Raw genomic sequence first — 121,896 nt, forward strand, 5'->3', positions numbered from 1 at the left:
CGTAAATCCAGAGCTCCGGGCCACTCCTTCAGGGCCTGACGCCCTCCCAAGAAGACGAATGAATGAGACTTGGCAACGTATCTCCTGCAAATCCAGCTCTGCAGATCAGCTCTCCCTCTGCTCCTGTGGGATTGCGAGAATCGGGCCTCTCTCCGAAGCCACCGCGGGAGCTCAAAGTCGTGATACATAAATTCTATATACGTGTGAAATGATTCTTTTCATCCAAGTCCTGCTCGGGTTTTTTTTTTTCTTCTCCCCTCTGCATGTTCTGAAAAGCAGTCATTGATAAAAAAAAAAAAGCCTACTTTGAGGGCTGCACAAACTGTGTGTGTGTGGGGGGCCGTCACAGAAGCATGGCTCTTCTGTACCCCGTTCACCTGCCCTGATCACCTAGGCCAGCCCCCCTCTCTCTCTTCTGTCGACCTGCCTCAGTCACGTGATTTCCAGACGCCGGGGTTTGGAGTGAAATACGGCTGTTAACCTGGAAAAGAGACTCAAACATTCGAGGGAACAAACACACAAAAAATACCTCACTTGTTAAAAAACATTTATGGCAAATAGCGAGATCCCAGCAGTAAAAAATATCTTTCCAAGAAATAAAATGCGCTTTCATGCTGTGTTCCTGGTAAAGATAAATAACGTTTGATAGGAAACACTTCGCCAAAATTCTGAAACCCATCAAATATATACGATATGCATTGCTTTATATAGCAAGCACCTGTGTATTTACGTAACGGAATTCTCTTATTCTGTAAAAAAAAGGTGTTTTGTTTTTTTTCAATAATATTACATTTTACAACCTCAGCCTCTTATGGAAAAAGCATTGCACTGCGACCAGCTGCCGTCTTCATAGGCTAATTGTAGACAGTCGTGACTAGGTCTAAAAGCAAAACGGTTGAACTCTTAGAGCTCAATTAACTAAGGGTAGGTTTTGCTTTCAGTTCAAAACTGAGGGCATCACTAGCAGTACAGTGTCCAATTGATAAGCAGACCATAGGTCCCCCTATTTTTCACTAACCAGCACCGGGCTGAGCTAGCCAGAGTTGGTAACACGGGATGCAGTTTATAGAGCGGCGGACTGAAGGCACGACAAGCCCGACGGGGGACTTCAGATAGCCGTCAATAAACCAATGCCTACCTGAAGCCCGATGCCGGAATGCCGAAGGACGACAGCAGACCCTCCTCCCTAAGGACAACCGGCAGCCCAGGGCTCTTATTTCTACCCCTGGTTTTGTGAATACAGATGTAATTAAGTATTAAGGGCCTATTCATCATCACTTAATTTTCACAAAAGCAGGTGAAAAAGCACATTCACCTGCAATTGTGAAAATTAAGTATTCGGTCATGCTTGCCGACATTTAGCTCCCTCCTTCCGGGAGGGAGCTGTCGGGCTTACAGGGCTGGGGCGTGATGCGGCCAAAGGGGGCGGGGCCCAGCACATGACGCAGCATTGGGGGCGGAGCATGGGGTGTGACAGCACGATCGCGTCATCGTGGCTCCGCCCCTCTTCACAATGCCGTGATTAATGGCATTGTGCAACCGGGGGCGGAGCCACGATGAAGCGATTCAGCGCGAATCGTGTCACCGGCCCCCCTGCTGCCAGGGTTTGTACTTAAAAGCGCGGGGGGGGTGCGGGCACATCGCGGGGGGCCGGGCGGATTGCCTGCCTTCCCGGGAGGCCGGGAGCGGCACCCGTTTTTCGGGAGGCTCCCGACCAAATCAGGAGGGTAGGCAAGTATGTATTCGGGCCATTCATTAAGAAGGTTAAGCAGGAGATATCACAGATATCTCCTACTTACCTTCTGTTTGTGGAATGGCCCGCTGTCCCCATACACTAGTATCACAGATATCTCCTACTTACCTTCTGTTTGCAGAATGGCCCGCTGTCCCCATACACTACTATCACAGATATCTCCTGCTTACCTTCCTCTCCCGGAATGGCCCACTGTCCCCATACACTAGTATCACAGATATCGACTACTTAGCTTCTGTTTGCGGAATGGCCCGCTGTCCCCATACACTACTATCATAGATATCTCCTGCTTACTTTCTGTTTGTGGAATGGCCCGCTGTACCCATACACTAGTATCACAGATATCTCCTGCTTACCTTTCTCTCCCGGAATGGCCCGCTGTCCCCAAACACTAGTATCACAGATATCTCCTGCTTACCTTCCTCTCCCGGAATGGCCCACTGTCCCCATACACTAGTATCACAGATGTCTCCTACTTACCTTCCTCTCCCGGAATGGCCCGCTGTCCCCATACAGTAGTATCACAGATATCGACTACTTACCTTCTGTTTGCGGAATGGCCCGCTGTCCCCATACACTACTATCATAGATATCTCCTGCTTACCTTCTGTTTGTGGAATGGCCCGCTGTACCCATACACTAGTATCAAAGATATCTCCTACTTACCTTCCTCTCCCGGAATGGCCCGCTGTCCCCATACACTAGTATCACAGATATCTCCTACTTACCTTCTGTTTGCGGAATGGCCCGCTGTCCCCATACACTAGTATCACAGATATCTCCTACTTACCTTCCTCTCCCGGAATGGCCCGCTGTCCCCATACACTAGTATCACAGATGTCTCCTACTTACCTTCCTCTATCCCGGAATGGCCCGCTGTCCCCATACAGTAGTATCACAGATATCGACTACTTACCTTCTGTTTGCGGAATGGCCCGCTGTCCCCATACACTATTATCATAGATATCTCCTGCTTACCTTCTGTTTGTGGAATGGCCCGCTGTACCCATACACTAGTATCACAGATATCTCCTACTTACCTTCCTCTCCCGGAATGGCCCACTGTCCCCATACACTAGTATCACAGATATCTCCTGCTTACCTTCCTCTCCCGGAATGGCCCGCTGTCCCCATACACTAGTATCACAGATATCTCCTGCTTACCTTCCTCTCCCGGAATGGCCCGCTGTCCCCATACACTAGTATCACAGATATCTCCTGCTTACCTTCCTCTCCCGGAATGGCCCGCTGTCCCCATACAGTAGTATCACAGATATCGACTACTTACCTTCTGTTTGCGGAATGGCCGTCCCCATACACTACTATCATAGATATCTCCTGCTTACCTTCTGTTTGTGGAATGGCCCGCTGTACCCATACACTAGTATCACAGATATCTCCTACTTACCTTCCTCTCCCGGAATGGCCCTCTGTCCCCATACACTAGTATCACAGATATCTCCTGCTTACCTTCCTCTCCCGGAATGGCCCGCTGTCCCCATACACTAGTATCACAGATATCTCCTGCTTACCTTCCTCTCCCGGAATGGCCCGCTGTCCCCATACACTAGTATCACAGATATCTCCTGCTTACCTTCCTCTCCTGGAATGGCCCGCTGTCCCCATACAGTAGTATCACAGATGTCGACTACTTACCTTCTGTTTGTGGAATGTCCCACTGTACCCATACACTAGTATCACAGATATCTCCTACTTACCTTCCTCTCCCGGAATGGCCCGCTGTCCCCATACACTAGTATCACAGATATCTCCTGCTTACCTTCCTCTCCCGGAATGGCCCGCTGTCCCCATACACTAGTATCACAGATATCTCCTGCTTACCTTCCTCTCCCGGAATGGCCCGCTGTCCCCATACACTAGTATCACAGATATCTCCTGCTTACCTTCCTCTCCCGGAATGGCCCGCTGTCCCCATACACTACTATCATAGATATCTCCTGCTTACCTTCTGTTTGTGGAATGTCCCACTGTACCCATACACTAGTATCACAGATATCTCCTGCTTACCTTCCTCTCCCAGAATGGTCCACTGTCCCCATACACTAGTATCACAGACAGTGGCGGAACTCCCGGAGACAATGGAGTCATTTGCCGCCGGGCTCGAGCCCTTAAGGGGGCACCTGGCTCCATTGTCCCCCAGGCCATTCCGGTCACTGCCATGGAGATGGAGCGCCGCTGACCGGCGCTCCACCTCCAGCGGCGTCAATACGGGGGGTGCGGGAAGTCACACCCCCTATTTGCCGGGTGCCCGCTGAGTGTATTACCAGCGGGCGCCCGGCTCCTTCGTTCCCCCCTGCGGTAGCCGGAGGAACGGAGCTCAGTGTGAGCTCCGCTTCCGGGTCCCGCAATGCACTATGGGAGTGACGTCATGACATCACTCCCATAGTTCCGAGGAGCGGGCGCCGGGGACGGAAGGCAGCAGGACTGGAGCGAGGTTTCAGGTAAGTATTTTTTTTTTTTATGTATGTGGGTGCGCTCGCGGGGGGGGGCTCGCTACAGGGGGCATTACTGGGGGCTTACTACATGGGGCATTACAGGCGGCTTACTACAGGGGGCATTATGGGGGCGTACTACAGGAGGCATTACTGGGGGCTTTCTACAGGGGGCATTACAGGGGCATTACTGGGGGCTTACTGCAGGGGGCATTACTGGGGGCTTTCTGCAGGGGGCTTACTACAGGGGGCATTACGGGAGCTTACTACAGGTGGTATTACTGGGGGCTTTCTACAGGGGGCATTACTGGGGGCTTACTACTTGGGGCATTACTGGGAGCTTACTACTGGGAGCACTACAGGGAGTTTACTACTGGGGGTTACTACAGGGGCCCTTAGTACTGGGGCACTGCAAAGGGGGACCACTACTGGAGGTACTGCATAGGGGGACCATTACTGGGGGGCACTACATAGGCGGCACTGCATAGGGGGACCTCTACAGAGGGCACTGCACAGGGGGACCACTACTGGGGGAACTGCATAGGGGGGTGGAAGCTGGGGCTGGTATAGGTGCTGGGGGGGTGGTACATTTTAATTTGGGGGGGGCACCAACATTTATCTTGCCTCCGGGCACCTGGGATGAAGTTACGCCACTGATCACAGATATCTTCTGCTTACCTTTCTCTGGTGGAATGGCCCGCTGTCCCCATACACTAGTATCACAGATATCTCCTGCTTACCTTCCTGAAACGGAATGGCCCGCTGTCCCCATACACTAGTATCACAGATATCTCCTGCTTACCTTCCTCTCCTGGAATGGCCCGCTGTCCCCATACACTAGTATCACACAGATATCTCCTACTTACCTTTCTCTCCCGGAATGGCCCGCTGTCCCCATACACTAGTATCACAGATATCTCCTGCTTACCTTTCTCTCCCAGAATGGCCCGCTGTCCCCATACACTAGTATCACAGATATCTCCTGCTTACCTTCCTCTCCCGGAATGCCCGCTATCACCATACACTAGTATCACAGATATCTCCTGCTTACCTTCCTCTCCCGGAATGGCCCGCTGTCCCCATACACTAGTATCACAGATATCTCCTACTTACCTTTCTCTCCCGGAATGGCCCGCTGTCCCCATACACTAGTATCACAGATATCTCCTGCTTACCTTTCTCTCCCGGAATGGCCCACTGTCCCCATACACTAGTATCACAGATATCTCCTGCTTACCTTCCTCTCCCGGAATGGCCCGCTGTCCCCATACACTAGTATCACACAGATATCTCCTACTTACCTTTCTCTCCCGGAATGTCCCCATACACTAGTATCACAGATATCTCCTACTTACCTTTCTCTCCCGGAATGGCCCACTGTCCCCATACACTAGTATCACAGATATCTCCTACTTACCTTTCTCTCCCGGAATGGCCCGCTGTCCCCATACACTAGTATCACAGATATCTCCTACTTACTTTCTGTTTGTGGAATGGCCAGCTGTCCCCATACACTAGTATCACAGATATCTCCTACTTACTTTCTGTTTGTGGAATGGCCTGCTGTCCCCATACACTAGTATCACAGATATCTCCTACTTACTTTCTGTTTGTGGAATGGTCCGCTGTCCCCATACACTAGTATCACAGATATCTCCTACTTACCTTTCTCTCCCGGAATGGCCGCTGTCCCCATACACTAGTATCACAGATATCTCCTACTTACTTTCTGTTTGTGGAATGGCCAGCTGTCCCCATACACTAGTATCACAGATATCTCCTGCTTACCTTTCCCTCCCGGAATGTCCCGCTGTCCCCATACACTAGTATCACACAGATATCTCCTACTTACCTTTCTCTCCCGGAATGGCCCGCTGTCCCCATACACTAGTATCACAGATATCTCCTACTTACCTTTCTCTCCCGGAATGGCCCGCTGTCCCCATACACTAGTATCACAGATATCTCCTGCTTACCTTTCTCTCCCGGAATGTCCCGCTGTCCCCATACACTAGTATCACACAGATATCTCCTACTTACCTTTCTCTCCCGGAATGGCCCGCTGTCCCCATACACTAGTATCACAGATATCTCCTGCTTACCTTTCTCTCCCAGAATGGCCCGCTGTCCCCATACACTGGTATCACAGATATCTCCTGCTTACCTTCCTCTCCCGGAATGCCCGCTATCACCATACACTAGTATCACAGATATCTCCTGCTTACCTTCCTCTCCCGGAATGGCCCGCTGTCCCCATACACTAGTATCACAGATATCTCCTACTTACCTTTCTCTCCCGGAATGGCCCGCTGTCCCCATACACTAGTATCACAGATATCTCCTGCTTACCTTTCTCTCCCGGAATGGCCTGCTGTCCCCATACACTAGTATCACAGATATCTTCTGCTTACCTTCCTCTCTTGGAATGGCCCGCTGTCCCCATACACTAGTATCACACAGATATCTCCTACTTACCTTTCTCTCCCGGAATGTCCCCATACACTAGTATCACAGATATCTCCTACTTACCTTTCTCTCCCGGAATGGCCCGCTGTCCCCATACACTAGTATCACAGATATCTCCTACTTACTTTCTGTTTGTGGAATGGCCCTCTGTCCCCATACACTAGTATCACAGATATCTCCTACTTACTTTCTGTTTGTGGAATGGCCCGCTGTCCCCATACACTATTATCACAGATATCTCCTACTTACTTTCTGTTTGTGGAATGGCCCGCTGTCCCCATACACTAGTATCACAGATATCTCCTACTTACTTTCTGTTTGTGGAATGGCCCGCTGTCCCCATACACTAGTATCACAGATATCTCCTACTTACCTTTCTCTCCCGGAATGGCCGCTGTCCCCATACACTAGTATCACAGATATCTCCTACTTACTTTCTGTTTGTGGAATGGCCAGCTGTCCCCATACACTAGTATGGGGACAGAATTCATTAAGCTCCGAAAATATTATATTTTTGGAGCTTGACTGCGGGGGTATTCGCCATCTTCAGATGGCGAATACCCCCGCTTGTGGATCGCTACCTGCTCTTCCCTATGGGAAGAAGGTCCGCATTGCGAGAAGGGATCCTTTCGGATCCCTCCGCCCCTGTCTGGCTCCTTCCGCCGGACGTCGGGGCTCTTGTGTGCGTGCGTGACCTGTAGGTCGCGCATGCGCACCGCCGACACTGCTCCGACAGAAGCAGTGAAAAGATTCACTGCTCCGAAAGGAGCAGTGAAACCGCTCGTGGGGGCAGCTGATTTCACATCAGCTGCCACCGCGCTGGAGCAATGCTGAATTGTTCCAGTGGCCGCGGCGAGTTAGAATGTTAATTATCGAGGTCCGTTCGGACCCCGATAATTAACATCATGAATAGGCCCCTTAATCCCAGCAAGACTGCCAAGGGATGATGGCACTTGGAGAATCACAAATGCCAGCAAGCCTGGGCATCAAGGGCCCACTGGCACCTGTATAAAATGTATGAAAATACACACAGGACACACACACTGAAAGTTGTATTCTTTATGTAAACAAGCCTCCGCACCGTCTCTGTACGTAACTGCATTCAGCTACACACCCGCGACACTCCTATATGTCGCAACATCTCTATGCGTCCTTTTAGTCACCCCGCTGTTACCTCCCAGTCACCGTTCAGAAACACCCCTCACATTTCTGCTACCGTGCGTATAACATGTTGCTGATACTTTGTACAAACAAAATCGGGACTCAAGATGCATGCACAGACAAAAAGCATTGTTTTACTACGTCTCCGAAATCGCTGCTACGTCTCCGACAGGAATAAGATTTGTAATCATCGATGGGATATACGCCACATTTTCCTATGATCATTCCAGATGATTGATGGAAAATAATCCAAAATGAAACTCCGACACGACAGTAAGAATGAGCGAGCTGATCCTGTTACAAGCTGTAGGCGAAGCACTGCTGAGAAGCACGGCACCCACAAGCAAACTGGGTTGAATGTGGAAAGCAAAACCCCACATTATAGAAACTGTTCCACATACCGAACAACCAACTTATCGCTTCATCTCAGAAGTTGATAAACGGGATCTTGTTGAAGCCAAGAAAGAACAGCCAGCCGAGAGGGACATCACTGACTCTGGTATGAAAGGTTGAGAGACTGCAGGTCGGGAAGAGATTCTGGGAAACAAAAATGTTCTCTAAATACTCTGAACTATGGGCGTTAAGCTATGACATGAAGGAGGACTCAAATGAGCTTCAGATGAGCAATGTAACTGACGTAGGACGGTCTGTCGGCTAACACATCAGAGAGGAGGTCGTGGGCTTTCTCATGAAAGGGGCTAGGGCAAGGGGTCACGTATGGCCCTAGGAAGTATCCAGACTGGCTAGGGGAAGGTCTAGACTAGCCAGGATCCAGAAGAGCAGCCCATAGGTGATGAGGAGCCTGCGAGGAGGAACAGCTACCTCCAGCACGGTGTCTGTCCTATAACTGGCCGGAGAAATATACTGTAGGCACATATCTGCCTAGTCAGTATCACTTGATCACGTGATTGTTTTTCGTGAATCATGACCAGTGCATTGGAAAAGAGAAGGGAAGTAATCAGTGTGTCCTGGTGTCTTTATATTAGGGGGGGGGGGGTTGCTATATTTAAGAAACTACAAAAAGATCTATTGTTGGTGATACAGGACTTTTTCTTTGCCAGTGATCGGGTTAGTATTGCTTCGCTCTATGCATTCAAGGGATCAGCGTTTTTTTTTTGTTTGTTTCTTTTCTAGTTTTCATCGTTTTTTTCCCTTTAATTTAAATAGTGAAACTGGAATTTCAAACTGAGCTTCCAGTTCCATGTACAAAGCAGGCCACCAGTGCAATAAGTACTAGTAATATTATTATTTTTATGTCTATGGCTTTGCTGCCACCACAATAAACTTATGGTAAATAGGTGGGAGATATGTCCCGATGTCTTTTAGTTAGAAGGAGGCGAGAGGTTTGTGTCCTGATGTTTACTTATTACGAGGACTTGAGATGGTATACAATCGGGAAGCCGGCTGCTGGAATCCCGGCAGCCGGCTTCCCAACTGCTTTATCCTGCCGTGGGATAAATGACCGGCGTCTATATCTAGACGCCCACTCATTTCCCCGACGCCGGGAGACAGGCGCCCGGGATCCCGATCGAGGGGATGCCGGGCGCCGCGAGCGGACAGCCGCGCGGGGGGGGGGAGGGTTAGGTTTAGGGCACCCTGGGGGAACTTAGGGTTAGGCACCCCCCCAGGAGGGTTAGGGTTAGGCTAGGGGGAGGGAGGGCTAGGCACCCCTGGGGGGGACTTAGGTTTAGGCAGCGGGGAAGGGGGAGGTTAGGGTTAGGCACTTAGATGGGGGAATAGGGTTAGGCACAGGGGGGGGGAGGTTAGGGTTAGGCACCCCTAAGGAGGGTTAGGGGAGTTCGGTTAGATTAGTTCATACTTACCTCACTACGATCGGGATTTCCAGCGCTGTCGGTCTTCCGCTGCCGGGCTCTGCTGTTTTGTCGGGCTGCCGCTGCTGGGATTCGAACTCCCGGCCATGCGGCAGCCGGCATTCCATACCGATTCCCTTGGGATGTCTGTCATTTTTATTTTTTTTGCAATCCAGCCTTTACATGCCCTCTGCGCTTGTTTTATGCCATGTTCTGCCGTTTCTTGTCATTCTGTTTAGTTCCTCGAACAACAGACCCTTTTCCATTTTTCTATTTCATCAACTTCATTTATTACAAAGTGTTTGCTGCATATATTCGCACTCTGTGTGGACTGACAATCCCAGTCACCTCTTTAACACCAGGCTCCCGCTGTGGATTACATTGGATTTACGGATCCCCCATGAAGTGGCTCTGGTGTGCCCTCCCACTGAGAGATAAATCTAGATTACAAAGAGCTATTGTGTTCCTTCTGATCATAGGTGGCAGAGGTGCCAGCCCAGCCCTGCCACACCTGGCCTCGTACCCGACGTCACAAAACTGCAGGTGTGCAAAACACTGTTATTCCAGGGGAAAACCTTTGGCAAAGTCGTGATGTTTAGAAAGTAAACACAATGTAATTCATAGGTTGGGAGGTTATGAGGACCACCAGCGGATCAAGTGCCTGCTGATTGCTGGGTGGCTAGGGACAGACGATCGAACCTGAACTACTGTCTTTGTTTTGTTTTTTAACCTATATTGTGAGATGTCTGGTCGATTCATATCATACACTGAATAACTGGTGATTCGTTTCAGTGAACTTGTGTTTCAGTGCTCCCTTCTGCCTTTCTCATTGTAGCTGGATTAAAGATACAGGAGGCGTCGTTATCGAATGTTTTCAAAAATATTTTTTTTTTTAAAAAGAGTTCCTTATGCTAAAATAAGCAACGAGCACCAGTGATGTAGTCTAGGCTAACAGGCTGAGTGGCAAACAGCCAATCAGAGCGGTTTTATGTAGCATTCAGAATTCAGCGCGTGCGCAATAAAGCGTAGCAGATTTTTGAGGCCGCCAGTTGGACTTATCTGCAACTCTAAATTAGACCCACGATGGCCCAAAATGTAATTAACCCGCTTTGTTTTCTGAATTGCAATACAGACAGTTGGCTCATTCTGTAGGTACAACAGTTTTTGTTTTGTTTTTTTGTAAACTTTTTATTTTTAAGGACACGGCACAACATCAAAGAGAATGACTAAATAAATAAATAAAAGTCACAAGAAGGATCGAAAAAAATCCATCGAATCCACAATGTTTTAAAAAGATTTTTTTTTAATTTTATTTCAATTTATTTACAGCGCTTTGTTCCCAGTGTTTGTAATTTCTGTCTTGTCACATGTAATTCTCATAATGGAAATCAGCAATCCTCTCCGGTTATGATGTTAACATTGGATATGTCGGCATCGTTGACATGTGAAATGTTGACATTCTGCACTGACTGGCAGTGGAGGGTTAGGCATAGACTACAGGAGGGGAGGTTAGGGTTAGGCACTAGAGGAGGGTTAGGATTAGGCACTAGGCGAGGGTTAGGATTAGGCACTAGGCGAGGGTTAGGATTAGGCACTAGGGGGAGGGTTAGGCACTAGGGGAGGGTTAGGATTAGACTACAGGAGGGCAGGTTAGGGTTAGGTACTAGGGGAGGGTTAGGATTAGGCACTAGGGTTAGGATTAGACACTAGGGGGGAGGGTTAGGCACTAGAGGAGGGTTAGGATTAGACTACAGGAGGGCAGGTTATGGTTAGGTACTAGGGGAAGGTTAGAGTTAAGTGCTAGGGGAGGGTTAAGATTAGACACTAGGGGGAGGGTTGGCACTAGAGGAGGGTTAGGATTAGACTACAGGAGGGCAGGTTAGGGTTAGGTACTAGGGGAGGGTTAGGATTAGGCACTAGGCGAGGGTTAGGATTAGGCACTAGGGGGAGGGTTAGGCACTAGGGGAGGGTTAGGATTAGACTACAGGAGGGCAGGTTAGGGTTAGGTACTAGGGGAGGGTTAGGATTAGGCACTAGGGTTAGGATTAGACACTAGGGGGAGGGTTAGGCACTAGGGGAGGGTTAGGATTAGACTACAGGAGGGCAGGTTAGGGTTAGGTACTAGGGGAGGGTTAGGATTAGGCAGTAGGGTTAGGATTAGACACTAGGGGGAGGGTTAGGCACTAGAGGAGGGTTAGGATTAGACTACAGGAGGGCAGGTTAGGTACTAGGGGAGGGTTAGGATTAGGCACTAAGGTTAGGATTAGACACTAGGGGGAGGGTTGGCACTAGAGGAGGGTTAGGATTAGACTACAGGAGGGCAGGTTAGGGTTAGGTACTAGGGGAAGGTTAGAGTTAAGTACTAGGGGAGGGTTAAGATTAGGCACTAGGGCAGTGATTTTCAATCTTTTTCAACTCGCGGCACACCGAACAAGATTTTTAAATTGCTTTGGCACACCATCAGTCCCCCATGGGAAAAAAAACACACGCATTGGCCCCCATGGGATAAAACACTCACAAATTGGCCCTGCACAGGAAAAACAACAGACATTGGCCCCCTTGGAGAAACAAACACACACATTGCCCCCTACAGAAAAAAAAATAAAACACAATGGTCCCCACAGAACAAAATCAAACACAATGACCCCACAGGAAAAAAATATAAAACAAAATGGTCCCTACAGAAAGAAAACAAACACACACATTGGCCCCCACAGAAAAAAACCCAATCACATTGCTCCCCATAAGTAAAAAAAACACATTGCTCCCCGCAGGATACAAAAAAAAATTACATTGGCCCCCACATAAAAAATTAAAATAGCTGAGAAGGCTCACTGCCGTCCCTGTCCTGTCCCTCATCGGCTGTAGTTGCTCAGTCATATTCAGTGACTGAACACACAGTGCAGCTCTGTGAGCAGTGTGCAGGCGGGTGTGCAACACGGCATGTGTGATATATGTCATGCCACCACGTCTCCATAGATCTCCCGGGTGCGCCTGAGCCTCCCAGAAGAGCCCAACACTGCCCGGGCCAGTAGTATAAGTAAAGTCAACTCTGACTTCGCTGACCTCGCGGCACACTTGACAACCGCTCGCAGCACACTAGTGTGCCACGGGATAGTGGTTGAAAAACGCTGCACTAAGGGGAGGGCTAGGGTTAGGTACTAGGGGGAGCGTTAGGCTACAGGAGGGGAGGTTAGGGTTAAGCACTTGGGGGAGGGCTAGGGTTAGGCACTAGGGGGAGGGTTAGGCTACAGGAGGGGAGGTTAGGGTAAGGAACTAGGTGGAGCGTTAGGGTTAGGCACTAGGGGGAGGGTTAGGCTACAGGAGGGGACGTTAGGGTTAAGCACTTGGGGGAGGGCTAGGGTTAGGCACTAGGGGAGGGATAAGATTAGACTACAGGAGGGGAGGTTAGGCTACAGGAGGGGAGGTTAGGGTTAAGCACTTGGGGGAGGGCTAGGGTTAGGCACTAGGGGGAGGGTTAGGCTACAGGAGGGGACGTTAGGGTTAAGCACTTGGGGGAGGGCTAGGGTTAGGCACTAGGGGAGGGATAAGATTAGACTACAGGAGGGGAGGTTAGGGTTAAGCACTTGGGGGAGGGCTAGGGTTAGGCACTAGGGGAGGGATAAGATTAGACTACAGGAGGAGAGGTTAGGGTTAGGCACTTGGGGGTGGGTTATGGTTAGGCACTAGGGTGAGGGCTAGGATTATGCACTATGGGAAGGGTTAAGATTAGACTACAGGAGGGGAGGTTAGGGTTAGGCACTAGGTGGAGCATTAGGGTTAGGCACTAGGGGGAGTTTTAGGCTACAGGAGGGGAGGTTAGGGTTAGGCACTAGGTGGAGCGTTAGGGTTAGGCACTAGGGGGAGGGTTAGGCTACAGGAGGGGAGGTTAGGGTTAAGCACTTGGGGGAGGGCTAGGGTTAGGCACTAGGGGAGGGATAAGATTAGACTACAGGAGGGGAGGTTAGGGTTACGCACTTGGGTGACGGTTAGGATTAGCCTACAGGAGGGGAGGGTTAGGAGTAGATACTAGGTGGAGGGGTAGAGAATAGGAATATACTCACCACTGAAAGCACCGTTGAATCCACCAAAAGTCATCATCACATGACCACCGGACCCAGAATATACCATTGGAGCGGCCGTACAGGCTAGACCACCAGGTACATTTTTGTCAACATTCTAATCATGTCGATATTTCATCCCTGTCAACGTGATAAATGTTGACATGGTCAATGTGGACATGCTGCATATCAACATTACGACCTTGTCAACATGGTGAATGTCAACAAAATATACCCCACCCTTTAATGATATTTAGGAAACATCCATGGGGGCTAAATGTGCTCCCTCATACAAATTCACTTTTATGTTGGTGGGAAAGGAAGTTGGTATTTTCCAGCAGAAGGGAAAGACCTAATAGCCATGTAACAGCCGATCCACATTTATTGTGATGATTGTTAATTATTTTCTCAATAACTATTGCTCCAAGCTTAGAAATGTGGGGGGTAGATTTAATGTCCTTCAGGTTTACAAAGCCGCCAATAATCGTCGGCTTTGACCGATAGATTTGAAAGGGCAATAATAACTACTGCTAAGCTCCACTGATTGAGCATTAATTACGACGGGTGTGGATCATTAGGTCTACATTGTCTAGATAGACAATGTTTGGGTAGACAATGGAAGATAGACAGGCAATAGGTCGACAGGGACTGAAGGTCGTCAGGGTCTGAAGGACGACACACTAAAGGTCGACTAGTAACAAGGTCGACAGGTACTGAAGGTCGACGTGGTCATTAGGTCGACACTCATATGGTCGACATGCAAATGGTCGACACATGTTTGGGGGTTTTTTTTAGCCCTAATCTTTACCCTAATTCTAACCCCCCATGGTGCCTAAACCTCCCTCCTGGTGCCTAACCATTGGGGTAAGTGCCTAACCCTCCCTCCTGGTGCCTAAACCTAACCGTCGGGGTAAGTGCCTAACCCTAAAAAAAATAATAATTAAAAAAAAAATGTGTCGACCATTTGCATGCCGACCATATGAGTGTCGACCGAATGACCATGTCAACATTCAGTACCTGTCGACCTTATTACTAGTCGACCTTTAGTGTGTCGACCTTCAGACCCTGTCGACCTATTGCCTGTCTATCTTCCATTGTCTACCCAAACATTGTCTATGTAGATAATGTAGACCTAATGACCGGATACCAATTACGACTACCCTTTGAAATCCATCAGTCAAATCGGCTTTGTAAGCCCAAAAAATAGCAAATATACCTCCTGGACTGATTTACATTAAACATTTTATTATTATAGTAATTTGGAGGCAGATGCTCAATAGATTTCATAAAAAAGTAGTTATTTCACACATGCTGGAAGGAAATGATATAAACCAAAATCAAGGGTTTATACATATTTCCTGCCGGTCCTGTTTTTGGTGCGACAGCCACGATTTTTGGCTCCACAGGTGACATGGACCAATGCGCTGGGAAAGTTGCATAATAAAAGTTTGAGTGGAGTGGAGCCCATTTTGTGCTGTGCTTGGCAACTTCCAGACTATGGGGCCTATTCATTAAACCTAAAAATTCTCTGGAGATAATTAGATTTAGAACTCTCATGGAGTTCTAGCTAATTATAGGTGGAATTCATCATTCCTCCTCTCCATAAGTATCTATTCCGAAAAGCTGTCATTTTTGCGATGACAGCTTTTCGGGAAATAGATACTTTTCCTGCCTACACTACCTTATCGCATCTGGAAACAGTGCTGCGCAAGCGCTGTTACATCTGTAAAACCAGCGCATGCACAGCACTGCCTACAGATGCGTTAAGCCCTCCTACATGAAAATGGAGCGGCCTCTTGGACGCTCGCATAGCTGTGGGTTACCACCCACAGCTATAGCGAGCGTCCATGATGATGGTCGCGATGGTCAAGACCATCGCGACCATCGGGCTTGTGACGGAGACCCTGCGGTAGGGTCTCGCTGCCGCAAGCCCTGGAGTGATTTTGGCTCTATCAGAGCCAAAATCACTCCCACTGACATCACTACTGATGTCAGTGGGGCCGGCTTCAGACGGTAGGCGTTCCCATGGGAACGCCCCCGTCTGGCAGCCACGCCCCCGGCACGCCCACCAAAGGGGGCGTGCTGTCAATCAACATCGACAGCACGCCCCCTTTGGTGCGAGACCCGGAGCGACGGCTACCCCGTCGCTAGCCGGGTCTCGCGCATGCGCACGACAGAGCTCCCTCCGTCGTGCGCATGCGCAGTACGGCACCATCGACCCGCTTGCGAGCGTCCCTGTGTTCCTCGTCGTGTGGTAAGCAGCATCTATCTGTACTGCTGCACCCAGCTTTGCATCAAACATATGTTGGTTTTCGGTCTTGTGGTCATACAGACTGACCATGGCAACGCTGGGACATCGTGTATTAGGGAGACATTAGCTGGTTATTATTATAGACCGTGCCTGGCACATAATAGTGTTGATTATAGGCTATATTGAGGACACAGAGTCCCCTATTCTGTGTGATATTGTAGCCAGTTACATGGGATTGTGAAAGTTCCTTAATATGTCACTGTGACACAGATAATTAATATGGCAGCAACTGAACAAGAATGAGGTAATTGATACAAAGGAGAATGTTGTGCAGTGTTACTGACGATCTGCTGCTGACAGATACATAATAGGGTACAAATATGTTTACTTGTCCACCATCTACTGCAGGGGTGGGGAACCTTTTTTCTGTCGAGGGCCATTTCAATATATATAACATTATTTGCGGGCCTGGTGCAGGCCATGTCCCCTCCATGTGATGTCACACAGGGGTGGGGCCACAATCGCCGGTGATTACAGCAATGCCCGGAGCATCCTGAGGATGCTCCAGGGAGCTGTAAGGTCAGCGGTGTGACCGTCTGAAGCATCCTAAGGACGCTCAAGGTGGCAATGCTGCACAGATTCTGGCCGCAGGGTCCCATTCTAGGCACATTGCTAGCCAGATGAGGCTAGCAGAAAAAAGCTCTGAGGGCCAGACCAAATGATTCTGTGGGCCTTATACGGCCCCCAGGCAGGAGGTTCCCCATCCCTGATCTACTGTATGATAGCTGCAAAACAAATGAATGCAGCAATCTCACATTGCTGTATTTAAATACATTAGTACTTTTTATACATTCACATGATAGGCCTTTCTTCTTAGCTGTCCACCAATAGATCATTATCCCCTTTTCAAAATCTGCAGAGGGCACAAAGTGTATGGCTGCCAGTCACACACAGACTCACAGCACAAGATGTGACGGTAGACTGGGGAGAAGGAGAGGGAGGACCTTACAGTACAACAAGCAGCCAGAGCTCAGAGGGGCATCCCAAAGCCTCTCAGCTCACTACTTCATGTGACTGTGGTTTCTATAGTAGTCACAGAACAGTGGCCCTGATTCAGAGCCGGGCGCTCTGACAGAGGGCCGTCCTTCCTGATTTTAGAGCGGCCTCCTGGCCGCTCGCATAGCAGTGGGTGACCACCCACAGCTATAGCGAGCGGCCAAAAAGATGGTCGCGATGTGGTAGGGTCTCGTCTGCAGCAAGCCCTAGAGTGCTTTTGGCTCTATCAGAGCCCCGGAGTGAGTGAATTTGTCACTCGCTCCAGGGCTTGCGCACTGCGAGCGCTGTGCGTGCGCAGGCCCTCACCATCGACCTGCTTGCGAGTGGGTCTGAATGAGGGCCATAGCGCGGAGGAGCTATTGCTATGAGCAATAGTAAAAATAGAAGGATTGATTTAATGCAAAAAAATCATATAGACAACATAAAAAACCAAAAAAATTATAAACTGCTAAATCCAATGAATAACCTGCTTGCTAAATATGTCAGTTCTGAATAAAGATAGTCAAAAAAAAAATAATCGAAAAATAGATGTATTCATTTTTAAAATATATAAAAATTTAATATAATGTTGCATTTTAAAAATTGCTTCATTCTGATCATAAACCACATTTGAATTATTTCTGTTGTCAGCATCCTGAGATGGCGATAACAGTATAGACACTCAACAATACTTGATACATAGGCTTTGCTGTGCCAAGACTGATGCCTTCGAAAGGGAGATTTCGCCCCTTTCATAAATTTGCCCCTAAGTTTCAGGTGTAATTGCTGACATTCTGCATGGGAGGTGTGTAGTGCTGTGAATCACGACTTGTGTACCTCGATTGTACCTGAGCAGCTGGGGGCGGAGCCATGATGACGCATTTCACTGCGAAATGTGTCATCAAACAGCAGCCAGCCTGCCCATTTCACTGGGAGAGTGGACAAGATCCGGGAGGCTGGCCTACTCTCCAGGGTACTCAGGACAGTTGTAAAAAACTTTAGGAGCCTCCCAGATGTTAAGGGAGAGTAGGGAAGTATGGCTTCAACTACAGGAGTCACCTGAGAGACATTCAGATTTGTTAGACAGAAGAATATAGACCAGAGTAGCTAAGATCCTGCCTGAGATGGGGATGGTCAACTATCAAAAGCAGGAGGTAGGTCCAGAAAATAGTAAAAGCCCCCTGCAATTTATCCTGCTTGCAATTAGAATCTTAATGTAAAATCTCTCCAAAACTGCTTAATTATAATGGTTCTTAGTTACGGAAATCACATTCTAGAACGGTTGGAGAAACTACAGTATAAGCATTTCACAGAATGTCCTTGACGTGCAGTATAGAGCGGCTGAGCACCGTACGCTGCTTACCCCTGCTCTAGCATCCTTTAAATCTCGGGTAGACAAAACCAGTCTCCTGCATCTCGCTATTAGGGGACAAGTATGTGGAGGAGTAGCCACGTCCTGTCGGACATACGGGCGCCCTCTTTATATGCTATGTGTTGCCAACTAAAAGGGACGAGTCATGTCAGCTTGGGGCAGGCTGAGCCTCATTGGCAGCTCGGAACCCTTGTAAAGACCCAACCCATTATACACAGGAACTAACGCCATTTGATATTGGCTTCAGTTTCTGGGTTCGTTGAGTATGGGGAGGCCACACCGACACCAGAGTCACTAAAAAGAAATGGGCCTGTTACTACTGTTTCCATGGGTTGGGTATGAAATCCCGGCGGCCGGGTGAAATGCCGAAGCCGGATGCCCGAAGAAGCAAAATCCCGACGGCTAAGGTAAGTACCCTATCCAGGGGCGTATCTATAATGGGTGCAGGGTGTGCACCCATAATATTACTTACCTCCCCGGAGTACCACATAGGCGCGGCGGTCTGGCTCTGTAAAACGACTGGAAAATGGCCGTGGCGGCCATTTTCCCATCATTTGCTCATGCGCAATACAGGGAAAATGGCCGCGGCGGCCATTTTCCCGGTGACCTGTGCATTCATTATAGACTCTGGGCACACTCTAGTGCCCAGAGTCTATAACTCCGGCGCTGGCTCAGTTCGCTGCCGGGCGGAGAGGAGGGGGCCCATGTCGGAGACTGCACACAGGCCCCCTCCTCTCTAGAAACGCCCCTGACCCTATCCCTACCCCTCTCCCCCTCTATCCCTCCTTTAGGGGTGCCTAACTCTAAAACACCCCAGGTGCTGACTGACCCTATGTCCCCCTGGGAGTGCCTAAACCTAACCTCCCTTCCCACACCCTAATCCTAACCCTCCCCGGGGGGTGCCTAAACCCTCATGGTGCATACACATGGTCAGATTTCTTATAAGATATGAACGATAACGATTGTAAAAATCGTTTATATCTTTGACATATTGGGCATGCGTCGACCGACGATGTGCGTTCCCGCATGTCAGATAACGATATCTGACATCGACTGTGTTTGCAGACAGATTTGGACGATTTCATTCATTTTAATACTGTCAGAAATTGTTAATCGTTCATGAAATCGTTGGTAAAATCGTTCAACGTTGATCTAGCAAGTCTGACCATGTGTATGCACCACAAGTCCCCTCGGGGGTGCCTAAACCATATGGTGCATACACACGGTCAGACTTGCTGGATGAACGATTTTACCAACGATTTCATGAACGATGAACGATTTCTGCCAGCATTTAAATGATGAAATCGTCCAAATCTGCCTGCAAACACAGTCGATGTCAGATATCTTTATCTGACATGCGGGAACGTGCATCGTCGGTCGATGCATGCCCAACATGTCAAAGATATAAACGATTTTTACAATCGTTATCGTTCATATCTGATAAGAAATCTGACCGTGTGTACGCAGCATTACTCTCCCTCCTGCTTACCTTCGTTCGGCTAAAAATACTTCAGTTGTAGGGACAGTATAATTAGTTTTTTTTCCTAATCCTCTATGTTATGTTGAGAAGTTTACCTGCACTGGTCACAGTAATGTTGTCTCACAATCTTACCGTGATAGATGCTGGAACGGAGAAGCGTGTTCTGAAACTTTACGTCAATCATGTACACACAGGGAGAGATTTGTCAAACATTGGAGATAGATAAAGTGGAGAGAGATTAAGTACCAACCAATCAGCTCCTAACTGTCATTTTTCAAATACAGCTTGCAACGTGACAGGAGCTGATTGGTTGGTACTTTATCTCTCTCCACTTTATCACTCTCCAAGGCTTAGTTCATCTCCCCCACAGTTTCTGAATTAGGCGGTGATGGAGCTCAGGGGACACAGCAGCAAAGACGTAGGACCGTGAGCAGGGACACCAGGAGGGAGGGGGAACAGGTATTAAGTACCCGTGCTTGTTAGAGGAGCCGGCCAGCTGCTAAGGGTGCCTCTTGCAGTTCACATAGACACGCCCACAGCACCTGTGCCACCTATGGGAAGTGACTTCTTCGAGGGCACACGCTCCCTCCTCCCAGCCAGTCTGTGGGTGCAGCAGTTGCTGAGAAAGACCCCCTGTACAGCCCGTAGGGGTTTTTTACAAGGGTCCGTGACCACTTCTCCCCGGATTGGCCATGTCCCATCTAAATACCAGGGCCCTGAGTCACCCTAAACTGCACAAAATGCACCCACTGAATTTACTTGGGGCTGCCGCTGAAAAAAAAAATCACTGGGAAAATGGCGCTGGCACCATTTCCCCGAGATATGTGCAGTAGACTCTAGCACAATTCAAGAGTCTTCACTCTTGAATTGCATTGGCATGATAAAACACAGTGGGGGAGATGTATCAAAGATTGGAGAGAGATAAAGTGAAGAGAGATAAAGTACCAACCAATCAGCTCCTAACTGTCATTTTTCAAATACAGCTTGCAACGTGACAGTTAGGAGCTGATTGGTTGGTACTTTATCTCTCTTCACTTTATCTCTCTCCAATCTGATACATCTCCCCCACAGTGAGTTATCATGCCAACGCACGCACAGTCTCCTAACGCTGCTTAGTAAATAGACCCCTCAGTACTTACTCCACTCCAGTTTCTCCCGCCACCTCCTACTTATGTCTATAGAGTTACCGGATCATCGGGGCAATGGAATGGTACATGCTACGAGGCTGAACTGAAAATACAGCACATGGATTCCTGGCGTGTGTTCAGTCTGTGTTCTGTGTAATTCACATGAGACTGATGTGATTCTTAAGTGACTTCCATAGGCAAACGCAGGGGGGGGTTCCCGTCTGCCTGGAAACCCCCCTCCCCAGCCCACACCATGACCACAATAGAAATAGTAATATATTGGAATTTTACTAGCGCTGCATGTTCTTCTCAGTATCATAAATTAAATAATTAGCACCACCGGTGGATCTTTTAACATGTATCAGCCTGTAATAAATAACCTGCGCACCAATTAGGGGATATGGAAAACATGCACTGTTAGGGATGCACTGCTATAGAGCCCAATATGTACCTATATGTCCAGGGTAGTGCTAGGTTCTTCTGCTGCTCCCCCAGACTCCCGGACTTGCTCCCATGCCCTGGAATGGTGCCCACATCTAAAATAAAAATATTCAGCTCAAGCAGGATGGCCCTACTTCTGCATTTAATGGCTTACAGTGATCGCTGGTCCTGTATATGCTGGAATTATGACACACAATACACTATGTATGATGCATATTAAAGCTGGATAAGTGGTAATTATGCCCTCTTCATGGACTGGCCACACTCACTCTAAAATCAGGCATTTGGAAACCCCCCTCTGGAAATCCTGCATTTGCCACCGACTTCTATGTGGCTTCAAAAACTAATACGTTTTCTGTGTGATGACGCTCTAAGGGTTAAATCCATCTGCTCAGTGGTGTCTGTAAGTGTTTAGGAGTCATGGAAAACAGCACCCACAGATTGGGGGTCAGGAGTTTACATAAAACACAGCATCCTGTTACCTGCAGCCAGGAATATCAGGAGAGAAAGCCTGCGGTCTGGGTTGATATTCTGCAGAACAGGTTTATTATAAATTACGGTTACACTTCCACTTAGAAGCCTATCTCTCGGTGCGGAGTAAGTGTCTCCACGACCGTCAGCCGGCACAAAGAGGCCTGTGTGTCCGGAGCCAAACATAAGGCGAAAGACTCGGTGCCAACATGAATCTGCTAGCAGCGAGTCAGGGAGTGGTAGAGTTACAGCATGTTACAAGATGGAGCGGGACGTGTTCTGCGCGGCGATGGAGGGAGGGTTTACATTATGAAATTTATGGGACACTTGTTTAGGCGTACTTATGGAGAAGTTATAGGCTGGACGTGTGTGGTGTCTGGGGTGGGGGGGAGGAAGTAGTGGTTATCGCATGTTTAATCATAATAAATGTTTATTTTCTCCTTTCATGTCACATTTAATGCTGCAAAAACATCTTGACTCCAACTTAAAGGGACGTTACTTAAAACTGAGACGTTATTCATTTAATAAATTAGACCGTATATGTTGTATAGAGCTCTTTTAGCTAAATAAAACAAGGGTACTCCCATGTCTGCGAGATGCATGCTATACATAAAACCAAGCAGGCTTTTCACCAACTGTATGACGACGTGGGCACAAAACTTGCTCGTGTGTGGAATTCTATGGATGATACTGTAGCTATACTGTACCTCACTAGTTAGCGGCCTGTCAAAATGTCGGTACTTTGTCGCTCTCGGCTTCTCTCCCTGGTTTTATCCCCGAGGGGGCTTTCTGCTGCTGTATCTGAGGTGAAGACGGCGGCTGACCACGTACCACAAGTGGTTACAAGAGAGAGGCAAAAATCCACAAGTATCTGCTGTGCTCACCAGAGCCTGAGAAACCCAAACACACAGCGACCGCAGCCAGCGCCACTGAGTGTGTGAGACGGAGACTGGAGGGCAAGGTCTGCACCCTGCGGGGGACAGTGTCATCCATGGGGATGCCGTGTAGTGATTCTGTGCTTAGACGTCACAAAGCTGGAATGAGGGAGCAGCCGAGGATTGGATTAACAAAACTTGAGCTACTACGCTGAAAAAAATAATAATTAGATCCTATTTTGGAAAGATTTGGGTTTAAAGTGCACCCATCACCTACCTACTGCAGGCAGCCATTTTGTGGCCCAAAGCTACTACAGGCTTGACAATGTAGTCTGTCCATTCATTGGAACCACAAAATGGCTGCCTCCATGGTGTATCGTGACAGGAAAATCTGTGGTGGATGTTCCTCAGAACCAGGCTTTCCTGCAGTGTGTCTGCACAATACAGTGGCCATGTTTGAAGCGGGATGCCGGACGTCAATATACCGACGCCCGTCAGAATGCCGACTCCGCCATCCCGAAGAGATAACGATACCGACGTCGGCATCCGGATCGTAAGTATGCAGGTTAGGATTAGGCCGGGGATGGGGGGGTTAGGTTTAGGGACCTCCTGGGGAGGGTCAGATTTAGGCTACGGGGAGGGGGGGGATAGGCACCAACGGGGGAGGGTTAGGTTTAGGGTGCGGGAAGGTGGGGGTTAGGTTTAGGCACCACCGGGGGAGGGTTAGGTGGGGAGAGGGGGGGGGGTTAAGCTACTTACTGGCCCCTGTCGGGATCCTGAACAATGGGATGCCGCTGTCGGTCTTCTGACCTCCGACATCCCGACCGCCGGTCAATCGTATGTATTCCGTTTGAAGCTGACACTAGACCCCACATACCTCCCAATGTTTCCCATTTACGAGTAGGAACACTACCTGAAAAGGATAGGTCGCCATGTCCCACTGGTCAAGTGATTATAGGGGATATGTATCAAAGCTTCTATAGAGTGAAGAAGAGGAAATGTAGAGACGTTCCCTATAGGAACCAATCAGCTTCTAGCTAGCATTTATCAAGTAAATTTTATAAAACGATAAGGGCAACTGCTCCTCTTCTTCAGTCTTTTGAAGCATTGATACATCTCCCCCTAAAGCTCAAAGGGCTTATCTGTCATTGTTGGAGTGTTTCCAAAGTACCTCTGCCCCTTTCCTCCCAGAAAATACACCCCTTCAATGCTGCATGCGCTACCACTGATAGGCTCACCATTGAAGGGCCACCAGTCGACACCCGGCAGTGAAGGGCCACCAGTCGACACCCGGCAGTGAAGGGGCACCAGTCAGAGGAGCATATCTCCCAAATTACATGGAATTGGGACAAGTCCTGATCCAAAGAACAGTCCCCTAAACTGGGACAAATGGAAGCTATGCCTAAGGTGCTATTGCTAGTTCCCAGCACAAAATGGCCACCTCCACTCTGCGTAGACGAATGGTAACACCACGTTGTCTGTACTTGGCACAGTAAAATGGAGCTCTATGGTGAGGAGGATGCAGATGTCATTTTAAAGGCCTGTAAAACCGCGCGTGCCTTTGTAAATCTCCCTCAATGTGTTTATGCAGAACCTGAAGCGGGACCTATCTGAGAAGCATCACGCACTGGCACAGGGTACGCTCAATTTAGTCCAAAAGTGTCACTCAGAAAAGAAGAAAAAAAAGAATATTTATGCCTGCGAAAATAGGATCTGAGTAGGAGAAAATTAGATATCCTGCCTGCATTATAAACCACACAGTTAATCCATGGTGCTCGGGGCCTGAATCTGGCAGATGACGGCATATTTCCCTGGTTCTAGTTAATGCTTTGATTTATAAAGTAAACAAGACACCTGTAGCCACCTACATTGCGGAGATCAAAGCTGAGGGGTTTCTTAGTTTAGGGTAGATGTACTAAGCTTTGGAGAGAGATAAAGTGGACTAAGATAAAGTACCAACCAATCAGCTCCTGTCATGTTACAGGCTGGGTTTGAAAAATGACAGAAGCTGATTGGTTGGTACTTTATCTCTCTCCGCGGCTTAGAGTGGGTATACACCTAAACGACCGGCAATCGTGCCGAAGTTTCAGGGTGATTTGCCTTCACCCTGGACATAGCATGATTGCCAGTACACACTTAACAGATTTACTCGTCTATTTATCAAGCAGTGAAAAGTGTGGAGAAGTTGCCCATAGCAACCAATCAGCTTTGAAGTAGCATTTATCAAGTACAGTCTATACAATAAAAGGTAGGAGCTGATTGGTTGCTATGAGCAACTCCTCCACTGGTCACTTCTCCACACTTTTCAATGCTTGATAAATAGACCTCTTAGGGCGGGATATACTAACCTTGCGGTGTACATCACACCTGTCTCCGCAAAATTACTAAACACATATGTACTAACATATGCGATTAGTATCACAAAGGCATACCTCCCAACATTTGATGATCACAAGGAGGGACAGGGCTTATGCTAAAAGGGGTGGAGTCTATGGAAAATGGGGCGGAGCCTAGCGCCTTGCCCCGTTTTCGTCACTTTTGGGGGCGTGCCCAGCACTCTCCGAGATGCTGGGAAGCCCCCAGGCAGTCCGTACACATGAGAACAGAGCTTCCTGCTGGTCACCTCTGCAGGAAGTCCCGGGCTCCTCCTCCTCCTCCTCCTCCCTGCACCCGGAATATGAATAGGAGGAGAAGGAGGTGGAGGACCTAAGAGGAGCACGGGCCGGCATGCAGGAGGTAAGTGGAGGGGCCGGCAGGGAGAGGTGCGAGGCGGTGACGAGCGGATGTGGTAAGAAGCCCATAGGCTTCTACAGGGTAATAGCAGAAAAACCTGATGTTACCCTCCGCACCGAAAATAGGGTGGCCAGGGATTAGTACATATGAAAATGCGGTAAAAACCATGAAAACTAGTACATCCCGGCCTAAATGAAAGACGGAACGATCACTGGGCCTGATTCAGAGACGGACGCTCTGAACGAGCGCTTTCTCAGGGCGTTTTTTGTTTTTTTTTCGTTCGGCCTCCTGACCGCTCGCATAGCTGTGGGTGACCACCCACAGCTATTGCGAGCGGCCAGGTTGATGGTCGCGATGGTCAAGACCATCGGGCTTGCGACGAGACCCTTGTGGTAGGGTCTCGTGGCCACAAGCTCCAGAGAGCTTCTGGGTCTAATAGAGCCGGAAGCTCTCTCACTGACATCACTGGGAACGCCTCTGTGAAGCCACCCCCAAGCCACGCCTACCAAACGGGGCGAGCTATCAATCACCATCGACAGCTCGCCCCCTTTGGTGTGAGACCCGAAGCGATGGAGCACCCGGAGCCAGCCGGGTCTCACGCATGTGCACGACGGAGCAGGCTCCGTCGTGCGCATGCCCAGTAGGCAAACATCGAGCCAGTTGCGAGCGCTCAGCGCTTGCGACCAGGTCTGAATCAGGCCCACTGTTCCGTCCTTCAGTAATATGTACAGCCTCACATGCGACATCGTGTGATTGGCCGTGCAGCACGGCCAATCACATGATATCGCATGCGACCGCAGGAGCGCGCAAATTGGGCATACACACTGCACGATATGCCCGATTTATCATACCGATTTGGCCAAATCGTGCCGATATCGTCCAGGTGTGTACCCACCCTTGAGAACATCTACCCCTTTGTCTCCCTGAAGATAAACGATGCATCCAATATGATAATGTGGCATCTTTCACCAGAAGACGGTATGCCCAGAAAGCTCTTCCACCTATGAGCAATGGGAAACTGTCCTACTAACGCTTGCCGTTATTTTACCCTCCCGGTCCTTATTCATGGTGACATATAAATGGGTACTTTTGCCCACGCATCTGAAATTACAAATCCGACTGGTGTATAACACGAGCCACTGTTTCATTGTGGACTGTAGCATTGGGTGCTGCTATGGGAAACCACCAAGGATGGAACGATCGCTAGGATGATTTTAGGTTTTCCTTTCGTCTCCATGGCAACATGCAAATTTAATTTGATGAACAATAAAAAGGGAGTGATTAAGGGGGAAAACATTCTAAGGATTGGAGACGTTGCCCACAGCAACCAACTAGCTTATTAAGTGCATTATAGAAAATGATGGGGAGGAGCTGTTTGGTTGCTACGGGCAATTTTTCTAGTCTTGATGGTGGTGGGTCTCCTCAGGCAGAGCACCGACTGTAGATCAGTCCTTTCCCTCTCAGGATCATATGGGTTATAAAAGGCAACGAAATGAGGCCCCGCACGTGCCGCCGTGAAATCGTGGAAACAAGCAATATAGGTGAATAAGATTGGTGGGGAATAAACACAATCACTGAAATAATGGCCACCAGGTCACCTTCCATGGAGTATACAATACTGCACATATATTTACCTGGCAATATACAGTCTCTCATCTTCATGCAGAACACATTTGTGGACAAATACGCTTTCAATCGCTGCTACAAAACCACTTAATCTCACGCTTTCCCAGGCTTATCAGAAGATAGAGAGGCTGATTCAGAGGAAGCTATTTGCGAGCGCTCGCTCTGAATCAGGGCGGGCCGTTTTCTATTTTACCCCGGCCTCCAGGCCACTAGCTAAGCTGTGGGTGACCACCCGCAGCTTTAGCGGGCGGCCTGGCGATGGTCGCGACCAACAGGCTTGCGACGAGACCCTTGCGGTCTCGTGCATCGCAAGCCCCAGTGAGCTTCCTGTTCTAATAGAGCAGGAAGTTCACTACTGACATCACATGTGCCAGCAACGACCAGCGATGCGCGTTCCCGCTGGTCGTTCACGGCATTTGTCATCGCCTGAACATTCAGGCCAACCTGACGCTATCGACAGGTTGTGCATATTCGGGGATGAGGGAGGGTGCCTGCACTGAGCGACATATCATTCAGTGTGGGCACAGTATCCACTGCACAGTATGATGAACGATCGAATTATTACAATGTTGTAATCGTACAGTCGTTCCACTCTCGTGTAGTGGATACGCACCTTAAGGGACAAATCTACAGTGAAAAGACTGGCTAGACTGCTGGCTAATGTGCCACCCATTTTTGGAAAAATGTATAGGAACAGTAACGGGAATAAAGACTAAGGGGTACATTTACTAAAGTGAGAGTTTTTAGAAGTGGAAATGTTGCCCATAGCAACCAATCAGATTCTAGCTATTATCTTCTAGATTGTGCTAGCTAAGAACAATCTGATTGGTTGCTATGGGCAACATCTCCACTTCTAAAAACTCTCACGTTAGTAAATATACCCCTAAACAGCCACCAACAAATCTCTAATACCCCTTTTCCACTGCCTAAAATACCCGGGTTATTGGCGTGTCAACCCAGGTAGTGGCTCAGTTGAAAAGGCTCCTAGGAAAATTGACCCGCCATTTCTTCCCGGGTCTCGAGCAGGGTTTTCAGCATGGTGATTGGGTGGAATTCAGAAGCTGTCTGTGACAGCTGTCACCGGGGATGGAGAGATTACAGCCTCCCCGTATGGTCCGGAACGTTCTGGTTTTTACCCCATCCCCAATTCATAGGCGGAGGCTGTAATCTCTCTGGCATTCAGAGGAGAGCTGGAGTTTCCGGCGCTTGGTGATGACATAATCTCCAAACACCGGCACTGCACCCGTGTGCAGTGTGAACAGCGCTGACCCGGGATATTCCCGTGTTGGCACCGCAGTGGAAATGGGGCCGGGCGTCATGCTCCCAGGATAGGTAAAATGACAGGCGTCGGGATTTCAATGCCTGTCATTAGACCCCTGCCGGGATTAGGCAGTCGGGATGCGGACGATCGGCATCCCGACCTCCACCTGGTGATGCGATGTACGATCCCATGCAGCGCTATGATGGAGGGAGAGGGAGCCAGCATATTGGGTGGTCGGACAGCAGATCGCTCCGTGTGTGGGGACCGCCTGATATGTCGGCCATCGGATCGGCCGTCGCGACGCAAGGTGCATATCGCACTGTGTATTGGGCCTTTAGTAAGGTTTATATAAATCAGAGTACAGAACGGCAGCAGCACTTAGACCACCGTGCCCTCAGCTGGTATCTCAACTAGGAACTTATCTGGGCTTGGACAACTATTGCCATCATTTCTCACCCAGAGTGTCAAAATGTTCCACCCATTAAATACACTTCTACATATAGGGACTTCGATCCATCCTATTAAGCCGGTGTGTGATGTTTGGAGAGAGCTAAGGTACCGACCAATCAGCTCCTAACTGTCATGTTACAGGCTGTTTGAGAAATGACAGGAGCTGATTGGTTGGTACTTTATACCTCTCCAAAGTTTGATACATCTCCCCCAGCTACGTCTTATCACATATCATCGAGGTCCGTAATGAAAGGCCATCGCATGCACATTTAGACCCTAGTTATGGTAACAATTATGCATAAATGGATAAACGCTCAGCCTCGTGAGGGGAGTAAACTAATTTCCAGCAATGCCACTGTGGACAGAAATTTGTTTTGGGGGCAGACCATTAACCCTTACGGGTCAATCTTCAACCCTCAAAGGGGTCTCCTGCAATGACCTCCATGTCGATGGGCGGCTTTGCTCGCACTGCCACAGAAGGGGATACGTTCAGTATCCCGGAACAGGGGATGCCAGCGTTTGGAATACCGACGCTCTATACCCAACGCGATAGAAGAGTTCACCTTGACCGACACCATGGTTACACTTCATGCTAGGTTTGTTGAAAAGTTGCCAGTTGCCACCATTATTAGAGCAAGGAAGGAGACAATATTATAAGAAATTTATGACATCACCGTCCAAGGGTGGCAGAAACATGTTAAACCCTTACACCGAGAGTTCTCTACTAGAAGAGACTAACTGCCAGTGTCTCAAGGGACATTAATGTGTGGTACCCTCCAGACCATGCTGTTATATTGGTGAGACTATACGAGTGTGGTCAGGTTATTCTGAACATGAAAAAAGTGGCCCGGAACGGACAGCCAATGGAAGCCCTTTCGAGGGAATCTCAAGGATGTTTAAAAATTCAAAACGCATCTCCCCCTGCCCCGGCATTTCCACGGCAATGGCCCTTTCCCCCGTGGCAACGGGTTCATATACATTTTGACGGTCCACCATGCACCACCTGTTCTCGATTGCTGTTGATGCTCATTCCAAGAGAGGCCTGAAATCCAATTTCTCCTAACACTGCTTAGTAAATAGACCCCTAAGTTTTAAACACTGCAGTTATCATGGGCTTTGGCAGGTAGTGCTGGAACTCGTCAGCGACTGTAAAATCTAAGTTAGTAAAGACTGGCAGGTAGTGCTGGAACTTCTGGTTTCACAACAGTTGGAAATACCCAGGTTACTATAGGCTGTCAGGTTGTGCTGGAACCTGCAGTTTCACAAGAGCTGGAAACTCAGATGTTACCAGAAGCTGGGATATGCTGGGACAGCGGGCTAACCCCAATGGTTTCCAAAGTGTTGCAGGAAGTGGTGGAATTTGCAGTTGCTGGGGAAAAAAAAACATGCTGGCAGGGAATCTTGGGACTTGTAGTTCCACAACAGCTAGTAAAACCACAGGTTACCAGTGCTTGGTAGGGAGCGCTGGGACTTGTAGTTCCATTTATAAAAGAAAAAATAAGAAAATAAAACCATGGCTTGTCAGGGCGAGCTAGAGATTTCCTTGGAACATCAAGCTTCTACATTTAGCACCCAAACCATGCACCAATAGCTCCGGCTCAGTAAAAACAAAAACAACATAGAAAATTTAAATAAAGTCAGTCCCTGTACGGAGACCTGCATTATGGGGAAATATCCGCTATTCACACACATTGCAGTTGCATAAAAGACAAATTTGTACTTTGTGGAAATTTCTGACACTGCTGAATAATGAACAGGCCTTTGCCTTAATTTGGAAGTACATAAATCACTTTCCTCTAACGATAAAAACATGCTGCATGTGGAAAGTAACAGGCAGAGCGTATAAACCAGTACCGCAAACCTGTTTATTTATTTTGTTGACTTGCGACTCCTCTGACTTCACTGGTGATTGACAATTCGTCCAAATGCCTGAACGCTAATATGCTTTGAATGAGGACTCAATAGTGAGAGTACCGTTGTTTTTTTTACAGTATGTAAAGAATTCTGGAATAAGGTGAAAATACTGCACAGTTAGAGGGCAGAGAAAAAACAAAAACACCTTTGTAAAAACATCTGTTCTCGTTTCATAGACAGTTATTACCAGGTCTGGATTCTCCTCTGATCATGGGTTGTTAGTATTACCGGAAACGTCCTCTTCTTGATAACTTGACCACCGGGTGGCGCATGACGTTTGAAGTTTATGATTTGAATTGAACTCCACAAAACCACAAATATGAGAGTTGCTGGACAGACAGCTGTTTTTGGTTTTGTTTTTACAACACGATATGATTATTTCAGGTGCAGATCATTATATGACCGCTATACGGTAAATAATGGCTTCAGAGAAACAGATAGGTCCAGCTTATTAATGCCCTCCTGGCACCAATTACATACTCCAATCACTCACTGAGAAGTCTATGCACAGCACCAACCTGGCACAGGACTGGTAAATGTATTGCAGATAGCTCAAGCGGTCAATAGCGCCACCTAGTGTCACAAACAGGATGTGATAGAGCCAATACAGACTGTTATTCTATAAAAAATGACTAGGCCAGAGTAATACCAGTAAAAGTGACTTGTCACTTAGATAGAACGCTCCTCCGTACAGATGAGTAAAGCTGGCCACACACTAGACCAGGGGTCTTCAACCTTGGCCCTCCAGCTGCTGTGGAACTACACATCCCAGCATGCACTGCCACCTTTTTGATATAACAGCATGCTAAAACTATGGCAGTGCATGCTGGGATGTGTAGTTCCACAGCAGCTGGAGGGCCAAGGTTGAAGACCCCTGCACTAGACCAACTTACATCCAACCAGCCAACTTGTTGGAATGAAAATCTGGTAATGTATGGAGTAACTGATGATCAGCAATTTGCTCCTAAATGCCAGAAAACAGATGAAAATGGTCGTTCAGACAAGTTTGTTAAATGTTTGATCTAAACACAGGTTCTCAAACTCGGTCCTCAGGACCCCAAACAGTGCATGTTTTCCAGGTCTCCTCACAGAATCGCAAGTGAAATAATTAGCTCCACCTGAGGATCTTTTAAAATGTGTCAGTGAGTAATGAATACACCTGTGCACCTGCTGGGTGACCTGGAAAACATGACCTGTGTGGGGTCCTGAGGACCGAGTTTGAGAACCCCTGATCTAAATTATTTGTTCAAACAACAGTTTTGGTCCATTTTCCAGCGTTTGGGAGCAAATTGCTGATTGTCATTTGCTTTCAATCCTTACCAGATTTTCATTCCAACCAATCAACTAGTTGGCTGGTTGGACAGATAATCTTTAGATGCGTGGCCAACTAAAGACAGCAAATATATGAACAATGACTACAATAGGTGCCCAGACCCTGGTCAGACATCTTCCACTTTGAGTAGGATCTGACCATGTATTATATTCGCTCTTATTTTCAGCTCTTCCAGGATATCTTCAGATTTGAAAAGGGGTGGAGAAATGAACACTTGTAGCCAATCAGATAACTGGAATGTTAACAGCAGCACAGATTACTTCAGTACAAGTGAGTTTATCTTGTACAAGGGAAGCCACAGACTGTTATTTAGTGGAAGGAGCAGGGTCCCCCAGCAGCACAGAGTATATCAGGAGATTAGTAATGTATTAGTGAGGACAGGGCTGCATGTGACAGGAGCAGTGACATGATGTGAGGAGGGGAATGGGGGCAGGAAGACACAGACAGAGTTATATAGTGGGAGGAGCAGGGTCCTCCAGCAGCACAGAGTACATCAGGAGATGAGTGATGTGTTAGTGAGGACAGGGCTGCATGTGACAGGGGCAGTGACATGATGTGAGGAGGGGAATGGAGGCAGCAGGAAGCCACAGGCTGAGAGTTATATAGTGGGAGGAGCAGGGTCCCCAGCAGCACAGAGTATATCAGGAGATGAGTGATGTGTTAGTGAGGACAGAGCTACATGTGAGGAGGGGAATGGAGGAGAGGCACAGACAGTTATATAGTAGAAGGAGCAGGGTCCTCCAGCAGCACAGAGAATATCAGGAGATGAGTGATGTGTTAGTGAGGACAGGGCTACATGTGAGGAGGGGAATGGAGGAGAGGCACAGACAGTTATATAGTAGAAGGAGCAGGGTCCTCCAGCAGCACAGAGAATATCAGGAGATGAGTGATGTGTTAGTGAGGACAGGGCTACATGTGAGGAGGGGAATGGAGGCAGCAGGAAGTCACAGAGTGAGAGTTATATAGTGGGAGGAGCAGGGTCCCCCAGCAGCACAGAGTATATCAGGAGATGAGTGATGTGTTAGTGAGGACAGAGCTACATGTGACAGGGGTCAGTGACATGATGTGAGGAGGGGAACGGGGGCAGCAGGAAGTCACAGAGTCATATATACTGGATCTTCCAGCAGAACAGAGATATTCCATCCAAATTCCCCTCTATACAACAGAACACATGGATCTCACAATGTTCCTGAAGTAAAAACAACACATTGCATTGTCCACAGCATCTCATGATATTTAGATGTTGGATTCTGTGGGACATGTATGAAAACGGATGCATAAGAGAAAAGTGATGTTGTCTATAGCAAACAGAGTTTAGCTATTTTTTTTCCTAGTGCAGTCTGGTAACATCTGATCATCAGCGATGGGTAACTCTATATTATCTCCTGCCATATACAGCACACGCTGCTCTCTGGGAACACCATCACTGTATACGGGATCAGTATGATTTACCGCATGGCCGGTGGTTCAAATCCCGACAGTGAGATCCCGACAGGTAAGTATTATTTTCTATTTACTAACCTAACCTCCCCCCCCTAAACCTCCCTTAGGGGTGCCTAACCCTAATCTCCCCCCCCCCCCCTCTAAGTGCCTAACCCTAACCCCCCTCTAAGTGCCTAAACATAGACCCCCCTTCCCCGCAACCTACGCTAAGTCTCCAGGGTGGGGTGCCTAACCCTAACCTCCCCCCAGTGGTGCCTAACCCTAACCCCCCCTTTCCCTAGCCTAACCTCCCGGGGGGGGGTGCCTAACCCTAAGTCCCACCCGGCATTTAGACCGTCGGCAGTCTGACTGCAACCCCCTGTATACAGCACACACTGCTCTCTGGGAACGCCATCTCTGTATACAGCACACACTGCTCTCTGGGAATGCCATCTCTGTATACAGCACACACTGCTCTCTGGGAATGCCATCTCTGTATACAGCACACACTGCTCTCTGGGAACGCCATCTCTGTATACAGCATACACTGCTCTCTGGGAACACCATACCCGTATACAGCATACACTGCTCTCTGGGAACGCCATCTCTGTATACAGCATACACTGCTCTCTGGGAACGCCATACCTGTATACAGCACACACTGCTCTCTGGGAACGCCATACACAGCACACGCTGCTCTCTGGGAACGCCATACCCGTATACAGCATACACTGCTCTCTGTGAACGCCATCTCTGTATACAGCATACACTGCTCTCTGGGAACGCCATACCCGTATACAGCATGCACTGCCCTCTGGGAACGCCATCTCTGTATACAGCATACACTGCTCTCTGGGAACACCATACCCGTATACAGCATACACTGCTCTCTGGGAACGCCATCTCTGTATACAGCATACACTGCTCTCTGGGAACACCATACCCGTATACAGCATACACTGCTCTCTGGGAACGCCATACCCGTATACAGCATACACTGCTCTCTGGGAACGCCATACCCGTATACAGCATACACTGCTCTCTGGGAACGCCATACCTGTATACAGCATACACTGCTGTCTGGGAACGCCATACCCGTATACAGCATACACTGCTCTCTGGGAACGCCATCTCTGTATACAGCATACACTGCTCTCTGGGAACGCCATACCTGTATACAGCATACACTGCTCTCTGGGAACACCATACCCGTATACAGCATACACTGCTCTCTGGGAACGCCATACCCGTATACAGCATACACTGCTCTCTGGGAACGCCGTACCTGTATACATATACAGCATACAATGCTCTCTGGGAACGCCATACCCGTATACAGCATACACTGCTCTCTGGGAACGCCGTACCTGTATACATATACAGCATACAATGCTCTCTGGGAACGCCATACCCGTATACAGCATACACTGCTCTCTGGGAACGCCGTACCTGTATACATATACAGCATACACTGCACTCTGGGAACGCCATACCCGTATACAGCATACACTGCTCTCTGGGAACGCCGTACCTGTATACATATACAGCATACACTGCACTCTGGGAACGCCATACCTGTATACAGCATACACTGCACTCTGGGAACGCCATCTCTGTATACAGCATACACTGCTCTCTGGGAACGCCATACCCGTATACAGCATACACTGCTCTCTGGGAACGCCATACCCGTATACAGCACATGCTGCTCTCTGGGAACGCCATACCCGTATACAGCATACACTGCTCTCTGGAAACGCCATACCCGTATACAGCATACACTGCTCTCTGGGAACGCCATACCCGTATACAGCATACACTGCTCTCTGGGAACGCCATACCCGTATACAGCATACACTGCTCTCTGGGAACGCCATACCCGTATACAGCATACACTGCTCTCTGGGAACGCCATACCCGTATACAGCATACACTGCTCTCTGGGAACGCCATACCCGTATACAGCATACACTGCTCTCTGGGAACGCCATACCCGTATACAGCATACACTGCTCTCTGGGAACGCCATACCCGTATACAGCATACACTGCTCTCTGGGAACGCCATACCCGTATACAGCATACACTGCTCTCTGGGAACGCCATACCTGTATACAGCATACACTGCTCTCTGGGAACGCCATACCTGTATACAGCATACACTGCTCTCTGGGAACGCCGTACCTGTATACATATACAGCATACACTGCACTCTGGGAACGCCATACCTGTATACAGCATACACTGCACTCACCACAGATACATAACAATGTTTTTTTTTTTTTTTTTTTTAATGTCTTACGAAGCAATAACCAATCTCTACATTAGCCAGGAGAGAGTTTTTCTTTTCTCTTTGAGTTGCACAGGAAATGTTTCCAGTGTCCCGTGTTTTGGATGAACTCCCCCTGTATCAGCAGAGTGGCCACCTCCAGCCAGGTCTAACATCGTTTTCAACCCGGATAAGTATCACAGAAAATCCACACAGGGGACCGGAAGTGTAAAACACCAGTTATGTTTATTGTAATAAAAGTTTTGATCGCTCAAAGTGGGTCCGGGGAAGCGGTCTCTGCGCAGTGGTTGGAGGAGATGTTCGGTATTCGGTTGTCCTGGAAAACAAAATTGAACAACACAACATTTAACTGCTTGATGACCAGAAAGTTTTTGCCCTTTTATGACCAAGCCAATTTTCACCAGGAATAAAGTCTCTATTTTTCTCTTAGATCTCGCAAGTAAAGGGTATATAACACGTACTTTTTAAGAAACCAGTTGCGAAAACCCTGAGGGACAACATGCATTTAATGTGACGCTCATGCGAAACGCGTCAGTTCCGAGAATGGGTGTAAGAATTTTGGTGGGTTGTCTTTATTTTTCAAGTTCGGGATTTTGTGGCTGCATTTCAGCAGAATGGTGATCTAATGTACTGACCCATATGATAAGTCTATTAATGAAGAAATGCGTCGGCCCGGAGGAAGCTGTTCACGTAACATAATCAGGTTTCCAGAGTAACCCTAATGCGTGTCCTGTTCTGTTTAATGTGGAGTGGCCAGGAGCCCAACCACAGCTCAGGAACCAGAAGATGTCACCGATACCCTGGTTCCAGCGCTGGGAGGAGAGAGGCTACTGATCCGCTTGCTGCCATCTTTAAAGTGACATTAATACACAACAGCATCGGTTTCATTTAAGTCTGAGCTGCCATTTATATATCGGGGGCAGTCAGGAAGCAATTTATAAAACTAAAAATTCACTGCAAATAAATTCTGATAAAGACGTAGAAAAGGAAACAAGTGCGGGATATAAAAGGATATCGCGATAAGCACCATGGGTAACGAGGCCACTGATTTTAGAGGAGACACCAAACTTTTAGGTCAGAAACGCTGTAATCATAGCCGCATTAAATTACAGCACGATGGCCGGACATAGTAAACATGTAAAAACAATGGTGGACACAGGTTATCCAGCCAATCACAAGACACAAACTCACTTCAAGACGACTGTAAATGCCAAGTTTGAAACGGCAGCAGATAATATCCACGAAAAACTCCCCTAGTCCATGGATCATACCTACGGTGACAAGATTACATGCAGTTTGCAAAAACTCGGGTGCCGTCCACGTGTAAGCCGCAAAGTGACGCTGACAAGCGGACTCACCCGTGGTGGTGAATATACCTCCGACGATGCCACAAAGTTGTACGAGAAACTTCCACAGTGGCATGTGGTCCTCTGTAACCGTCACCATCAGCGAGCTGATGTCATACTTCATAAATATCCCGGACACCCCGTGACTGCCGGTAGCATGATTGATAGCTCGCTCCTATAAGGGGAGAGGGAGTGAAGGCTGACCTCCGACAGTCGCTGGTACCTGTAGTGAGGTCGCACGAACAGAGCTCACACTCACCCGTTCCGTCACGGAGAACTGGTGCGTGTCTCCGTACACTTTGCGCGTGTTCAGCTTGGTGGGGACGATGGTGATAAAATACTGGTACATCTGGTTACCTGCAGGAAGGCAAAATATGTCACGTGCGGACGAGTTTACATGCAACAAGGACTAAAGCGTGGATGAGGGGAATCAGTATGATTTACCGCTGGTGGTTCTAATCCCGACAGAGGAGGAAATCCTGGTCGTCTATTAAGGTGAGTATAACTAACCTAATTCTCCCCCCCCCGACCCTCCTTTATGGGTGCCTAACCCTAACCACCCTCCCCCCCTCAAGTGCCTAACCCTAATCCCCATCTAAGTGCCTAAACCTAATCACCCTTCCCCACAGCCTAACCCTAAGTCTCTCGGGGGGCTGCCTAACCCTAACCTCCCTCCAGGGGTGCCTAACCCTGACCCCCCCCCTTCCCCTAGCCGAACCCTAACCTCCCGGGGGAGTGCCTAACCCTAAGTTTCCCCCCGGGAGCTCCTAACCTAACCCTCCCTCCCCGCACCCAGCTTACCTTCAATCTGTACGCAGGGTGTCGGGCTCCCGGTGTAGGTCTAACGACAGTCGTCGAGATTTCGACGCCTGTCATTTGTACCTTGCCGGGATTAGACAGTCGGGAAGCCGGCGGTTGGCACTGTGACCGCCGGCTTCCCGACTGCTTCTCAGGTGAGGGCTGGCAAGCAAAGCAACAAAAATGGGCAGCAGCAAACAAATCTGTAGAAGGTCCCTGAGGCAAAGTCAACCTAATAAACAGCTAGCGGCCTGTGTCAGGGGAGGGTTAAGCTGTCGGTGAGAAGGCCATGCTTACTTTCTTTAGCAATTTTCTCAGTCCCGTCCAATGGGTTGATGATCCCGGGCATGACCTCTCCGAAGGACATGTGGTCGATGCGATGAGAGAAGTTATAACCTAAAAAGTATGAACGATAAAAAAGGTGACGATGAGATAGAGTCAATTATCCCCCTGGTGAGCCGAGTTGGGGATCTTTTTGTGGCTCATATAACTTACACTCCAGAGACGTAGCCCTGTGTACAGTAAGGACCAGAAAAATGGATGGATCCCTATACTGCAGGAGTACCACCCATTGGAAAAGGAGGAGTTAAACGCTGCATAAAATAAACATGCTACCGGCCTTTCTGCGGTAATCACGTCACCTGCCATCTACGATATACTCCTCATGCTACAAATTCTGGTAAAGTTGGTGGTCTCGGGCAGCTCAGATAGTATAACGGTTAGCATTACTGCCTCACAGCACCTGAGGTCTTGGGTTCTATTCCCCACAAAGACCCTGCGTGGAGTTTGTATGTCCTCACTGTGTTTGCGTGGGTTTTCCCCCGGGTGCTCCGGTTTCCTCCCACACTCCAAAAAACATACTGGCAGGTTAACTGGCCTCTGACAACAACTGACCCTAGCGTATGTGTCCGTATGACAGGGAATATAGGGTGTAAGCTGGGGCAGAGACTAATGTGAATGGCCAAATATTCTCTGTAAATACAATGGTGCCTAACTCTGTATGGAAAGCGGACGGCCAAGGTGACCACAACAAATATGGAGGCCGGAGCCACTAAATGAACAGCCCCGATCGTTGTGGTGAGAAGTAGATAAGTAATGAGAGTAACAATGACACATTTAGTATTAATACTCACTGTCGTGGCTCACTAGGGCTGCCAGATGTGCGTGGCCACGTGGGTGTGGAATTGCTCTAAATTAAGAAAAAAAAATAATACTTACTGAAGCAGAATCTGAAATGACGGAGAAACCAAAAACATTTAATCCTAAATTTCAAGTTTCCCAGCGTGGTCTGTGGCTGCCGCATCTGTGTAGCGGACTAACACTTTGCCAATGAAACAAAAGGATCAGAGACACTGAAAGCCCCCCCCACATAAAGTCCTGCCCTGTGCCCAGTCAGTGACTGGAGAGATTCGTTCCAAGTCATCAGCAGACTAAGGGGTCTATTTACTAAGCAGTGTTAGGAGACAGAGTGAAAAGTGATAAGGTACCAGCCAATCAGCTCCCAACTGTCATTTTTCAAACACAGCCTGTGAGATGACAGTTAGGAGCTGATTGGCTGGCACCTTATCACTTTTCACTCTGTCTCCTAAAACTGCTTAGTAACTAGACCCCTAAGGACCTGATTCAGCAAAGATCTCGTAATAGCGATTACGCACACAGGTCTCATTGCGAAGATATGCTAATGATGCCGTCGCAGCATAACATAAGGACGCCTCCCTTACCTTACACGCATCCGTAATACTTAGCAAGTCTGCGAAACCATCGGTAACAGTGAGTACCATCGCAGCCTCACGCACACTGGCACAAGCTCTGACCTTACTCAGGAATTGCTAACCTCATCGCACGCACTGAGCACTCGAGCTGCGTGCGGCATCGCAGTGCCTAATTTATGCACGCCCCTGCAACGGCGTTCAAACGCACTGGCACGCCTGCGTTTCGCCGAAAGGCATCACCCCCAAACGGCCCCTCCTGTCAATCGCTCTGCGGTGGGTCTGCATGGTCACCGCGATCGCAGTCCCGATCGCGTGGAGTGTTTGCGCACGTGCACGGCGATGCATGTGCAGAACGCAACAGTCGGTCGATGGCGCGCGTAATCGCAGTTGCGATCGGTAATGAATCAGGCCCCAAGACCACAGGACCGACCCAAGGCAGAAACAGCTCTACACACAATATTCTGCTCGCCCCTGAAAACCGCTGATCAGACGCCCCCGGGAGAAGGACATACTTGCCCACAGTGATGTGGAAGTTTCCCGCCACTTTGTTGATATCAAGATGGCCGTGGATCCTGCAGGCGCTGGGTGGCTCAGAAGGGGAATCCTCCCTGAAAGACAGACCCGACAATTAGACAGTTTACACGGGATGTCCCCTGCGTCACATCATCCTTTCTCCTCGACTGTTCTGTATCGTTCTTTCGAAACTGGGTTATGTCACACCCAGTCGCTAGGAGCAGGATAGCGGCCATCGATGTGATACAGGAGACCAGGCCTCCATTGTCATAGCACAGACAGCGGTCAGTGATCCCGCCCTGTGAAGCTCCTCTGAGTCCCAGCTGCTGCACTGCAGTGGGGTCTCCGAGGAGCAGCATCCCTGCTCTGTGACACAGGGACTGTACAGCAGAGTGGACAGAAAGCAGAGGGGGTGGGAAGGTGAGCATTAGCCCCCATAAGCCTTAGTGATAAACAGCGGACACGGCCCAAGCTTTCTCACCTAGGAGGCAGGGCGGTGACAGAACTTCTCATAGCACTTTTGAACAGAAGATCCTGTAAGGACAACTCCTCCTGCAGACGGTACTGGATCTGCTGTAACATCCTGCAAGCAAAGCGACAGCTTGGTGGGAGATGTCCTAGAAGACCCCCAGCCCTCACCTACCCATTAGCTGCCGATCTCTGGGCCTCACCTCTGCCACTGTCTTTGCTGGGGCGACAGATCAAACACCACCTGGAGAGAGACGAGACAGTCAACGCGTTCACCACAGTCCGTGCGAGCCACGCGCAGGACATTCCATTCCGCTCCCCTGAACGTCAGGCGCCCATGTATCCCAGCTGCCCCCAACACATCCACCGTTTTATCAAGACCCATGTATCAAACATTCTGAAGAGTGGAGAAGCTGCCCCATAGCAACCAATCAGCTTCTAGCTTTCATTTTATACCATGTCCTTGATAAATGCCAGCTTGAAGCTGATTGGCTTCCACAGGGGAAAGTTATCTACTTGTCCACTCTTTAGATGCGTTGATACATTTCCTCCACAAATCCTAAATTCCAATGGATTAAACTGCTGATGAACCTAAATTGAAATGATATGTTGGAATAGGAAAAAACAACTGTTTTACCTTATTCGGGACCTACATGGATGTGTAAGATGGGTGTCATGGCCTGAGCAAAGTCTGGGTCACCTGTGAGGCCCCATATTTCCATTATAAAATGGCGCGAACCCTGCCTCTAGATCCTCGCCAGAAATAGGACCACCATCCCAAGAGGAATTATAGCTAGTGTGTATGTATCCCTGTGGTAGGGAAAATAGATTGTAAGCTCCTCTGGGGCAGGGTTGATGCAAATGATTGAAATATTCTCTGTAAAGCGCTATGGAACAACATAGTATTGTGCCATTAAGAGGGGCTGAGACATCCTGTGGAACTACACCTCCCAGCGTGCATGGACAGACAGGGGTAGTTACTCAGCATATGGAACCCTCTGATTCCCTAAGACGAGACAAGAAGGGACTAACTACACCAGAAAGACGGCAAATAGGCATCACTTAAAGGGCATCTGTGCTGGAGCCGACCCCGGGCCTGTGGAGGGGTCTCCCATCACTGATATACCGGGGTCATGTAACGGAATTCTGCTGCTCTCTAGTGCTGGGTCTCTAATGGAGGGTACACACGGTCAGACTAAAAGACTATCAGATAACGATCGTTATCTGATCGTCCTGCATGTCCTGGCTGTTCGATATCGAACATCCAGCACATGCCGCAAACACCCACTACTATAACGACCCCGCGACAAAACGATCGCGGGTCCCTATAGTTAACAGGCTGACCTGGTCGATATCGACCAGGTTGGCCTGCTTGCAGTGGCGATGGTCGATATCGACCATCCGTGCCCGCGCATCGACCATCGTTTGGTCGTTGAAGAGGCCCGTAAACAGGACGATATAAACGATGAAACGATAAACGATATCGTTATTGTTTATATCGTCCCGAAAATCTACCCGTGTGTATGCACCTTAAGGGAATTTCAAACGTATAAATTTCATTTGGTTTCCATCTTTTACAAAATTGTTGCCAAGTAGCCTGTAGTCATAACACCTAAAGGACCCCCCCACCCAAAATACACGGAGAGCCTTCGCCTGGATTAGTCTCAGAGATATCGGTGCATTTTCCTTCACCGATAAACCACCAAAAGAACTGAAGATATAAACATAACATGACAGGCGGCCTTATACACATGTACTGGTCATGTACAGATTACTCCAGGTGGACAGTACACTTTATAAGAGGGTGTTGCTAATTTAGTGGCTTGTGTACGTCCTCCAGGGACCTTCACTAAATACGTCGTTTTCTTGTTTATTGTAGAGGCTATGGGCCTGATTCAGAGCCGCTCGTTCGCTCCGAGCGATGTTCGCACATCTGCGCATGAGTTTTAGTACGCATGCGCGAACCAGTCAGTGCGGTCGAAAACCGTGTGTTCGCAAAATAGCGAATGCCTGCTAATTTGAGTGACAGGAGGAGGCGTTTGTGGGTGGTAACAGGGGAAGGTGCTTGAAAACGGGGCGTGGAGATCCGAACGCAGGCGTGCTTAAAGGTCAAAACGGGCGTTTTAAGGGTGTGCATAATTACTAAAGCAGCGTCATCTACCACGTCACTGGATTGTCTTTTAGCCAGAACTGTTCGCATGATTGCGGTAGGAAAATCCAACCACAAACACTGCGAGCAGTTCATACGCCTTTCGATGTACTCGATTAATCTAATAAATAGCGGAGATGACTTATGATGCGAGCGGCCAGGGGGCTTTTTTTCCAAAATAGCGAGCGCATGTTTCGTTCGCTCATTCAGACATAGAGGCGTCAACAGACCGCAAAGAGCGAGCGCTCTATTTAAATAGCCGGCCCCTTTTTCTCTGAATCAGGCCCTATGTCTTTATATCCTAAGGCAGAATGGTCTAATTTCATTGTCCTGGGAGGAAAACTGCTCTCTGGATATAATCGAGTCCATGCCAGGACTGGAGCACTGTGCCAAACCCGAGGGACACAAGGAAACGATATAAACGTATGGCGATAAAGCTAAATCTATGCGTTAGCATAATATATACATAAATCAATGACAAGACATCTCAATGTGGGAAAAGCCTTCTTTTATAACGTGACGGCTACTTTCCTCAGCCCAAATAAGTTACTTGGCGCTTTGAAGTCCCAAACCTGCTCACCGGCTCATAGACGAGTCCTTCGGAAGAGGTCACCATGGTCTCGGCCAGATCCAGAACATCCGCGCCGATATCTGGAGAGTAGAAACTACGTGACAAACCAAGCAGGGAGAGCACGGAACAACAGCGCCACCTACTGTGGACGAACATACTTACACTGACATCTCATTGCCACCGTGATGTCGATGTTAAGCCGCAATTTACTGGAAGATAAAAAAAGACAGACAACATACATGAAACATCCATGTTCCGTAGAAGTTATCGGTGACCACAACAGCTCCTGAAACCTCACTTAAACCGAGAGGGTGGGTAACAAGTGGCACGTGGGCATTTAAACATTGAGAATGCAGCGAATAAATACACAAAGAATCGGCGACCTCGCGATAATGCGAGAAGACTGGTTCAGCACACTGAGCGGCCCTCTCCACTGTACGCTGTGGTCTCGCTACCTAAGCCCATCACTAGCCATCCCTTATATGTAACTCTACTATCTTAACAAGTGGGATCATTTAGAAACTAAGCAATAGTTAAACAGGTTTCAAGTCACCTGGTGAAATCTTTATCTACTTCATAATCGTATCTCATCCAAGTGTCGCGGTAAACCAGGAACTCCAGAACCGTGAGTATGGCCATGGCGGAGAACGCCAGCAGGGAGACTGGAGAGAGAAAAGTGCGCAAGATTAAAAACAGTGCTTGGAAGACAAATCCTCCAAAATATTTGCACCTTTGCAGACTTTGATGACAATACGGCATCGGCAGCTGGGGAGAAAGCAAAGTAGTTACAGCTTGGAGCCTGCGACTGAGGCAATGCTGCTATGTACCGCACAGAGGTGACGATGGGGCCACCGACTTCCACGTTCAGAAACAGCGAAGGAAGGATAAGCATCCGAGGGCAGGTCAGCTCTATTTATAAGGCTACAGACCTGTGACATTTGTTGATCCTTTCTGATTGGCTCATTAAGGATCCATGCAATGTGATTGGCCCAATAACTCAGTGGGCGTAATTTATTCTGAGTCCCTTAAATCGAGATTGTGTCAAATCGATTCGCCCAGCCCGGTCTCTGCCAACAGAGGAGAGATAACGTGATACAGATGTGTCCTCAGACACGGTGGCTGCAGTTTCATCAGACAGCCCCTCTCGACGTGCCAGGTCCAATACTATTCTGCTTGCGCCGGGCGTCTTTTTTTTTTTTTTTTTAAGTCCTTTTTGCTGAAAATGCATTTTTGGGCCGTATTCAATTAGAAGCGAAAAGTCAGTTTCGGTGATACTCTTTCACAGATGACATCATTTTCGCCGATTTAATTTATCCCCGTATTCAATTAGTCCAACTTTTCGCCGGTGTGGAAAGTCAATGTATTAGACCTGGCGAAATAGTTTCGCCTATGAATAGGTGGCGAGAAAAAGTGCAGAATTGGGGGTTTTGGGGTGCAGACTTCCCAAAACCACCCTGCACCTCTTGGACAGTTCCCTAAAGGTAATCTGTGTCAAAAAATGTTTAAAAAGTACCTTTGAAAGGACGTCACTCTACTCACAATATACGCACAGTATCAGTCACATACGGAGAAAAGTAAAAGAAACATTGTGGCGAGTTGTGACGCTGACAAGGCATTCGATAGAGTGTCTTGGTCTCATTTAATACGCATATTTAAATATCAAGAGTTTGGTCATGATTTTATTCATATATTTGAAACATTATATCAAGATCCGAAAGCCTTTTTGACAATAAATCGTTTAAATACCAGACCATTTTGCCTAACTCGAGGCACGAGACAAGGTTGCCCACTTTCGCCACTACTTTTTGATTTAGCCCTAGATCCCCTCTTGCGTCACTTTGAAAAAGCATGCGGCCGGCGAGTCATTTTTTTGGCAAAACACGATATTAATTTTTCGGTATTTGCGGATGACCTCCTATTATATTTTGCCAACCCTAAGGAAGCTATTCCACTACTCCTACAAATTCTGCGGGTGTTCGAGGAGATAGCGGGTTTTAAAATTAACTATGCTAAAAGCGAGGCCTTGGCCTTTTTTGGGGAGGCGAAGGCAGGCTGGGAAAATTCCTTCCCCTTCAAATGGTCAGATAAATGCATTACCTACTTAGGGGTCAATGTTCCTTCCCACCCTTCTCAATTATATGAGGTTAACTATACCCCACTATTGTTAAAAACACATAATGATTTCAATAAATGGGCCCATCTTCCACTATCCTACGTAGGTAGATGTCACCTTTACAAAATGATCAGTTTCCCCAGATTCCTTTACATTCTCCAAATGTTGCCAATTATCCCAGATAAAAGAGACCTCAAACTTTGTAATCAGGCTCTCCTAAAAATTTATATGGGCAGGAAAACGACCCAGAATTTCATTGTTTAAATTGCAACAGCAGACACATTTAGGAGGGTAAATCTGCCATGCATCAGACAATATGCTATGGCTGCTAATTATCGAATAGCAATGGACTGGATTGGAGGTCCTAACATTTACACCACATACTCTATGGAGCAGGCCTTTATTCCCCACCACAACTTAGTATCTCTTTTACATACCCATCCCCGTAATATACCTTCAGAAGCTAGAGAAAACATATTAATAAATACGACATGTATAGCATGGCGAGTTATTAGATCACAATCTCATTTATCCAAATTGTCCTCAATCTTTTTACCATTATGGAAAAATCCGTCTTTTTCACCTGGTAACTCCGCCCAATTTAAATGCTGGCACGCCAGTGGTGTTCGGTACATTTACCAATTTTTACACGACCAAACACTTCAAGCTCTCACCCGTTCACAAATGCAGGAGAAATATCCTCTGGTCACTATCCCTTTATTTCCATATTTACAGGCGATGAGTTATATTCAAAATATGTTACGTGGACTTTCGGAAACCGATCTAAATTGGTGTCTATATAGCGCACTACGCTGTAAACCAAAAGGACCCATTTCAACATCTTTTATATACTCCTGTGCCCGACCACTTATACATTTAGAAACAAGTACTACAGGACTTGCAAAATGGAAGGAGGTTTTCCCACAAATCCCCATAGAGTCTATTGCTCTGTCATGTTTTAACATGAACAAACAATTGGGATCAGTATCTGAAATGCAACTAAAAATATTACACAGAGCATACTACACCCCTAAATTGAAATATATTATTGGTGATGCGCCTGACGCCAATTGTTATAAATGCTCAGCGCCTAACGCTGATATCGTACATTGCCTGTGGGACTGTCCACAGGTACAAGTTTTCTGGGAGGAACTTAATAATTATATTAAAGAAATTCTAAAAATTGATTTTGTGATTCTTAGAGAATGGGCATTTTGGAATATTTCGGAAAACACACATTCTCAGAGATTGACTAAGGGAAATAGGCTACTTATGACCAAATTAACGGCAGCAGCTAAAAAGACCATTCTCTCACAATGGATTGACCCTCACCCACCTACTCTTACATTATTACACCCTAGAATTATATTTTTGTTTACAATGGATTGGACAGAGACGTCCGCTAATAAAGAAAAATATACCGAAAGATTTTTTGGCCTATGGTTGCCCTATATTCGTACTCTTTCCCCATCGCTTAAAGACTCCATACGGAAATGCTTCCAACTAACACCATGGTATAATTTGGAAGTGCTTGATAATGGCCCCCCTTTTTGACCTAACTCAATCTATGATTTTGATCTACACCATTAATAGCAACCGATTTACTGACAGTAATAATATATGCAACAATGTATGTAAATGTTTCTTATATGTGCAACTGCAATTTATATCTGGATTTCCGCACTACAAATATTATAATTGTTTTGTTGAATGATTGTTCTTGCAAAGTGATTGTTCTATTTACTATATTGAAGATGTTTGTGCATATATCTGTATTACAATACTTTGTTGACCTAACAATAAAAATTATTTTGAAAAAAATAAAAATAAATAAAAAGTACCTTTGGACACCCCAAAAAAGTTCTTTCAGTTTGGGGACGAAAAAAAACAAAGTTGGGGACAAACTTAAAAATTGGCAAAATAGGCCCTGACTGCTCCCCAAGTACGCCCCAGGTGTTTTTTCTATTGCAGGTGTTTGCGACAGGAGGATTTTTCACGTTTTTTAAAACTTCACATTAGCAACTTCAAAATATTAGCAACTTCAAAATCATGTACCCCAAATTTGATGGGACAACTTATTTTGCCAAAAAAAACCCTCCTAAATGCTATTCTTCACCACCTTCTTAAAAACGCAAAACAGCACCTATTGAGACCATTTAAAGACCCCACATACCTTTAGCAGGGCTATTCGGGGGTACCCATAGTGATCCCCCATATCAGTGCATCTTTTGGGGGGTGTCAGGCTGATTTCCCCAAAACTGACAGAACTTTTCGCCAAATTTCACTTTCGCCAGGTCCCGTTTTCGCCGATTTGGAATTTTCATACGGGGATAAGCAATACTTTTTCGCACCCAAAACCATCACCGACGGCGAAAAGTCCGGCAACTGACTTTTCGCTTCTAATTGAATACGGACCAGTGTCGCAATGCGATGCGACTAGGACGCACCAGGAGACTGTGCTAATTAATTTGATATGCAAAACGTTTATATCTGCTTGCGACTGAGTCTAAACCTGTATACGAAGTGCCACGATTCAGCGGTCACGGTTTTCTTCCGCGCCAAGTTCCGCTGTGCATCATTAGCAGACTCAGTGGCACACAGATATACAAGCGTTGCACATCAAATTAATCAGCGCAGACTCCTGGTGCCTACTCGCCGCATTGCGACTTTTATGCATTTTCTGCAAAAAATAAAAAGACACTAAAAAAAGTGTCAGCTCACTCACACCTGGCACCTCGCGCCACATGGCGTATTGAGGCTGGATGCATGAGGACACATCTGTACATAGGGGTCTATTTACTAAGCAGTGTTAGGAGACAGTGGAAAGTGATAAGAAAGTGATAAGGTGCCAGCCAATCAGCTCCCAACTCTCATTTTTCAAACACAGCCTGTGAGATGACAGTTAGGAGCTGATTGGCTGGCACCTTATCACTTTCCACTCTGTCTCCTAACACTGCTTAGTAAATAGACCCCATAGAGTCTACACTAGGGGGTAGATTTACTAAAGCTTCTGAACTGATTCTAGCTATTATTACTCCATTACATTCTAGAAAATGACAATCTGATTAGTTGCTACAGGCAACGCCACCACTTGTCTGTTTAAGAAGCTTTAGTGCAGCTACCGCTAGGAGTCCGGGAAGCCTAGAGAATTCCCAGCGCCAAGCGCGCCCCAGCACTCACCAGTGCCCCGGCTCGCCGACGTTTCAACATAGCTCTCAGGCACCTTGGGGAAAGCGTCCAGCTCCTTCACCAGACTCAGGGTCTTCCTGCGGTTCAGCCTCCTCATGTCTGTCAGGTGATGCTGACCTCCGCGGGGAGATCTGTAACGCAACACGCAAGAGACAGACGATTTACAACCATTCACAATAATGTACAGGAACACACATGACATCCAGTCCCTTTCATTCCTCATATATGGAGCCCGGAAGTAGCGCCTCAATGGGTTGTGTATGTCAGGACAGATGTCATTCTGACGCATTTCACCTGGATGAGCTTATACATTGGTTTGCAAAAGTATTCACACCCCTTACATTTTTTTCATGTGTTGTTACCTCACAACCTGGAATTAAAATGGATTGTTTGACGGTGTGCATCATTTCACCACATAACATGCCTACAACTGTGAAGTTGTGTTTTTGTTTTTTTTATATTGTGAATCAAACAACATTTAGGACAACATAACAGAAAACGTCAGCGTGCATAACTGTTCACCCCCCTTAAGTCAGTACTTTGTCGAGCCACCTTTTGCGCCAATTACAGCTGCAAGTCGCTTTGGATAAGTCTCTATGAGCTTGCCACATCTTGCCCCTGGGATTTTTACCCATTCCTCAAGGCAAAACTACTCCAGCTCCTTCATGTTGGATGGTTTCCGCTTGTGAACAGCAATCTTCAAGTCTGACCACAGATTCTCAATTGGATTGAGATCAGGGCTTTGACTAGGCCATTCCAACACAATTAAATGTTTCCCCTTAAACCACTCGAGTGTTGCTTTAGCAGTATGCTTCGGGTCATTGTCCTGCTGGAAGGTGAACCTCCGTCCCAGTCTCAAATCACAGGCAGACTGAAACAGGTTTTGCTCAAGAATATCCCTGTATTTAGCACCATCCATCTTTCCCTCGACTCGAATCGGTTTCCCAGTCCCCGATGCTGAAAAACATCCCCACAGCACGATGCTGCCACCACCATGTGTCACTGTGGGAATGGTGTTCTTGGGGTGATGGGATGTGTTGGGTTTGCGCCAGACATAGCATTTTCCTTGGTGGCTGAAAAGTAAAATTTTTGTCTCATCTGACCAGACCACCTTCCTCCATACATTTGGGGAGTCACCCACTTGCCTTTTGGCAAACTCAAATCATGTCTTCTTAGCTTTATCACTAAGTAATGGCTTTTTTCTGGCCACTCTTCCATAAAGCCCAGCTCTATGGAGTGTACGGCTTATTGTGGTCACATGCACAGATACACCAGTCTCTGCTGTGGAACTATGCAGCTCCTTCAGGGTTACCTTTGGTCTCTGTGCTGCCTCTCTGATTAATGCCCTCCTTGTCCGGTCTGTGAGTTTTGGTGGGTGGCCCTCTCTTGGCAGGTTTGTTGTGGTACCATGTTCTTTCCATGTGATGATGATGGATTTGATGGTGCTCTGGGGGACCATCAAAGATATGGATTTTTTTTTATAACCCAACCCAGAACTGTACTTCAACAACTTTGTCCCTGACTTGTTTGGAGAGCTCCTTGGTCTTCATGGTGTGATGCCTCTTGCTTAGTGGTGTTGCAGCCTCAAGGGCCTCTCAGAGAAGGTGTCTTTATACTGACAGATCATGTGACACTTAGATGTCACACAGGTGGACGTCATTTCACTAATTATGTGACTTCTGAAGGTAATTGGTTGCACCAGAACTTTTGAGGGGCTTCATAGCAAAGGGGGTGATTACATATGCACATGCCAATTTTCAGAATTTTATTTATAAAGATTCTTTTTTTATATATATTTTTCTCATTTCACTTCACCAAATTAGACTATTTTGTGCAGATCCATCACTTAAAATTCAGATTTAAAAATAAAAAAAATTACAGGTTGTAATGTAACAAAAAAGGTAAAAAGCCAAGGGGGTGAATACTTTTGCAAGGCACTGTATATAACGCTGACACAGCATAGCAGGAAAGCTACATTATATAGCGCAGTGTATATATTATATGGAGGGGAGGGCAAGCACAGTGTATATTATATGGAGGGGAGGGCATGCACAGTGTATATATTATATGGAGGGGAGGGCATGCACAGTGTATATATTATATGGAGGGGAGGGCAAGCACAGTGTATATATTATATGGAGGGGAGGGCAAGCACAGTGTATATATTATATGTTGGGGAGGACATGCACAGTGTATATTATATGGAGGAGGACATGCACAGTGTATATATTATATGGAGGGGAGGACATGCACAGTGTATATATTATATGGAGGAGGGCATGCACAGTGTATATTATATGGAGGGGAGGACATGCACAGTGTATATATTATATGGAGGAGGGCATGCACAGTGTATATATTATACGGAGGAGGAGGGCATGCACAGTGTATATATTATATGGAGGAGGACATGCACAGTGTATATATCATATGGAGGGGAGGGCATGCACAGTGTATATATCATATGGAGGGGAGGGCATGCACAGTGTATATATCCTATGGAGGGGAGGGCATGCACAGTGTATATATCCTATGGAGGGGAGGGCATGCACAGTGTATATATTATATGGAGGGGAGGGCATGCACAGTGTATATATTATATGTTGGGGAGGACATGCACAGTGTATATATTATATGGAGGGGAGGACATGCACAGTGTATATATTATATGGAGGGGAGGACATGCACAGTGTATATATTATATGGAGGAGGAGGGCGTGCACAGTGTATATATTATATGGAGGGGAGGACATGCACAGTGTATATATTATATGGAGGAGGGCATGCACAGTGTATATATTATATGGAGGAGGGCATGCACAGTGTATATATTATATGGAGGGGAGGACATGCACAGTGTATATATTATATGGAGGAGGAGGGCATGCACAGTGTATATATTATATGGAGGGGAGGACATGCACAGTGTATATATTATATGGAGGGGAGGACATGCACAGTGTATAAATTATATGGAGGGGAGGACATGCACAGTGTATATATTATATGGAGGAGGAGGACATGCACAGTGTATATTATATGGAGGGGAGGACATGCACAGTGTATATATTATATGGAGGAGGGCATGCACAGTGTATATATTATATGGAGGGGAGGGCATGCACAGTGTATATATTATATGGAGGAGGAGGGCATGCACAGTGTATATATTATATGGGGGGGAGGACATGCACAGTGTATATTATATGGAGGGGAGGACATGCACAGTGTATATATTATATGGAGGAGAGGACATGCACAGTGTATATATTATATGGAGGAGGGCATGCACAGTGTATATATTATATGGAGGGGAGGACATGCACAGTGTATATATTATATGGAGGGGAGGACATGCACAGTGTATATATTATATGGAGGAGGAGGGCATGCACAGTGTATACATTGTATGGAGGGGAGGACATGCACAGTGTATACATTGTATGGAGGGGAGGACATGCACAGTGTATATATTATATGGAGGAGGGCATGCACAGTGTATATTATATGGAGGGGAGGACATGCACAGTGTATACATTGTATGGAGGGGAGGACATGCACAGTGTATACATTGTATGGAGGGGAGGGCATGCACAGTGTATATATTATATGGAGGAGGAGGACATGCACAGTGTATATATTATATGGAGGAGGAGGGCATGCACAGTGTATAAATTGTATGGAGGGGAGGACATGCACAGTGTATATATTATATGGAAGAGGGGGGTATACACATACCGGATCCGGATCTCGGGGTGCCCCCCTAGGTGACAGAGAAGCCGGCAGTCGGGTCAGGATACATAGCAGCCTGAGCTTGTAAATTAGAGTCACTTCCGGGCTCGTCAGCACTGTGCTCTAGTCACAGAATACACGGTTGCTGCCAGAATACACAGAGTATTGTCCCCACTGACGGAGACATTTTACGTAAAATAGTTGCTTTTCTATGGGCAAATTCTGGTCTGCAAGAAAATGGCCAACTCATTAATTGCCTGCCACGGAACTGCAGAAATACAGGATAGCTTTACATGTTATACCCTAGTGTTTCTCTAGAGATGATAGTGACAAAGCTTTGGACTGGCAGGCTCATCATCACATGGTACATGAGCGCACTGCAGGGACGGCCATGATTAGTGAGGGCAAGCCATTCTTAATGGGAATGGGAACTACACCTTTCCATTTACAATGTGGTGTAATGATTGGTTGATAGTTTCCTAATTTACCTAATGTCACCATTATTGTAAATGAAGATGAGCCCAGTGTAAAAATCTGTACAGTGTACATAAGGGACTATAGGTTGTAGTTCTAGGGATTGTGCAGTAGATAGACCTGGCAGTGGGAAATCCTTAGTATGCATGGATCCTCTTTGTGTACCGCCCACAGCGCACCATAGCACACAAATACATATTTATTATCATGTGATAACAGCTTTGTGTATAGTGGCTGTTGTGGGTTATTGATTGGATGGTTGGGACTATTTATTTTAATAGTGATGTTATGGCAAAGCCTGTTAATTAAAGGTGAAGTGATGGGACTGTTAATTTAATGCTGGGATGGTTTGGGGGCTACTACTGAGCTAAGTAGAAGGCAATTTATTAAATGTGAATAGTAATTACACAGGTCTGTCAAATTTAAGGTATTGAAAGTTTTTTTAATAATATTTTTATATTCTTAATTATACTCCTGTGTACATCAAGAAATAGTATATAAAAATTAATTACCATATCACATTTACCTATAAGGGGCTTACATACAATAAAAAAAAACAAGAAGTTTAATTGTTATTGACATATTTATTGTGAAATACGAAGAAGTGTAGATGATATCACTGTGTTTTTGTCTTACATAATACAATAACAATAAAATCAAACAATAATAGAAACAGACCATAATTATTGAAAAAATGGTTAATATTTTGTTTTTTTTTCCTTCAAACTTCGTTTTTTCGCTTTTTCTGTGTATCATCCAGCAGTAGTCAGCCATCATGCTGACGTCCCAACGACCCTGGTATCTTCTTTCTACATCTTTAACGTCTTGGTGGAACCGTTCACCCTGTTCTTCACTGTAGTCTGTGAGATTATTCGGGAAATGCTCAATATGAGAATTCAAAAAATGTATCTTTAATATATATATATATATATATATATATATAATTATATATGCACACACACAGGTGTATATACTGTATGTAGCATTATATATGTCTAGATTAATGGTATAAAACTAAATAAAAGAATAGATTACAGCCCGCCACTCTTACGGTCTTGCAGTTCTCCATTCACAAATTCTCTCTCATCCTCTCCAAAAACTTGGTGACCGGGCCTTCCTGGAGCTCAGTGGGGTACCCAGTTCATCATGCTGCTCCTGAGTTTGGCCGCCCTGATTTACTGCCCCACATCCTCTTCCTCCTCCTTTTTGTCCTCCTTCTCGGGATCATACTTGCCAACGCTCCCTCATTGTGCTGTGGAGGGCGGTCTGGAGGATGAAGCCGCACAAAGGAGAGCAGAGGGGGCGGAGCCAGAGTCTGCAGCTCTGTGTAAATGGCCACGTGCTGTACCTGTGGGTAAAGAAGCGCGCAACACGGACTAAGATCTTGCCGGCCCAAATCATTTGATTTGGGACCTTACTAGAACTCCCGGCAGTGACACCATTGTAAGTGTGCGCTGTGGCAAACCTGGGTGCCCCGGCTCACAGTTTGGGAAACACGGGGTTACCATAAAAACACGTAGCTTTTCCCTGTGCTGCAAATCCAGAGACTAATTGAATTCCCCCAAAGATGGTAACTCGAGAGGGGGGTACAGGGAAATGGTGGTGGGAGGAGAGGAGCTGGTCAGAAAATTAAAAATATATTCCAAAACTTAAAAGTCAGTCTGACTGTTGTGAATCCAGGTACATAACATTGGGGAATCTCTGTTGAAGGAATCTGTACACTAATGATAACGAGTGGCACCCTGCCAAAGTCCCTCCCCCCCGTCGGTCCTGCACTGACTGCCATGTATATATTGATAAGTGGTGGCACCGCGCTCTAATGTGGCTGTGTAAGCTGCTTCATAATAAATACAAGGAATCATAGACAATAAAAACTAAGCACTATTAGTGTATGAAGTGTGTATTATTATAGCAATACCTTTATTACAAATCAATAAGTGATGTTTATAGTCTTTTAGTGACTAATTGAGGAAGAACGGATGTAGCTGAGATCCACGTGTTGTGCTGGGTTACGCGTTCTCCATGCCGGGTAAGTTTGTCCGGTATAGGCAGGAGAGTGGGCTGTCTCAGCTGTCCCTACTTCTGCCTATCTTTTCCACGGCGCTTGCTTCTCGGCTGGATGTTTCTCGTGCTGCGGCGTCCGTCTGGCTGAAAGCGCTATGTGATGACGTCACATCGCTGCCTCCCGATTCTTCAATAGTTCTCTCCAACGCAAGACACCACAAGTATTTGTTATTTTTCGGGACAACGCTGAGAGGAGACATCACCCTGTCCGGCATCCACAGGAGTAGCAGCACGTGTGCTTGGGTGGAAAGGCTGACGTCATCAGCAGTGTCAGTGGCAGCAGCAGAGACTTCACCGGGACCCCAAGCACCATGTCACTATTATCAAAAGCCCTATCACCATGACAGCGGAGATCTGAAGGGAATAAGTTAGAAAATAATTAAACATAGCAATAACTACCTATCAACATTTTACAGATAGCATACCAGAGAAAAAGATTCATTCACCCTAAAAGGTTTACCCGTATTTAGATAGTGTATCCACCATGCCTCCTTCTGTAATAAAGTTTTAGCACGATCACCACCTCTCTTATTATCTGGCACAAAGTCTATCACCTTATACCTGAGGGTCACTAAGGAATGCCCACATTCTTTATAATGCCTGGCAGCAGGTTGTTCATTAATAGTACCCTCCAAACAGGATCTGCTGGCACTCCTATGGAGCGCCATCCTCTCCTTACACGTGCGGCTTGTCTTGCCTATATATAGAAGTCCGCACGGACATAAAATAAAATAAATGACACATTAGATGTACATGTCACAGGGAACTCTATTTATTTATTTTACCTGAATGCGAATGTGGGAAACAAATCACCTGTTTGGAGATAACTACAGGTGATACAACCTACACATATAAAGTGACCATTTGTTCTACTGCAAATATGTTGTTTTACTGGAACTGATTTAGATTAGTCTCATCCCCAGTGAGTGCTCTTGAGGAGAGGCTATAAATTAGGTTTTCTTCTTTATATTCCATTGTCCTCTGCCTTTTATATTGTCCGCCTCTGCGGGTAAATGTTCTCCTATGATTTCTGTTTGCCCTCTGGTAGTCATCCCTGCTGGGAGGCGTTTGGATAAAAAAGTGCCGCTGGTACTTGCGTCTTCTGATTCACTGTTAGTAGAACACTTGAAGTCTCTGGGCCTGATTCAGACCCGCTCGCGACCGCTGAGCGCTCGCAAATGGGTCGATGTTGGCCCAGTGCGCATGCGCACGACGGAGCCGGCTCTGTCGTGCACATGCGCGAGACCCGGATAGCGACGGGCAAGCCGTCGCTCCGGGTCTCGCACCAAAGGGGGCGTGCTGTCAATGTTGAGTGATGTTTGGGTTTGGTGTAAGATCTTCTTGTTTTTTTTATATCTGCCCTTGTTCGAAAAATTATTAACCCAGTTATATACACATCTCTCCTCATAATCACCATTTACTGCTCTACATTTATCCTGGTTGAATTATATCAGATCCTTTTTATATTTAGCAATTTGGGCGTTAAGTTTATCCAACCAGTCGACTGTGGTATCTGCCTTAATATCAGTCATATACAAATCCTCATAAGTTTTAATGATAGTTTTAGCAAGTGACAACCCTATAGAGGACTCCTCTATGACCAGGAGTATTAGATCAAACGAGGCTTTGTTCAATATTGCCGCCCATTTACGGCATAAATCTGGGTTATTGCTCCCGATGGTGGGAATATTTCCTATTCTGAAGCCTTGGGATGATTTTTTCTCCCTCTAATAGTCGGATAAGGAGACCCCATGTAAATAGAAATCTATTTCACGTTGCTTAAGCTATTGCAGAAACAGTCTCTCCACAGAGGGCGTGATTCAGACCCGGACGCTAGGCTGCGCTCGCCCGCAGCCAGCCGATTGTTGCCAACTGTGCATGGTTATAAGCCGCAATGCGCGTGTGCGAACCAGTCACTGCGATCAGGAGACGATCACTCCCAGCATATTTCTAGAGCACTAGTTTGGGTGGCAGAACGGGCGTGTGTGGATGGTAGCTGGGGCAGGTCTATGTAAATGGGGTGTGCTTGCACTAGCACAGGCGTGGCTGGGCGTCTTTACACCAATTTAAGGGCGTGCATAATTACACTGCAGCGTCAGCATATGCATCACTGAGCTGTTTTACATACAGTGGTGATCACAGTGCTTGCAGTAGGCTAGGGTCTACCTCAAGTACTACGTGCTGGTTCGATGTTGCCCGATTGTACCAATGTTTAACTTTTCATACATTTCCTGGAGATGATGTCTGAAAGTGGGCGTCATTACTCCAGGCTGGTGGGCATCTAACTTCACCCGGAAATCGCATGTTCAGACATAGAGGGCGTCCTATATCTTAGTGTGCGCACGTGGCATTTACATACTGCCCGTCGTTACGACTGCGAGCGCACGCAGCCTAGCGAGAGGCTCTGAATCAGGCCCAGAATCCTTCCCTGCTGCTGTCTCTAATTTATATATGTAATAAGATTTTATCAATGTCTGTATCCGTACAATAGTAGGTTTCCCCCAGAGGTAGTTCAGTGTTTGGAGACCAGGTATATCCATCCTGCCATTCCAGTCATGTCACCAAAAAGTGTTCACGTGCAAAAAAGTAAATAAAGTCACTCTTGTAAATATGATGCCCCTTCTATGTAACCCCCAGGCCCAGGCTGAAAGCCTGGGGCTATTATCTGCACCGCTGGTGGCGGAGGGTGCAGGGTTAATGGTAAATAATAGAAAGTGATATTGTTCTTTACAGGCCCCAGCCATGTCTGCAGTGGAGGCAGCCATTTTGGAGACTGAAATAATAGCCATGAGAATGCAGCCAATCAATTCACAAGAAACTGCAGGTATGGGGTCTATTTTCCAGAATCATTATTGTACATAAGACAACCTACATAGACATCCTACTATGTATGGCTCCAGCATGTCTGCTAAAGCAGGATCAGCAACTCAGTGCTATGTCTACTGACTGTGTATAGACGCAGCTGCCAGGAGGCCTAAGACACAACTAATGATACACAAACACACGGTATGCACAATAGTAGCAGTGCGTGCAGTGTGTCAATCTGGCTAAATCCCTGTTTTCAATATCCTAACATCCCCATCTTGTCACAGTTTGTGCAAATGACGAAACCATTGAACACCAGTAATATATCAGCTTGTTCTTTTCTGGAACGCCCTACAATTCTGGATACTGTGATTCTGGATAAAAGATGTTATACCTGTAGCCCCCAGTGACGTCATAGGCTGAATGTTGGCCCAGATCAAATCCAAATCTTTACATCAACTTTGTCTTTGCCATTAGCTGTCATATGAGTTAGTACCTTTATGTGTGTTTCTCCCACCAGTGGTGTAGATGATGCCGCCACTGGTGGAGCAGCTGATGAGGCCCCGGCTGTTCCCATTGGCTGTGCTGCTGCTGCCGCTTCCGCCTGCATTGCTGCCACGGTCTCCTACAAAGAGAAGCAGATACTGTGTCACCAGCTCTCAGTCACATCATGGCGTCCAGGGGGGGTGTAGAATGACAACTGTGACTCTCATATAATCTGTAATATGAGAAATCCCTATAGCTAAGCACAGCTACAATACAAGCTTCTCCTTGTACAAAGTACACTGTAATATATTGTGGCCTATGTGGTCCCTAAACAGTCATTTGTCTTTCAGATGCTCATCACCTTTACAGTCAGATGTACAGGGCACCCGGCAACCACATACCAACCTAAATAACTACTCCCAGACTGGTACTGGTGCCAGGATTGGTCACACACTCAGTATATGTAAGGGAAAGCCATAAAACAGGCTAAGACATTCACCAACGTACCAACCAGAGTGTTTTCCACCCACCATGTGACCACCACAGCCACGCCCCCAGCGTCAGCTCCTGGCACACACAATACTGAAACCTATATACTTAGCAAAGGCCTTGGGTGGCTAAACCAGTACATTACAGTGACCTGAAAGTGTATAACCCTGCAGAGGACTGTTTTGAGTTTTCCTTGTATTGCAGCTGAGAAACGCCCTGACTATGCTATAATAGGTGTAACACAGAAGCTAACCTGGAGGGAGGTGATAGTAGCCTCTTGTGCAGCTCTCTTCTTCTGTAGATGTTCCCTGAGCTCTGTAGGGAAAGAGAGTACAGTCACATAGTAGGTCAGAGGCCAAACACACACAGACCGCAGTCTCCTCCAACATGGCCGCTTCCACCAGGTACACAGAGCTCCTGTACATCCCATGTAATGTATGATTGCACTCACCTGGGATATAATCACCCTTCTCAGCAATGACCGAGTTCAGCACCAGTGACTGCAATCATACCTGTCGTGGGCAGTGCAGGAGCAGAGCATTGTGTACCTGCTGGGAGCAGCCATGTTGGAGGGTCATGTTCCTGGTCATTTATTATAATACAGCTGACTTATATAGCCTTCTGATTGGTCTATAATACCTATTGGTATGCATGGGTGCCAAGCAGCTGTAATGACTATGATGGCCTTGGATAGTACTGGCCAGATGGGACAAGTAATGATTTGGGGTCTATTGATAATAGGGACAAAACATTTATTTCCAGCTATTTAGCTGAAGAGAACAATGAGATTGTTTCCTCCATATATATAGGACAGAAAAGTGCTGATAAATCACCGGCTCCCAGGGAAATGATAGGAAGGGAAATATTACTCAGCAATCCCAGATCATACGTCACCTCTATCTGACAGATCCCATCTACACCCACCAGACGTCTCCATATTATCTCCTCACCTGCACATCTCCTCTCCACCGCTGTGGCCTGGTCTTGTATAGCCTGCAATACACATAGTACATAGCAGTTATATTATTATTATACAATAACATCTATAATTACATTTCCTGCCCCCCCAGAAGTATAGTTATGTGAGGACACATCTGTACCTGAGGGTTTAATTGTACAAAAAGGCTTTAGGGGCACAAATGATCTATAGGGCTTACACTAGTGCAAAGAAGCTCTCGGGGAAATGGTGAATTACATTGGGCCCAAGTGCCTTCTTCATCTACTATTCCAGCCCTGTTCTACCTACAGAGAAAATATCATGTATAGATAAATCCGTATCTGACCTGTTCTCGCAGCTGCTCTATCTCAGCTCTTATACGTTGGACCTGCAGCTGGTTATTCTCTTCAATCAGCAGCATCTTCTCCCGGTGTTGCTGCATAATATAAACCACCTCCTCCTCCTGTAGTGTGATCTTATCTGTGTATAAGGACAAGACAATATCAGATTGAGTGATCTTCATATTAGGATTTATTATTTTCTAACCAAATACTACCAGCTACATAGCCCTACAAAGAACAGGGACAATGATTTCTTAGATGCAGTAAAGATTAAATTTCACCTCACTTTATGTTAGTTGTGTGGTCAGAATAGTGGTATTTATATAAGCTAACAATGCTTATTGCGCTACTCACTGCGCGATATATCACACGTGTGGCTCAGGCACAGTTTGCAAAACATTGGCCAGTTGAGACCGAGTCTAAACTGTGTCCAACTCTGAATTAGGCCCATAGATTGTAAGCTCCACTGGTGCAGGGACTGATGTGATTGGGTAAATATTTGCAGAATATGTATGCACTATATAAATGACTGGTAATAAATAATAATAATAAAATATATACTTACAAAGAAAGAGCATAGCTAGTACAATTGGTCACAGTCTATGCAGTAACATTATACAGATGTACATCACCTTATCACATGCATAAACCATGTTATATGTGCTATACAGTGATTTATTACACGCGAGGGGCTGTTTGTGTAAGTAATGTGATGTGCTTGCCTACATACAATAGTGATAGGATGATGGAGCATATTATGTCCCATTGGGTTGGGAATAAGGGGTGTGATGGAATTAGGTGGAGGATCGACTTTGCTTTTTAATCTACTAGATGCTGCTTAATCTGCCTCCTCCTTGTATCACTAGCGAACCAGGAAATGCCAACTAGATGGGTACAAAGCAATCATGGCTAACACCACACATGCATCTGTCCGTGTCACACGCCTGGCACCTACTGCTCCTCACACAGCACAGAAGGTGAGATGAGTTCTTACAGGTCAGTCTCTGTATCGTCTCCTGCTGCTCAGCTAGCTGGGCTTTACGTTGTCTCTAAGAGAGAGAGAGAGAGAACAATGTACTTACAGCAATAATGATATAACAGAGTCATTACACAGTAACACCAAGGTCTCAGCTATTGCTATCCCCACGGGCACCTGCTTCTGTGTGTCTGGTCCATCATTACACAGTGACACCGGTCTAGTCACAGCCAGAAGCACTAGGTGACACAATATACTGTAGGCAATTCTATAATGACTGTACTAATAATGTCCTTATTTTCTAAGTGCCAAATAGAGTAACAGGACAGGAAATCTATTTATGTACCAGCAGAAATTGAGGAATAAATGGGGGAACACTGTAACACTAACACGTTCTCTATTGTATATATAATAATATAACATTTATATGCCAGCAATTGGTTTGCCTACTTATGTCAGTGTGTAACGTTTATAATCCATGTGCACAACTGAATATGACCCTGTTACCTGAGCAGTCACTGGCTGTATACACCTGACGCAGGACAGTGGGGGACAGAAATCCACATCACCGTCATGTGACTAATGGTCACAGAATCTGCCCTCTGTCCCTGTCACCCACCCAATCAGCTCATATGTAACGCCTACGATTTGCCACCATTGGGAACCAGCAATACTATAAGTAATAATAAATAGCCCCTTAGCATAGTCAGATTCGGACACAGACATCACCCTACATTTAGGCCTACTAAAGTGGGACAACCCCCGCCTCCTATGTCCAGAAACGCCCACTTTCAGGTGAGCTCCACCCCTTTTTAAGTTCTTCAAAAATCCCAACTGTGCAAACAAAGTACAAGAAATAAAAATAACAGCGCACTTACCTTTTTCTTGGAGCATGGCCAGCGAATCTTGAAGGGAAAGCAGCCCATGGCTGCCCCCTAACTCCTACTCCCTACTCTCCAACTATTATACTAACTACTAATCTATACTAAATACTAAAATACTAATCTAACTATACTAAATACTATAACTATACTAAATGCTAAAATACTAATCTAACTATACTAAATACACTAAAAAAACTTATAAACTAAAGAAATATAGCCTAAACCTAACACTAAGAAAAATGAAATAAAAACTCAAACCTATCACTACCAAACACAACCACCAGCTCCAGACAACGCTTCACACACTAGGGGGGACCACACAACAGGATAAGCTGTAGTGTTCTTACCACTTATTGTGTAACAATGGGCCATTGTGATGTCATCACACAGACATTAGCAGCAGCCATACAGGCAGATATTTGTATGAAATAAAGTACCAGACTGTGATTAGGGGTGAGCAGGGGCAGGATATAATACCGCCCAACTGCCCCAAGTTACAAAGCCCAAAAAGGGCAATTCTTTTAACCACAATGGGTGGAGTTTTGCAGATTGGGGCGGGGTTATATTTTCCCAATGTCACATGTCTGAATGCTGTGCAGTGCGTCAGCCATTGCCAGTCACCATAGTAACGTTTGGGTAGGGAAGACAAAATGGATGTTGAACCATAATGGATGGTTCAGCAAAGGAAACGTTCCCTTTTGTGGTGCAGTCTTCTTTGTAAATAAATTCCCTTAAAAATTAACTTGTAATTATATATACACATTTTCTTAAAAATGAGTGGGGTTTAGGATATAACATACATGTAACGTGTCACACATGAGTGTAAACATATCATTTATTGGGGTAATCCCAGTTCTTAGGACCAGGATAATAAAGAACAATAAGTAAGATATCTGATTACAGCCAATACCTCCAGAGATAATGAGATCGGCGAATAATTTCTCACAAAGGAAAATAAAACAAAACATAGGGGCCTATTCATCAACACTAAAATAACAGTTTTAAGGACACATGGTTTTAGTATTCATTAACACACTTAGCACAGGAGATATCACTGATCTCTCCTGGATATGTCCCCCTGCGTGAATTTCCACACTCCCCATACATTAGTACATTAATGTGTACAGAACGGCGCATGCACAGCGCTGATTACAGCTGCGGTAAGTTAGATCAGACAGAAAAAAGTATCTATTTCCCGAAAAGCTGTCATCACAAAAATAACAGCTTTTCGGAATATAGTTATGGGGAGGAGGAATGATGAATTCCTCCGGTAATTAGGTAGAACTCCATGCCAGTTCTAAACCTAATTACCTCCAGAGAATTTTTAGTTATGATGAATAGGCCTCTAAGGGCCGTATTCAATTAGAAGCAAAAAGTCTGTTGCCGGACTTTTCGTCGTCATCGCTGGTTTCAAGTGCGAAAAAGTATCGCGCGCGTCCCCACGTATCCCCATATTCAATTCCAAAATGGCGAAAACAGGACCCGGCGAAACTTAAATCGGCAAAAAGTTCTGTCAGTTTTGGGAAAATCAGCCTGACACCCCCCAAAAGATGGACTGACATGGGGGATCACTATGGGGACCCTCGAATAGCCCTGCTAAAGGTATTTGGGGTTTTTAAATGGTCTCACTAGGCGCTATTATCATCTATCAGCAAGTGGTGACGAATAGCATTTTGCTACTTTTTGGGGGAAAATAAGAATTCCCATCAAATTTGGGGTACATGAAAATGGGGTAAAGTTGCTAAAATCAAGCATTAAAAAGCGCCAAAAAACGCACATTCAGCAAACACCTGCAATCCAAAATACCCCTCCCCCATACTACCAGACCCCCCCAGAGGCTATTTCGCTAGTTTTTGAATTTGTACCCCCACTTTGATTTTTTTCAGCCATTTTAAAAGTGTTTTTTGGGGTGTCCTTTGTGGGGGTTTTTTGCATTTTTTACGCAGTTAGCGTCAGGGGGGATGTCCAAAGGGTGCAGGGTGGTTCCCGCAACATTGCACCCCAAACCCCAATTCTGCACTTTTTTCCGCCGGGTATTCATAGGCGAAACTTTTTTTTGATACTGGAATAAGATGAAACCATCGAAAATTACATCATCGGTGAAAAAGTATCGCCGAAACGTACTTTTCGCTTCTAATTGAATACGGCCTATGTCTTAAAATGTCTTCACAATTCAATTTATCAGAAATTATTATAGTGAGAGCAATTCAAGTCTGAAGTAGGTTGTCTGCTGCAGCCAGAGATTTATTACAGTAATTCTAAGCACATCCATGGGCGACGGAACAGGGTGGGGCAACTCGCCATCCTTCAAACACGTGACAGGAGTGGCGGGCAGCAGTAGCGGATTTACCACTAGGCAACAAAAGCGGCTGCCTAGGGCCCGCCCACCGGGCTGAATAATGGTGGACTCGAGCTCCACCGGTACTTCCTGATTGCTGAGCTGGCTGGATATTCCCTGCAGTCTGTGATTAGACAGCTGCTGGGTGAAGTCTCCTGTACTGAAGGTGTGCAGGTGCAAACAGTAACTAGGAGGGGGTTGTCTCCTGTACTGAAGGTGTGCAGGTGCAAACAGTAACTAGGAGGGGGTTGTCTCCTGTACTGAAGGTGTGCAGGTGCAAACAGTAACTAGGAGGGGGTTGTCTCCTGTACTGAGGGTGTGCAGGTGCAAACAGTAACTAGGAGGGGGTTGTCTCCTGTACTGAAGGTGTGCAGGTGCAAACAGTAACTAGGAGGGGGTTGGGGAAGCAGAAGCACTACCCTCGCACTATGATCCCAGCGGCAGCCTGCAGGGGAACAGATAGGGGGCAGCCATGTTCTGTGTGGGAAGCAGCAGGGGCGGGCTAGTACGTCTTTCCTGCAGTGAGGGCAGCCAGCGTGCACCACACACACACTTTCCTGATGGCAGGGCTGTTTACAAAAGATTGCTTCTGGTCCCTCTAGCGTCCGGGCAGCACTCTCTGCTTACTGCCTGCCTGTCAGTCCAAGGACACAGTTAGGGAGGGGGACGCCGCTGCATGTAGCTTTAGTTAATCAGCGTCGGCTATACAGTATGTAACTGTAATACAGTAATCACACTATGACTGTGTGCTATGCCCAGCCTGTGTCCCCGACCCTACAGCGCTCTTACGGCTCCCTGCCCCACTCCGTCCTGTCTAAAATGTGCTGTTAGGCTCCACCCCATTTCTGTGGCTCCACCCCCTTTTTCAGAGTCTTCCATACACACTGCACAGCACGCAAATTTGGGAGGTATGCAGATGGCTTTATAATGAGGTACAGTAATCTATCATTATCTTTACTGAGCGTAACCATCCAATAATGGTTTTAACTGGCATTTGTGAACTTTAATTGTTTTGTCGTTTCAGCTATAGTCTGTGTACTGATATATGAGCATTAAGGTAACAACATTATTTTCTAAAAAAGGAAAAACAAATATATTTTTGAGTGCGAGGAATCTTGTTGCCAGGTTGGAAAAATCATGTCACCCCTGGTGATACGGGGAGGATCTTGGGGGGATCTTGCCTCCAGGAGCCATGGTTGAAGTTCCGTCCCTGGATAATATGAAGGGTGATGATCAATCATCACCCGTTAGCTCAGTGACACTGCAGTGTGGCTGCCTCCATAATGTTTTTTGCGCAGGCTCAGTGCGTTTGGCCCCCAGTAATTTTGGTAGAAATCAGACGGAGCTTTGCTCTCTGTAATGAAGCTGAGGAGCCTCTGAGTGATGGAACAGTCAGGGACAGTGACGTCCTCTGCATGTATTCCTGTACAGCTGCACAGCCATACCATGGTAAGGAGGAGACACACAGCACTGCCCATAATGGATTTGTACCGCAGAGGTGGGATGAGGCTGGGGCTCTATCAGTGCTGGACCCAGAGTAGGGTCAGTATCAGTACTTATATAATATTTCAGTGTTTCCAGCTACTTCTCCATAGTCAATTAAGACTTTCCATCATAGATATCTTGGTTAATCAACTAATGAAGTGTATCATTGGGATACAGTGTTATAGTATACAGCCATATAGTGCTCAGTGGACCCATTATTGGTAGATAAAATACATGTTTGCTTCTTTCCTGCACTGGGGGGATCACTCTCTCATTGTACTGTACAATGCCTCTAGGTAACAGATAAAAGCAGAAGTGTTTCCCCTCAGTAAGTGCAGGGTACTATAAATTTATTTATGTCACACCCCTCCTGCTGCACCACACACCATCCAATTCATTTATCTACTGTATGCGTTATACATGTATTTCATTAGTGTTCATTCAAAGTCTGGTGCCAGGGAGGATCCGGACCTAGACAGAGGCACTTCTGCGGGCACCGAAGGCGATGTGCCTAAAAAGGGGGTGTTGCCATGAGAAAACGGGGCATGTCTTTAAGACATGCCTCATTTTCATTGCTCTTGGGAGCGTGCCTGGCAATTACGGCCCAAACAACGAGACAACACCGGCGCCATAATTCCAACATGACTCGGGATGCCGACAATGGGATCCCGGCAGATGGTATACTGATCGCAAGTAGATCGGGGAAAGGTAAGTATCAGCTGCGGGGGAAGGGGTTAGGTTTATTGCTCTCAATATACTAATTTATGATAAATTGATCTGTGAAGATATTGTAAGACTGGGTTTTGTTTCCTTTGTGAGAAATTATTCTCCGATCGAATTGTCTTTGGAGGTATTGGTTGTAATCAGATATTTCACTTATTATTCTTTTCTCCTTCATCCACTAGGGGGACACTGGAGTCTCATAACAGTGGGGTATAGATGTGTGCTAACCGGGAGCTGGCACTTTAAATTTAGAAAGTGTGGCTAGCTCCTCCCCCTCTATACTCCCCTACAAGCCCAGTCTTAGTATTGTGCCCAAGGGAGCTGGTCATACTTTCGACTTCTCCTCAGGACATTGTTTATGATAGTTTCAGAAAAATAAGAGATATGGTAAGAACTTACCTTTGTTATCTCTGTTTCTACGAAGTCCATAGGGTCCACAGGGTTGACCTTGGGGGTATAGGTTGGGAACCAAGTCCGGGCACCACGCAGTTAAAGCTTTTAGCTCCCAGGATGCACTTGGGTCCACTCTCCCTATAACCCCACCCCCAGCCAGAGGCACCTCAGTTTGCAAGTAGCCAAAGGCCGGAGGAGGAGAGAAAAAGAGAGAAAACTGGAACACTCGATAACCATACTCACAGAAATGGGAGACGGAAAATCGGTGACCAGTCACACAGCCCATTTGAAGCCAGGTGCGTCAGGGCGGGCGCCCTGTGGACCCTATGGACTTCGTAGAAACAGAGATAACAAAGGTAAGTTCTTACCATATCTCTTGTTTTCTACTTCAGGGTCCATAGGGGGTCCACAGGGTTGACCTTGGGGATGTCCCAAAGCAGTTCAACCAAGGGAGGGGATGCTCCTGTGCTGAGAGGAGAATCCGCCGCCAAAAAGGAAGCATCCTGAGAGGCAAAGGAAAACAATGCCTAGAACCTTAAAAAGGTGTGGACAGAAGACCACGTGGCCACCTAGCAAGGCAAACCAGCCAAGGCGCCACAGCGAGCCACCCACGAGGGTTACATGGCCCGAGAAAAAACAAGCAGCAACAACAGAAAGGCCTACCCATGGGTAGGCCCCTGAAGAAGACATACGAGGCCGTCCAGCCAACCTATGGCCATAGGCCGGCCATCCTTTCCTGTTAAAACCAGAAATCTCAGACCACCAATAAGGAGTCCGATTTCCGTCAGGAACTTGAATGGATCACATAAATCCACAGAGGCCGGACCACAGTCAATGAGGCCACACCAGCCGAGAGGACTGGGGACTGAATGGCCGCACCATAAGTTCCAGAATAATATGGAACCTGAAAATCACTAAGAAGAAACACAGGGTGAGAGCAACTCACACCCTGACAAGATGCCCTCCAGAAGAGGGAGCCACCTGAGAACGCTCCCAATTCCGACACTCACCTGGTTGATATAAACTCCCTGATAGAAAGAGAGAAAGCCAAAGCAATAGACCATGTAATGGCTATCACAACCAGCGGTTCCATTAACTTTCCCCGGAGTTAACGAAGAACCACTACTAACTCCCAAGGAGTCTCTAGGGAGGACAAATGGAGGCATAATCCAGAAAACACTCCAAAGGATGAACTGGATATCAGAGCGGAGCAATTCCATATCCTAATCATACTGACAGTGTAGAGATCTGCCCTGTCAGGAAGGCCAGGCCGAGGGTGAAACCCAAGCCAGCCGGAAGGAATGCCAGAATATCTGGAAATCCTGGACACCAGAGGATCGCATTGATAGGTATAATACCATAAGAATTATGGCTGCCACAGTTTGTGGTAGGTCCCAGCAAAAGCTGATCCATGTGCTCTAATCATTCCAACGATGACAAAGCCAGGGAAGCCGTAAGACCACTGTAGGGACGTAGTCAAAGACAAACGACCCAGGTCCAAGGCAAACCCCAGGACCCTGAGACAACAGGTCTGGGCAGTGAAGCATCAGGAATGGAGTATCGATGGAGAGACTCCGAAAAACCAAGTACCCCTGACATCTGGGGCAATCAGGAGCCACCAGCAGGAAAGCATCTCTGTCTCGATTGAAACACTTCCCTCGAGGAAGAATGGAGACTGGAGAACACAGGTACGCAAATTGGAAGAACCACTTCACCGACAAAGAGTCACTGAAGGTTGCTTCAGAATCCCCAGCGTTGGAACGTAACACCATAGTGTGATAGAGTCAGAAGGCCATGAGTGTCACCTCAGGAGGGCCCCCCCCCCCTGCTCACCAGGAGATGAAACCTCTCTTGGGGAAGAGACTAGTCCCCGGGATGCACGTCGTGACGGCTGAGGACTCCCGCTTCCCAATGGAGAGCACCTGAAATGAACACTGTCGAGATGGTCGGGAGGAGACCCTCAGACAATGTCCGAATGTATGACATACCTGACATTGCCACCCAACGAACAGTATTGCTAAAAAGGAAGCCACTGTTCTGACCCTGTCGGACTGAACTTTTTCAGGTTCACCGGGAAACAAGGGCTATGCCAGAGTGAAGGCCCAAGACAGGCTAAAGTTCCAACAAGTTAATTGACAGGGTGGAATCGACAGACATCCAATTGCACTGAAATGGATGCGAACCAGATACTGTCCTTAGCAAAGAATACCCTGGACGAGATGGTCATAGTCACCCGAAAAGGGACCGACTTGCCTCCGGGGAGAGCAGCATCGTTTGAACAGTGATCAGACAGTGATCAGTGTTCCATCTGGAGATAAGCCAATTATGGAAAGGCCTGGAATGGAACTAAGCCCATTCCACCCTTCCAAAGGCAGACACTGAATAGTGAACCATGCATCCCAGAGTGCAAAGACATATGTCGACTGCGCAGACATCCATGTACTCCTAATGGAAGAGTGGAGATGCCGTCTTACGCCAGAAGAATTCTCAGCTTCTGAGAATCCAGCAGGGCTCCTAGGTGAAGAATACCCAGAGAGGGATGCAGGGAGGACTTTTTCCCCATTGATTAAACGTCTGCACCCTGAAGAAGCCACAGTCAACCTGGCCCGGCTGTAAAGTACCTCTGCGATCCTGCTAAGAGCAGGAGGCCATCCAGGTACAGGAGCATTGGGATATACTGAACAGAAGAACTGTCAGAAAATCCAAAATGCTGGTAAACCCCCGTGGGGCTGAGAACAGTCCCAACAGGCAGAGCCCGAAAAACCGTAAGTGCTGTGATACAGCAAACCTCACTCCATGCTGAGGCAAGGTCTCTGTAAGTACCCGTAGGCACGCGTCCTGTATATCCAGTGATACCATAAAGTCCCCAGGGTCCAAACATAGTATGATGGAGCATAGGGATTGCCTCCTGAGCCCAGGTAGCTTTAGGAACTGGTTCAGGGAATAGAGACAGAGAATAGGCCAAAGAGGACCATTCAGCCACCGCACCAGAAAGAAAGCAGAACAACCAGTCCCTCGCTGAGAAAGTGGGGATGGCCCAATTAGCTCCGCTTACCCCAACAGCTGTATAGCTTTCTGGATTTGTAAGGCCCTGTTCGGGTCCGAATAAGGGCCTGCGCACCATCACCTGGAAATAGGCCGCCTGAGCAAAGAGAGGGCGTACCCTCCTACCCACGTAGCCGCGGCAACTAGACACTAGTACCGGGCGAACTGAGAAAATCGCCATCCCCCAGTGGTAGGCCTGTCTCGTCATGCTGACGATATATCCGTAGGTTCAGAAGCAGGATCGGCTGGCAGTCCAGGCCTGCTCGGTTGAAGAAACAGACCTTTAGGCTGACCCAGAGGACAAAAAGACTTAATAGACTTAGTCTGAAGCCCTGTAGTGGACATAGCTGAAGGCGGGAAATTTGTACTGCCACTGTCAAGGTCAGGACCCAACCAGATCTACCCTATAGATGGTATCTGCACCTCTGCATTCCCAGAGCGCAGCCATAGGGTATTACGGAGGATACAGTCACAGCCGGAACTCTGAAAGTTAGGAGACTGGTATCCAATATAGGCATGTCCACCTATGACAACTGCATATATTACGTGAGCGACCAACTACATTTGAACCCCAGACGTGTTGGTGGGGAAAAAACATTACAAATGCATCAGCTCAGTATGCAATAGTATTAACCAACCATGCTATAGCCCTGGTAGGATGGGTAACAACCCCTGAAAGCGAGTATACTGATTTCAGGCAGAGTTACCACCTACGGATCAGAAGAATCCGACCACGCAGGAATGGGATGCGTAGTAACGTCTGTAATCCGACGAGTAACATGCCCATCCACCCCATGAGGGGCTCGTGATGACCCTCAGGGAATTTGGGACAGGAGGCCAAACACTGTTGTAATACCTCATAACTGACAACAGCCAGAGTCCCGCCATGCGATCCCCCCGCTAGTCAGCAACAGGGAACCAGAAGGCACGTAATACTGAGGGTGTATGATACAGGTGCAGGTCAACATTCACTCTAACCAGAATGGACCTGCTACCAGCCCTAAAACAGGGATAATAATACTTGAAATAGGCTTCCCCCCGTGTAAGAGGGAAAGAGCCCAAAACAGTATCCAGTTCACGCAGAGCCAACTGGGAAGTAACCACAGGGCGTCAACCACGCCAATTTGCGTTTCGTAGAAAACGACACCACCCAGGGTGGCTGTGGTAATCCCTGCAAAGGGGAATGACAGACTATTGTGGCACCAGGGGGAATTCATATACTGCGAAAAAACCCTGCAGGGAGCGGTAGCCTGTGTCACAGGGGAAGAGTGCAAGAAACTGCGAGATACCCTGAGATGAAAAGGGCAGCATGGTGAAGTAACCCTCAGGTGAGGTACAACAATGGGGCCCGCCCGGCGATCCACAATTAAGAGGATCCCGAGAAAACAAACCGCCCAAGGGGGTCGTGAAAGGGGCCGGCACCAGATGACGCCACACACAGAACCCTTTATGAGTTAAATCCTCCGCACTAACACCTGCAGCACATGACTTGCAGGATAGCAAAAATGGGTGCCGTATAACGCACTATCTCCTGGTCAGACATATCTGACCAATCTTGGCGGAAATATCAAGCAGTGCTATACTGGTCCTGACTGATGCTAAAATTAGCCGCAGGGACCCATTTTCAGCGTATGCAACACACAGTTCCAACGAAAATGTGGCAACGTGCAGCACGCAACAGTATGTGACAAACCTCACAAATATCAACGAGTATATAAATGTGAGGTCTCAGAACCACCCTAAGTACAGCTGTATTAGGGCAGATAAGGAAAAGGGATATACATACACTGACAGGTGAGAGAATTAAATACAGACAGTCAGCACTAGCATAAGTCACATACCATGCAGATATATACATATATACATAAACATGTCATATAATATACTGCACTATTACACTGCATTCAACTTACCCAGATTCAGTGTCTGGGAAGGCTACAGCGCTGTGTACACTGACCTGATGGTGAGGTACGCAGGGGGACTGGACTCACTGCCATCTCCGGAGCTCTGCCACTGCACCACAAGAAAATGGCCGCTGGAGACCTCAGAAGAAGCGTGGCCCGCGGAGGAAGCAGCTCAGCGACGCCAGACTATACATACTGAAAGGCGCGCTGAGTGCAGAATCGGGGTTCTGGGGTGCAGAATTAAAACAAGTACCCTGCAGCCTTTGGAATGTCCCCTTAGAGTAATCTGTGTTAAAAAATTAAAAAAGTTAGATAGGACACCCCAAAGAGAGTGGTTTCTTTTTGGGGGTGAAAAAAAAAAGTTTGGGGACAAACTTAAACACTAGCGAAATAGCCTCAGGGGGGTCCCCATGTATGCGGCAGGTGTTTTCTAGACTGCGGGTGGTAGCAGCAGGTGGATTTTTGAAGAACTTTAAAAAAAAATCACTTTAGGGACGTAAAAATATGCTTTCACCCATTTTTATGTACCCCAAATTTGATGGGACTATTTAAAAAAAAAAAATGAAGATAAATGCTATTCTCCACCACTTCATCAAAGACGCATTTATGCACCTGCCGCGGCTGTTTAAAAACCCCAATTACCTTCTGCAGGCCAATTCCCATAGTGATCCCCCATGTCAGACCATCTTTTGGGGGGTGACAGGCTGATTTCCCCAAAAGTGACAGGACTTTGATACTTGCCTTTCCGCCAGGTCCCGTTTTCGTCGATTCATAATTGAATATGGGGATAAGCGGCACGCGCCCAATACTTTATCTCCTAGAAAAACGGCGATGATGGCGAAAAGTCTGACCTTGGACTTTTTGCTTCTAATTGAATATGAATATGGCCCTATATATATCTCATTCTCTGCTCTTACACTGTCCACTACACTACTGTATTGTTTGTATGTCAGTGTTGTGTACCATGGCAATTTTCTTGCACAAAGTGTGCAGAAAAGTTTACCCAGGGACAATCATTAGCTCCCTGTTGTGTGACTCTCACCCCCTGCACCAGCCTGGGTTCGTTCCCTAGCTAGGTTGGTGGGGAGCTCACAAAAGCCATGGCCACGTTCCTCGTCCCTTCCAAGGGGACTTCACCAGGTTCCCAGGAAAATGTTAGCCTCAGTTCTTCAGTCAGAGGACTCTGAGGATGAGAATATGCCCCCACTAGAGGGGGACAAGTTTCATAATTTAGGGACGAACAGGTTCATGTAAGGTCAGAACCTCTATCCCAGGGGGATAGAAAAAGACGTCAGGTATTAAACGTGGAAAAGGTCGGCTGTCTGTCTTTTTCTATCCTGACTACTGCCTAAGGTATCCCGTCGAATTGTGTCCTCCTACCTCGGTAGATCCCTCAGTGTTTTGACAGCGATTGAAGCTTGGCCTAAACAATAGCCGAATAAAGACAGGACTCCCAGCTGAGGATCTTATTCCTTTAGCAGAACATGGTGTAATGGTTAGCATTACTGCCTCACAGCACTGAGGTCGTGGGTTCAATTCCCACTATGGCCTTAACTGTGTGAAGTTTGTATATTCTCCCTGTGCTTGTGTTGGTTTCCTCTACCAGGCTTCAAAAGTGGTATGTAATCCCCCTTTTAGGTATTCAGCTCCAGCTAGAATAGCCCACAGCTAAGGCAGAACAAAGAGGGCAGTGGAAGCTCTTCCATTCACTGGTGACGTCCAGTTCGGATCCAAACTGGACAAGTGCATCTACCAGGCTACTGGGGGGTAGATCTACTTATCTTCCCTCAGCTGCTCTGGCTTCCTGTAAATCTTATTTACGACCGTCCTTTTGGTCCTTTCATGCCCTAAGAAGATTTAGAAGCTGTTCCACAGAAGGACCTTCCACTTCTCGTAATTCCAAGTCGCAGTAACTTCTACACACCAGGACTATAAGCCCTCCACTAAACCCACTGCAGGACGGGTTTCCCTCTCACCTGGGAGACCCCAGGGTGGGAGCCTGTCTTCGAGACTTCAGGGCAGTGTGGGTACACTCTTGCCCAGACGCCTGGGTTCGGGACCTCATTAGCCACAAAACTTCTCACCGCTCGAGTGTTGGTACAGGTCTCCACACATCAATTAAAACAAGGGTTCTACTCCAGCTGTTTGGGGTTCCATAGCCAAATGTATTCTGAACCTGAAGGATCTCAATCCCTATCTAGCAGTATTTAACTTCTAGATGGAGTCCCTTCAATCTGCCATTGCGAGGCTAACGGAAAACGGGGTCCTGGTGTCTTTGGTTATAAAAAGATGCCTACCTACATCAGTGTTCCTACGATTCGCATTTCAGGACTCACAGGTTCATTTCCAGCTCTTACCCTTCGGCCTATCTGCGGCTCCCAGGGTATTCACCAAGGTAATGGCAGAGATGATGACTCTCCTTAGGACTCAGGGAGTCCTGATTGTTCCTTTCCTGGACGATCTTCTCCTTAAAGCTCTTTCCAGAAACCAATTATTACAATAATTCTGTACAGGGTATGTTAGAAGGTCTTCCTTCCTCAGGAAAAAGCAACTTCCATTTAGAAATTTCTGCGGCTGATCTTTCTACATCGACGAGTATCGGTGCACCTCTGCATTTGACTCGGGAAGAGGGTGGCGACCTTCAAAGACATTCCATATGGCTGCTTCTACTCAAGGCCTTTTCAACTGGATCTCCTCTCCCAGTGGTCGTGATGCCATCTATCGTTCACAAATGAGTGAAGCTGGCCCTAGATCTCGGATATCCCTGCTCTGGTGCCTGAATTCATCTCTCCTGTTGGAGGATAAGAGGTTCGGAGTGTGGGATTGGATTCCCATCACCACAGACACTGGACTCCACAAGAAGCAAGTCTGCCCACAAACATCTTGGAATTACGGGCAGTGTTTTATGCTCTTCAACTAGCGCATCATCTGTTGCGGGGTCAAGCCATCAGTGTCCTATTAGACAACATCATGGCGGTGGCGTAGATAGACCGACAAGGCTGCACCTACAGTTGGGCAGCAAGGAAAGGAGGTAGGCCGCATTCTACTCTGAGCAAAGGAATTAGCCATGGCTATAAAAGCAAAATTTGGTTCGCACGCAACTAGTCGATTTTTGTAGTCTGCGCATGCACCGCAGTGCGTGAACTGGATGCTGCGTTCGGGATTGCGATTGCAGTGACTACGCAGACCCATCGCATAGTGATTGACAGGAAGTGCCGTTTGTGGGTGATGGGGTGGGGTGGTCGGGGAAACGCAGGCGTGCCTGTGCATTTGGTCACTGTTACAGGGGCGTGCATAATTAAACTCCAGCGACGGCATACACAGACAGAGGTCTACATGGTGACAGGAAGCTTGGCAGGTTTTGAGTCATGTCGAGCTCAACCACAACTGTGCGTATGGGTCCGATGTTACCAATGTTTTCGCTGACTTGCGGATGTATGTAATGGGAAGTGATCGCATTAATTTACATATTTCTGCAACGTGTGGGTGCGTGCGATTGCAGACTTGCCATCTGTGCTGAATGATGCCTTCAATGTGGTCTGTGTGCTGACAGTGCCCTAAACCATTACCAGGGTTCAAAAGGGCCTCTATTAGCATTCCTAAAACTACACTAAAACGGTACAAAAAATAAAATACTAACACCCCGCTCCCGCTCACCGGGGCCCCTAGAAAAACGTGTACATGTAGGGAGCTCCGGGAATGTTGGTAAAATATTGCACCCACGTGATAACACAGCTTTACGTTATGTGAATGATTTAAAACGAAACCAGGTAATCACTGAGAAAATTTTATTAAAATCCAGCGTGTCGCTTTATCCAGTCTCTGTACTTCGATATGGAGGTATAAACGGCTGGCGTGTTGGGGTCACATGTATCACTGCCCCAGCTGACTACTCCCACCAGCATGTACTTGCTTTTCATGCTGCATATCAAGGGACCACCAGAATCCCCCTGCGGGCAATAAATAAAATGTCAGTCACAGAGTTTGTAACAGGTTTAACTGGGAATAAATCAGCACGATTATTTTTCTGCTGATGGAAATATCTTTTCTAGAAGTGGATTCTAACCCATCAACTAATGGTGATTCCAGCAGAACTGTATCAGTTCAGACCAGAAAGATAGCGGTCCGGGCTTATTAGTGAACAACGTGTAACGTGTGGGAGGGCCGGGGGTGGAATATGAATGTTAGCTCTCAGCATAATATGGTTTCACAACAGCCTCAGTTGCAGCAATTTAACACAATAGATAAAGAGTTCGAGATCATTCAGTGTTCGGTACATGGTAATAACTCCAATAACTCGTATTATATGTGGGATCAGCATATTAACAGGATCTGCAAGAGGAGAAAAGTCTTCATACCAGGCAAGAAGATGCCCCAACTGCCCCCGCACACAGGTTGCTCTCGGTTATATCTGGCCCCCAGTAGTTCTTGCAGGCCTCTGTAGGCACCAGTGGGATTTTCGCCTGCTGGAGCAATTTAGGATACTGGGTACCTGGAACAAAGCAGAGAGTCACACAGATGAGTGCAGCTTCAATTTCCCCCAAACCAACATCATACCACACCCAGTAATCATCACCCGATTTCAGCTGTGTCGTCCCGCAATCAGGATTTTCCTCCTAATTTGCTGGGATTTGGTCGCTATGCCAACACAACTGTCCGACCAGATTGTACAGCCCCCAAAAAATAATTTATTACTGCAATCTGCACTAATGGTCACTATGTAGCACTTTCCTTCATGTATCAAACTAAAACTCCCAAAATTGTAAATGGCCAAGCTTTATCCGAAATGCTGGGTACGGGTCTCGCACTTCTGAAGCGCTAAGCCGCCCCCAACCCCCTCATTCCTGAATTCACCCTTCCAATGTCACATGCACCTGAGGCACCTGGGACAGCTGAGGGGTACAGTATGACCAAACTCCTATTTTCCTACAGATTGTAAGATTGCAGGTTGCCGATATAAATGTTAAAGATAAAGTCCCAAAATGTGCTCCTTGCATGCTGGTCCCTGAATATGGATGGAGTGTGGGAAGAGCAGTATTGCACAATTAGCGACCCTTTCAGCGGCGGCATTTACGGGTTATTATAAGACACTAACCTCGCCAGCCAAGATCCGTAATTTGGAGGGGACGTCAAAGCCGTCCTTCATTTGCTTTGTCGTTATGCTGCGAGATATTACATAGGCTCAGCGGAATAAGCCTGGGACTCGCTAACTCCTGGCCATGTGCAAGCCTTGGATATACTGGGAGAAGGGAACATGCTCGGTGCTGACATCAAAGGGGCCCCTGATGGGTCACATCACTAGGTCAGCAGATTTGAATTACCCGGCCAATCAGATCTGCAGCGCTGACAAATCCCTGTACTCTCTGCTCTGAACGAGCAGTGTCCATCTGACATGCTACACAAGGGGGGTTCCTAAAAGGGGTGTGATACAAAAGGTCGACAATAAGAAGGTCGGCAATGATTTGCTCAACACCAAAAGGTCAACATTTAAAAAGGTCTACATGACAAAAGTTAGACAGGAACGAAGGTCGACGGGTTCAAAAAGTCGACATGGAAATGGTCGACACATAAATGGTTGACCTTTTCATTGTCGACCTTTTGTATGGAGCCCTGTAAATGGGATAGATTATCTCTAAGTGGAGAACTATTTCAAAAAATGAAAGTCTCTAGAACGTCTGGTCCTAAATTCACAGTTTACCCAAACACCACGTTTACATAATACGTATTACACATAACCTGTGACCTGACAGTATTGATTCCACGTAAACCCATTGCTGACGCTCTTTGTAGGGTGAGAGACAGAGACGCGGGCGGTCACACGGCACACAGACCGGGGATTAGGGCTTTAATGAACGGGTTAGATATCTGCTGCAGTTATTGCAGACATATTAGGTGGTTGTATAATTAGATCAGATGACTCGGGTGTGTTGCAGGCACAATTAGGAACAATAAGGATTAGGGTGTGAGAATGAGGTGACACAAGTGTCTGCTTCTGTCTCATTACAGGACATCACACAAGGTAACGTATCACCAGTGTGCCTCCCCCTCCATGTACAGACATAATGGAGAGACACGGGGCATGGGGGATGCCTGAGAAAAATAAGACTACGCTATATCCCTAGTTGGGTCATCTATACATAAGTGAGACAGTACTGATGAGTGATTGGCATGCAGGACAAAGCCTTATCGGAGGCCATCTTACTTCCCTATATAGCGATGCTGTACAAAGAATGGTTGTTTCTCACTTCAGTCCCTGTTTGATTGGAGCTTACGGACTAAATTCTATGTCAGAAGCCAATTAACCTACCAATATATGTTTGGAATGTTGGAGCAAAACTAGAGCACCCGGAGGAACCCAAGTAAACATGAGGAGGACATACAAACTCCACACAGATAGAATTTACAATACAAGAATGATGCGTTCATACATAAAAAGAGGAAGCGCTGATATTCTTAACTTTCTATATATACTCTGTACCAGAGCCATAACTAGACTTTTTGGGGCCCTGTGCCAGAAAGAGCATTGGCACCCCCCCATTTTTCAAAGGGACATAATGCACCCAAAAAAGGGGAATGGCCTCATGGAGAAGGGCCAGGGAAGAGATAGGGGAACCTGGAGATGCTGGGGATAAAAGTGAGTATGATAATAAACAGAAATTTGACAGGCCCAAACAGCGCCCCCTGACCAATGGAGCCCTGTGCGATGGCACCGGCCGCACTACCCTAGCTACGGTCCTGCTCTGTACACGTAAAGTTACTATTAGGGCTAAATTAAGAGATTTATGGATGTCTAGTCCATATGTAAATAATATTTACATAATTAATAATATTTACATAATTTGCCATCGCTAGAGGACCCTAAATTAATTGTGCCTTAATGCCACCATGTGGCCAATCATAGGTACTGCAAGCTTAAAGCTGAAAACAAAAAGTGTAAAATGTACGTTTATTTTTATTTTTTTTAATTACAACACAGGAAGAATTTCATGATCTTCTTAAAGCTAATCTGCACACGGTAGGCAGGAAACAAATCGGAAACGTTGATCCTTTCGAGTAGGCTACATACAATTAAATGGCATCCCAATCTATTTTCTGACAATTGAATCCATCACCTAACTACAGCAGAGGCAATCAGCGTTCATGTCACTGCAGCCTTTAAACTCGCTAATAACCGATGTAACCGATGACATCACTGAGACGCCACCAATCTCTATGGAAGGAATAACATGCATTGCCATAAGTATTGGTTCCTGCCAGGCTGCTCCATCTTTCCTGTGATATATTCGTAGAGACGGCGAATGCGCAGGAGAGAGAAAAGCGCGAGAGCCATTGCTAGCTTCTGTGCAGGACCATCTTTCTGTATAGGTCACCGGAAATATGGCGGGCCCTAGACGTGGATTGGGATTGAAATCCTGACAGCGGATGCACGACAGGATCAAGTACCCTAACCTTCCCTCCCCCCCCCACTAACCCTCCCTTAGTGGTGCCTAACCCTAACCTCCCCCCACTAGTGCCAAACCCTAACTAACCCCTACTAGTGCCTAACCCTAACCAACCCCCAGGGGTGCCTAACCCGAACCCTACCTTACCACTCCCTAAACCTAACCCTCACCGGGGGTGCCTAACCCTAACCTCTCCCAGGGGGTGCCTAACCCTCCCCCCTAGGGGTGTCTATCCCTAACCTCTCCCTGGGGGTGCTTAACCCTAATCCCCCCCCCCCCCCAAACCTAACCCTAACCCCACTAGACTCTCTAATCCTAACCCTCCCCACCCCCGTGGCTAACGCTAAGGGCGCCCAGGACTTACCTTCGTTCGGGATGTCGTCCTCGGCGTTCAGGCATCTGGATTATGATGGACGTCGATATTTTGAGGCCTATCATAAATCCATAGCCGGCATTTCGCTGTCGGGATTGTGACTTGCGGCCTTCGGCCTACATCCCCTAGAGGGGTTAGTGCAGTTATCCCAGGAACCCCCCCCACACACACACACACATACACGCATCTCTCCCACTTCTACAGTGACGCCTGCTTAGTGGGGCTGTGATGTGTCTATTGGCTGTGAATTGTGTTATTACAGCCCCTGCCCCTCACTGTGTAATGCCACAACAGCCATAGGAGCATGGACAGACAGTACCCCAGGGAGGTGTGGGGGACCTACTGCTGTGTATGTAAAAGAGCGCACACCCACAGTACCCCACTATACGCTACTGAGCATTAACGCTCCTGAACGATTTAGGAATGTGCGCTTAAATTAAATGTAGAAGTCATAAAGGGACTCGTACATATGCATCGGATTATCGCAATGTCCCGTTCTGCCGACATCGGGGGCCGGGGGATTGGGGCTATTCAACATCTTAAAAAAAAAATCTCGATTTTCCAATCCTGACCTGAGAATGGTCGGAATCAGCGAGTCTGGGATTTTTAACATGTTGAATTTCCCTGACCCGCCGATGGATCGCTGATTATCAATGTCCCCGGATCAGAGCATTTAGTTGCGGATCGCGTTGGTAGAACGTTGTTACAGTGTAGCAACAACATAAAGAAGAAACATCTATAATTAGGTGCCTGCCAAGTTCTATTGCAGTGAATAGAGATGGGGAGATCAGACTTTAATGGTACCAACCCTGCAGGGGGCATAGCCACTATTAGGTGTGTAGGTGAGGGGTGCATTACACCTCCATAAACCCGATTTTGGGATAATAGCGGGACACTAGAGCAGAATCATTCAGCCCTCACCCAAATTTTTGCTATAGTAAATGCATTGCTCTATTCTTTCTCACGAGATGCTCATTACTAGCTCACAAGTAGATAGGTTTGAAAATATACTGTAGGCTTATTTTGCACCAGTAAACAACGTAAAATGAACTCTAAATTCTAAACCGTTTTGTCACACTTGGGCTATGAATTGCGCGCCCGTTTAGTAATTGTACAGACCGTTATGTAGTTACACTTACTCTTGCTTTTTGTAGCACCCCATCCTGCGGTCAGACAGCCGTCATGTGACAGGACTTCATCTTCCTGGGGCAAACATATTACTGCAATCGAATCACCTGATAGAAACAGACAGTTTAAGTTATGGGACTTTGACTCCTCCCAAGTGTCTCCTATTATTTATTTTAATTGAGAAAACAATTAAACGGAGATGAACAACAAGTGTATTTCAGATTTAATGTAAGTTTCACCTGCAATTTTTTCAGATGTATGGACATCTGAATCAGTATTATGCTGGGAGCCTGTCTCACCCCCTACTCCCTGTAACTCTCCCTTCACTACACTAAGTTTCAGTGTCCATCGATTCTCCTACCTGCATCACTGCGTCTTCTCTTGCTGCTGCTGACTGAGCTCCGATCTCTAAACACTGCAGTGCACTTCCTGGTCACATGACACATCCAAGGTGTCCATCAATGTTCAAGGCATGACCCCCATTCTCAGAAGCATGCCTCTCTTAGTTCTCTTTCTGTGCAGCTCAATGCTCGTGGTGTGGCCCCGTCCCCAGGTTTGCAAACAGTGTCTGGCTATACAGAAGTGAGGCTGGGATATTGCTGCCTCATCTCTTGTCTCCCTGCAGTCCCAGGGAGCTCCACAATGCTGGTGAGTGTTAACTATAAAAATAATTACAATAAACTAAGAAGATGTTTAGAAGTTATAAATATCTTCTTTGTATTATTCTAATCATTTTTATATCAAATCTCATGACACGAGAGGCTCTGCCTCCCCTGTCTACCTGTCCCTGATCTGAATAGTAAAATGATTCTCTTTAGACTCTAAGCAGATCCCGTTTTCCTAGCAGGTGTATTATCACTATTTAAAGATCCACAGGTGACCTGGAAAACATGAACTGTTTGGGGTCAGAGTATAAGAACCTGTGCTGTAGAGCACTCATTATGAAGATGTACTGTCCAAATGTAGATATTAATGCCACTTCATAGTTATTGGCATACAGCAGCTGTAAACCGTTCTCAATCTGATACAGTGCCTTGATCCTCTCAGTTTACAACGCGTTTCATCACTTTGTCTAGTGATTTCTTCAGAGTCATTCTGCCTCACAGTGACAAACAAATCATTATTGTGAGGTCTGTGTAAACCATGTTCAAAAGGCAAATGCAGAGGGGGGATCTATACCTGCTTGTGAGTACAAGTCTTACACCTCATAACTGCCCTGAGGCTTTTGCTGGAAAAGGAGACAGTACCTGAGCCAGAAAAGAGGGCTTCATCAGTGTAGGTTAGGGCATTCTGCCCAATATGTGAGCAGTTACAGGGACGGTCTTACCAAACAAGTGTTATAAGGTCAGGGAGGCTTAAAGGTCCCTCCTAGTTCTATATGCAATAAGTTCTAAATCTCTTTAGTGTTTCACATGTTTGGATGAAGATTCAAACTATGCTACACTGCTGAGCCCCGAACAGAGTGAACAGTCTGTCTGTAGGTCTTAGCTTTGCCCACTGCCATTCCTTTAATATGTATAGACTCAGATAGCAGTTGTGTAATCAGTATAGACAGCGCCTGCAGAAGACGTGCTTAATTGCTGCTATACATAGGACTAATTCCTACCCAGGACAAGAGGGGTCTCGAGCTCCAGCAGGCAGATGTCATAGTTGGGAGGGAGGAAATCTCGGTCGTACTGTTCATGGATGTAGGACTTCCTGACTACGGCTTCTGTCCTGGGTCTAAGCGATAGGTCCGTCTGTCCCACAAACGCTCTGTCTGACCCGACGCTGCAATGACAGAATAGAAACAAAACATATAGATACTGTAGCAGCTTAGGAGTGCCCCATATACACGAGTAATACCACGTTGTATCATTCACAGAGCTACAGTGTATATGCGCCTGTAACAAAGGATTGCAAGATAATGATAGGAAGTAGACTCTTTGGTGTCTAGCCTCCCCCCCTAGTGCCTGACCCTAATCTCCCCCTCCCCGGTGCCTAACCCACCCCCCAGTGCCTAACCTTAACCACCCCCCGACAGTCGGGATTCTTGCGCCGTGACATAGTCAGTCGGCATGCCATGTGGAGGCATGCCGACTACATCCCACTTTTTTTCTAGTAATTTTTTTTTGTCATCAAATTACAGTTACATTTAAAAATCGCCAAGTGTCATGTGCTTACCATGGGCATCAGTCACATGACGTATGATGTAGTCAGCTGAGACTCTTTGAACACCCCTCTGAGCTCTCTTTTCAATGGGGCATCCTCTCCCCTGGTATATGTCATAGGTCTGACTTGCGGATTTCAGAGAGGCTACTCAGAGGGCTATATTTACGAAGCAGCGGCTATTGTAGGCCATAGCTTTTCAGCGGGATGGAACTGAGAATTTGAAGAGGCACTAACATTTAGTGTAAGACACGGAGTGTTAGTGTCTTCAACAAATCAGACACAGTTTTCAGTGAGAAGAGGCGGTTTCGAAAAGCCGCTGCTATGTACATATAGCTCATAACCGCTAAATTTGAAGCAACAATTTGTTTTAGAGCAAAACCAGGCCTGCTTTGCCTTAAAAAAAAATGTAAAAAAAATTAGCGGCTTTAAATTTAGCAGCTAGATTGTCAAAATTGCACCAGTTACAGCAAATCGGAAACGTATTACATATACTGTACATCTGTGTGTGTGGATGGCAACCATACTTTCTTTGCCTCCTGAGAGATTTTGAAAAGGAGAATCTGTTTGTCTGTCTGTCTGTGATCAGATCAGGTGACCTTTCCAATAACATGCTACAGTAGGTTACAGTGAAGCTTTTTATTAGGAAGATGTTACAGTATGTTAGAAAGAGACTTTTGTGCATTTTTCCCAAAAACAAAATAGGGGTGTGAGCCGACGTTGGCGTTTGGCAGTTAAATAGGCCCAGGTGCTGTGTAGGGGCTTATTGTTCTGTTTTTTGTTTTTTTATTGACCAGTTTCTGACAACATCTTCCATACTCTATAGTGGGATGGATGGATAGATATGAGACAGATAAATATATATATATATATATATATATATATATATATATATATATATATATATATATAGATAGTTACGTGAAGTCGCAGTGCGCAGCTGTCAGTATCCACTTCTCATGGACGATTGAGGCCCCGCAGAAGAATTTGCCTTTCTTGTCCTGAAGGCTGACCATCCAAGGCCAGGATTTGGAGGGGGCTTCGTGCCCGCCCACCACCCTGGGCGTTCCGCTCTCATCAATGGAAACTTCCGCCATTACTACAGACTTGCCTTTCGGCATGGGGTCTATTTGTGCAATCCCGCAGTTTTCTGCATAAAGGTACAAAATAAACTTGATCGTTACGACAAAATTGCACATACACTTCACACACATACACGTCACTTACACGTCATACACATAGACGTCACACACATACACGTCATATAAACACATACACGTCATATACACACGTCACACACACGTCAGACATACACAGTAAAATATATGTTTTATAAATTTGTACTGATCCCCGATTTACCATTCTCCTCGCCGGTCGTCGCAGCGCAACATGGCTCAGTCGGGGAGGCCGCTATCTCGCTGTAGTGGATGTGAAATCCCCGGCTGGCCACGGACACATCGGCGTGGAAGTGGAGCATTAGGAAGTCGCTGCTTGTGTGTAAAACCAGTTTCGACTTGTCCCCGCAAAGCGTAACTAGGATATAAGAAGAGAATCAATTCATGCAAAGAGCTGTGGGTAATACCAGCATCGCAGCCAGGGGGAATGGGGCCACCCAGGAACAATCTTAGTTTAGTCATTCAGCTGCACAAAGCAATTTCTGATTAGCAAAATATTAAAAGGGGATTTTGCCCTGTGATACAAAAAAAAAAAAAAACCTGAAAACAAAAATACTGCTCTGGACTCCTACATACATCCCGACAGCTGCTTTCTTCTTATATTACATTCTGAGTGTCGAAAATAAATACTGCATACCGTACATAGCTGCTATTACCAGGTAAGGTGATGCATTGAAGGGAATAGCATATAAAAGATGAATTGTAGTTTGTATATACTGTATTTACGTAAGAAAGTGGCAGAGAAATTCCGATATATACTGTATACGCGCTCATTTACCTTTGCGGCAGTACTGAGGTGAACGATTATTTAAGACAACTGCTGACGGCATAAATATTTGATTCACTTTCTTCTTTCTCTGATCAAATTTTGCTTGTTTTTAAGTAATAATATCAGTTTATCCATAATATAAGTGATAATATAATTATATGTATATTCTGATTTCCTCCTACACTCCAAAAACATACTGGCAGGATACTTGTCAGCTGACACAGTGTTCACTCTAGGTCTGGTGCCGAGCAGGGCGCCGGACCTAGAGAAAGGGCACATCTGCGCGCGCCCGAAATGGGGCATGGCCAATAAAAAGAGGGCGTGTGTTTAAGACGCATCCCCTTTTCATCAGTCTTGGGGGCATGCCTGGCACTTACGGAAATGCCGGGCTGCCCTCAAGCGCTGCTGTCAGTGTGCCCAGCAACCATTCAATGGTGGTGACTGTTACATCACAGTTTTCCTCACCCGCGGGACACGGCGATCCACGGGTGGGTACAGCAACCACAGGCTGTTTCAGCGGAGCACCATGCCGGAGGGCAGGGAGATTTTTGCCCTTTAGAAATAGGGCAGGGCGCGGCGCCCTGCTAAAATAGTCTAGCGGGAACATTATGACAAAAATGGCCCCCCAGCATATGTGTGTGTGTGTATTCATGTTAAAAGAATGTAGATTGCAAGCTCCCATGGGTCAAAGACTAATGTGAATTAATTATAATTATATTCTCTGTAAAACGCTGCCTCATAAGGTTGTGCTATATAATAAACTGATAACATTAATGCATTTTATGTTTGCGATTGTAAAGCGGTCAGTGGTCTGTAAAGCTGTAGGTCGCCGACACCTACCCAACAACTGGGTCCTATTGCCGGCTCCATCATAAATGCTCAGAAAGTCCCAGGTGCAGTTTGGAGAATCCTCTAAAGCCAAATCCATGATGAGAACCTCGAGCCAGTTCCCAGAGGCCAAATGAATGATCCACCAGCAATCCAGTCCAGGAGGGTAGGGGCTCGGATAGTTGGGGGATCTCACATCTGCTGACCCAGCTGTAAGAAGATCTAGGGTGGGACAACCTGGGGACATGACATGAGCATACTGATTTATTAGAGAGCACCTATGCAGAGAGATTCTGTCAGTATGGGTGAGGCAAGAACTAGCCTTGGGCATACTGTAGGCCACACAGGGGAATGTCAAGATATAGGCAAAAGTCTAGAGCGCCATCACTCCAGGGGGCTTCCAGTAAACACGTCACCCTGTTTCCTAGTCTCCCAGCACACACTGACAGCACACACCCGTCAATGCCCCCCAAAAAGCACCAACTGCCGTGCTGCTGCTGGGAGAGGTCACGTCTTGGCGGCTCCTCTGTGTGCCTCTCCACCATATCAGCGCCAGTGAGGAGCCCCCAACAGACCATGTGCCCTCTCCCAGCAGTGTGACCCCATCAATGCCAGCCCCCAGTGAGGCTGGGGGCATCAATTTTTGGCGTACTCATGTGATCTGGGGGCACCATAGGGGAGAGGCAAGAGGGCACGGGAACAGCTCCATGGTCCTTAATCTGCCCATCAAGAGAGGAACACATATGCATAAACTGGAAACTTATAGCATAAGAAATGCTGAGGGTGGGGGAAGACAGTACCTACAGAGATTTCATATATACTGTACATGCATACACAGTCATATGCAAACTTACCTACAGCAAGCTGGTTATCTCCCATTTTCTTAACATCTATAACGTAAAATAATAAAATACGTAACCATTTCTAGACTGGATCTTAAACATACAAGTTCAACATAATAAATGTCCAGCAAGGGGTGTTTGGGACTAGTGGTTGGAAAAGTAATCATCATCATCTAGGAAATACTTCATAAGAGTGAAAACCAGTTATGATTGTGTGACAAATCTCAGCGTTGCCTCCATTTCCTGGCTTATACCATAGCACTGACCCCTGCATCTGACACTGTCCTATGCAGCTTTGTCCTCACTGACATAATCATACCGCCGCCCACATCTCCTGAAACACACTGTGCTGCTCTAAGCATTGGGCTCATCTGAAAATACAGAAGGTTAGGCTACTCCAAAAAAGTAGGGACATGCAGCTTCAGCTCCAATACCTCCAGTCATGTTTGATCCCTTTGCCCCTATTGGTCACTATAATTGGGGACTGTCAGAGGATATCACCTGGCTGCAGCTTCCAGAAGGAATATCTTAGAGAAAATCCATCCATGACCACTCTGGAGTTTGTCGTAAACATCAAAGTCATCTCTGAGGCTCGGGACTTTATGGCATAGTGGGACATGTTCCCGCAGAAGGAGCCTGTTGAGGAAAAGGCGTTACTGACAATACAATGCAAGTAGCTCAATAGATTATAATATGTTTTGGGCAGAAAATGGAAACTACACCGCATTGGGTGAAAGTCATGTAATTGATGCCTATTAAGTGACACAGACTGGTGGAAAACATGGTCTCAGGTGTTGTTCTGGGAAAACCCTCAAATGATCATTGGGCATCATGGTCCTGAAGTCTCTGGGTGACCACACGTATTCTGTGTGTCATCCTGGAAGATGGACCTTATGCCTGAGCAGAGATCACCAACGAGTTTGCCTTCTAAGGTACTTTGTGTCCAAATAATTTCTTGGAATATAAGCCCCCAACATTACAAAGCCACCAGGAATCCAAGTGCTCAGGCTTTGGTGTTCATTAGGTTGGTACCATGGGCATAACAACCATAGGTGCCGGATGCACATTCTGTGCCAAAGCTCTATGATATTAGGTGAGTTTTCAACATTGGGTGGGCCATGGGGGCCCCACTAAAAAATGCTGCTATGGGGTTCACAAATGTCTGTTTATGCCCCTGGTTGGCACCACAAGAACGTGGTGAAGGATGGCTGATCTGACTATATCACCTGGTCACTGCTCCGTTGGCCAATTGCCCATGCTTTTTGCACCACAGAACTGGTAAATATGCCTTGCGATGCATTGTGATGCGTGGCACATGTACTGCAGGCTGACCACCATATCCTGCTCGCTGGAGTTCTTGGTCTGCAGTTGCTCCCCCGATGGTCCTTACCTTTCTAACAAATGGACGTGAATATCACCTGGCTGGAATATGCTTCTCTGCAGACTTTATGTTTTTACCCAACATCACTGTAGACATCGGTGCTTATAAAGCATTAATGAGTTGAGCAGTCCTGGTCGAAACCTGCCCCAACAATCATCACTCTTCCAAAGTCATAGAGGTCTCTTCCCGCTGCCCATGACAACATATTACATGCAACCAGGACATGATCTGGTAGGATGCGGTTCCCTTCATTTACACATGCCACACCTGTGTGGTAGTCCTGGCTTTACATGGCGCTCCATGTCCTTCTTTGACCTGGGCGCTACCACTTTCTGTCCGCTACTTACATAAATACTAACTCCAGTCATCATGAAAAATGTGTATCACCGGAATAGTTATCCATAAGACTTAAACTAATAAAAGTGGCACAATACAAAATAAATACTAACTGATCAAACCGCTCAATATGTAAATTATCATTCAAAAAGGGATTACAATGAAAAAAAACAAATATCAAAAGAAAATGTCACTCACAGTCAAATAAATAGCAAAAAAAACAAAAACAAAAGCACATAGTGGGTACAGTCACATACCCATAAAAGGTATCAAATCAGAGGAACTCCAGACCCATATAATTTACTTTATCTAGACAATCTATTATGCATGGGACGTCAGTGATAGGAAACGTACACTTGGCTAGACGGTATATGTCATTTCAAATATTACATTCAATCTTCACATAAAATTTTCAAACCGTTTTTTTTTTGGAAATTTACTACGTATCCAGCAGGTATTACTCTATCACATTCAGGTCGGGTTCCTCTCTAGGCATCACCTCACCTAGTAAGAGTTTGCTCCCTCCGACTCCATCATAAACTAGAAGACTGTCCTGACAGCCCGTCTCATCCTCCTCAATATTCAGGTGCTCGATGTCCAGCCGTATGATGCTTCCAAGTGGGGAGATGATCCTCCACTCACATCTATAGTGACAATCGCACAATGGAGACAATCGTTATGGGGTAAAATCACATCTCATCTATGCATTGTCTCATCAGATGTCGGCCGAACGTGTATTTGTTGGCGAGGGACATGTACGCTTTAATAAGGGGGAAAGTGGGGAAGTGATAAAATGGAGCCAGGATACTATTGGCCTTAACATAAGCTACTATTTAATACCATAAGAGCTTGAAACGGGTGACACCAAAATGTACTTGGTCTAGTTGATAAAAAAAAATCACTGCAAACAGGGTTACAAAGGTCAGACCCAGTTACAGTTCAATATAGGGCTCAGCAGGCTAATGAGGAGATGTATCTAACCTTAGAGGGAGATAAAGGGGAAGTAACCCATCACAACCAACCAGCTTCTGTCACTTTATAGACTGTTAGATAAATGACAGAAGCAGATTGGTTGCTATGGGTAATGCCTCCACTTGCTCACTCTCGAAGGTTTGATACATCTCCTCGTTGTGGGGCCTATTCATCAAAACATAAAATGATCACAATCACCACATGAGATAATTATGGTTTGAACTCGCTGACAGTTCACACACAGTTTAGGAGGCATTCATCGTGCCTCCTGTTCTAAACTATCACCTCCGCAAAGCTTCTGTTTCTACAAAGCAGCTTTTGGAAGCTTGAAGACAGGCTACGGACTTCACTGCCAACCCCCCCCCACAGGTGTCCTCCCCCCCCCTCCATGGTGATGACAAACCCCACTCCCCCCTCCCCGGCTGTCTGGCCCCCCTCCTTATCCTTAGCCCAACTCACCTGTCTTCTTTCGGTGAGCCGGTCACATGTCTGCAGTGCCCCGGAGCTCAGCTGAATAGATCCCTGTGTGGCTGCCTTGTACATCTTCACAGGCTGCCGTGTATACAAAAGCCTATGAAGGTTATCGGGGGCTGAACGCCACCTGAAAGTGGCATTCAGTAACATCAAGTTCCAAAAATAATGCTTTTTCGGAACTTGATGAATAGCCCCGACACTTACTTTTCACAAAGGTATGTGATCATTTTTATTTTTCACATACTTTTGTGAAAAATAAGTGATGATGAATAGGCATCTAAGTAAGGTGCATTGTGTGTCTTGCAAGTAGCAGAGGAACTGAGGAGACCCCTCAGACTGCAAGGAAGAGAGCACTCAGTCTGGAATGGAGGAGACCCCTCAGACTGGGACTGAAGAAAGCACCAAGGCTTTAAAACTTAAATCCATAAAAATTCCAGCACCCAAAATTAAACTATCCAACCCTTCAGGGCCACATAGAAATAGGGCCAGACTTGGCATTTTGGATTTTTAAATGCTTTACTTCAATGTAGGATTACTCTCCTTAGCTTGATGTTTACATTTATTAAAGGACTTGTGTGGAAAATAGTTAGACTAGGTACACAGTGAGGTTATCTGTCTAACCTTGCTGGTTGGAACAAAAATCTAGTAATGTATGGGAGCAAATGATAATCAACCATTTGATCCAAAACAGCAGTAAACGGACAAAAACGGTCGTTTGGGCAAATTAGTTAAATCAAACAGATTTAAACAATATGTCTAAAGGACCATTTTGTCTGTGTTCCAGTTTTTGGGGACAAATAGTCGATTGTCATTTGCTCCTATACATCACCAGATAAGTAGGTAAATCTACTGCGTGGCTGCAAGTAATTACAGAGACCAATTAAAACACCCCCACAACCACACGGCTACCACATACAATGAGCGGACAATGCTGGATGTACCAGTGACTGCTCAGATGCTCTGTCCATCTCCCAGGGCTGACCCCACCTCATCTGTAGAAACACGCGTAGTCCTCACCTCAGATCATTGAGGTATTTTCCCGGGTATCCAGGGGAGGAGATCACCCCGTTATCTGTAGTCTCAATCCCATCGGCGCAGCTCTCCTGTGCGCTAGGTCGCATCCTGTTGATCTCTTCTGTTAATTCCCTGGCTGCAAAACGCTGAGAAATCAGATAAAACTATTCTCCCATAGACAAGTGCGTTTCTGTGAAATTATGTGAAACAATTGATTTTGCTCTTGACTAGGAGGGCGGCTCAGGTCATTGAGGCAGCCGTCCGCCCCATTCAAGAGACGTCATCAGCAGCCGCATTGCAACATTTTGTGCAAAATATTAAATAAGTGGAAAGTGCATCATTATTATCTGTATTAACCACCAAACACTGACCGAGATTTCATGCAATGACAACTCAGAGCAAGATCTGTTTAGGAATGAGAGAATATTTGAGCCAGATTAATGGAGAACGGGTATGGAATATTGAAAATGTTACTCTCTCTCCCACCTAATTCACCCAAAAGGTAATTTTTAGTTTTTGGTGTCTTTAATTATAATGTTACCTTGTCCTCCATATATTCTATACTGTAGTGCAAAGCCCCGTCTACCGTGCAGGCCTTCTCTGATGGAGATAAAAACCACTCTGATGATAGGGCAACGACATTCGTAAATTATAGGAGTAGACAGAAAGCCGCAAGTTTTACCTGCAGGGAAATTGTTATGATCAAAAGAAAACAAAAGAATATTAGGACTACCAAAGGTAGATTGAAATTATTACTAACACTATACAACAGTAAACAAAAAAAAATTAAAAATTAAATATCTTTATTATCTGATAAATATATATGAAATATACCTATAGAGGTAGAAAGTACCACATCAAAAAAAAATAATTAGTCTTTATGGGGTGATGATGTGTGTAAATGTAATTAAGAAATGAACAGGAAAATGAAAAATAGTGATCTATAATCGCATCACCTTGCCAATTACAGATAAATCACTTAGGTTTCTGGCATAGAAAATCAGAGTTGCCACAAATGGATCAGAACATGTGAGGTCTTCTTGAAAGATCCCATGCATGGGGCAATTCTGGTCCCCATGGCAGTACCAGGAGTCTAGAGAATATTTGGTGCTATGAAACAAAAACACTTATGTTTGTAAAATACATTTCCAAAATAAACTCAAAAGGTTTCCACTCCACCCCCCTGGCATTCCAATATCTCATTATAATAATTATAACATTGTAGGCTGACATAGGAGACAATGTGGTGAGATTGCAGATTAAATCCCTAATTTTACCCTGAGCCAGGAGTGTGAAAGAGACAACTCAAAGCACTTACAGCTGCGGCCTGAAATGATCACTTTTCTATGACCTGTGTCTGGTAGCTATTTATTGAAGATTATACATTATGTCCAAATATAAACAGTATATTGTTACAATTGTAACTACCACCCTTATCATATGTTGTATTGTTTTCACTATTATTAACAGCAAATAGAAAATACTAATTGAGCATATTAAACTGTCCAAAGGAGGGTAACCAAGTGGGACTTCAACCTGGAACTCTGTGATCAAAAACCTACACCCGTCATTAATGCCTTCATGATTAAGCTCACTCAAGTGTAGAGAGTTCTTTATTCGAAGGTGTTTATGTATGTGTGCACATTAGTCCTAGCTATAAAATGATGAGAGATCTAGTAATTTAAAATTTTGTTATTATGATCATCATTTTTACATTGTTTTTCAGTAATGCATTTTAATTCACTATATAAATGTCTACTGTAGTAAGCCCGATTCAATTTATACAGATATTCTATGCACATATTGCCTTTTACTGAGCATTACAGTGTTGTTGACTAACTTGTAACACTCAGTATAGGAAATACCACATAGAGGCTAATTAGGTGCTTTACACTTGGGTGTCCATGCTTTGTTTTCATTCCACAATCAGTGATGACCCCGTTTCCATACTGTCGACTACTTTTGTAGTCACTTTACAGCTGCGGGGGATGCCAGCGGTCGACATCCTGGCACCGGAATCCCAATCCGCGGTTAGAACACAGGCGCCGGAATCCCAGTATCAGTTGAGATGCCGACACCAGAATCCTGACAGCTGGCATCCTGAACGTAAGTATAGCGGGCCGGGTTAGCTTGTAGCCGCAGGAGGGCGGAGGTTAGGTTTTAGGCACAGATTAATCAGCTGCCAAAGTCTCCCCTGTACCGGCACATGCACATGGAAGTCCTGTTTTGGCATTGTGGGCTCCTAAAATTTTCCGCCGGGACCTTGTACCTAGCAGTCCATCTCTGTTGGATAGGATCATGCACATTTCCTCTTTGGTCCCAATTATCCTACCGGTGTCAATGTGAGATCCAAAAATACATAGTGGTTAAGTGGTATCTGACACCCTAACCCCCTATACAACTCCTTCAAAACAAATTGTTAAAAACCTGAATAAAACAGGGACTGTCCTGGAAGCTGAAAATAATGATGGGACTTCTAGGACCACCTAACGCGCCCATGTTGTAAATCAGTTTTGAAGACTTCCCACAATAATAAAACCATCTCTAATGGAAAGGATCAGTCTTTCTGAAAGTCCTAAATGTAAGGTCCATTTCTGCAAGCCATAAGCTTCCTTTTACAGTACCTGCTTTGTATAGTCTGTATTGTTGGCAGGGTATGCAATCGAGAAGCCGACTGCCTAAATACCGGCAGCCGGCTTCCCGACTGTCATATCCCGGCAAGGGTGAAATGGTGGGCGTCCCGATCGTAGTGATGCCGGGCGCCGCGAGCGGACAGCCACGGGGGGGGGGGGGGAGGGTTAGGTTTAGGGCCCCCGGGGGGACTTAGGGTTAGACACCCCCCCCCGGGAGGGTTAGTCTAGGGGGAAGGAGGGTTAGGGTTAGGCACCCCTGCCCCGGGGGACTTAGGTTTAGGCAGTGGGGAAGGGGGTGGTTAGGGTTAGGCACTTAGAGGGGGGATAAGGGTTAGGCACTTGGGGGGGGAGGTTAGGGTTAGGCACCCCTAAGGAGGGTTAGGGTTAGGGGGGTTAGGTTAGGTTAGACAATACTTACCTATCCACGATCGGGATTTCCAGCGCTGTCGGGCTTCCGCTGCCAGGATCTCTGCTTATGTCGGGCTGCCGGGAATCGAACCGCCGGCCATGTGGCCAGCGTATTTCATACCAATTCCGTTGGCAGGACCCAGCGGTCCCTATTTAGGGGACAGATCCTGATTGAGGCATCCGCCATGTTCTTACCTAATAATTTACTTCCGTTGTTCTCCTCCTGGTAGACGGACAGAGATTCTGTGACGCAGTTTACAGATTCCTCGACAGACACATGTTCCACCACAATCTTTACGATGCTGGACGAGGACCTGGAGGAGATCACCCAGGAGCAGTTCAGGTTACCGGCGTACCCATACGGAAACCCTGGGGAGGCGATGGAGCCCATTGAGTCCCTCACATGAAGCCCATCGGGACACCCTACAGAAATACAGTTGTTATTTGCTGGTTACAGAGATGGTAAATAAAATTAATTTTAGTAAGTCAATAAAGTTTTTTTTTTTTTTTTTTACATTTCAAATAAATGTGATTTGCTCTCAGTCCCAGCTGTCAACCTCTGGCCTGTGCAATACAAGCAACATTCTAGTGACCGCTTTACAATGCAATGAGCGTATTAATGGTTAATCTATATAATAAGCGAGAAATCTTGTCTGTCTGTCCTTTATGCATGGCCAGCGTTTTGGAGCTAGCTACACCAAACTTGGCATGGTGGTGTAGTTTGACCAAGATTAGGTTTTTGACTAGGTTGAACTTCATCAACTGTCACACAATCCCTAAAAATTGGGACACTTAAAATTACACAGGTTCTGGGGCTGGCTCCAGTAGAAACTGGCAGTCTGCCAAAAACCTATGAAACAGCTACAAAAGTACTGTATCCTTTTATCCTGTCTGAGCAAACTTGATGACTCATGCAAGTTCAATTAAATCCAGAGCCTCTGTGTTTGCATGCAAGGGTGTAACTAGAACTTTGTGGGCCACATAGCAAGATCTTAAAAGGTAAAAAAACAAACACACACATATTCCCCCACACAGAGCTCATTTATGTTATGCCACACAGAGCCCATTCAGGTTATGCCACACAGTTGTACCCCTTATACACATTATGCCATGCAGTAGTAGTGCCCCTTATACATTATGCCACACAGTAATGCCCTTTACAGATTATGCCACATATTAGTAGTGCCTCATATAACACATTATTCCATACAATAGTAGTGTCCATTACACATTATGCCCCCCCCAGTAATTCATCTCCCCGTGTCCCTCCAGCAGCCTCTCACCTCCCCGTGTACCATCAGGTGTGGATTTGGGGTCGGGCTGCCAGCTAATTACAGATGGTGCTCCACCAGGCAGCGACAGCCATGGACAGGAAGTGCCAGCACAATTTGTATCTGGTGCCGGTCGCAAGCCAGCCAATTGGAGCTCAAGGACCTGCAGCCAATCAGGAGCCACCACTGTTGATTGGCTCCCGGTCCACGAGCTCAGATTGCCTCATGACCGGCGGTGCTGTCTCTCCATGATTGCCTGCCAGTGGGCCAGCTCTAATCAGGATCATTGCAATGGAGGTTATAGGCAAAAACAATGTAAACAAATAAAGGCTGTAGGTGTACTTCAGGGTCTAGTCTTCAACCCGGGCAACGCCGGGTATCCCAGCTAGCTACAATATAGAGCCCAGTATGCAAAACACAGTGCTTACTAGTGGATAATCATTGCTGACCCTCTTCTTGAGATCACTATAAAAAGTGTTGACCCTTAAAATCTCTGGTGTCTTTACTGGACAGAGGCCAGACCTATGGTAGCACTATAATATCGACTATCCTTATTCTCTACTGGTGACAAGATTGGACACTAGATCTATGGTTGAGAGCCAATTGGAATTGTTTGGTCCAATGCTGAAGAACAAATTGGCTGTGCTGGCACTCTGATTGGTCAGTAGTTCCAGCCATTCAACCACCAGTATCTGTGCACCTCTTGGCACTTTGATTGGTGAATGGCCACTGACAGTAAGCATGCTTACAACCATTGACAGGGTATGAGTCTGACAACGATTCATGGCAGATTCTAAATAAAAATAATTTAAAAGCACTCTAGATGTCCAAGAATTCATACCCTAATAAGACTAATTGAGGATGATGATATCTCCTGTAGGTGTGATATTCCATCAATAACTGACTTCCTGTACAGGTCCATGTACTAAAAAGTTTTAATTGTCCTAGACCAGTAGTTCTCAAGCTCAGTCCTCAGGACCCCAAACCATTCATGTTTTCCAGATCACCTGTAGATTTTTAATATATGATAATGGCAATAAATGAGCTGCTAGAGGTCCCGAGGACCGGGATTGAGAAACATGGTCCTAGACAGAAGCTTCTAAATTAGTTTCCATTGATACTCTTGGCCCACAAAGTAGCATTTCTCTAGCAGATAGAGTACATGTGTATATAAGAGGACACAGAGCCACCCAAAAACTCACTCTCCAGGCACCCTAGCCGCAGACATAAGTGAAGAAATTTAGGCAGTATAAAAGGAATTGCTGCTTGCTGTCCATTAATTAAAATTAGCCACTTTACCAACCATACACCATTATAGCCAACAAGCAAATTTCAGCCACAAATACTGGTCCACCATAACTCTATTTTGGCTACTTATCCCTCTGGTTTGTCTCTTACCAGCAGTTGGTGAATCTTCTTTCCGAAGTTTCCTCAGATTCTTTAATGGGTTGGGCGCATTGTTAAAGGTTTGGTTTAAACCTTCAAAAAGGATAGAGAACAGGTAGAGATCACAGAAAAGTCCAGCAGTTGGGACCGTAACCTCCCTCAATGATGGAATCCATTTCATCTTTCAGTTTATTGACCTTGTTGGGTGTTAAGTATCCAGCGCAGGAAAGACCGGACTCTTGCATACACACCCGGCCTCTTCACTCTGGCGCAGCCAACTCCCCAACTGACAAGGCCATAAAGCACATAGGCTTTGTTCACGGTGGGACAGACCAATGGACCGCCAGAATCTCCCTACAATAAAATGATGCATTTCTAAAAACATCTGATCATGTGCCATTTTTTTTGTCAAATTGTCATAGAAAATATTATATATATATATATATATATATATATATATATATATATATAGTTACACACACACACATATTTTTTTTTTTTATCAGTCACATGAATGAGATGCAATGCACGCTGCATTACAAGGTCCCTCAACATGACCCAGTTGAGCAGAGTAGAATATCTAACTGGCCCCGGTGGATTTGGAAATCCTCAAAAAAAAGAAATCATTGCACATGAAATGGTAACAAAACTGCAATCTCTCTTATAACCACAAGATGGCGATATAGATCCATTCAAAACATATTTAATGTGCTGTGTGGTTTGTAAACTATTCTAGGACATGGTTCATAGACACGGGACATGGGCCCGATTCAGATTTTGGGAATAGAGTAAGGTTGAGCTAGTAACTGTGAACCTAGACAAAGCATGTTGCAATGCAAGGGATGCAAATTTTGTTTGGCATGTGGGGTAAATACCAGCAGGATGTATTGATGCCCAAGAAAATTCTATATTTTACTTGTGGGTTTTAATATTTTAAATCCCTGGATAAAGATAAACACGGCTGACACCTGCTACCTCAATTACTGGAGCTTTTCAATGGACTATTATTAGCCCAAAACCTTCCACAAAGTTTGAGGCCTCATCAAGAACATATGACCCAAACAGAAGAGAATGGGCCTGTTGTGGTCATCAGGTCTACTGTATAGAGAGGAAAAAAATATCCACTGACTTCAGACTGGAATCAGAGGTTCAGGTTTTGACATCATAACTACTGGCGTGAAAAAAAGTAAAGATGAAATAATAATTCCAGGGGAACCTACTAACCTGGCAGGAGTCTTTTCCTCCGGCGTCCGGAAACCCGGCGCAGAACATGCGTTCGGAGATCAGCCCGCGGTAATAGGAGCTGTTGCAGATTTTGGTGTCCAGAATGGGGACTTGTAACTGCTGCAAACGGCTGGAAAGTTGTCCAACTGGAGTGAAGGACAAGATGGCAGCAGGGAATATAGGGATTAGTATGTACATTCCAGAGTGTTTTCCATGTATGATGTAAGTAAGTATTTTCTGGTCATTCTGGTCTTTCTGTATAGGAGCCGGTGCAGCAAATGATGAGCAAAGCTTTAGCTAGAGAATTAGGGATGATGGACATGATTTGCAGGACAGGAATGTGGAAAGCCACTATGAGAGATATATTATATTATATCAGTGTGAGATATACAACAGTGGTTTCTACACAGTAAGACCCAATATGAAGCCATTATACCAGGAACAGCCACCTTCTTCAGTGCTGCCCCAGCCAGTGACCACACACAGAGAAGTTGGCTCAAGTGGTTCTTCCATTTTGGGCAGACAGACCGGACGTACGTAATCGTTGAACTTAAACTTCTCTCCCAAGTGGAGCAAAGCAATGTCATAGTCGTAGGTGATGGCATCAAACATCTCATGGACGGCAATGGCCTGGACAGTCCTCTCCTGCAGATGACACAATCACAGTCCCGTCACTTATTTGTTGGTTTACAATCCTTTGACCGCAGCAACTGTAAGAACCGTACGACTGACCTGCTCAGTGGGCTCAGGTAAGTGCCGGTCATGGATGCCGGCGAGTATCACGTAAAGGGAGACATCAGTGGATCTGTAAGCGCACAAGTGGGAGGCGACACAGAGCAGAGGCTTTAGGAGATTAAACATTACAAGTACTAAGAAAATCAGATGAAATGTGTGCAAACAAAGTACCCAGCTGCCTGTGTAACACAATATAAAGCCTTCACCACACTCCAAAATAATATTCTCAATACAAAAAAAAGTGTTCAACAGTGGCGCATAGGTACGTGTTCCCCAAAGTTCCTATAGTGTAATACAATCGTACACAATATTTCTTTTTTTCTGTTCAATTTGGGATTCTTTAATGAGGTCTGTATACCCCAATTCTACTTTTCCAGAGATATATAAACCTCGGTATATAAAACAGGTATATATCACCATTCTGAAGAAGGACCATCCAGGGTCAGAAACGCGTTAAGCGGAGGTAAATTGTTTGAGGATCATCAGCGGCGGAGCGTCATTCCTATTGGAGGCTGGAACGACAGGTTTCCAGGACTTGGGGTTCCAGTCTCCTCATTACCATCTAAAAGGGTACCGTGAGCACCTGATAGAGGGATATCCTCATGTTACTTCGGCTATGGTGATACACACATATTTTTATTTGTTAAAATGTGAGCGCTTTGTAGAAAATAAATATGTTCCTTTTTTGAAACAATATTGCACGATCTGCTGTTATATTCTCTATTCCTATTGGAGATACAAAAAGGTGAATATAGGATATCGTAAGAATTACCGAAAACTGTTGGGTAAAGGAATTCCAATAAAGTTTACACCTTGGATACGGTGATTTATGCTAACCTTGATATTACCAAATGTGAGCATAATATTGGATTAAAAGCATTTTATCCGATTGTCAACAGTATTACACTATATATTTCATATCTTTTTACCGAGGTTTATATATCTCTGGAAAAGTGGAATTGGGGTATACAGACCTCATTAAAGAATCCCAAAGGGAACAGAAAAAAAGAAATATTGTGCAAGATTGTATTACACTATAGGAACTTGGGGGAACACGTACCTATGCGCCACTGTTGAACACTTTTTTGTATTTAGGTTAAACATTAAACTGCAACTTCATCTGAGTCACAAAGGGGGGTATTTATCAAAGCATGGAGATAAAGTGGAGGGAGAGGACCCGATCCATTACTCATCGCAACTGCGACTACGCACGCAAACAGCAGATTGTTGCGTTCTGTGCATGCATCGCAGTGCGCGTGCATGAAGGTCTCATTGCGATAGTACTGTGACCGCAGAGACTACGCAGACCCATCACAGAGTGATTGAGAGGAAGTGAGCGTTCGGGGGGTAGCGATCGGTGAAACGCAGGCATGTCAGTGCGTTTGAACTCCGTTACAGAGGCGTGCATAAATTAGCTACTGCGATGCCATACACAGCTTGGGCTGTCACTGCGTGCGCTGAGGTTAGCAATGATTTAGTAAGGTCAGGCCTTGTGCATGTGTGCGTGAGGCTGCGATTGTACTCCATGTTACTGATGATTTCACAGACTTGCAAAGTATTACGGATGTGTGTAAGGTGAAGTGGGCGTCCTTATTTTAGGCTGTGACGGCATTGCGATATCATTCATTAGCATATTTTCTCAGTGGGACTGCGAGCGTAATCTCAGCTACGATCGCAATAGCGATCCGTAATCAATCAGGCCCAGAGAACGCACTAACCAATCAGCTTCTAACTCTCATTTTAGAGTTATGACCCAGATTTATTAACAAGTGATATTCTTGTGACCACTTGTTACAAATATTAAATGGTTCTCAAACCAATTAGCTCCTAACTGTCAAGTGTTTGAAAAATGACAGTTAGGAGCTGATTGGATGGAGAACCATTTAAGATAAGTAACAAGTGATATACACATTGTATAATATAAATGCTCCAATAAAGTAACATACAGTACATCAGTAAAAGATATAAAACTGGGCGACCAGATAAAGTCCTGGCTTAATTACGATTTGGTACATACAGTAGAGTAGACGCCTATTACAGATGACTGCTGGGGACAAATCATGTGATAATTATTATACTACACCACATCTGTATATATTAATATTACTTCTCCAATCTCTACTTCCCAGGATAAAAGTCTTTAGAGCCAGTGACTATTTATATTGTACTACAGCTGTATACGGCAGTTTCTATTAAACTGTTTGCCTAATACAGCAGATATCAGATACTCCTATATTAGGCTTTAATGAGGCCAGCTACTTAAACCACCATTTCCGCATGATGTTTTTGGGGAAATTAGGTTAATATATAAACCAGAGAATAGATTGTTCCCTTTATCAAGATACAACTCTGAAAGTATTCTGTCATGTTCTATGACAATGTAGTCACTAGGGGGCGCTTTTAGATTATGTATCATATTAGCATACTGTGTAAGAAACCCTATCTCTATATAGCGTTAGTCTTTTTTCCTGGTAGGAAGAGATGCTGCGAGTTTGTCGTTTTCCAGGCGTACTGTAGGCAGTGAGCGGAGGTCAGGACCCACTCCGGGGACAGAATCACCCCTCCGCACAGAAATGTCTGCTGGAACAGGATCCCGACATGCCAGGGCCAACAGTTGGGGCAGGCCTCCTCCCCTCCGATAATACGATTCAGAAGCCACTGAGCAGACAGCGGGGCCACCCCACAAACACCTGGGAACCAGAAACATCACATGAGCACCAGCAACAAAAACTTGTGTGGCTTAGATCCGCCCAGGAGGAGCGAATCGGCATCTCTGCGTTTACTCACTTGAATTAACAGGATTTGGTTCTGGATCTGCATCTGGGACTGGGGAGAGCTCAGAAGAGATAAAAGGTCTCGTTTTATCTGGGAAAAAAAAAAAAAGAATTCTCAACTACTGTACCTGCAGAGCCGCCACGAGAACAGAACATCTATACAGTATGACGACGGCACCGGTTTTATGAAATTCAGCTTCTTATCCAGAAATTAATCGAAATATTCCGTCAATAAATACTATGCTGTGGGGTTTAAAGTGTACCTCTGAAAGACATGCAATGGAGGCACGAGAAACCTAAATAATGGATGCGGCACATGTATAGGGTGAAGAGAAAAAAATAGGTCACCCACAAAAATACCCATTCGCCCGTAGATCATTTTTGTTGGAAATGTGTGTGTGCAGGTTACTTCAACCAGTGGAGTGGTTTTATTGGTGGTAGAATGGGTTCAGCCATACTCACTGTTATACACGCTGGAGCTTGAGCTGAGCAGGGTGTCATACAACTCACCAGTTGGTGAGTGTGCGCATATTGGGTACCTGTCATACTTACCTACTCTCCCGGGAACGGCCAGGGGGCTTCTGAATTAGGTGGAGCTCCCGGCCACTCGGAAAAGAAACCAAGTCTCCCGATGCTGGCTGCTACCCTGGCCGTCCACTTCCCAAGTGAAGTGGGAGGTACAGGCAGGCGATCGGCGCAATTGCATCACCACTCCCCTGGCACCACCCACTTCAGCTGCTCCACGGCCCCCGCGGTGCCGACCTGGCTGCCCCCACTCAGACGTAACAGCCCAAAGGTCGGCAAGTAATGTACCGGTGCAGGAATGCTGAAACAGAGGTTGTGCTAGCAATACATGGAAATGTCTCTCTGAAGCAAAGAGGAAGACTGGCGTCTCTCACTGTGGCGCTCTAACACAGCGACAAGAGGGCATCGCGCATGTGCAGTAGTAGACTCGGCAGCCATTTTGGTACAGGGAATGAAGCCTCAGTGGAGCAGCAATGTGGAGCATGTGCAGTAGTAGACTCGGCAGCCATTTTGGTACAGGGAATGAAGCCTCAGGGGAGCAGCAATGTGGAGCCTGTGCAGTAGTAGACTCGGCAGACATTTTGGTACAGGGAATGAAGCCTCAGTGGAGCAGCAATGTGGAGCCTGTGCAGTAACATCCTCCATCTTCAACAATTTTGCCTAAGCCCAGGCAGGATGACCGGTTATAGACACTTATATTCTGCCTCGGGCACAAACTGCATTGTCACCAAACTTACTAGGGTATATAAAGCTGAATCTGGCCGTGAAGCCGGAATAATTGTTCTCAAAATCACTTTGGAATGTAATGACCATTATGTTGCTGTGGCTGACGACTTGGCGAGTAACCAAAAATCCGCATAATTTTACTGTACATGGAAAACAAAAAAGAGGATTAGGACAGTATATAAGCAATATAAACAGGGGATTATGGAACATTACCATGCACCCAGCTATACTATGTGTCCCTGTTTTCTCAGGGCAGTACCACGTTACCCTCACTATCACCAATGCAGTAAATAACCTTTCTGTGGGATAATGAACCAGGAAAACGTACCACGGTACAAGTGGTCAAACTGCCATGAAATTCTATGGTAAATGGGTTGGTCACGATTGTATATATCAGAAGGGAGAGATTCGGGGAGTTTGTGCCCTTACTGTTATACAGAGCAGATGTGCACAAGGGTTTATTTTGAGGGTCCACCACATAGATAAGCAATACTATTAGGAGTAATTGCCCCTTTTGGGACCCCAGACCAATGGGAGATTGGGGGTCCCAGCTAAATAGAAGTTGGCGGCACTACCGACCTAGATGAGAGCTCACTGTACATTTACATCAGGTTATTTCATGGCCCATGAATGTAAAAAGTTCCAAAAGTGGAATTAAACCCAAAAACAAACCCCATTGCATCAAAGATTAGAACTCATGTAAATTATCCACTAGAGTCTCGGCTAAAGCTGTATCATGGGGTTCTGTGTACCCCACATTCACCACCACCTTATTTTTAGTGGGAGATTATGGTGTTTAGCAAAGACTGCGATGAAGCCATTACGATCGACTTGCAGTGATCCCGGCACCCGGCCCTATATCTGAGCGTGCTCCACACAGACAATTAAGTGCTTACTAATTAGCAGAGTTTCATCTCGGTCACCGTAAATGGAAACCCGATCATATTCGCATTCCTCCTGGTACTCCAGTGCAAAGTTTTCAAAAATGAGCTGAAAGGACAGAAAGTAACGATGACCAGATCAGGAGATTATGAACGCACAATGCAACAGAGACCCCAATACATACACAAATCTGCATTGCTACAAAGGTTAAAAGGTACATTTCTAAAAGAAATAGGGTCATTACATTTTTTCAAAGTCAGACAAATGAACAAAAAGTTGCTGTACAAGTCTTACATCGGGTGCAGGAACACAAAAGTGTTGTAAATCCATCTCATCGGCTAAGAAGAATTACAGACAGGGACTTGCAGCGAATAAGCCCCAATGAAGGGAAAAATGGAGCCTGTGGCTAGACAGGGGGGGGATGCTGATTAACGGGATGACATCAATTGGAAATTCTTGGAGGACAATACACTAATTTCAACATACCTCCCTCCTCCCAATTAGTAGATGCAATGGAGAGTCAACGCCTAGATCCCCAAAGGTGCAGAACCTAACAGTCGCTAGTCCATTAGCCTGGAGAAGTCCAAAATCACACAAGCTGAACCGATGCACTTTATTGGGTGAGCCATGGCAGCCGGCCAATCAGCTGCCTTTACAGTCATTAAATTCAGCCAGTGCCCTTTCAATCACATCTAGACTCTTCAAACGGGAGAAGCAACTATGGACTGGCCCCAGATGAGGCAAGTAGTTCTGGATCCTAGGCATAGTGGGGGAGATGTATCAAAAGGAGGACAAGTGGAGAAGCTAGCAACCAATCAGCTTCTAGCTTCCCTAATGTTACGTACATGCTATGAAATGATAGCTGGAAGCTGATTGGTTGCTACGGGTAACTCTTTAGAAGGCTTGATACATTTCCCCCATATCCATATGGTTGTACCAGCTTTTGGAGCGGTTTATTCAATCATTTATATATAATCTCCACAATTTCTTCTTTGACGGTATGAGGACAGCCAATAAAAATGGCGCCACCTTCGGTAATTCTGTTTTGAACATACTTGTATAACTTTGCCTTCCGGTGCTTCGATGACCCAGCGACACCTGGTGAGACTGGGATATGACCCGGGGTAATTAAGGCTAAATATCTTCCCTTCCACTTTCAGCTCTGCGACACTGCCGCACCCAGAACCTGCCCGAAGAGAAAAGCGGGAAAAAAAATGGATCTGGAATAGAGAACCCGCCGGCTGAGGACTGTCCATTGTGCTCAATATAGGGATCGCTGTGACCCCAAGCACCCACCTTTCCCAGAGGCAGCCGGTAATGCGGAGAACTTGAACCGAAACCCTCCACCATTAACCGTGCTGTCCGAAAGGAAGGTAACAGTCACCTTATTTGACGGGATTATTAAAGGAGATGGCAGGATGGATCCACAGACCTTTCCTAAAGAGCAGAAAAGCACACGTTATATAACCATCATTTCTTACCTATAAATTACAGGTCATGATTGACGTCCCCAGGAACCAAATACAGGCAAGTCGTAAGAGATGAGTTCCTTATGTCATCAGCCTGAACCAATACAGAGATCCATGGACCTAATCATCGCCGTCTACGGCAGGAACAATAGCTTCCGCATCTTTTATGAATATTTAAGTTTGAGAGCCATTCATTAATGTAGTTAAGCAAGAGATAACCCATAATCTTCCTATATATGGGGACACAGTAATCCTACTATTAAATAGGCCCCGAAATTTGTTCCAAAATCCTATGGTCCATCTTTATTCCTCAGGAGGCGGCGACACCATCTATAAGTCTAATCATCACGGAATAACCTCACTCACACTGACTGGTACATGTATAAATCCTGCTTTCAATGGGACATACCTGATTTTGGAGGCTGGAAAAGGATAGGGCCACCAGTAGTAGGGACAAGTCTGGCAGATCAGGAGATGGTTTGGGTCAGGGGTGGCCAAACTCGGTCCTCGAGAGCTACCAACAGTTCATGTTTTACAGGTCTCCTCACAGAATTACAGGTGAAATAGTAAGCTCCACCTGTGGTTCTTTCAAAATGTGTGAGTGAGTAATGACTACACCTGTGCACCTGCTGGGTGACCTGGAAAACATGAACTGTTGGTAGATCTTGAGGACAGAGTTTGGCCACCCCTGGTTTGGATGGATCAGGGGCTGAGACAGTTCTGATTTTTTTACTTTTCTGGTTTTGAAGTTTCAAGTTTAGCATAATGTGGGCACTGCTGGTGTAATGTCAGTATTAGAATTTGGTGCCATGGAGGGACTTGTGTCAGTTACTGCAATACATAAATATGCCCTTTAATTTATATATGTTAGAAAAGTGCCCCTTATACCCATAAAGCCACACCCACTGTTTTGCCTAACCACACCCCAACATCTTTACAATGCAATGAAGCTTATAGCAATAATTCCTTCTCGCCATTACCTATCCCCCAGAAAGGGGTCTCTGGAAATGTTTTCCCAACATAGGTAACTATGATCCATATGTGGCCAATGCCGTAACTATAGGTGTAAGCGTAGCCCCTCTCCCTCTAATACAAAAGGAAAGGCATGGAATGTATATGATGAAAGAGTTATTGCACAGTCCTACTTCTTGTGGCCACTGAGACACTCACGGAAATCCTTTAGCTTCACGTTAAAAGTCAGCGAATCGTGGGCGCAGGTAGCGTGATCCTCAATGTCCAGCTTAAGAAACTGGATCTGGATAATTTTATCCTCGGAGGAAATAATTGTCCAACGACAGAGGCTGTAATGACAAAGAAAAAAAAAGGGACAACAAACGGTTAAGCCTTAAAGCTCCTATCTGTGTTGCAGAGAGCTTCCTGTACAGCAGAACATGGCTATGGATTCATTGGCTTTGGTTGATACTAATTTCACCTTGGCCGAGCAGCACTTGATCATTAATAAGAACCAAGTACGTAAAAAACCAAGACAGACAGTCATAATACGTACAGAGAGCAAGGGGTATAATTTACTAAAGTGCTGGTTTTTAGAAATTAAGATGTTGCCCATAGCAACCAATCAGGTTCTACTTAACATTTATTTAGCACCTTAAAGAAGATAATATTTAGAGTCTGATTGGTTGCTATGGGCGACATCTCCACTTCTAAAAACCCACACTTTAGTAAATTTACCCCCAAGAGGCAGATTACCGCTCTTCCCCTAATGTGGATATATATTCCTATACTGGTGGCATAAGGCATGCAATGCCACCCCATAGGTCATGGTTACAGCCTAATCAGGGTGATTCCAGCTACTTATTGGTGTGTGCCTGTAGGTACGAGCCTGTGCAGAGTGTGAGTGAGAGGGCCCACTAAGTGCCTTATTATAGAGATAGGACTAATATCTATGCCTGTAGGTACGAGCCTGTGTGGAGTGTGAGTGAGAGGGCCCACTAAGTGCCTTATTATAGAGATAGGACTAATATCTATGCCTGTAGGTACGAGCCTGTGTGGAGTGTGAGTGAGAGGGCCCACTAAGTGCCTTATTATAGAGATAGGACTAATATCTATGCCTGTAGGTACGAGCCTGTGTGGAGTGTGAGTGAGAGGGCCCACTAAGTGCCTCATTATAGAGATAGGACTAATATGTGTGCCTGTAGGTACGAGCCTGTGTGGAGTGTGAGTGAGAGGGCCCACTTAGTGCCTTATTATAGAGATAGGACTAATATCTATGCCTGTAGGTATGAGCCTGTGTGGAGTGTGAGTGAGAGGCCCACTAAGTGCCTCATTATAGAGATAGGACTAATATGTGTGCCTGTAGGTACGAGCCTGTGTGGAGTGTGAGTGAGAGGGCCCACTAAGTGCCTTATTATAGAGATAGGACTAATATCTATGCCTGTAGGTACGAGCCTGTGTGGAGTGTGAGTGAGAGGGCCCACTAAGTGCCTCATTATAGAGATAGGACTAATATGTGTGCCTGTAGGTACGAGCCTGTGTGGAGTGTGAGTGAGAGGGCCCACTTAGTGCCTTATTATAGAGATAGGACTAATATCTATGCCTGTAGGTATGAGCCTGTGTGGAGTGTGAGTGAGAGGGCCCACTAAGTGCCTTATTATAGAGATAGGACTAATATGTGTGCTTGTAGGTACAAGCCTGTGTGGAGTGTGAGTGAGAGGGCCCACTAAGTGCCTTATTATAGAGATAGGAATAATAGGTGTGCCTGTAGGTATGAGCCTGCGCAGAGTGTGAGGGCCCACTAAGTGCCTTATTATAGAGATCGGACTAATGGAGCATACACACGGTCAGATTTGTCAGATCTGTCAGATGAATGATTGAACAATTGAACGATTTGACCAAAGATTTGAACGATTGAACGATTTTTGACTGCATTAAAATGAATGGAATAGTCCAAGTCTGACTGCAAACACATCAGATGTCAGATATCGTTATCTGACCATCGGGAACGCGCATCATTCAAATCGTTCATCTGACAGATATGTCAGATTTTCCTTCAGATATGAACGATTGAACGATTTTTTAAATAGTTATCGTTCAGATCTGAAGAAAAATCTGACCGTGTGTATGCACCATAATATGTATGCCTGTTGCTTGCTGATTGCAATTAGTGTTAACTATGAGCAGTATGACATGGGAGGGGAGATGTATCAAGCCTTAGGGAGAGATAAAATGGAAAAGTGGCCCAGAGCAACCAATCAGCATTTAACTATCATTTCAAAAACTGTGGTAGATAAATGATAGATGTTGATTGGTTGTTTTGGGCAATTTCTCTATTTTATCTTTCTCCAAGATCTCCCCATTATTATACATATACCTAGCGTAGAAGTTACCTGTTCATTTACGGTTTGACTCGAGCAATATGGGGGCCAGCCACATTTTTTGGACATTGTAAAGCCCACCGTCATTATCCTTTCTTGTGATGTGCTAATAACTGTTCCAGGAGAAAAGCTAAACCTGTGGCAGGGCATGCTGGCATTTGTAGTCCCACAGCAGCTGGAATGCCACAGGCTGCCTACCCCTGACTCAGGGCTTACTCTGACCCTACACTCAGGACTGCATGAGTAGGAACAGGACTATAGGAATCCTCTCAGTAACCCTATGACACAAGCACACAGTGAGTTTCTTTGGCTCTGTATATTCCTGGCGTCACCAGACTTACCTGTTGCTAGAATAATTGCTGGCGGCAACCAGGGGGTACTTGAGAATTCCACTCACGGCAAGGATAATTAGAGGATCCGAGCTACAGCCGCCTGGGAGATAAATAGCAGGATTTACGGAGTGTGAGGAGCAAGTTACCCTAAATGTTCAGCTATATTACAGACTTTAGTGTAGGCGGATGTGGTGAGGTTACAGAGTTAGCAGCATTGGATGCTTAAAGTGCACCTGCCAACTACGCACAGACACAGGGGTGCAGCCATTTTGTGGACTCAATATCACCACCACTAGGAACCAGTGACATCATTTATGATCCTCAGTGGTGACTGAGAAACTGGTAGGTTGTTCCCTCAAAATAGATGGTTCCACTGTGTGCGAGCCAATGAAAACAGCAGATTATTTATTCTATAAATCCGTGATCACCACTATAAAGATTTTTTATCACTATTATTATAGCCTTAAGCATCAATAAAAAAAATCATCCCTCTCACTGGAGAAAACAGGCCCCTAAATATCCAGCAAGATTTTGCCGTCTCATCTCAGCAGAAGGGTGTTGGTGCATATCTGTGACCCCCGGTGATATCGGTTGACATTTGGTATTTACTAGACAAAATGTGTCATGGATTTCAAAGACCATCAAAATAACATTAATATGCATCAAAAATGGTCTAAAAAGACAGATGAATTGTCCGCTAATAGAATCACAACATGAGAGGGCATAGGGCCATACTTTACTTTGCTTTGCTATATTAGCTTTTTGACCACCAACTGTTTAGTCACTGACTGCAGGGGTAGACCAAAAGTTACTGCAAGACTTAGCGCTGCATTTACCACCATGCTCCATAAGTAACAATCAATTAAATTGGGTTCTTGGAGTCCCTGAAATACATATGTGCTGGTCATTCACGCTAAGCGGGCTACGTCCGTACTCACTGTCAGTCGTGGAATTCCTCAGGAAGCCCAGAAGCGCAGAGACATTCGCATATATGGCGGGGGACCCCAAAGGGTCTCTGTTACTCATCACCTTTCCCCAAGATCGTCCGCAACCAACACCCCAGGATGTACAACCAACCAGGACCCATGCCCCAGACCGCCGCTTGCAAACCAAGGGACCACCAGAGTCTCCCTGTATGATGGAAATTCAAGAGAGAGGATTTAGGGCCCCTCACTATCAGAATGTGGCAGAATAATGTAACTATCAGCAAACATAGAACACGCGATCTGTGTACAGGCATGACAGGTCTCAGACTCACCCACACGTCAACAACACAACCACACACAAATACCCGTCCACGTTACAGTATCCGCCAGTCTTTTGAAATGATGCTGTAATGCAATGCCAGCTTAAACTACAGGATAAAGCTGGAATTATAGAGAGGATGGCGTTCTATAGAGGGTGGCATGATGGGTGTGATACGTTTCCATGCACTTTTGTGAAGAACTAAAAACCTTGATCAGGACAAAGTAGGGAGTCCAGAAATTTCCCCACGCACCTTATTGCCCCATCGCACACACATCTCCCCCATTTGCTTTGGTTCCCAGCTCATGGTCCCACCTGACAAGCATCTTTGCCCCCATCCGGGAAGCCGGCGCACATCATGGACCTGTGTAAGGTCGGGAGCCCCATGGAATCCAGCACAGTGCTACAGGTACTGTCAGCCAATAGGGGAAGCTTCACCTCCTGCAGGGTGTTGGAGAGCGCCCCACCTGGCAACAACAGGGAACAGGTTATGTGTGGGACTAACCATTTCCATATATACTAAGCCCCGACCGCACTTTTATTGGTGCAGAGGGTAACGCCAGAAAAACCTGGCATTACCCTATAGAAGCCTATGGGCTTCTTACCGCACCCGACGCTTCGCTGCCCCGCTGTCACCCAGCGCTGGCCCCCACTCACCTGCTCTCAATTGTCGCCGGCCCGCGCCTCCTCCTGGGTCCTCCGCCTCTTCCTCCTCCTCATCATCTTCTGGGTGCAGGAAGGAGGAGGAGCCCGGGGCTTCCTGACCAGCAGGAAGCTCCCGGGGCTTGGAGGGGGCGGGGTCCCACAGAGACCCCATTACCTGACATCGGCTGCTTCGCAAAGGGCAGCTCTTATCACAAGAGCTGTCCTTTGCAAAACTAATCGCATATGTTAGTACATATGCGATTAGTAAGGTTGCAGTGACTGGCGGAATGGTCACCGCAACCTTAGTACATCCCGACCTTATACTGAAAACTAGATTTATTTTGTTCAATTGCTCTAAAGAGAGAGAGAGAAGTTAATAAAAGGCAAGTTACATGATCGCCTTATGTGAACACGGGTGCAGGCCACGTACTTTACAGTTATCTCCGAAAGCGCTGCGCGGCCAGGCCTCACTCTTGAATAAATAACGTGTGTAAGGGGAAAGTGAAATCGGCTTTAGTTATTGTGTCACCGCTGTAACTTCTCAGATGATATTATGACATTAGTAGAATTATGCGAATGTAAATGGCGTCTCAGTGGAAGTACAGGCTGGGGCACGATTAGCAGCACCACAGAGGGCTGTGTAAGAAAGTCAGGTCAGACTGCGGGAGGAAAGGCCCATCGCGTCAATCGCTAAATCAACCACAAAAAGCTGCAGCGATACAGAAAGAGCTGAGAAAACTGCATTAATATGGGTGTCCTACTCCTAACACATAATTACAGAGGGAATTACTACATTACTTTACCAGCTCTATGTAACGGATGAAGAGTCTACTGCTGGCGAAATGTATGGGAGGGGGGGAATATTACCCAGGGGCAGAGAATCTTAGGGGTCTATTTACTAAGCCTTGGAGGGAGATCAAGTGAAGCAGGTACCAACCAACCAGCTCCTGTCATTATTCCCAACACAGCATGTGACATGGCAGTTAGGAGCTGATTGGCTGGTACCTTATCTCCATACAAGGCTTAGTAATATAGACCCCTTAGGCACTGTCAGTCATTTTTAAGATGGATTTTTTGTGAATTCCTCAATTAGGTTAAAATCTGTAATGGTAGGAAACATCTGTAAATGGTAAGGTAATAAAGAACCATCAAATATAAATATGGATCTACTTGATGCAAACTTACTCTCGTTAACCCTTCCCCATCCGCTGGTGATACACAATGTTCCAGGCTCAAACTTCTCCCCCACCTGCGGGAGGCAGATTCGCTGCACCCGAGAACCTAACATAGGGAGCAGAATGGATTTACTTATCATTTCACTGTCATCCATGCAGTATGTGATACATAGAGACGGGCTCTCTCTACACCTCTCCCATACAGAGCCTGACCATGACATACTAGAGCACAGGTTCTCAAACTCGGTCCTCAGGACCCCACACAGTGCATGTTTTCCAGGTCTCCTCACAATCACAAAGTAAATAATTAGCTTCACCTGTGGATCTTTCAAAATGTATCAGTGAGTAATACTAACGAATACACCTGCTGGGTGACCTGGAAAATGTGACCTGTGTGGGGTCCTGAGGACAGAGTTTGAGAATCACTGATCTAGAGCTATAGGCAAGATACTGGTTTGTTTCACCTCCCACCCCTTGTAGTAAAAGTCGGACATGGGGCAGCTTAGATAATAGGTGATCCAGCTCGACCATCTATCTCTCACACAATCATAATGGAGGAAGCCATTTTGTGAACCACACTCATTTTCAGCCATTTTGTTGGCTAAAACAAGGTTAATGAGATTGCAGACTATTTAGTCACAGGAAGTAGATACATCACTGTGGGACGGTCAGGTCCTAGTAGCTGTTATGGAGAGGACGTGTCTGAAGTACAATTTCCATTTATTGACCTTCCTGCTGCTCACCCAGAACGATCTTTTTGTACAAGTAAACCAATGCGATGTCGTAGCTCATATTCCCATCGCTCCTGTAGTTCGGGTGCACCTTGACATACGAGACCGGGATATTTTGCTGCTGAGGGTCCATGATGTTTTGGTCATACTCTCCGACCACCACGGTCATGCGTTTGACATTGTCTCTGAAAACATTCAAAATGGAGAAGAAATGAGGAGTTGGAAGCATGAGAGGCCCACAGGTTGGGCTCATGTGTCTCTGAGGCATAAACTTCATAAAAAAATCATGTATCATGCCTTCCAAATATGTACCATATAAAGTACCTCATGAATATTGAATCACCTTGGTCACTGGTCCCTAATAAATGGATACTGGGAAAACAGTGGATTTGCTACAAGATGGCTGCCGCAGACATGGGCGGGTGACATACATTCATTTGCAGATTTTTACTGTCAAACATAGGAACAGTCCTGGATAAACCAGGACGCAGTTACAACGTGCGCTGGGCAGGAGAAAGAGAGACTTACTCAGATACAGGATACACACAGTGGGCAGCCGTCACCACCAGCATTTTCTCCACAATAGCCCCCCCACAGATGTGTCTCTTGTTCAGCTGTAGAGACACCTAAATGGAAAATTGGGACATCATTAGTTCGGTTTGGTATCTCGGGGCAACAGAAATAACCAATACCGAACCTGAAAATCATTGAATTAGGCTAAAAAGATTGATATTCAGGTATTTCATCATTTGTTCATATAAACGTTGTACAAGACAATACATTTTACTCATCTGAGAGTGCACCCATCATGGAGCGCGCAATACAGAGGGCTACCTGCACATTCATTTCCCTTTATTTAGGTAATTGGGGGGAATGTACACATAGCACCGCATAACATAGAATGGAAGCGTTTTATAAATCATCCATCCAATTTATTTAAAGTAAAACTCAATTTAAACCTGTTATTGTAAGAATGAACTCCCGCCCCCACATGCGATGGGATCGGGTCAGAATGTCGACAGTACATTTTTGGGTTATTTTTAGATTTAAGGCTGTAATGTGCAAAAAAAAAAAACTGTCGGCATTCTATGGTTGACATTTTAAATGTCGACATTACGAGCATTTTGACAAGTTAACCATCTTGACATTTGTAAATTGCAACATATTGCTTGTCTACCTAGATGTTTTGACTGTCGACATTGAGAACCAGTCGGCATCATGTCGACGACATTCTGAATATCGACTCTTCGTACCACACCCTCAAGCAACATAGCAATGGGGGGGGGGGGGGGGGGGAGTGACATAGCAATGTACCCTGGTGCATCACTTCCAAATTCATTTCAGATTCTTGGTAAATATATGTACAAGGGAACATCCTCCATTCTCACACTTACTGTCCAAGGCTGTCCCCCCTCCTCAGCCTGTGCCCCGCCAATGATGCGCAGGTTCATTTCCAATATATTCGTAGCGTCCTTCCTCAGGTGCCGGGTGCCGCATTTCATCTCTGAGCAGGAGACAGATTGTTACAGAAACTCGAGTAGAAGCTAAAATGATCAGGACTGTAATCCAGCCGGTTACTCTCACAGAGAAAATATACATATATACATTTAGCTTGTAGGAAGTGTGTGTAGTACAGATAATTTGTGAGCATCAGAAAGACTTTAATAAGTTTTAAGAATGTACATTGGGCTCGTTTCATTACGGATTGTGGCTGCGATTACGCACGCAGCCTGGCTGAGATGATATGATAATATATTGCAATTGCTATGCCATCACAGCACTATATAAGGACGCCCACCTCACATTACACACATCCGTAATACTTAGCAAGACTGTGAAACCATCGGTCACATGGAGTACCATCGTAGCCTCACGCACACTTGTACAAGCTCTGACTTTACTCAGGAATTGATAACTTCACCGTACACAATGAGCATTCGTGCTGCATATGGCATCGCAGTGGATAATTTATGCACGCCCCTGCAGCGGCATTCGAACGCACTGGCACACCTGCATTTCGCCTCCCCCCCTCATGGCACTTCCTGTCAATCACTCTGCGATGGGTCTGCGTGGTCTCTGCGATCACAGTTCCAATCACAGTGGCTTGTTCAAGCACACGCAATGGATATGCATGCGCAGATCGCAACAATTGGTCGATTGCGTGCGTAATTCCCGTTGCGATCGGTAATTAATCAGGCCCATTGTAAACATAATTTTAACAACCAGGAGTTGACATCTTCTACACCTGAAAGGTTTTAGTTACCGACATGCAAAATGCGTCACCCATAGATCTCCTAGATGCTGTGAAAATTATTCTAGAGATTGTTTTTATATAGTTGTACACTTAACAGTTTTCTAGCACTTTTTTGTTTTATAAAAAGTGTTTACACTACAGTCCCTGAACCAGTGGAGCTTACAATCTATATTCCCAGCCACATGGACACACACAATGATTAAGGTTTGGCAGAAAGCCAATTAATCTACCAGTATGCATTTGGCTTGTGTGGGGGGAAGCCGGAGCACCCAGAGGAAACTCATACACGGAGAGAGCATACAAAGCTCCTCACAGATGGAATCAAGCCCGTGGACCAGCACTGTGAGGAAGCAACGCTAACCACTGTGCCAACCTGTCATCTCAGACACAAACTTATTTTGACTTGCCAACAGTCCCAATCTGAGGGGACAGCCCTGGCAGTCTGGACATTCCTGGAATTCCAAGAATGTATATCCTGCACACCATGGGCAGTACGTGCCGCTGGTGACTGTACCTGTCGCTGATGTAGTTCAAGGGCCTTTTTATGGATGAGTTTACTGTTGGTAGTGGCCTAGTGCTTCAGACAGGCCCCCGTATGGCTGGACTGTGCTCCATTCAGTCTGCACATGACTTAATATTCTGTTCCTCAAGTCTTTCCTAATTATAAAAGTGGGAATAAACTCTCCCTATTCCTACTGTTAATATAACTTGTCCTATGAACCCCAATATTCTACTGCTTCTTCCCACTGCATTACTACCGACTACACCAAGGGTGCCCTGTCAGTTTGTGTGACTGCCCTCCCATGGACCATCTACACCAGAGGGATTCAAAAAACCAAAATTAAGTTACATGATGTCTATTAGGAATCAGAAATCTTGTGGAGACTAGCGGCCATGAAAACAAAGGGAAGCCTGAGTGGCGGCAAACACTGGTGGTTGACACTGAAGGAGGATGATGAGGAGTAGGATGATGAGGAGGAAGAGTAGGATGAGGATGATGAGGGAGAGTAGGATGGCGAGAAAGAGGAGGAAGAGTAGGATGATGAGGAGGAAGAGTAGGATGATAAGGAGGAAGAGGACCGAAGATTATCCCTTTTTAGACATATGAGGTAAAACTGGACAAGATGCTCGACTTCATGCAGTTGTGGAATGAAGAAAGGGGATGGATGAAAGGAGAGACACCCCCCTATGCAGAGAGCAAAATGCTGGACTATTAACAGTGAGCCCAGGATAGATCATGGTAGGGAGTGGTCTTCAGCCGTTGGACAAGGAAATTGGGAATAATTATTACCGCCTTAAAGATACAGGATGGCCGCCATGACTTTCGTAAAGATGTAAGAGAGATAGTCGCCCACAGGATACAGTTGAAACTAAAAAGGTTGCATCCTGAAAACTAATAACTCTTAGAAACAACCAGAACAACAAAGTAGGAATTACAATTTAATGAGTCCATACCGAAATTATACCCAGAGCCGTCTTGTCAAGAGCTGGTGGACATGATGGTAGAGCTGGTGGACATGTGTTTTCTTATTCAGGACAAGAGAGAGACTTTAACAAAACACCAAAGACTGTGTAAACCACCTGGGGCAGGATGCATGACACATCGCACTCGTGTTGCAATGCATTCTGCCAGTCATGGCATGCATGCTGGTGTTGGTAACGCCGGTATGCATGACTATCCCTACGAAGTACCGCTCTGTCGGTAAGATCGGCCCATTGTCTATGACCCAGAAGCCCCTCCGGCGTCCATCTATGCATGCGCAGAAGGACGCATGTGCTCTGGGGGGTGCTGGGAGGGATCCAATTGGATCCCTCTATCAGCACTCTGAAGAGAGAAGCCCATAGCCCACATGGGTAATGCCATCAGGAATATGGCGTTATGTTGCACTCTGGGACTTGGTGCATATGACAAATGCGGTGAAACCCTGGAAATGCAGGTTTGACTGCATTTCTCACCTTGATACATCCCACCCCATTACTGCTGGAGTGCTTTGAGGTCCACGTTTGGGAACCTCGGCAGTAGTCTACACACCTGGGTACACACCTGAACGACTTGTAATTTAACCGATTTTACATCCAATTTCCCTTGAGACCAGAACATACGATACTGAGCGTACACACTGTCCAATATCGCATATGACAGGACGATACAATGTATCGTTTGATCGTATATGATCACTGGCTACATATGACATCAAAATTGGTCAAATCGGTCCAACATATCATCTGATCGTTCGGTTGGGGACATCAGGGCTGTATTGTATGGTGGTTACTATGATCCAATGCTATGTGTACAGTATGGTGGACACTCATGCTATGTGTATTGTATGGTGGACACTAGAATGCTATGTGTACAGTATGGTGGTAACTACGATCCAATGCTATGTGTACAGTATGGTGGTCACTACGATCCAATGCTATGTGTACAGTATGGTGGTCACTAGAATGCTATGTGTATAGTATGGTGGTCACTAGGATGCTATGTGTATTGTATGGTGGTCACTGCGATCCATTGCTATGTGTACAGTATGGCAGTCACTGAGTGCCGGCTGTTTTACTTTATATTGTTTCTGTAGTGCATTTGTGTGTGTAATGGAATGTCAGGAGTTTCATTGATGTCATTTGGATGATAATGTTTTTAGAGGTTGATATTTGAATTTTGAAACACCTGGTTTTGGGGCCCTTATTTTTTCATCTTTATTTCTCCTCAGGTCAGAACCTGGCTGCGCCACTGACCGCTGAGGAGACTAAACACAGCGCATCACTCTGGTAATCGTGCAGCGGCGAGGGGCCCTCTGGGAGAAGGGGCCCAGGGCACATTTCTCCACTTAATCCTGCTCTGACTGGCAGGGTTCCCAGGCGGCTGCTTATGCCTCGGGCCTCCTCTTCTTTGAGGGAATCATAAAGGACAATTTAAAGTGAAAACAGAACGTTTAATCTAATTAAAAATAATTATATAGGGATTAATTATGACTCCCATAAAAGGCTTACAACTATATTTATTTATAATTAACAGTTATTTATGTAGTGCACACATATTCTGCAGTACTTTACAGAAAGTATATCAGTCAGTCCCTGACCCAATGGAACTTACACTCCCTACCACATGTACACGAACACACACACACACACACTCTTAAGGTGCGTACACACTGGGCGATAAAGTGGACGACTGAACGATATCGTTATCGTTCAGTCGTCCACTTTATCGTCCATTTTTAACCCCAAAAAGATGAACGATAACGACGACGCGCGTTCCCGCGGGTCGTTCGTCATTATCGTTCATCGGGCTGACATGCAGGCCAACCTGACGATCTCGTCAGGTTGCTGCATGTCAGGGAATGGGGGAGAGAGCCCGGCGCTGAACGATATCGTTCAGCGGCTGTGCTCAATGTCATGAACGACATTGAGCACAGCCTGCCGGGGGACAACATTACACGATATCGCTCAGGGAGCATATCGTGTAGTGTGTACCCACCATTAGGGTTATTGGTTTGTCAGCCGCCGATTATCTACCAGTTTGTTTTTTGGAGTGTGGGAGGAAACAGAGCATCCGAAAAAAAAAACATGCAAACACGAGGAGAACATACAAACTCCATACAGAAGGGCCATGACCGGGATTTGAACTCATTACCTCTGCGTAACATGTACATGTAACATATTTACTTCCATGTGATCTGCTCGAACACGTGGTTGTGTGACGTGTTCTATTTAAGAGAGGACCTGGATCTTTGAAGTGACACGAGACAAAAAGAATATCACCGAACATCGTTCACTTATCACTACGCAATCTTACAGGCATTTAATTGGGTGTCTCAAAGCCCCTCCTCTGTACGGGGGGAGTCGCCATCTGTGGACAATGTCTAGTCACAAGGGCACATTCACAAACATTGCACTTAGCGACAAAATTTGCGCTGAACCACAGCAACCAATCAGATCTGCTCAAAAACAAAGACACATTCAATTCAAAATAAAAAAAAATATTGGTGTTTTCCCTTTAAATAACCCTTAAGCTGCACACACACACACACACACACACACAAACGATTTTGTAAATGAACAATTTTAGTAAACGATTTTAATAAATTTTTTCAAGGGAAAAATGAATGAAAATCGTTTACTAAAATCGTTCATTTACTAAATGTAATGAACGATTTTTTTGAACTACAAACGATATTTGCATATTCCCTTAATGAAAATCATTGAGTTGGTCAGTCTGACTGAACTACAAACGTGAACGCGCATGAACGATAATCGTTCGTTTTAACTTAGAAAGTGAACGATTTTTTTCAACAATGAAAAATAATCGATATCGTTTATCAATAATCATTCAAAAAATCGTTGTGTATGCACCTAAGGAGTAACAAATTGCGCTTACCTCTGGTGTGGGGCGACATGATCCGTTTCCTGGAGATCAGTAACCTGGATCCATTACTCATTGTCACACCTGGGAGAGCTGCGTGTTATATACAGGAGAGAATGAGAAATATAGCTGGGAGATATAAAATACACACTCACAATATTACCAGCAAAGTCCCTGTGCTGGGCACATTATCAGCGATGAGAACAGGACAGGTGATGAGAGTGTGTTGGGGTTAGGAACCGGTACAGGGTGTAACTCAGTGTAATATGGGTACATAACATTAAACCAATGTTACAAGACTTTTAGCGCAGAAATATAACTCACCCCATGACAGGAGCAGGGTAGGAAAAGCCAAGATACACAGAAACATTATTCCTGACACCAGGAGTCATCCAGCAATGTAATAATAAGAGTCTTCACTTTAATTCAGCTGCAGAATGTCCTGGAGATTGCAGGCAGGTGGAGGTGTGTGCGAGGGCTGGACACGGATTAGCAAGTGCCAGGATTTGGTCAGTCCAGGCAAGATTGTTAAGGGAACAGGTATGGTTTTTAAAAAAAATTAAGGCTCGTATTCAGTTTGAGGCGAAAAGCCGTTTTCGCTGGAAACTTTTTGCCGATTACGTCGTTTTCGCCTGTTTTGATTTGACTCCGTATTCAATTTGGAAGACTTTTTGCCTCAATGCAATGTAATAGGGGACAAAGTTAAAAACTAGCGAACTTGACTCTGGGGGGCCCAAGTATGCCCCAGGTGTTTTTTCATTGCAGGGGCTTGCACATGTGGATTTTTCACGATTTTTTAAACTTAACTTTAGCAACTTTAAAATATGCTGGTCCCCATTTTCAAGTACCCCAAATTTGCTGGGATAAATTATTTTCTGCAAGAAAAACTCCTGAATACTATTCTTCACCACTAATGCAAAAACGCTATTTAGCAGCTATTGAGCACCAAATACCTTAGCAAGCCAAATTGGGGGGTACCATAGCTAATCCCCATGTGAGAGCATCTTTTGGGGGGTTTCAGGCTTATTTCCCCAAATTTGACAGTACTTTCCGCTTGTTTAAGTTTCGCCGGGTCCCGTTTTCGCCTACTTTCAAATTGAATATGGCGATAAGCGGGAATGCGCACAATACTTTTCCGCCTGCAAAACAGGCGAAGTAGGTGAAAAGAATGGGGAGGCGAAAAAGTATCGCTGGTCCGTTCAAATTGAATACGGGCCTATATGTACTTAGGCTTACCATACTATCCCTTCTTTTTTTAATCAGCCACAAAGCCTGTGGCACTGAGCCTTCAGTTTTTTGGAATATTTGGGTGTTAGGCTGAGTGATTCGTGGACATTAGGGGTATTTATAAAAGAATTTTGCAAGTGAAGGGGACTATGTATTATTTATCTTGATTTTTTTTCAACAATAATTAACAATTCATTTTTCATTGCTCAGCTCGCTTGCCAGGACAGCGTCTCCAGAAAGAGACCGTCTCAGCGAACAACTTTTCTCGCTGAAAAATCTTTTACATCTAGCTTAACACATCGGCGAAAGATTTCACTGCCGGATTGCCATTCACAAATGGTAAAGCTCACTGCCACCAGGGCTTCACTAATGGGATATTGTTGCTTATGCCATCTCTGCTTTTTGAGGGTGATAAATTGGGTAATTTCACCATCTCCATAGGGATATATTAGAGTGGCAGTATCATCCATTAACGTAAAAGAACGCAATGATGGCGCACAGTACAGCATCAGGAGGTGGGGCTTAGGAAAAAAAAGGTGTGGCCTGTGATGCTGTTCAGTGGCCGCCAAGACTTAGGGGTGATCAGCGGTGGGTGTGGCCACTGGAGGGGTGGCAGTTATACTCCCCCCATTGTGTTTGCAGTAATGTTGCACAAAATAAGTGCATGGTCATGGCATTGTGGGTAGTGTGGTTACGCCCCCACTGCACTCACAGGCCCCTAAAGAGGCCCAGACCCGGATAATCTGTATCTGCTCTACCATCTCTATACACGCCTGTTTAAAGGGCATCTGTAAAAAGCTTTCATGGCCATTTTAAGATATGTCATGCAACTACAGGCCCCTATACATCTGTGATAAATTAGGACAATTCCCCAATTTGCAGACAATTGGGGTTCAGAAATTGGCAATGTGTGGGGTACACCAATAAATAAATCAGGTCATCCTACATGTTTGATATTACCAATTGGAGAAAGAAATCACAAGATGTGTGAATGGTTCTTTTGTGATTGCTGATGTATAGGCCCCTTTAGCCCATTCGTCTGATGCTGCTCTGCATGGGATAGATTTCTGGTCACGTTTTTCTAAATGCATCTCACTGTGTATTGTATGCATGCAGCTTACTGCATATACATGTAATAGCAGATGTGTAAGAAGTTCATACCAGGAGCCCGAAGGCAAGCTAGCTGTTGGTGCCCCCATTCCGCTCACATTCACTACCAACACCCCAGTCCCTGCAGCACTCACACACACTCCCCCTAAATCACATTTACTACCAATACCCAGTCACACACACTCTCTCTCCCCTATATTCACTGCCTTAATCCCAGCAGCACCCAGACACACATTTCCACCCTGCATTCACCACTAGCACCCTAGAAGCCCCCAGACACACACTCTACCCCATTGCATTCACTGCCTGCACCCCAGCAGCACCCAGACATCTCCCCACTGCATTCACTACCAACACCCTAACAGCACCCAGACACACACCCTCTGCCCTGCATTCACTGCCAGCATCCTAGCAGCCCCCAGACACACATTCTCCCTCCCTACATTCACTAAAAACACCACAGCAGCACCTAGACACATTCTCCCACCCTGCATTCACTGCCAACACACCAGCAGCACCTAGACACACCCTCTCCCACTGCATTCACTACTAACACCCTAGAGGCACCCAAACACACACTCTCTCTCTTCCTGAATTAACTGCCAACACCCCAGCAGCAGCAGCAGCACCCAGACACACACTCATCCCACAATTAACTACTAACACCCCAGCACAAACACTCCCTGTTGCTGATCAGGGTCTTCTGTTCTCCCACAGCAACCGCAGAGGCAGCAGGTCATACATGCCTAGGCTCCCGATTTTTTGGGTAACCCCCCCCGCACCCCCGCAAGGGGAAGGCATTTCTCCTGCATTCTGCCCACTTCCTAGTGAAGTGGGCAGAATTATG

General features: G+C 46.1%; 2 protein-coding genes across 3 annotated transcripts; both read right to left on the minus strand.

The window, feature by feature from the left end:
* Positions 1-35,991: 35,991 nt before the first annotated feature.
* ERGIC2 (ERGIC and golgi 2) lies at positions 35,992-52,617 on the minus strand. The gene is made up of 14 exons (XM_088459313.1): positions 52,383-52,617; positions 48,636-48,775; positions 43,896-44,004; positions 43,505-43,551; positions 43,352-43,422; positions 40,826-40,866; positions 40,636-40,737; positions 40,154-40,249; positions 39,063-39,118; positions 38,227-38,325; positions 37,391-37,488; positions 37,144-37,306; positions 36,977-37,056; positions 35,992-36,101 (listed from the first exon to the last, which is right to left on the minus strand). Exons 2-14 carry the CDS (start codon positions 48,739-48,741, stop codon positions 36,036-36,038), a joined length of 1,134 nt encoding a protein of 377 aa, XP_088315439.1. The 5' UTR covers positions 48,742-48,775; positions 52,383-52,617; the 3' UTR covers positions 35,992-36,035.
* Positions 52,618-54,815: 2,198 nt separating this feature from the next.
* OVCH1 (ovochymase 1) lies at positions 54,816-119,178 on the minus strand. 2 transcript variants are annotated; one of them, XM_088459244.1, is made up of 39 exons: positions 119,037-119,178; positions 118,728-118,805; positions 113,490-113,599; positions 112,624-112,721; positions 112,108-112,280; positions 111,375-111,470; positions 109,860-110,011; positions 109,238-109,430; positions 108,309-108,399; positions 105,806-105,936; positions 104,463-104,603; positions 104,222-104,352; positions 103,181-103,274; positions 102,296-102,424; positions 101,047-101,124; positions 100,772-100,949; positions 98,257-98,329; positions 97,974-98,169; positions 97,525-97,670; positions 96,498-96,654; positions 96,313-96,393; positions 93,839-94,066; positions 91,144-91,284; positions 90,606-90,738; positions 88,647-88,786; positions 86,927-87,061; positions 86,438-86,473; positions 85,596-85,820; positions 84,171-84,344; positions 83,733-83,961; positions 82,270-82,433; positions 80,675-80,770; positions 76,079-76,212; positions 60,967-61,021; positions 59,978-60,111; positions 59,645-59,687; positions 58,948-59,009; positions 58,216-58,344; positions 54,816-55,268 (listed from the first exon to the last, which is right to left on the minus strand). In XM_088459244.1, the coding sequence occupies exons 1-39, from the start codon at positions 119,080-119,082 to the stop codon at positions 55,206-55,208; spliced, it is 4,893 nt and encodes a 1,630-aa protein (XP_088315370.1). In that variant the 5' UTR covers positions 119,083-119,178; the 3' UTR covers positions 54,816-55,205. The 2 variants fall into 2 exon arrangements, with proteins under 2 accessions (XP_088315370.1, XP_088315371.1); XM_088459245.1 differs by lacking the exons at positions 54,816-55,268; positions 58,216-58,344; positions 58,948-59,009; ... (1 more) ...; positions 59,978-60,111; positions 60,967-61,021 and adding an exon at positions 75,512-75,670 and having other exon boundaries at positions 119,037-119,176.
* Between the last annotated feature and the right edge of the window lie 2,718 nt (positions 119,179-121,896).

This window comes from Taudactylus pleione, unplaced genomic scaffold (assembly GCF_031769625.1).
Source record: "Taudactylus pleione unplaced genomic scaffold, aTauple2 ptg000903l, whole genome shotgun sequence".
NCBI lineage: Eukaryota > Metazoa > Chordata > Amphibia > Anura > Myobatrachidae > Taudactylus > Taudactylus pleione.

Coding starts and splice junctions, on each gene's coding strand:
- ERGIC2 (XM_088459313.1), bottom strand. CDS start 48,741: ATGAGGAGGCTGAACCGCAGGAAGACCCTGAGTCTGGTGAAGGAGCTG. Junction 43,423..43,504: donor GGTGGCAATGAGATGTCAGT/GTAAGTATGTTC, acceptor TCTACTCTCCAG/ATATCGGCGCGGATGTTCTG. Junction 38,326..39,062: donor AGCCCTAGTGAGCCACGACA/GTGAGTATTAAT, acceptor CATACTTTTTAG/GTTATAACTTCTCTCATCGC.
- OVCH1 (XM_088459244.1), bottom strand. CDS start 119,082: ATGTTTCTGTGTATCTTGGCTTTTCCTACCCTGCTCCTGTCATGGG. Junction 61,022..76,078: donor TTGGGGCATCTTCTTGCCTG/GTATGAAGACTT, acceptor TCTCTCTCTTAG/AGACAACGTAAAGCCCAGCT. Junction 60,112..60,966: donor GACGATACAGAGACTGACCT/GTAAGAACTCAT, acceptor CCTTATACACAG/ATAAGATCACACTACAGGAG.